Below are 144,179 nucleotides of genomic sequence, written 5' to 3' on the forward strand. Positions count from 1 at the left end.
GAGAAGGATGGAGGAGCAGAGCTTGTTGCCTTGGATCTGGAAGACAGTGGGTGAGAGGAGAAGAAAGAGAGAGAGAGAGAGAGTAGAGTAGAGACAAAGAGTCAAATTTCTCTGATATATGTTTGGGGACCTTAGACATCAAAAAATAATTTTGTGGATCTCTTCCATTACGAAAAGTGGGAGAGGGACCCTAGACCAATTTTCCCTAGGATTTATATGTTGTGCTACAAACACAAAATGATTTCACATAATTGTTTCATAGATCAGATACAAAGGGTACGACCCATATATGTAGATCCCATACAAGTAGGCTCCACCCATTGTGTCTTATTTGTGAATAAGAATTCTGTTTTTTTAGGGGTTTTTTTTTCGTAAGGATTTATAGAGACAGAATCAGTGAACGTTCAAAGTGAATTTTACAAGACTCACAATTTTAAAGATGAAAGCAATAATAGTTGAATAATACTATATACTCAAAAAAATATATATTTTTGAAATTATTTAGAAAAATATATCTACAGACCACAATTTTTTATTTTGGCTCACATTCCACTAATTTTAAATCCAAACCATCAAACTCATTTTCGGAATAAAATTTGATATAACATTTTTTATAATCATTTGATTTGGATAAAAAAATCGAGTATTTTCACAATTTTTTTTGGGAAAGGGTGGATTAATACGAGTTCAAATCCTCTGCGGTGTTTTCCTACTGTGGATCCTGTAATGCTAATTAAACCAAGTAGTTTTGCCTTTTTTCTTCTTTTTTTTTGTTTTTTTTTTTTTTTTTTGTTTTGAGTGTTTTTGAACTGAGCCCCAAAACTAGAAACGAAAAGGAGAAGACAAGGAACGAACGGAGGACCCAAAACGACGAGAAGACAGACGAATCTGTAGGCTCAACGAACGGAGGACCGGCGACTGGAAAAGCGACTGTTAAAGCTTAAAACTGTTAAGAAACAACTTTTATTTCTATTTCTGCATAATTAGATTTATCAAGCATTTTGTTCAATAAACCTCAAAACATTCTACACATTAAGAGCACAATCAATGTTCATCAGATGCAGAATTAAGTGGCCTTCAATAGTCCTGATCTGTCTGAATAAAACCCACTTGATAATTTCAAATTCGCCTCTAAATTGTCAATGAAATGACAAAAAAGGAAAAAAGAAAAACCCTTGTGCTTGTACCCTGGGTCCCAAAACCATAAACTTCTATCTATGGTTGCCTCAAAATGGGAAATGGCCGAGAAGCCATTACCCAGGTAATTGACTCTCTCTCTCTCTCTCTCTCTCTCTCTCTCTCTCTCTCTCTCTCTCTCTCTCTCTCGTTCTCTCGTGGTGGAGTCTCTTTGCTTGCGGCTAGGATAATGGTTAAAAGTTAATTTTGCATCTGATGAACATTTTGGGTCTCTCTCGCCGGTCATTTTCCCAATTACCGATCGTCAGTCCTCCATTCGTCGAGCTTACAGATTTGTCCGTCTTCCGTCATTTTGAGTCCTCCGTTCCTCCTCCTCTCCTTTTCGTTTTTGGTTTTGGGGCTCAATTCAAAACGCAGGAAGAGAAAACATAGGATGGAAAAAAGGCAAAAAAGTGGACAAAACGACGTAGTTTAATCCACTGTGGGAAAACACTGTGGAGGATCCGGACTCGGGTTGATACTACGATTTCTCATTTGTAATTATACACTTATTTTTCTTATCTTATTAAGACTAAAAGGACAATAATATCATTTTGTTGGTCACCATAAAATATTATTATCATTATTCTTTACAACAAATTATGATTTTAGAGATAAAAAATTAGGAACCAAATATTTTAGTTATCAAAAATATTATTGTTATATTTTTAGCGATGAAATTGTATATTTAGTGATGAATTATTATCATTTTAAGACTAAATTTGTGTAAAAAATAAATTCTTCATTTTAAAACAAAACACGGTACGGAAATGCCTTGATATTACCATCTTATTTTTGTGTTGTTTTTTATATAAAAAATATAATTTCCTCTTTTAAAACAAAAACAAAAAATACAGTCACATATTTCACACACACGCGAGTGCACACACACAAAGAATAAAATAAAATTGTGACCTATTGATTTTGATGTATTTTTCTTAGCCTTTTTCATCTGATTGTACTCTTTCAATTTCCGTTAATGAATTATTTTTTTGCGCTTAAAAAAAGAAAAAAGAAAAAAGATGGAGAATAGTAAACATTAATTGATGCTCCATAAATGGTGAAGTCGTTGAGAGTGGAATTAAAAAGGACCGAACTGTCTCCAGTCTAGGTTTGAAATCGTCCGGTCTAGTTTGGCCTATTTGGTTTACTGTTGAGTTCTTTTTTATAATTAGAATCGTTTATATTTTAAGATTTGTTGAGTATATTATTTTTGTAAAAAATCACATTGATTGAATAACGGATACTATGTATTCGAATCATTTTTATGTAAAATAAAAAATTGACGGTTAGAAAAATAATGGTTCATAAAAAAGTGATCTGAATACACAATATTCATTATCCGATCGACGTAATTTTTTATAAAAATAAAATATTTAACAAATCTTAAAATATAAACGATTCAAATTATTAAAAAATAATTTAACAATAAGGCTAATAAGCCGGACTGGACCCTCCAGTCAGACTAGAGGCAAGCCCCAACCAATTAAAAATGTCAGTACAAAAGGGGGTTGTGAGGTAGACCCTCCCTAATTACTGCTGAACTGCGTGCATTTGCCAATCTTAATTTCCAAAAATATCAAAATGAAAGCGAATTCAATTTGATCGACAGATACTGCCATAGCAATTACAAATGTTTTCATCGATGACTTCAAATTATAACTTCAATCTATTTCTGACTAATAAATGGCTGTACTAGCGAGGGGTACGTGCATTACCCATTTTCTACTCATAATTTCATGGGTAACCGATGGTGACTACGGCTTATTTTGAAAAAAAGGTAAAAAGTAATTTTTTGACTTTTAACTAAGTTTTTGATTTTTTTAGACAAATAATTTAGAAAGTTGGTAAAAAATGACTTTTGACTTTTTTGATTAATGTTTGTTTATGATGTCAAATCATAATAAAATGACCAAATTATCCCTATTTATTTAAAATATTTACAACTTCACCTATATAACACATTTTGACCCATGAGGGTAAAATTATAATTTCACCATTGGCTAAAAACCAACTTCCCAAATGAAAAAAAAGACAAAAAAGCCAACTTTTGACTTTTGCTATAAACCAAAAAAAGTGGCTAAAAGCCAACTTCCCAAAATAGCCCTACATAAATTTTTATAACTTTCGTTGGCGGAGTGGATTGATTTTTTAATTTTTTGATCTTTTTAACTTTTTTGATTATTTTAGTTTGGGCTAAAAAATCTAATTTGAAAAGATTTTTTGACTTTTTTATTTTTTTATGAAAAAAAAATAATAATTATTGATTAAATGTGATATTTTATCTTATTAGATTAAAAAAATCTATTTTGAATTTTGTAACTATTTTAGCCAAAAAAATCTTCAAACCTAACTTCCCAAACATAGGCATAGTTGGGCCACTCTGTAAGTTTAAGTTCCACAAATTTTATAAGAATTTTTTTGTTTTTCATGTTTTGTTTTCTTTAGAAAAAAAAAATTCATATTTTGATCAATTTTTATTTATTATTATTTTTTAAGATACACATCTAAATGTATTTAGAAAGTAATATATTTGTGAAAAGATGTAAAATAAAAAATTCAATAAACACAATATATATACTGAATTTTTATATTTTTTAAAATATTTTTCACAAATATCTTACTTTTGAAATGTATCTACATTTAGTATTTAACTTAAGCGATTCTAAAAAGTTTTAAAAAAAAAATGCTTAAAATATTAAAAAGTTTACTAATAAAAATATAAAAAATAAAAACTCAATAACCACATTTAAAATTAGAGTAAATTAGTGATAAATTTAATCTAAGGAGGTTATAAGGCATTAACTCTAGTGGATCTTTTTTTGTTGATAAGAGATATGTCATTTATGAAATAGTTTTGTGAGAAGTCCTTTATTTATTTTGAAAGACATTTTATTTCTTATTTTATCCGTTAATTTATTTTTTATATGTTTACTTTCATTGGCTATCTATTCAAAATGTTTTCCTATTTGTTCAAAATTTTACTTATCTGTTCAAATTTTTGCCTATCTGCTCAAAATTTTCAATTTTTTTCCTATTTGTTGATTTTTTTAATCTTTCCAATTCAAATTTTTCTTATTTGTTTAAATATTCTGACCAAATAAAATTCTATTTGTTCCTGTGCTTTGAAGATTTCACCATATATATTCTCAATTCTTTGAAGATTTCACACATTTTTTCTTCTATATGTTGAAATTATCCACAAAAATTTCACAAACTTGTTTTCTATCTATTGAAAGTATCTGTTCAAAAAAATTATCTATTCAAGAAACTTATGTATTCAATTTTTTTCTTTGTTCAAAAAATTTATCTGTTCAATTTGTTTTTATCTTTATCTATTCAAATTCTCCAACATAGACAAAGAGAGAGATAGAGATAGAGGTCCTATAATTTTATTTGTTCAAAATACTGCGGTAGCGTTTGGTAATGCTTATGTTTTTGGTTTATGTTTACAAAAATTTTATAAATTGATTTTTGTTTATTTTTAGAAAAACATAAATTACAAACGCGTTTGGTTTGAACAAAATATTTAAAAAAATTTAAAAACATAAACTAAAAAACGTCTGTTCAGGCCTAAAATATTTATATTTATTATTATTATTTATGGAAATGGGACACACATTATAATTGAAAAAAAAATTGAAAAAAAAATTGAAAAAAAATTATTTGAAAAAAAATAATTGAAAAAAATTGCTATTTGAAAAAAAAATTAATTGAAAAAAAATAATTGAAAAAAAAATTATTAAAAATAAATTATTTAAAAAAATAATTAAAAAAATTAATTGAAAAAAATAATTATTTTAAAAAAATTAATTGAAAAAAAATTTATTTGAAAATAAAAATAATTGAAAAAAAATTAATTAAAAAAAAACTGAAATCGTAAACTCATTTTTTGAGTTTACGTTTTTTTTTCAAATTTCTAAACTGAAACAACCGTTTATAAATCAAAAAAATTATCAAACAAATTTTATTGACAATTTTTAAAATTTTTATAAATATAAACTAAAAACTAAAAACGGAATGATTACCAATCAGACCCTACCTGTCTGTAAAAAGCTCTCGTATACCCACACTCACAGATATACAAACATGTTATTCAACAAAAAAAAATAAATAAATATTATCTGTTAACAACAACAACAAAGAATCTGCTTAGTTACCAAGAAAACATCTGTTCAATTTTTCCACAGATCGATCTACTTAGTTACCGAGAAAATTTGTAAGCAAACATATCCCTTCTTTATCATTATGCCCTCACATTCGTAGATCCACACACACACACACACACAGAGCTTCGTTGTAAAGTAATTATTTTAATAGGCTATTTTAATTTTTGACTATATTAATAGGCTAAAATTTTTATATTTAGAAAGATAATTGAATTTTTTTTATAGTTGAATGTGATGTTTGTTAGAAAAAAAATGAAATGATTATGAATTTAATGTGATATTTTATCTTATTAACTATTTTAACCTATTTTATCTTTTTGTAAATTTTAACCTAAAGTAAGCTATTTTTTTTCTTGCCAAACACTCCCTATAATATTAAATTTACTAGTTAGATTTAAAAACAAAAGTAATAGTTCCATCATTATCTACAAAACAAAGTTTGGAAAAACACACACACAAAAAAAAAAAAAAAACAACAACAAAAAACAACAAAAAAAAACAACAAGAAGAAGAAGTAGAATAACGTTTCTCTCAAACAAATGCCTAGATTTGTCATCACTGGTGAAAAAAACGAATGAATTTGTTTATCACTTAGAAACATTTGCATATCTATTCTATTACTAAAAGTCAACACCAATTTTGGTGTCATGAAACCCAACTTTTGTCTCCAAAGCTTTTGCCACCTGTAATTAGATAATAAAAATAAATAAATACATAAATACATCCACATCCACCCCACCCCACCCCACCCCACCCCACCCACGTTCCCTCACATATCTCAACCAAACCAATTCTGAACTTCCACAAACACTTTTTTTTTTTGTTACACGATCCACAAACACCTTTTCAAGCGCATATTCATCTCTAGCATATTTAAGACTATTGTTTTTCACAAATAAAAAAAAAAAAAAGACAGGGCAAGACTATTGTTTCTCTTTGATGGTAAGTAATTTAAGAATCATTAATTTTTATATTTTCATTGATTGAAATTTTTGTTTTTTTGTTTTCCATATATGTTTTGTTTATATATTCTGTAAATTGTTTAAGAATTTTAAATTTTTTATTTTCCAAATCAAATCAAAATCAATTCGATAGTTCGAATGGTTTCGGGTGTTGCGTGGTGGCGTGTGTGAGAGAGAGAGAGAGAGAGAGAGAGAGCGGGCGGGGAGGTTGCTATACAACGAAGAATGATTGTTGGATTGTTGTGTGTGCCGGTTTGATTTTCTAACAATATTTTTAGAATTTATTTTTTAAAAACTAATATAAAAAGACTATTTTAAAACTATTTTTGTTCTCTCAAGAATGATGGCAGAGAAAGTGTAAACAAGACTATTGTTTCTCTTTGATGGTAAATGATTTAAATATTTTCAATTTTAATATTTTTATTGATTTTATTTATTTATTTTCATATATATTTTTTAAATTGTTTAAGAGTCTTGAATTTTTTATATTCTCAGTCATAGAAGTTTTTGTTGTATTTTGTTGATCATGTTGACTGAAAAATAACAAATAAAACAAAATTAAAAAAAAAATGTAGACGTTATAATTTGAATTTTAAACTTATATTTTTATGAATTTTGTTTCATAGAAACCGCCATATAAAAATCTACATGTTTATAATGTGATTTTTTTTTTTTGGGAAAATTGGCCTAAGGTCCCTCCTCTACTTTTGATATGAGGAGAGGTCCTTTATAATATGTTTTGATGGCTAAGGTCCCTCAAATTTATTTTAGGTTATAAAGTACCTAAATTACCCTTCCTTTATAACATAAATTTGTTTGAATATTATATTGTTGACTTAACTGATAGATTTTGGAAACCGAATTTGAAGTGGAGATTTTGTCGGAGTTTTCGTCGGAGATTTCAGTGGAGATTTTATGGTGGAGATTTCGTCGGAGATTTCAGTGGAGTTGACGAGAAAGATTGCTATGATCGTGTAGATTTCGTTGGAGATTTCGTCGGAGATTTCAGTGGTGTGATAGTGTGTTGATCGCGTAGATTTTCAGTGGAGTTGAATCAGGTTTGTTTTCGATGGAGATAGCACATGCATTTTGATTTTGGTTTTGAATTTTTGTGCAGAGAGAGGCCAACTTGATAGAGTTGATTTTTATTTTTGGAATTAATTGTTTATTATTTGTTTTTTAATCAATTTGAAAGAGTGTTGACAGTGTGTTGATCGCGTAGGTTTTTGAGTTGAGTTGAATTAGGTTTGTTTTCGATTTAGATTCCAAATGGATTTTGATTTTTGTTTAGAGAGAGGCCAGCTTGATAGAGTTGATTTTTATTTTTGGAATTAATTTTTCATTCTTTGTTTTTTGATCAATTTCAGATAGTGTTGACAGTGTAGGTGATTTTGATGTTTAGAGTTCATTTTTGGTGCTCTGTTTTTTATCAACATGCTGATGAATGATAAGTTGTGTTCTATGTTTTTTCAAACCAGAGAAATTTCATTTTCTGCACTATTGTTTGTGTAGTCCAGAGGAAATTATAAGTGCATATGGACATATTATTAGAAGTTTGTAATGGAGATAGAATATGAGAAAGTGAATGTAAGTTCATAAATTTCTCTATACTTGTATTTGTAGTTCAGAGAAAATTGTAAGTTTGTTACTCACTTTCAGTTTGTAGTTCAGAGAAAAGTATTTCTCTGGACTTGTATTCTATGTGATTTTTTTTCTATAATTGTGTTTAATTGTTAACAGTAAATTTCTCTGTGATTCATTAAGTTTCTGTGATTTTGTTTTTTATCATCTTGAAGGTGAATATCAGTTTGTAGATGTCTTTGGAGTTTTATTTTAAGTTCAGAGAAAATTATAATTTTTAGAAATTTCTCTGGACATTTATGTTGTTCTTGTGAAGTGTTTCTGTGATTTTTTTTGTTGTTTTTTGTTTCAGTTTCAATGGACAGTGCAGTGTTGTTGCTGTGCAAATATGGGAATGATACTATTGTCATTAATGTTTCATGCGAATTGAATTTTGAGGAATTGGTTGGCATTTTGTGTAAAACATGGGAGAATTTGAAACCTGAGACTATGTGTATTTCATATTCTATTTTGGGCCATCCGAATTGTATGGTTCGAAATAATATTGATTTTCTGAATATGTTGAGGGTTGTTTGTGCACGCGGTGTTGATATAGTTGATGTCTCAGTTAGTAGATGTAGTACTTCTGATGAAGAGGATGAAGTGGGGTCTAATTGGGTAGATGTTGTGGATGGTGAGTGTGATAGGCTGGTGGATGTTGAAAGGAATTCACTCTCTAAGTTTTGTTCTCACCAAGAAAAGGTGTTATTGTCGGCTAGTTGGCGGAATAATATTACGAGTGTTGGACAAAAGTTTGAGGGTGGTGTGGTTGAGTTCCGTACTTTTTTATGCAAGTATGCTATTGAGGTTGGTTTTCAGTTTACGTATGTTAAAAATGACAAGCTGAGGGTTACGGCAGAATGTGCATATAAGGAATCAAGGGGATGTATGTGGCGTGTACATGCTTTTGTTGAAAAAACAAATAGGTTCTTCTACATAAGGACTTTGAACAATGAACATACGTGTGGTGTGGCGGTTCGTACGAGTAAACATTCGAGGATGACTTCCAGCTTGGTTTCTGGGCTGATACTTGAAGAGGTAAGTGCAAAACCTTTAACTCGTCCAGTGGATGTTGTGAAAGAAATGAAAGACAAGTATGGGGTCTCAATTAGTTATAACTGTGGTTGGTTGAGTGTTGAAAAGGCAAAATGTAGTACATATGGGGATTCTTGTTTGTCATTTGATCAATTACGGTGGTATTTTGATAAGGCATTGAAGAACAATCCAGGGAGTCGTTTTGAGTTAGATTTTGAAGATAACAAGCGTTTCAAAAGAGTGTTTGTGGCTTTTCATGCATGCATTGCTGGTTTCAAATATTGTCGATCATTGCTTTTTCTTGATGGAACATTTTTGAAAACACGATACAAAGGAGTTATGCTTGCTGCAACGGGGAAAGATGGGAATGAAGGTAATTGTAAATATATCTATTTTTATCTAAGTATGTGAATTTTCTATACATGTAGGAATTGAGTGAATGTGAATTTTCTCTGGTTTTGGCCACTGTGTGGATTTTCTATTGTTGTGGCCACTGTGAGAATTTTCAATGGATTTTTGTCAGTGTATGAATTTTCTCTGGATGTTGTCATTGTGTGAATTGTATCTGTAGGTGGTCACTAAGTGAATTTTCTCTGTATATTATGATTGTGTGAATTTTCTCTGTAGCTGGTCACTAAGTCAATTTTCTCTGGATATTGCCAATGTGTGAATTTTCTCTGGATGTTGGCAGTGTCAAACTTCTCTGGTTGTTTATTGTTCTATTTTTCTCTGTTGTTTTGTAGGTGGTCACTAAGTGAATTTTCTCTGTATATTATGATTGTGTGAATTTTCTCTGTAGCTGGTCACTTATTCAATTTTCTCTGGATGTTGCCAATGTGTGAATTTTCTCTAGATGTTGGCAGTGTCAAACTTCTCTGGTTGTTTATTGTTCTATTTTTCTCTGCATGTGTGTATCTAATATGCTTGTTCCTATTTGTTTTGTAGGTTTTTTTCCTGTAGCTTTTGCTGTTGTTGATGCTGAGAATAAAGACAATTGGTGTTGGTTTCTTGAACATTTATATGGAGTATTAGGATCAGAAAGGGTGATAAGTTTCATATCAGATCGACATTGTGAAATTGTGGAGGGAATTGCTAGGTTTTTCCCTAACTGCTTTCATGGATTTTGTCTGGAACATCTAAAGAGAAATTTGAGGGATAAGTTGTCATGTGGAAACACAAATTTGGTTAGGGAGACGATTGTGTCCAAGTTTTCAGAATGTGCATATGCTCCAACAAAGGCATCATTTCATTTCAAGTTAAATGAGTTAAAAAGTGAGGGAGGAGACATTGTGAGTGTTTTCTTGAGAAGTTTACCATATGAAAATTGGAGTGATGCATATTTTGCAGGGAAACGTTATGGTGAGATGTATTCAAATGTTGCTGAGTCATTCAATTCATGGATACGAGGAGCTCGGCACTTGCCAATAACAAATTTGGTGGACATGATACGGTTGCAAATCATGAATATGAGATCTGATAGGAGGCTGCTCTCTAGTAAATGGAATAAAATTTTGTGTCCTCGTATGGATAATGTGTTGGAGAAGTCTTTTTTGGACGGGAGGACATGGAATGTGAGTTTATCATCTGATAATGTCTTTGAAGTGCATTGTTTTCCTTCGGTTATGGTTGATCTTGGGTTGAGAACTTGTTCATGTAAAAAATGGGAAATAAATGGGTATCCATGTCAACATGCTGTTGCTGCAATTTTTAGGAGTGGAAAGAATTTGAATTCATTTGTTGAACCATTTTTTCATGCTGATATGTATCGTCAAGCATACTCCTTTTCGATTAGCCCAGTTCCAACTGTTGAAAAACCTGTGTGTAGCATTGAAGATGCTATGATTTTACCTCCATTGAGCAAGAGACCTGCTGGGAGGCCGAAGAAGAACAGAATTGCTTCTACTGGAGAGTTTAAAAGGGTGATTAAGTGTAGTCGTTGTGAGAGTATTGGTCACCATAATAAGAGGACATGCAAGGAACCTTTGTTAAATAGTTGAGGATTATACATTTTATTGATGGAATAATACATTTGATGATTACTTTGTGTATTTTGTTTTGTGAAATGTATTTTTTGGACAGTGTATATAATAATATCAATCAAATTCATCCAGAGAAATTTTTCAATATCAGTTAAAGTGTGTTTGTTGATATATACTATAGGCAGTGGGTTTGTAGTACCTGTCAAATTCATCCAGAGAAATTTTCCTATGGCAGAGAAAATTCTGTGTGTTGTGTTTTGAAGCTTTATATTCATCCACATAAATTTGACAATGGCAGACTAAAGTACTGTGTGGATTGTGTTTTTTAAATTTGATAATTATTTTGTACTAACACAGTGCATTAGAGATTGAATGATCATATAGGAACCTTCTTTGGTGAGATATGAGTTAAATTTATCTGTAAATTTCTGGTAGCTTCATATCAGTCATTTCAAGAAATATGCACAGCAGACAGAGCATTCAAAAAATTATTGTACAACCAAGAAACAAAATCAAGCTCTTTTGGAATTTCTCTGAGTTGAGAATTTCTCTGGACCAGGGAAGAATTTCTCTGGACTCACTTCAACTCAGAAATGTGTCAAACCCAGAGAAATTTTCATCCAGAGAAATTTTTCACCATCAGAGAAAACTATATGGGCATTGTGTTCTGAAATTTGAAATTCATGCAATGAAATTTTCCAGTGGCAGATAAATTACTGTGTGCTTTGTGTTTTGTTGAGTTTGATGATTGTTTTGTACCAACACAAAGTTTTACAGATTACATGATCATATAGGTATCCCCTTGGGACGATACAAGTTAAATTTCTCTGTGAATTTCTGGTAGTTTATACTAGAGAAATTTCTGCAGACAATTTTCTCTGGCAGACAATTTTCTCTGTGAATAACAATAAAAAAAAATATATATATATATTTAACCATCGATAGGTATGAAATTTACATTAGTCGAAATAAAAAAAAAATGAAATTTAGATTAGTCAAGAAAGGATATATACATATATGTCAAGGATCATCATTCCTTCAATGTATCAACAAGAAAGGATATATACATATATGTGAGACAATTTTCTCTGTGTGGATATGTACATTGTCTTCCTTTCACTAGTTTCACTATTACATTTGTGGTTCTTCTGGGGGTATTTCAATTGGTTCAGTCCATGACCAGCCAACTTCGGTCACAAATCTCTCTATGAGTTCTGCCCTCATCAACCTTATCTCTTGTGTGGACAATTTGGAGCTGATAGGTTCATGCTTGCTATATTGTTTCATTATATAGCAGACAAAGAGGCCACAATCCAGACTGCATACAAATTATAGGTATGGTTAGTTTTAAGAAACATGCAATTCAAATTATCTTATTTATAGATGTATGAAACTTACGAATCGCTTTCTTGTTGTGGAGCATTGTTGACATACTCAAAGTCATAACTTGTGTTTTGTGAGTTTATTAATTTGAAAGAGGGTTGTGATTGAGCATCTCTTTCAAGACAAGCTTGCAAAAAATTCTCCACGTAATCTTGCTGCAAAAAAATAATTTTTATATAACAGAGAAATTTACGGACAAGTCAATGGGATTCTATGAAAATTATCATCACATAAAGATGATGATGGATCAGAGAAATTTGCACTCGTTACCAATTGTTTTGCATCTTTGACATATTTGTCTTCTGCATCATCCCTCCTTGGCCTCAGTGAGTTGTAGAACCTCCATAAATTGTCTTGTTTGTCCAGGACAAGCAAGGTCCAGTGATTTCCATGTGTGGACTTCTCATTACCTCCAGTATTTATTGGGAAATGGAGGAACCTATAGTTCCTCCATGCTGTTTCAATATGCTTGTCAAATAAGGACACTCGAAAACTTTGATTTTCTGTCATGTTGATGAAATTCTGTGCTCAGAGAAAATCAAAAAATGGTTTTGTTAGTGACACAACTGACTTCAAGAAGTATATTAAGAAGAGAAAGTAGAAAGTAAATTCCAGAGAAAATCAAATAAAATAGTAGTAACATACTAAGCACATGGATGTGAAAAAAAATGAGGTTGGTTGTTGTTTCTCTCTCATTTGGTTAGCCAAAAGGATCTCTCCATAGCCATCAATGACCTGAAAAATATGATTTATAATTGTAATATTGTTTTATAAAGGCTGATGGAACATTGCAGAGAAATGTTGATGAAAGGGAAAGACTTACATTGTTGGCAATTTCTTTTTGCTTTATGAGGTTTCCAATGTCTTCAAAGGTAATGATATTCAACTCACTTGTCCAAATTAAAGCTCTACAAGATGACAAAGAAGGGATTGAATTGTTGTTAATGCAACATAAGTTTGTAATTTGTTGTTTGTTATGTTCTATTTTGTTTGTTGTACTTACTCAAGCCCAGACACATTTGATATGTGCTGCAAGATGTCTTTTATATGATCTTTTATCAATCTTGAAATGGGAAGAGTTTGTGGAAAGACCCAAGATTTTTTGATATTTATAGGTTGAGGCAAGACGTATGCATCAGCATCAAGCACTTCTTTGTCCTTCGTGCTTTGCTCAACTTGTTTTGCAGCTTGTTTTGAAGCTCTAGTCACTTTCGCAACTTTCGGATATTGGAATTCTGGATCATGCTGCTTTTCCTTCCTTTCTTTTGTCTTTAAATTTTTTATCATTGAGGTCGGATCTTTTTTGACTGTAGGCAGTGAAAATATTAGGAAAAGTGAAATTTCTCTGAAGCAACAGATGATATTTCAATATGTAAATTTATTTAATTCAATATTTTGCAGTTACCATAGAGTTTCTTCTTTTGTTTCGGTTGTTGTTTGTGTGGCATTTGCTCTTGTTGGGTTGTTGGTTGTTGTTCCACTTGCATTCCAACTATACACAGTGAAAATCAAACAAGCCCCAAAAATGGAATAAGAAAATATACAGAGAAATGAAATGAGCAATAGAAATATAACTAATGTGTTGAGAGAGATATAACTTCCAGGGAAAATTACCAATGACAGAGAAAATTATAATAAATAGAAATTTCTCTGAGTTATGATGGCACAAGGACATAACTTTTTGTGGCTCAAGATTTTCACTGACCTTGTGGTTGAAGTTGTGTTGGTGTTCGGTATGGTTGTGTTGCTAGTTGGACGGATAGTTCTTGAACTTGTTCATGCAATTTGGCATTTTCAGTTTCAAGCTCCGAATTTGAACACCTCAACTGTTGAATTGTTTTTGCATCGTCTGCTTGTTCAACCTCCAACATCCTTAGTTTCATTCGGATTGTGCTTTCTTTTTCTTGAAGTTCTGAGTTATGTGATGTCAGGATTCTTATTGAAATATCCTTTTCAGCAAGTAATTCCATCCAATTTCTGTCTTCTTCTTTTTTAGATTGAGACAGTGCCATCAGTCTTTGACGTAGATCAGCAATTTGGGCATCCTTTGATTCCTCAAATTCTTCAGGCTGATGCATTGTTGAGCCACAAATGCCATCATGTTGTTGGTCCATCGGCTCATTATTTTCTTCTTCATCACTTTCATCCTTGTTCTCTTCTTCTTGTTCATTTTCATCTTCATCTTCTTATTCACTGTCTTCTTCTTTCTGTTCATTTTGTTCTTTGTCTTCTGGTTATATTTCTTCAGTATCTTTGCTGGTTTCTTCTTCTGTGCTGCTTGCTTGATGTTCTTGTCCATTGCTAGCTTCGTATTCTTCTGTGTTGCCTTCTTTTTGTTCATTCCCTCCATCTTTAGATGGATCTTGTAATGTCTCCTTGAATATGACAATTGCCTTTTTTAATTCTTTCTTCGTCTTTTTGCTAAGACAGAACTCCTCAGATGGGTTTTTGACTAGCTGCTTGTTATCAATCTGTAATAGGAGACTCTTTCATTAGAGAAATGTTACAAAATTCACTGAGAGAAAAAATTCAAATAAAGAAAATAAAATTCATCTAAATGATACTAATTGGAAACAAACTTCAGAGAAAATTGTATTGGGCCAGAGAAAATTAGAGACATGGAGTTAATTTTATGGGGCAGAGAAAATTATGAAACAGTGAAATAAACAGTGTTTATAAGTTAATGTTTTACTATATTTGTGTCAGAGAAATTTGAATTCCAGTGAAAATTCATTAGAAGGGTAGAAATAAACAGTGTTTATCAAAGATGCAAAGCACACAAGTTATGGGCAGAGAAAATTACACACAAGGAGATAAAATTTGATGGGCCAGAGAAAATTATGTAACAAAGAACATAATTAAGATATTAGAGAAAATCAATCAGGGCATATAAGTTAATGTGTTACAATTGTGGTCAGAGAAATTTGGATGGCAGAGAAAATTGATTACAATGACAGAAATAGACCAGTGGTAAGCAAAGAAGAAAACATAAATTGATATTTCAGAGAAAATTAATCTTAATCAATCAATGCACAAGGAGGGAAACAAAGCAGTGGTCAGAGAAATTTTGAAATTTCACTGAGATTTCAGTAGCAATAGGAATCTAACCTGTCGAGGTGCAAGAGAGTGGACTGGTGTCTTCTGCAGCTGTTTCGTCAAGGTTTGAAGGTTCCACTTGGCACATCTTGGGAAGTCTGTTGTGTTACTGTCTTCCGAGTCAATGATAGTTGCATGTTCACATAGCCAATACTGTGATGAAAATGAAAGTAAATAAAATTTTGTAAACGCACAAATTTGTAAGTATGATAACTGCAAATTTGAATGGATATTATACTTACCAACAATGCAATGACACACCCCGTAACTTTTTCTGGAGTTCTGTGCAATGCCATGATAGAATCAATCAATGTTGATGTGATTGCTTCAGGCCAATCATACTGTTTCATTGATTCAAGAAGTTCCACATACTTTATAAAAACCCAACCTATTGAATTCCCACTTGTTGCAAAAAATAGGGTGAGACACAAGTACAATGTAACAATGATTGCTACATCTTTGAAGTCAGTTGGTTGCTTGCCTTTCATTGCTTTGACCAAGGCATTTTTAAGAACAGGACCAGTGAGCCTTGTGTCCTTTTGGAATCTTCTCCTGAGGAATGCAGATTTTGGCTTTTTAGAGTATCTTAATGACATGGCTCCTTTACCTCCTTCCAAACCAAAAATCAAGGTCATGTCATTTGTTGTAAAGGTCAGGTTCTTCTTCCCAACTGTGAATGCTTTTGTTTTTTCATTGTAACATTGGATTATGGCAACTACATCATCATCGGATTTCCTAGATTTCTTTAGATCCATCCTTCCAGTGGTTAGAGCTTGGATCAAATACCAGAATGGGGTCTTTTGAAGCTCTAGAAGATGTTTTGAACTGAATTTAAGTGTTTGAAAGAAGGAGACGACAGATGAGAGGTTGGATCGGAATTGAATGCTGTAGTGAGCTCTCTTTCTGTGGAGTTTAACAGGTTTTTTCCCCCTTGAGCTTGAGTCTTTTGAAGTTGGGGTACTCATCTGGATGCTAGTTGCTTCATCAGCTTGGACTTGTGTGTTTTTGGAAGGAGTTTGTGGTGTTTTAGTGCTGGTTTTTGATCTTAGATGATAAGAGGACTGAGAGAGTTGTTCTTTCTTGCTTGGTGTTTCTAGTGTTTTGCTGCTGGTTTTTGATCCTAGTCCATAAGAAGACTGAGAGAGTTTCTGTTTTTTGCTTGGTGTTTCCGGTGTTTCGCTGCCTTTACGTTTTGCCATTTCTAGACAATGATTAAAGCATAGAGATGTCAACATTAAATCCCAGAGAAAAATGGACATGTCAGAGAAAATTACAGATAAGGGAGAAAATTGGAGATGCCAGAGAAAATTACAGATAAGGGAAAATTACAGAAAATTTGACATGTCAGAGAAAATCAACACAACATCATAAACATGGGAGAGAAATTTTCAATAATTGTTTAAATTACAGATAGAAGTAAACATACCAGAGAAAATGAATGATAGAAAAAAGTAAACATGGCAAGTGAAAGAAAATTTCCATTCCACAATTAGCAAAGATAAAATAAACAAAGTAATGTAAACATGGCACTGAGAAGTACACCATATTGAAATCAAGAATTGAACAAAATAAACATACCAGAGAAAAATGCACATTCTGGAGAAAATTACACATTCTTGAGGAAATTTCCATTCCAGAGAAAATTTCAATTCATAATATTAAAATGCAAGAAAAATTTACATACACAACCAGAGAAAATTAACCATGATAGAGACACTCAAGGGAGGAAAGTGGTGCGATGTGGTCAGAGAAAATTATAAATACCAGAGAAACTTAGACAGGGGCAAGAGTGTAATTGACATTGCAGAGAAGGATACATATTCCAGAGAAATTTAGAAAGCAGAGAAATTCAGAGACAAAATGACAGAAACATGTTCAAGAATAAGATCAAAATTCAGAGAAATAACTTTTTCTCAAAGTACATGTGGCAGAGAAAATTCAAAGAAGAAACATTCATTCCAGTCCACAATATTAAAATTCCAGAGAAAATTTAAAATGACAGACACAAGGGAGGAAAGTGATGTGATGTGGTCAGAGAAAATTTTAAATACCAGAGAAACTTAAGACAGAGGCAAGAAAGCAATAGACATTCTAGATTAAGATAGACATTGCCATTAAAAATACATATTACAGAGAAATTTACGGAGCAGGAAAATTTATAGACAAAATTACAGAAACATGTTCAAGAATAAGATAAAAACACAAAAAATTGTTGTGAAAATAAACATGCCAGAGAAAATTGAAAGAAGAAAATTACATTAATAAAAAATCAGAGAAATTCAGATGCCAGAGAAATTTACAGATAAAATCACACAAACATGTTGAAGAATAAGTTCAAAATACACAGAAATAAATTTTTTCAAATTTAGGTAGCTTTTTATTACGAAATTGAAACCCTAATTTATGAAAGGTTATTATAAAATGCTATTAACTGTGTTTCCAGAGAAATCTAGTTGTATTGTAGAAAAACTGACCAGAGTTAGGATGAAACTTGAATGATGAGCTGATATGGCCCGCGATGAAGATGCGACGTGACGAAGATGGACTGTGATGATGATGAGCAGTGAAAACGAAGCTTTAAGGTCAGAGAAATTTGTGAGGAAGGAATGGGAATGATTTTTGGAGAAGATAACGAAGCTGTAATGTCGATGGTGCAGATGATGTTGAAACCCTAATTCTGCTGTTCTCCTGTTCGTGAAGATGTTGGATGTTTGGAATGTAACTGAGACGTCGGAATGAGTTTGTTTCTGTGTTGATTTTGGCGAGGGTATTTTGGTCCACAAAATAATTAAAAACGCGCGCCAAGTTGTTTCAGGGACGTGAGGCATCACTATCTTTTTGTGTGTCCTTTATCCTCTAAATTGTTATTATTAGGGACCTTAAAAAAAATCCCCCTTTTTTTTTTTGAAAGTTTTATTGATGGAAACATGTAGACATTATGATGTGAAATTTTTCAATTTTTCTTTTTATTTTTTTTTTGATGGATGAACCAATTCTCTCTCTTAAAGTCTTTATTTGTTATTTGGGTTCTAGAGTTGTGTTTATATATCAATTGTGATGAATTAATTCTTGACTTTTTTTTTCAGTTCTTTCTCTCAATTTTTTGGACTGAAACTTTTTCTTTCTCAATTTCTTTTTATTTTATTTATTGTATTTTTTATTATAAAATATCAATTGTGATGAATCAATTCTCCACTATTTTTTCCATTTCTTTCTCTCAATTTTTTTTGACTGAATTTTTTTTTTCTCTTTCTCAATTTCTTTTTAATTTATTATATTTTTTTATTATGATATATCAATTTTGATTGACTAATTCTCCTTCTCTCAAACTCTTATTTGTGTTTGATATGTATTACTAGCTAAAACTTTTTCTCCAATTTTCTCTCAATAAGAAGTTATATTATAAGATAAGGAAATTTTAAAATATTTTAAAATTAACAACAGAAAACATATAGGATAGCTATAAGATTATGCAAGAGTAACAAATAATTTTCAATTTATTTGTTATATCAGATAAGGTTCAATTTATTTGTTTATTTTTTATACTTATTGATTAACAAATTATTTGTAGATAATAAGAAGGTTTCAACAAATATTAAAATTGAAAAAATAATAATTTAAGATACCTTGAAAAATTATGTATGAGTATAGTTTTAAATTTGATTCAGCAAATAAAAATAAATTTATAGATAACAAGGAGGACACCAAAAGTTATTAAAATTAAAATTTCAATTTATTTGTTATATCAGATAAGGTTCAATTTATTTGTTTATTTTTTATACTTATTGATTAACAAATTATTTGTAGATAATAAGAAGGTTTCAACAAATATTAAAATTGAAAAAATAATAATTTAAGATACCTTGAAAAATTATGTATGAGTATAGTTTTAAATTTGATTCAGCAAATAAAAAATAAATTTATAGATAACAAGGAGGACACCAAAAGTTATTAAAATTAAAAATAGATATTTAATTTTTTATTTTTTTTTGTGATCTTTCTTTCCAGTTCTCTCTCAATTTCTTTTTAGGGGGATTTTTTTTAAGGTCCCTAATAATAACAATTTAGAGGATAAAGGACACACAAAATGATAGTGATGCCTCACGTCCCTGAAACAACTTGGCGCGCGTTTTTAATTATTTTGTGGACCAAAATACCCTCGCCAAAATCAACACAGAAACAAACTCATTCCGACGTCTCAGTTACATTCCAAACATCCAGCATCTTCACGAACAGGAGAACAGCAGAATTAGGGTTTCAACATCATCTGCACCATCGACATTACAGCTTCGTTATCTTCTCCAAAAATCATTCTCATTCCTTCCTCACAAATTTCTCTGACCTAGGTTAAAGCTTCGTTTTCACTGCTCATCATCATCACAGTCCATCTTCGTCACGTCGCATCTTCATCGCGGGCCATATCAGCTCATCATTCAAGTTTCATCCTAACTCTGGTCAGTTTTTCTACAATACAACTAGATTTCTCTGGAAACACAGTTAATAGCATTTTATAATAACCTTTCATAAATTAGGGTTTCAATTTCGTAATAAAAAGCTACCTAAATTTGAAAAAATTTATTTCTGTGTATTTTGAACTTATTCTTCAACATGTTTGTGTTATTTTATCTGTAAATTTCTCTGGCATCTGAATTTCTCTGATTTTTTATTAATGTAATTTTCTTCTTTCAATTTTCTCTGGCATGTTTATTTTCACAACAATTTTTTGTGTTTTTATCTTATTCTTGAACATGTTTCTGTAATTTTGTCTATAAATTTTCCTGCTCCGTAAATTTCTCTGTAATATGTATTTTTAATGGCAATGTCTATCTTAATCTAGAATGTCTATTGCTTTCTTGCCTCTGTATTAAGTTTCTCTGGTATTTATAATTTTCTCTGACCACATCACATCACTTTCCTCCCTTGTGTCTGTCATTTTAAATTTTCTCTGGAATTTTAATATTGTGGACTGGAATGAATGTTTCTTCTTTGAATTTTCTCTGCCACATGTACTTTGAGAAAAAGTTATTTCTCTGAATTTTGATCTTATTCTTGAACATGTTTCTGTCATTTTGTCTCTGAATTTCTCTGCTTTCTAAATTTCTCTGGAATATGTATCCTTCTCTGCAATGTCAATTACACTCTTGCCCCTGTCTAAGTTTCTCTGGTATTTATAATTTTCTCTGACCACATCGCACCACTTTCCTCCCTTGAGTGTCTCTATCATGGTTAATTTTCTCTGGTTGTGTATGTAAATTTTTCTTGCATTTTAATATTATGAATTGAAATTTTCTCTGGAATGGAAATTTCCTCAAGAATGTGTAATTTTCTCCAGAATGTGCATTTTTCTCTGGTATGTTTATTTTGTTCAATTCTTGATTTCAATATGGTGTACTTCTCAGTGCCATGTTTACATTACTTTGTTTATTTTATCTTTGCTAATTGTGGAATGGAAATTTTCTTTCACTTGCCATGTTTACTTTTTTCTATCATTCATTTTCTCTAGTATGTTTACTTCTATCTGTAATTTAAACAATTATTGAAAATTTCTCTCCCATGTTTATGATGCTGTGTTGATTTTCTCTGACATGTCAAATTTTCTGTAATTTTCCCTTATCTGTAATTTTCTCTGGCATCTCCAATTTTCTCCCTTATCTGTAATTTTCTCTGACATGTCCATTTTTCTCTGGGATTTAATGTTGACATCTCTATGCTTTAATCATTGTCTAGAAATGGCAAAACGTAAAGGCAGCGAAACACCAGAAACACCAAGCAAAAAACAGAAACTCTCTCAGTCTTCTTATGGACTAGGATCAAAAACCAGCAGCAAAACACTAGAAACACCAAGCAAGAAAGAACAACTCTCTCAGTCCTCTTATCATCTAAGATAAAAAACCAGCACTAAAACACCACAAACTCCTTCCAAAAACACACAAGTCCAAGCTGATGAAGCAACTAGCATCCAGATGAGTACCTCAACTTCAAAAGACTCAAGCTCAAGGGGGAAAAAACCTGTTAAACTCCACAAAAAGAGAGCTCACTACAGCATTCAATTCCGATCCAACCTCTCATCTGTCGTCTCCTTCTTTCAAACACTTAAATTCAGTTCAAAACATCTTCTAGAGCTTCAAAAGACCCCATTCTGGTATTTGATCCAAGCTCTAACCACTGGAAGGATGGATCCAAAGAAATCTAGGAAATCCGATGATGATGTAGTTGCCATAATCCAATGTTACAATGAAAAAACAAAAGCATTCACAGTTGGGAAGAAGAACCTGACCTTTACAACAAATGACATGACCTTGATTTTTGGTTTGGAAGGAGGTAAAGGAGCCATGTCATTAAGATACTCTAAAAAGCCAAAATCTGCATTCCTCAGGAGAAGATTCCAAAAGGACACAAGGCTCACTGGTCCTGTTCTTAAAAATGCCTTGGTCAAAGCAATGAAAGGCAAGCAACCAACTGACTTCAAAGATGTAGCAATCATTGTTACATTGTACTTGTGTCTCACCCTATTTTTTGCAACAAGTGGGAATTCAATAGGTTGGGTTTTTATAAAGTATGTGGAACCTCTTGAATCAATGAAACAGTATGATTGGCCTGAAGCAATCACATCAACATTGATTGATTCTATCATGGCATTGCACAGAACTCCAGAAAAAGTTACGGGGTGTGTCATTGCATTGCTGGTAAGTATAATATCCATTCAAATTTGCAGTTATCATACTTACAAATTTGTGCGTTTACAAAATTTTATTTACTTTCATTTTCATCACAGTATTGGCTATGTGAACATGCAACTATCATTGACTCGGAAGACAGTAACACAACAGACTTCCCAAGATGTGCCAAGTGGATCCTTCAAACCTTAACGAAACAGCTGCAGAAGACACCAGTCCACTCTCTTGCACCTCGACAGGTTAGATTCCTATTGCTACTGAAATCTCAGTGAAATTTCAAAATTTCTCTGACCACTGCTTTGTTTCCCTCCTTGTGCATTGATTGATTAAGATTAATTTTCTCTGAAATATCAATTTATGTTTTCTTCTTTGCTTACCACTGGTCTATTTCTGCCATTGTAATCAATTTTCTCTGCCATCCAAATTTCTCTGACCACAATTGTAACACATTAACTTATATGCCCTGATTGATTTTCTCTAATATCTGAATTATGTTCTTTGTTACATAATTTTCTCTGGCCCATCAAATTTTATCTCCTTGTGTGTAATTTTCTCTGCCCATAACTTGTGTGCCTTGCATCTTTGATAAACACTGTTTATTTCTACCATTCTAATGAATTTTCACTGGAATTCAAATTTCTCTGACACAAATATAGTAAAACATTAACTTATAAACACTGTTTATTTCACTGTTTCATAATTTTCTCTGCCCCATAAAATTAACTCCATGTCTCTAATTTTCTCTGGCCCAATACAATTTTCTCTGAAGTTTGTTTCCAATTAGTATCATTTAGATGAATTTTATTTTCCTTATTTGAATTTTTTCTCTCAGTGAATTTTGTAACATTTCTCTAATGAAAGAGTCTCCTGTTACAGATTGATAACAAGCAGCTAGTCAAAAACCCATTTGAGGAGTTCTGTCTTGGCAAAAAGACGAAGAAAGAATTAAAAAAGGCAATTGTCATATTCAAGGAGACATTACAAGATCCATCTGAAGATGGAGGGAATGAACAAAAAGAAGGCAACACAGAAGAATACGAAGCCAGCAATGGACAAGAACATCAAGCAAGCAGCACAGAAGAAGAAACCAGCAAAGATAGTGAAGAAATAGAACCAGAAGACAAAGAACAAAATGAACAGAAAGAAGAAGACAGTGAACAAGAAGATGAAGATGAAGATGAACAAGAAGAAGAGAACAGGGATGAAAGTGATGAAGAAGAAAATAATGAGCCGATGGACCAACAACATGATGGCATTTGTGGCTCAACAATGCATCAGCCTGAAGAATTTGAGGAATCAAAGGATGCCCAAATTGCTGATCTACGTCAAAGACTGAAGGCACTGTCTCAATCTAAAAAAGAAGAAGACAGAAATTGGATGGAATTACTTGCTGAAAAGGATATTTCAATAAGAATCCTGACATCACATAACTTAGAACTTAAAGAAAAAGAAAGCACAATCCGAATGAAACTAAGGATGTTGGAGGTTGAAAAAGCAGACGATGCAAAAACAATTCAACAGTTGAGGTGTTCAAATTCGGAGCTTGAAACTGAAAATGCCAAATTGCATGAACAAGTTCAAGAACTATCCGTCCAACTAGCAACACAACCATACCGAACACCAACACAACTTCAACCACAAGGTCAGTGAAAATCTTGAGCCACAAAAAGTTATGTCCTTGTGCCATCATAACTCAGAGAAATTTCTATTTATTATAATTTTCTCTGTCATTGGTAATTTTCTCTAGAAGTTATATCTCTCTCAACACATTAGTTATATTTCTACTGCTCATTTTCATTTCTCTGTATATTTTCTTATTCCATTTTTGGGGCTTGTTTGATTTTCACTGTGTATAGTTGGAATGCAAGTGGAACAACAACCAACAACCCAACAAGAGCAAATGCCACACAAACAACAACCGAAACAAAAGAAGAAACTCTATGGTAACTGCAAAATATTGAATTAAATAAATTTACATATTGAAATATCATTTGTTGCTTCAGAGAAATTTCACTTTTCCTAATATTTTCACTGCCTACAGTCAAAAAAGATCCGACCTCAATGATAAAAAATTTAAAGGCAAAAGAAAGGAAGGAAAAGCAGCATGATCCAGAATTCCAATATCCGAAAGTTGCGAAAGTGACTAGAGCTTCAAAACAAGCTGCAAAACAAGTTGAGCAAAGCACGAAAGACAAAGAAGTGCTTGATGCTGATGCATACGTCTTGCCTCAACCTATAAACATCAAAAAATCTTGGGTCTTTCCACAAACTCTTCCCATTTCAAGATTGATAAAAGATCATATAAAAGACATCTTGCAGCACATATCAAATGTGTCTGGGCTTGAGTAAGTACAACAAACAAAATAGAACATAACAAACAACAAATTACAAACTTATGTTGCATTAACAACAATTCAATCCCTTCTTTGTCATCTTGTAGAGCTTTAATTTGGACAAGTGAGTTGAATATCATTACCTTTGAAGACATTGGAAACCTCATAAAGCAAAAAGAAATTGCCAACAATGTAAGTCTTTCCCTTTCATCAACATTTCTCTGCAATGTTCCATCAGCCTTTATAAAACACTATTACAATTATAAATCATATTTTTCAGGTCATTGATGGCTATGGAGAGATCCTTTTGGCTGACCAAATGAGAGAGAAACAACAACCAACCTCATTTTTTTTCACATCCATGTGCTTAGTATGTTACTACTATTTTATTTGATTTTCTCTGGAATTTACTTTCTACTTTCTCTTCTTAATATACTTCTTGAAGTCAGTTGTGTCACTAACAAAACCATTTTTTGATTTTCTCTGAGCACAGAATTTCATCAACATGACAGAAAATCAAAGTTTTCGAGTGTCCTTATTTGACAAGCATATTGAAACAGCATGGAAGAACTATAGGTTCCTCTATTTCCCAATAAATACTGGAGGTAATGAGAAGTCCACACATGGAAATCACTGGACCTTGCTTGTCCTGGACAAACAAGACAATTTATGGAGGTTCTACAACTCACTGAGGCCAAGGAGAGATGATGCAGAAGACAAATATGTCAAAGATGCAAAACAATTGGTAACGAGTGCAAATTTCTCTGATCCATCATCATCTTTATGTGATGATAATTTTCATAGAATCCCATTGACTTGTCCGTAAATTTCTCTGTTATATAAAAATTATTTTTTTGCAGCAAGATTACGTGGAGAATTTTTTGCAAGCTTATCTTGAAAGAGACGCTCAATCACAACCCTCTTTCAAATTAATAAACTCACAAAACACAAGTTATGACTTTGAGTATGTCAACAATGCTCCACAATAAGAAAAGCGATTCGTAAGTTTCATACATCTATAAATAAGATAATTTGAATTGCATGTTTCTTAAAACTAACCATACCTATAATTTGTATGCAGTCTGGATTGTGGCCTCTTTGTCTGCTATATAATGAAACAATATAGCAAGCATGAACCTATCAGCTCCAAATTGTCCACACAAGAGATAAGGTTGATGAGGGCAGAACTCATAGAGAGATTTGTGACCGAAGTTGGCCGGTCATGGACTGAACCAATTGAAATACCCCAGAAGAACCACAAATGTAATAGTGAAACTAGTGAAAGGAAGACAATGTACATATCCACACAGAGAAAATTGTCTCACATATATGTATATATCCTTTCTTGTTGATACATTGAAGGAATGATGATCCTTGACATATATGTATATATCCTTTCTTGACTAATCTAAATTTCATTTTTTTTTATTTCGACTAATGTAAATTTCATACCTATCGATGGTTAAATATATATATATATATATATATATTTTTTTTTATTGTTATTCACAGAGAAAATTGTCTGCCAGAGAAAATTGTCTGCAGAAATTTCTCTAGTATAAACTACCAGAAATTCACAGAGAAATTTAACTTGTATCGTCCCAAGGGGATACCTATATGATCATGTAATCTGTAAAACTTTGTGTTGGTACAAAACAATCATCAAACTCAACAAAACACAAAGCACACAGTAATTTTATCTGCCACTGGAAAATTTCATTGCATGAATTTCAAATTTCAGAACACAATGCCCATATAGTTTTCTCTGATGGTGAAAAATTTCTCTGGATGAAAATTTCTCTGGCTTTGACACATTTCTGAGTTGAAGTGAGTCCAGAGAAATTCTCAACTCAGAGAAATTCCAAAGAGCTTGATTTTGTTTCTTGGTTGTACAATAATTTTTTGAACGCTCTGTCTGCTGTGCACATTTCTTGAAATGACTGATATGAAGCTACCAGAAATTTACAGATAAATTTAACTCATATCTCACCAAAGAAGGTGCCTATATGATCATTCAATCTCTAATGCACTGTGTTAGTACAAAACAATTATCAAATTCAAAAAACACAATCCACACAGTACTTTAGTCTGCCATTGTCAAATTTATGTGGATGAATATGAAGCTTCAAAACACAACAAAGAGAATTTTTTTTGCCATAGGAAAATTTCTCTGGATGAATTTGACAGGTACTACAAACCCACTGCCTATAGTATATATCAACAAACACACTTTAACTGATATTGAAAAATTTTTCTGGATGAATTTGATTGATATTATTATATACACTGTCCAAAAAATACATTTCACAAAACAAAATACACAAAGTAATCATCAAATGTATTATTCCATCAACAAAATGTATAATCCTCAACTATTTAACAAAGGTTCCTTGCATGTCCTCTTATTATGGTGACCAATACTCTTACAACGACTACACTTAATCACCCTTTTAAACTCTACAGTAGAAGCAATTCTGTTCTTCTTCGGCCTCCCAGCAGGTCTCTTGCTCAATGGAGGTAAAATCATAGCATCTTCAATGCTACACACAGGTTTTTCAACAGTTGGAACTGGGCCAATCGAAAAGGAGTATGCTTGACGATACATATCAGCATGAAAAAATGGTTCAACAAATGAATTCAAATTCTTTCCACTCCTAAAAATTACAGCAACAGCATGTTGACATGGATACCCATTTATTTCCCATTTTTGACATGAACAAGTTCTCAACCCAAGATCAACCATAACCGAAGGAAAACAATGCACTTCAAAGACATTATCAGATGATAAACTCACATTCCATGTCCTCCCGTCCAAAAAAGACTTCTCCAACACACTATCCATACGAGGACACAAAATTTTATTCCATTTACTAGAGAGCAGCCTCCTATCAGACCTCATATTCATGATTTGCAACCGTATCATGTCCACCAAATTTGTTATTGGCAAGTGCCGAGCTTCTCGTATCCATGAATTGAATGACTCAGCAACATTTGAATACATCTCACCATAACGTTTCCCTGCAAAATATGCATCACTCTAATTTTCATATGGTAAACTTCTCAAGAAAACACTCACAATGTCTCCTCCCTCACTTTTTAACTCATTTAACTTGAAATGAAATGATGCCTTTGTTGGAGCATATGCACATTCTGAAAACTTGGACACAATCGTCTCCCTAACCAAATTTGTGTTTCCACATGACAACTTATCCCTCAAATTTCTCTTTAGATGTTCCAGACAAAATCCATGAAAGCAGTTAGGGAAAAACCTAGCAATTCCCTCCACAATTTCACAATGTCGATCTGATATGAAACTTATCACCCTTTCTGATCCTAATACTCCATATAAATGTTCAAGAAACCAACACCAATTGTCTTTATTTTCAGCATCAACAACAGCAAAAGCTACAGGAAAAAAACCTACAAAACAAATAGGAACAAGCATATTAGATACACACATGCAGAGAAAAATAGAACAATAAACAACTAGAGAAGTTTGACACTGCCAACATCTAGAGAAAATTCACACATTGGCAACATCCAGAGAAAATTGAATAAGTGACCAGCTACAGAGAAAATTCACACAATCATAATATACAGAGAAAATTCACTTAGTGACCACCTACAAAACAACAGAGAAAAATAGAACAATAAACAACCAGAGAAGTTTGACACTGCCAACATCCAGAGAAAATTCACACATTGGCAACATCCAGAGAAAATTGACTTAGTGACCAGCTACAGAGAAAATTCACACAATCATAATATACAGAGAAAATTCACTTAGTGACCACCTACAGATACAATTCACACAATGACAACATCCAGAGAAAATTCATACACTGACAAAAATCCATTGAAAATTCTCACAGTGGCCACAACAATAGAAAATCCACACAGTGGCCAAAACCAGAGAAAATTCACATTCACTCAATTCCTACATGTATAGAAAATTCACATACTTAGATAAAAATAGATATATTTACAATTACCTTCATTCCCATCTTTCCCCGTTGCAGCAAGCATAACTCCTTTGTATCGTCTTTTCAAAAATGTTCCATCAAGAAAAAGCAATGATCGACAATATTTGAAACCAGCAATGCATGCATGAAAAGCCACAAACACTCTTTTGAAACGCTTGTTATCTTCAAAATCTAACTCAAAACGACTCCCTGGATTGTTCTTCAATGCCTTATCAAAATACCACCGTAATTGATCAAATGACAAACAAGAATCCCCATATGTACTACATTTTGCCTTTTCAACACTCAACCAACCACAGTTATAACTAATTGAGACCCCATACTTGTCTTTCATTTCTTTCACAACATCCACTGGACGAGTTAAAGGTTTTGCACTTACCTCTTCAAGTATCAGCCCAGAAACCAAGCTGGAAGTCATCCTCGAATGTTTACTCGTACGAACCGCCACACCACACGTATGTTCATTGTTCAAAGTCCTTATGTAGAAGAACCCATTTGTTTTTTCAACAGAAGCATGTACACGCCACATACATCCCGTTGATTCCTTATATGCACATTCTGCCGTAACCCTCAGCTTGTCATTTTTAACATACGTAAACTGAAAACCAACCTCAATAGCACACTTGCATAAAAAAGTACGAAACTCAACCACACCACCCTCAAACTTTTGTCTAACACTCGTAATATTATTCCGCCAACTAGCCGACAATAACACCTTTTCTTGGTGAGAACAAAACTTAGAGAGTGAATTCCTTTCAACATCCACCAGCCTATCACACTCACCATCCACAACATCTACCCAATTAGACCCCAATTCATCCTCTTCATCAGAAGTACTACATCTACTAACTGAAACATCAACTATATCAACACCGCGTGCACAAACAACCCTCAACATATTCAGAAAATCAATATTATTTCGAACCATACAATTCGGATGGCCCAAAATAGAATATGAAATACACATAGTCTCAGGTTTCAAATTCTCCCATGTTTTACACAAAATGCCAACCAATTCCTCAAAATTCAATTCGCATGAAACATTAATGACAATAGTATCATTCCCATATTTGCACAACAACAACACTGCACTATCCATTGAAACTGAAACAAAAAACAACAAAAAAAATCACAGAAACACTTCACAAGAACAACATAAATGTCTAGAGAAATTTTTAAAAATTATAATTTTCTCTGAACTTAAAATAAAACTCCAAAGACATCTACAAATTGATATTCACCTTCAAGATGATAAAAAACAAAATCACAGAAACTTAATGAATCACAGAGAAATTTACTGCTAACAATTAAACACAATTATAGAAAAAAAATCACATAGAATACAAGTCCAGAGAAATACTTTTCTCTGAACTACAAACTGAAAGTGAGTAACAAACTTACAATTTTCTCTGAACTACAAATACAAGTATAGAGAAATTTATGAACTTACATTCACTTTCTCATATTCTATCTCCATTACAAACTTCTAATAATATGTCCATATGCACTTATAATTTCCTCTGGACTACACAAACAATAGTGCAGAAAATGAAATTTCTCTGGTTTGAAAAAACATAGAACACAACTTATCATTCATCAGCATGTTGATAAAAAACAGAGCACCAAAAATGAACTCTAAACATCAAAATCACCTACACTGTCAACACTATCTGAAATTGATCAAAAAACAAAGAATGAAAAATTAATTCCAAAAATAAAAATCAACTCTATCAAGCTGGCCTCTCTCTAAACAAAAATCAAAATCCATTTGGAATCTAAATCGAAAACAAACCTAATTCAACTCAACTCAAAAACCTACGCGATCAACACACTGTCAACACTCTTTCAAATTGATTAAAAAACAAATAATAAACAATTAATTCCAAAAATAAAAATCAACTCTATCAAGCTGGCCTCTCTCTACACAAAAATTCAAAACCAAAATCAAAATGCATGTGCTATCTCCATCGAAAACAAACCTGATTCAACTCCACTGAAAATCTACGCGATCAACAAACTATCACACCACTGAAATCTCCGACGAAATCTCCAACGAATTCTACACGATCGTAGCAATCTTTCTCGTCAACTCCACTGAAATCTCCGACGAAATCTCCACCATAAAATCTCCACTGAAATCTCCGATGAAAACTCCGACAAAATCTCCACTTCAAATTCGGTTTCCAAAATCTATCAGTTAAGTCAACAATATAATATTCAAACAAATTTATGTTATAAAGGAAGGGTAATTTAGGTACTTTATAACCTAAAATAAATTTGAGGGACCTTAGCCATCAAAACATATTATAAAGGACCTCTCCTCATATCAAAAGTAGAGGAGGGACCTTAGGCCAATTTTCCCTTCTTTTTATTTCTTTCATTTTTCTTTTTTCATGATATATAATAAAGTTATTAAAATTAAAAATAGATATTTAATTTTTTTTCATGATGTTTCTCATAATTTTATGAATTCATAATGTATGTATATATATATATATTTGGTGATGAAAATTAGGAAATGTTGTATATTTTTAAAAGATTTGTATATATTATATTGTTCATATTTTTGTTTAAAATATATACCAAGTAAATGTTATATTACACATAGTTAGAAATATTTAACTTGCATTACATTACACTTATAATTTATATGTATATTATTATTAAAAAATATAATAAAAAAATAATATAACTTTTTGCTGAATTTGCACATGCATGGCGTGTGCCTCAGCCGCTAATCTTCTATACTATTATAAAGTGAACAGGAACTTTGGTGTCCTGAAGCTTTACTCTCCTCATGCCATGTGGCAGTATTTTTTATCTTTAAAAAAAAAAAAAAGTTAAACAAAGAGATGGGCAAGGCTTGAACCCATGACCATGGGTTAAAGTACGAGAACTCATATCACTTAAACTAAGTATACATTATAATATTAATTTCATTATTATTTTTTTTATTCCTACTTATTTAAATTGCACACACATCGTGTGTGCCACCCACTAGTATACATATATGTGCATAATCAAAAAATGAAATACTAGAAAAGAGGAAACGAGAACATTCAAAATCTTGATTACTCTAATAATTGAAGAGAAAAATAAATTAAAATGCAAAAGCTAAGATGAATGGAGGTAGGTACTACAGATTCAGATTTCAAATCCAGATCTACCACATCTCAGATCCAGATCCAGATCTACCACAGATCTCTGTCTTTCTCTCAGATCTAGATCCGGATCAAGTTTAAGATGGTTCGCCTTTGTCTTATGCAACCAGAGAGATTGTCGGGGCGGCAAAGCTCTGAAAAAAGATGACCTTTGGATATGGAAAATAAAAATGTGGCTTAGGTGGACTTGGGATCAGATCTGGGGTTTCTAGAAAAGAAGAGGAGTTGTAGTGCGGTGAGACTTCATCGACGGATGTGGTAGTGTCGGTAGTCAACAGTGAGGGAATGGTGTCGGCGGCGAACCTTGATGGAGTGGTGTTGGCAGCGAACAGTGAGGGAGTGAGAGAGAGTGAGTAGAGGGAAAAAAAAGAGCGATCGGAGAGAGAGAGAGAGAGAGGACTCGTGACCGTCGTCGAACGTTGGTTCACCGCCATCTATCATTGCCATCTCCAATCGAAAGAAAGAGAGAGATGAGCATTTGGTTTGGTTTCTTTAGGGTTTTGGAAACAATATATATGCCTAGCTAGTTTGGTCATTTGCAAGAGTTTGCCTTTATAGACAAAGAAAAGTAACGCCCAGATCTTTGGAAAAAAAAAATCCAATTTTGAACTTTTGGCATTATCAACCAAACATAATAATTTAAACTCCTCAATCATTAGGTCTCTAATAGGTGGATCCCTATTTAATGGGGTCTCTTACTTTTTTAATGTAATAAAACTATATGAAATAAAATATTCACAATACTAATATTAAAAAAAAAGAGTAAAGATATTTTAAAATTTGATGGGGGTGCTAGGAATCCCTGTGAGTAATAATATATAAATAGAAAACTTAAACATGAATAGGCTTTTTTTTTTTATCAGTAAAAAAGAGTATTTTATTGTTGATAATCAATGGCAATACAAATGACATCAATCAATAAAGGAAAATCAAAAGGGAGAGGGGGAAAGCAAAGAGCATCGCAACTATTTCATCAATCATAACTGGGTTAATACTAACGAGCAAGCATAATCATTTGCTAGCTCCACGTGAGGTTGGAGAGTGACCAACCAGACAAAACAAGAGTTAGAAATCAACACCCAAAACATAAGAAACAACAAAGCAACAACCTACTTGTACTACCAACACCCATGCTACCAATATCAGCTGCAACATCGGATATGCTTCAAAAACCTCCCAAACATGTCTTGACTTGCTTCAAATTAAGTGAAAAGTCATGAACATAAAATGATACTCCTTGAAGCATGCTTTCATCCACAATGCAATTCTTATTTTAATCAAATCACACAACTCAATCAAATTTGGATTAGATGCCTTAAATAAACATTCTTTCCTGTGCTTCCACACTGACCATAGTACAACTAGAGGAATAACAAGTATAGGCTTTGATGTTTACCTTATTTTAAAGTTACGACTACATTCTCTTTCTTAGGGGAGTACCTTCTCTACCTCTGACCAAGCATAAAAGTGGCTACTAACCATGTAAAACATCTTAGCAAGGGTAGAATTAGAAATTTTGTTCCAGAAAGGCTAACATATATGCATCAAAAAAACATTGAATTAGTTTCAGTGCATTACTAATTGAACATAATTTCTTACATAAGTATTGCAAAATAATTATTTCACGAGAAAATTAAATAAATATAACAATTTTTTTTTTTTTTTTTTTTTTTTAAGTTTAAAAGTTATTGGAGCGTTCTAGGAGTGAGTATTGGAGAGACAATCGGTCAGAACATTATCGTGAAATACACCATAAGGATTTGAAAGAGAGTACTTGAAACCACTCCTCCACACCATATTGAGTTGTAATAGCGTCAACCAAAATACCAGATATTTATCATGAAAGGGTCTTTTTTTAGTCATATATAATGATTATGTTAAAATTGTAGGATTATTTATAATTTGTCTATACTCCATGGAGGACAATGTACCTGTTTGGCACAGCTTATTTTCAATTTTTAGGCCTCGTTTGGGAACTCTCCATTTTAGCCAAAAAGTCAAAAAGTTACTAAATTAGCCAAAAAGTCAACAACTCATACCAAAAAGTCAAAGATTCTCTTTTCTCTCTACTTTTTGCACATCTTTTCGTAAAAAGTCATCCCAAACATACTAGCTTTTTTTAGCTCATATTTTAGCCAAATAGCCAAAAAGTTACTAAATTAGCCTGTTTCCAAACGAGGCTAGTCAACTTATAACTTAAAATAAATTATTTTTGTGTGTTTGGTGTAGCTTAATAGCGTAAATTATAGCTTTTCATAAACTGATTTTCAGCTTTTTCTTTGAATGGAAGAAGAGCTGCTTTTCTATTTCAGCTTAAACGGAAAGCTGAAAATTGATGGGCAAAATTACTTAAATGCCCCTCATCAATTTTAACTATTACCAAAAACCCAAGTATATAAACTAATTTTCTCAAAACACTTTTCATTTGCTCACTGGAGAGAGAGAGAGAGAGAGAGAGAAAAGATTTCAAGTAGGTGATTTTTCGGCTAACAAACCAGAGCTCTCTCTCACGAACCGTTGTCTCCTCTCTCTCTCTCTCTCTCGTTTGCTCGCTCTCTCACGATCTGCTTCGTTGTCACCTCCCGTCACTACCGCCATCGCTTTTGCGATTTGAAACCTAACCACTGCCATCTCTCTCTCTCTCTCTCTCTCTGGCTGCGTTGTTCTCTGGCATTATTTGCCACCGTCAGGATCGACCCGTGCTCTCTCTCTCTCTCTCTCTCTCTATATATATCTCTCTCTTTCCTTGCGATCTGAAACCCTAACCACCGTTGTCTCTCTCTCTATTTCTTTCTTGATCTGCGTTGTTTGTCGCCATCACAATCGCGATCTGCGTTGTTCCTGGAAACCCTAGCCATCGACAGCGGTTAATAAATTAATAAAATAATATGTAATGAATTAATAAATTAAACAAAATTAACAAAAAGGAAGAAGAGAACAGAAAAGTGATGAAAAAGAAAAAAATCAACAATTTTTATATTGGTATCAATATTAATTGGTATTAATTATTAATAAATTAATATTGTATATTTTTGTAATGAATTAATTATTAATTGATACTAATTAATAATAATTGTTGATTATTAATATTAATTGATACTAATTAAGCAATTAATTGATAATAATTAATTTATAATGGAAACAAATTGTGACAATAATACTTCTATTACATTTTTATCAAATGTATCAATTTTTATATTAATTGATACTAATTAATACTAATTATATTAACTTTTATTAATGAAATATTTTTTTTTAATTAAAATTGAAAAAAATGACAAAATTATCATTTTTATATCATATAAGGGCAAAAAAGACAATTTACAGAAAAATTATTTTACAATTTATCAACTAAATACTACTTTACTACTTAAATTTATAATTTCATAATTACATCAAACAAATTAATAATTATAAATTATAATCTATTAAGATATAAGGTATAATTAATTCTCACACTTCTTTCAAATGGGGCAACGCAATTTATCGTAACAGCAATGCTAGGTATCATGAAAATTTTGTCATGAAAATAATCATGAAAGCTTTGTGATCCTTGGATTACACTTAGAATAAAGCACCACACACTAATCAAGGTAATCAAAGGATCATAAATTTTTCATGATCATTTTCATGACAAAATTTTCATGATCCCTAACTTTTCCCTTTATCGTAATTGCGGGAAGTGTTGCGGGAGGACTTGCTGAAATGGGCTTTTGACACGTGGATATCAACAAACTTGGTTAATATTCTCTCGTAGTCTCACACGCACATCGTTCCTTTTAATGAAACACAAAAAAGAAAGAGTGGGCATGGAAAAAGGGGACCATTTGATTTTTATGCAATTATATATTTATTTTTGTGTGTGTAATTGAAAGGGTTCGTTCTATAATTAGAATACAATTTTCAATTTTCATGATTCAGTTCCGATTCGTAGCTTGAAAGTCATCGTTTTGGTGTTTTTTTTTTTTTTTGAACTGAAGAAGAAGAAGAAAGAGCTGAGCTTCGGCATCAAAAAATGTCAATCGAGCCAGATCATTCTGATTTCTGCAAAATGTCAATCTCTCTCTCTCTCAATTTTTTTTTTCAAATCAGATCATTCTCTTCCCAAAAAATAATTTTCCGGAGAATGAAAATTATGGGCAGTTCATCATCATCATCACCAATTTTTTTTACATCATCATCACCATCACCAATTTTTTGGGCATCACCATCACCATCATCACCAATTCTGAATGTAAAAAAAATTACATCAGAATGAAATTTTTTGGGCAGTTCATTCAAATCAGAATCAGATCATTCTGATTTCTGCATCAAAAAAAAAAAAAAAATTTGGTGATGATGTTGAAGAAAACTGAAATTAAAGATCCAGAACAACTAAAATTGGTGATGGCGATGATGATGTAAAAAAAATTTCTACAGACGATGAAGAAGATGATGTAAAAAAAAATTTTGAATTTTTTTTTTTTTTGATCTTTACATCATCATTACCTCTCTTTGTGTTTATCAAAATTTCTACAGCAGGAGATGATGTAAAAAATTTTAAAGATCCAGAACAACTAAAAAATTTTCGGCATCAACAGAGTTCATCTTCTTCATCAACACCGAGATCCTCTTCAATATCAACCGATCTCCATCTTCATCATTTTTTTTTCGTTGTTCTTCTGCAGATCTTGTTCATCATCTTCATCAACATCAACCTCAACATCAACAAATTGCAACAACATCATCATCATCTTCAACATCATCATCATCTTCATCAACAAAAAAAAAAAAAAAAAATTCCTTTGGTCTGCAGATCCGGATCAGCATTATCATTATCAATAATTTTTTTTTTCAGATCCAGATCTACTTAGAAAAAAATAAATAAATAAAATTTGAAAGAGGAGATCGGGCCGTCGATCGCCGCCACCATCACCGACCATCACCGTCGATCGCCTCTTCGGTTCTCTCCTCTCTTTTCTCTCTCTCTCTCTCTCTCCCTCCTCTTCTCTTCCCTCTCTGTCTCTGTGTTCGAAAAGAATGAAGAGGAAAGAAAAAAGAAAAAAAAAATATCAAAGCCCAAAACGACGGCGTTTTGGGCTTCGAGCCAAATTCGGGCCACCAAATTTTGAGCTACGGATCATTTTTCTTCATGATTTTAATATTTGGAATGAGTTGAAATAGAAGAGTGGTTCATAATTATTAATTTTAATATGAATTATATTATCAAATTAAGTAAAATTTTGATTTTTTTTTTTTAAATTTTCTTATGAAAATCTCACATTACTAGAGGAATGTCAATCATTGAAGAGTAAAAAAATAATATGGCAAATGGTTAATTACACTTCTAACTTTTGTATTTTGATTCAAATCTCACTTTGTTCCATATAGTTTTATATTGAATAATTTAATTCATGCAATTTAAATCCAATTTCAATTTAGTCTTTCAATCTGTTGGCTAAAATGTTGGCTTATTTTTCCTACGAAGGAAAATATCATAAATGCGAGCGTGCCAGCAAGGATTGAAAAATCCTTACAGATTAAATTCAAGCCAATTATCAAGCGATTGTGTTGACGGTTCTTTTGCCTCAACGAAGAGGACTTCAAGATTTCCAAGTGTAAAGAAAAGAAAAATTAAAAGAAGAATGGGGAACGGAGAAAGATGATTGAGTGAACAATCAAAGTAATAATTACTTACCTCTACTCCTATGCTTCGAAAAGAAAGTGCATAAAATGCTTCGAAATGGAAATGCTGAAAATAAATGCTTCGAAATATAAATCTATGTTAAACTACTCCTAAGATAAGGAAAATAACAAGAAATATTGAAATCAAGTGTCTTTGATTATGAATTCTGGATCCTTTACAATGTAGCCATTAATGGCTATTTATAGAAGAAAAAATACAGCAATAACTACTTAGTAACTACCCATTTCTTCCATCTTCATTCTTGTCTTGCCATGTGTCCTTCCACTCATCCACTTTGTCTTCCCACTCATCCACTTTGTCCTTCATATTCTCCATTATCTCTATAACTTCTTTTAACTTCCAAATGAATAAGAGGATGCCACGTGTCCTGCAATTATATAAATAAATAATAATAAAAATTGCAGATTTATGGTGTTAACATTACCCCCCGCGGCCCTTAAAAATGATGTTTATTTGAATTTTTGAAGGGCCGAATCAAGCACATGACTAACCTAAGCAGCAAAGTGCTTCGAATGATGTAACAACACCAATAAAGTGCTTCGAATGAGTATGAAATTATGACAAGATGACTCGAATTATTACTAGTAACAAGCTTCGAAAGTGATATAAAGGACCAAAATCATTCTTCGAAGGTCGATGGAACCGACCAAAGACGAATTACATCCTCAAAAATACTCGACAAAGCTTCGAAGGTTCATAACCTCCATTATTATTTCTTCGAAGCTGTTGTTGATACAAGATAGAGTGCTTCGAAGCTTACAAAATTATGGCAAAACGGCTTTCGAAGCAACTTATGGCAAAACGGCTTTCGAAACTGTTTTTGGCCAACATTGTGGTTATTCAAAACTTATATGTTCTGGTTCACACAGAATTAATGAAAATATTAATTTTGTGCTTCGAACCAATTTATTAATTCTTCGAAGACACCAAAACTGTTGTTCTTCGAGCCAACTTATGATGCCAAAAACAGGCATTATTCGACAACTAATTAATTGTCATTTTACATATATTTGAAGAGATGTACACATTTCGAAAGTTTTCAAAGTTTTATACAGTTTCGAAGGTGAAGTAATCAACCTTCGAAACAACTCTTGATGTTTCGAATGTATCTTCAAAGCTTTATACAGCTTCGAATGTGAAGTAATCAACCTTCGAAACAACTCTTGATGCTTCGAATGTATCTTCGATGCTTTGATTGTGTACATACAAACAACTGGCCATCAATTTGAAAAGATAAGCCATTCTCAACCATTTATTTAAATGCAAAGGCTTTTTCTAGCCAAGTTCATGCATTTTAAATGGTCATCCCTTGTTCTTAGTGCTTCGAACTCATAAGAACAATTTGTTAATTTTATTAACCACATCATCATAATTATATTTTGATGTGAACCACAAATCCAAAAAGGATTTTGAACACCAAAAGTCATGGTATAGTGTGACCATGAAAATTTATACTTTTTGACATTTTGAAAAATGTCAAAAATTTTGAATTCATGAACAGTGGCTTGTTCATTGTTCTTGACCATGTTTGTTTTAAAAACATGACTTTTGCTGAATAGGTTTTCATAATTATTTGGCAAAATGGGTTGTTTTTCCATGTTAGCCATTAATGGCTTATGAAAATCACCCATAGATATATTATTTTCATGACTTGACTCTCTAAAATTTGGTTTTTGGACCCCCCGAGTCATACATGGAACATCATTCTTAGCCAAATTTGGTTCAAGAACATGCTCTTTCGTTGTGTTAATTTCATAATTTGGCTCTTTAAAAACGGATTCTTGAACCCCCCGAGCCATTGATGAAATCAACTCTTTGCTTTTGCTATTTTTAACCATGGAAAAATTCTGAAAAAATTCACCAATTCCGGCCATTAAGGCCTCAGTTAAAGACTTGGTAGTGAGAGTTGATAACTCATCATTCCATTGGCGAATTTCCATATCAAGTTGATGAATTTCTCCAATTAAATGGTGTCTTTGTTCTTCCACCAAATAATATTGTAAGGGACGAAAATTTATTTCATCAAGAAAATGAATCTCTTCTTGAAGATCCAAAATTTCTTGTTTACGCCAATAAATTTCATCTAGACTATTTGAAATGGACAAATCCAATTCATTTTCCATTTATTACACTTGACGTCCCACCGGGCGTGCCAAAAAATGTTGGCTAAAATGTTGGTTTATTTTTCCTACGAAGGAAAATATCATAAATGCGAGCGTGCCAGCAAGGATTGAAAAATCCTTACAGATTAAATTCAAGCCAATTATCAAGCGATTGTGTTGACGGTTCTTTTGCCTCAACGAAGAGGACTTCAAGATTGCCAAGTGTAAAGAAAAGAAAAATTAAAAGAAGAATGGGGAACGGAGAAAGATGATTGAGTGAACAATCAAAGTAATAATTACTTACCTCTACTCCTATGCTTCGAAAAGAAAGTGCATAAAATGCTTCGAAATGGAAATGCTGAAAATAAATGCTTCGAAATATAAATCTATGTTAAACTACTCCTAAGATAAGGAAAATAACAAGAAATATTGAAATCAAGTGTCTTTGATTATGAATTCTGGATCCTTTACAATGTAGCCATTAATGGCTATTTATAGAAGAAAAAATACAGCAATAACTACTTAGTAACTACCCATTTCTTCCATCTTCATTCTTGTCTTGCCATGTGTCCTTCCACTCATCCACTTTGTCTTCCCACTCATCCACTTTGTCCTTCATATTCTCCATTATCTCTATAACTTCTTTTAACTTCCAAATGAATAAGAGGATGCCACGTGTCCTGCAATTATATAAATAAATAATAATAAAAATTGCAGATTTATGGTGTTAACACAATCTAAATTTTCATTAATATTTATTGTATGTACACTTTAGGAGACTGATAAGTGTCCCAAAATCATTAACATTAACTTTCAACTTGAACAGAAGGATCAAACTAAATATAAATGTAAAATGTAAAGACCAAATAGTTCAATTAAAAATTATAGAGACTATAATAATATATATATATATATATATTAGATTGGACCACAATAAAATTTGAATTAAACTATAATGGTAAAAAGTGTCATTAACTCTGGCAAATTATACTCATATATATGTGAGAAATATGTATATATTCTTTCCTTTCCAATGAAGAAATATGTGAAGGAGAAAATACATGCAAATGCTATGAACAACTCACATGTTTAGACTGAGAAGAATACAAAATTAAGGTAGAATTTTCCAAAATAATAATTAAAGATTCCTAACGAAACAAATGCCTTAATAACATTCATCCACGAATTTTATTACTATTAATCTCATTACAAATAATGATGTTACCCAAAAGACAATCTAAAATGGAAGTAAATTAGGTTTTTATAATTAAAATTAATAATACCCTAATAAAAATTATAACTAGCACAATAGATAAATATAATTAATGAAATAAAAATAGTTAAAACAAGTGTCTTAACAACAATGTCAGTTAATGATTTTAGCACAGTAAAAATGTGAAATATAGCTATGGCAATTTAAAATAAAATAAAGAGATAAGGGAGAAAGAAACAAACAAATTTGTAGTGGTTCGGCTTCAACTCAGCCTACGTCCACTCCTCAAGCTTCACTTGAGATTTTTCACTATCTTCTAGCTTCAGAGGGGTCTAGCAACCTCTTTACAAATGGAGCAATCTTTCATAGATTTTACACAGACTTCACAAGCTCAAACCCTTACAAATCTTAAGTGATTCACAATCACTCTCATGATTTTACGAATACAGGTCTTGTTTGGTTTGTTTTTCAGAAAAATTTTGGATAAAAATTCTCTACAGACAAATTTTCAAGAGTAATCAAACCAAACAATTTTTTTTTAAAAAAAATCTTAAAATTTTGTTTGATTACCTACTTTCCAAAATCACTCTCTCTCATACACATCAAATCAATCACTTTTTTTTTAAAACTCTCTCTCCAAAACAATTTTCCAAAACCATTTTTGAAAAAAGGCAAACCAAACAAGTTTTCGTACTTTTTATCTCAAAAACTACTCTACAAACACAAACCAAGTGTTTGCAACACTTTTTCAAGATGAAATGAAAAAATGCTTTCAAAGAAAGCTTACAATAAATATCTCTCAAAGATAGATATATAAAATGAACCTTTGATTTTTCTGAAAATCTCACACAGGAAAGATGGCCTTAAAGCTATAAGGCTCAGTGTATAATTTCTGAGAATAGATGTGAGTGATTATAGATTAAAGAATATTTTCAGGTTTTTTGTAACTTGTTTACATTAGAGGATTTGGTATATATAATGAAAATTATAGCTGTTTATAGCCGTTGTACTTCCATTATTACTAATTTGAATATCTTCCACTCCATCATTACAAATTTGAATATATTCCACTTGAACCTCTTGAACCTTTTGGCCTGCTATTGTGCTAGGCTATTTGAACCTTTGTTTTGGGCTGTTTGAACTCCTGATTTAATCAAATATTAAATACATTCTAACAACATTTAGGATAAAGGTTTATGTGAGAAATAATGGGACAAAATAAATTTTGATTCTATTTTTCTCTTTCAAATAAATCATCAAAATAAATTTTTATTATAATATAATTAAATAAATCATCAAAATAAATTTTGGATTCTATTTTTCTCTTTCAAATAAATTAAAACATAATTAAATAAATCATCAAAATAAATAAGTCTAACAATCTCTCCTTTTTTGATGATGGCACACGGTGATGTTTTGATTTGATTTGGAAGTAAGAAAGGCTCCTCCTCAAGTCATGCTCCATAAATTCATTTCTAAATACATAGGTTAGCACATGTGTAATGAATAAGCTTTAATTGGAGACCTGATATGAGACCATGATATCAAATTATAAATACATAATCATCAGATTAGTTTTCAAATAGTACCATAATTTGAAAATAATACCATAATACATAATATCATATAATTTCTCCCATGTGACATTATCAAAAGCAAATCATGGGTCAGAATCTGGAGGAAGAGGAGGAAAATGATATTGATAAATGGCATCAAAAAATAGATAATCAAAACATAGATATACATATATACATACACATACAACTCTTACGCGTCTCTCTCGTTTTTCACAAAATGCGGTTGCCACGCGGCCTGGCTTTTGCTTCATTGGCCGAGAAAAGCAGCTCTGCTCGATTGCCGCTTACCTCAACTATCTCTCGCTCCTTGTCTTCTTCTCTTCAACCTCTTCTCTTCAACCTTCTTCTTAATCACACTCGTCTGCTTCTTTTTCTTCACCTCACTCTCTTCTATCTCTTCTTCATCACTCTCTTCAATCTTCATCTTCCTCGAGAGACAGAATAGAGAGACTGAGGAGAGCAGAAAGGCTGCCAAAAAATGACCCTCCTTTCGATTACATCTCTCTCTCCTACTACATGGCTTCGTCCCATCCCCTTACTCTCTTTCCGGACCAGAATGATCCGGTAAGCGCTGCTGGGCTGAGTGCCCATACTCCTACTCTTCCTATCATTCCTCTTCCTAACCTTCCTATGATGTCGATTGACCAAATCATGGCAGCTCAATCTGACATAAAAGCCAATCATTTCACACTGACGTCCTGTATGGAGACGGTGGCTGCAGTCACAAAATTGGCTCACCAATTGTAGAACAGGACGAGTGAGCTTCATCAGGTCAACGCCTAACTCACTTTGCTCCAGCGCATGTACAAGGATGCGCGAGCAGAGATAGGCGCACGGAAGGCCGAAAATAAAGAGCTTAAACGGAAAATCACCTCCATGGCCCGATTTGGAACAACGTCGTTCTTAGTTTTTGATAGTCGGCGGGGAGAGCTCGTTCTCGACGAAAGCACGGGGGCAGGGAAGTCAAGCGTCGCCTAAGGTGATAAAAAAAAGAAAAGAGCGGTGGAAGAGGCGAGGAAGTAAGATCGGCGTAGGGCCCAAAAAAAAAATGAAGGGTTAGTTTTTTTTTATGCTTATTTTGATCGGCGTCTGGCCGAAAAAAAATGAAGGGTGTTTTTTTTTTTTGTAAATATTTGTAATTTGATTTGTTTTTGTTTTTATGTTTAAGTACGAAAAAATGAAATTAAAAAGCAAAAAAAAAATAAAAATAAAAGTTAAGCCTAATGGCAAAAAAAAAAAAAAATGGAAAGGAAAAAATAATAATGGGAAGAAAAGAAAAAATAAAATAAATAAATAAATAAAGAAAATGAAGCTTGTTAGTGAAATGAAAAAAAATAATAATAAAAAAAAATAAACGAAATTAAGCCTAATAGCAAAAATAAAAAAAAATCAATGTATGCAAAATTAAATTAAGCTCAAGATGCAGAACAAAAATACATAGTTATGAATAACAAACTGTTAAGGATAATAAATGTATGAAGAACTTGATAACATTCAACTGATAAAATGTTTCCATATCAATGTAGCAATACATATATATCATTTTAACAAAAATTCAAGTTTCACATCCACAACAAAACTTTTTAAGTAGAAATCGACATTCCAAGCTCGCCACGAATAAAATTAAAGCGATCCTCGCTTAGGGGTTTTGTGAAAATATCCGGCAATTGCTTGTCGGTGTTTACAAATTCAAGTACAATATCTCCTTTTTGAACATGATCTCTTAAAAAATATGTCGAATTTCAATATGTTTTGTTCGTGAGTGTTGAACCGGATTTTTTCTTAAATTGATGGCACTAGTATTATTACATTTAATAGAGATATGATCATAATGCAAATCAAAGTCCTTCAATTGTTGTTTCATCCAAAGTATTTGGGCATAACAACTTTCGGAAGCTATATATTCAGCTTCGGCCGTTGATAAAGCAACAAAATTTTACTTTTTGCTAAACCAATACTAATGAGTTATCAAGAAAGTGACAAGTGCCACTGGTACTTTTTCTATCAAGTTTGCATCCGGCAAAGTTGGCATCCAAGTAGCTAATTAAATCAAATGCAACACCTCTAGGATAAAACAGTCCCAAATTTTGAGTGCCAACAAGATATCTAAAAATTCTTTTAACAGCACTGAGATGTGATTCCTTAGGATTTGATTGATATCTAGCACACATACAAACACTAAACATAATATCGGGTTTACTTGCTGTTAAATAAAGAAGTGAGCCGATCATACCTCGATATTTTGTTTGATCAATGGACTTACCTTTTTCATCCTTATCTAGCTTAATGGATATGCGGTGTTCCAGCTATTTTTGAGTCATACATACCAAAATTTTTGAGTAGTTCTTTTGTATACTTAGCTTGGTTGATAAAAATTCATTCCTTACATTGTTTGATTTGAAGTCCAAGGAAATAATTTAGCTCCCCCATCCTGCCCATCTCAAACTCACCTTGCATACACTTAGCAAATTCTTTACACAAGGTTTCATTAGTAGCACCAAATATAATGTCATCCACATATATTTGCACAATAAGTAAATCATTATTTTTAGTTTTAACAAAAAGTGTTGTATCAATCGTTCCTCTAGAAAAATTATTTTCAATCAAAAATTTACTTAATTGTTCATACCATGCACAAGGTGCTTGTTTCAAACCATATAAAGCTTTTGATAGTTTAAAAACATGATTTGGAAAAGCATGATCTTCAAAACCTAGGGGTTGTTTAACATAAACTTCCTCATTTGCAAAACCATTAAGAAAGACACTTTTTACATCCATTTGATAAAGTTTGAAATCTTTAAAACATGCAAATGCAAGTAACATGTGAATGGCTTCTAATCTAGCAACAAGAACAAAGGTTTCATTGAAATCAATACCTTCTCTTGATTGTATCCTTGTGCAACAAGTCTAGCCTTGTTTCTTATAATTGTGCCGGATTCATCAAGCTTGTTTCGAAAGATCCATTTGGTACCAATAATGGTATGATCTTTAGGTTTTGGCACAAGTTCTCACACTTTGTTTCTCTCAAATTGGTTAAGCTCTTCATGCATAGCTATCATCCAATGTTTATCGAATTCGGCTTCTTGAAAGTTTTTAGGCTCAATCTGTTAGAGAAAAACCAAGTTACTACAAATGTTTCTAAGTGAAGAGCGAGTTTCAATACCTTTTGTAGGGTCACCTAGGATTAAATCCTTAGGGTGATTATGAACAAACTTCCATTCTCTTGGAAAATCATCATTGTTTCCTCCTTCTTCTTGAAGTAGGAGAATAGGTTGTTCAATCTCTTTGTTCAACTTACATGGTTGGTTCTCTTCTTTGTAAATACTTGAATCTTCCACATTTGGTTCCAAATCTATATTATCACTAACAATTTTCTTTTGAGCAGAGATGTTAGTTTCATCAAATGCCACATGTATAGATTCTTTCACAACAAGAGTTTTTTTTATTAAAAACACGACAAACTTTGCTAGTTAAGGAATAGCCAAGAAAAATTGCTTCATCAGATTTTGAATCAAATTTACCTAAGTTATCCTTACCATTATTATACACAAAACATTTATAACAAAAAACATGCAAGTGACTAATGTTGAGCTTTCTATCATGCCAAAGTTCATAAGGAGTCTTTTTGAGAATAGGTCTAATTAATGCACGATTTAAAATATAGCATGTGGTGTGAACGGCTTCGGCCAAAAAATATTTATGAAGATTATTTTCGTAAAGCATTGATCGACTCATCTCTTCTAAAGTTTTATTCTTCCTTTTTACTACACCATTTTGTTGAGGGGTTCTAGGTGCTGAAAAATTATGTCCAATACCATGCTCATCACAAAACAATTCAAATTTCTTATTTTCAAGTTCTCTACCATGGTCGGTTCGAATATTAGTAATAAGAAAGTCTTTTTCATTTTGAATTCTACGATAGAGTTTTGTGAAAGAAGAAAAAGTTTCATCTTTGTGTGCTAAAAACATAATCCATGTAAATCTTAAATAATCATCAATAATAGCAAGACAATAATGTTTACCACCTAGACTAGTTGTCCTTGAGGGACCAAATAAATCCATATGCAATAGTTGTAAAGGTCTAGTTGTGGAAATATGAGATTTTGATTTAAATGATGTTTTAGTTTGTTTTCCTTGTTGGCAAGCACTACAAAGATGATCTTTTTCAAATTTAAATTTTGGAAGTCCAATGACCAAATCCTTTATCAAAAGTTTAGCAATTAAATCTATATGAGCATGACCAAGTCTTCTATGCCATAACCAACTATTTTCATTATTAACATATAAACATTTAACATCACTAGCATAGAGATCATTAAGATGAAAAACATAAACATTATCATAGCGATTACCAACAAATAAAGCTTTATGATCATTTGTGCTTTCAATTGTGCAATGTGATTTATCAAAAATAACTCGATTACCTTTATCACATAATTGACTAATACTAAGTAGGTTATGCTTAAGTCCATCAATAAGTATAACATTTTCAATAGAAAGGTTAGGAGAAATACCGATGCTACCAATACCGATGATTTTTCCTTTCTTGTTGTCTCCAAAAGTAACAAATCATCCATCTTTCAATGATAGTTTAGTAAAGAATGATTTATCTTCGGTCATGTGTCTGGAACATCCACTATCAAGGTATCGCTTCCCTTCTTTAGCTTTGGACTTAAACCAAACCTACAAGATGACAATCAAGTGTTGGTTTTTGGTACCCATAGTTCCTTGGGTCCTTCTTTGTTAGTTTTGTTAGGTCCCTTAATAATCCAAATCTTTTTAATTCCCATGTTCATATTCTTTTTGAATGGAAAATACGATATATAATGGCCTTTCTTTCTACAATAATGACAAGTGATATGAGGGTCTGTCATGAGAGGTGCATTTTCAAAAATTGTATTGAGATTGTTTTATTTCTTAACAGAGTCATATCCAATACCCGCTTTATCAAAAACACATCTTTGATTTCCAAGAAGCATGTTAAGATTATCTCTACCTTTTACAAAATTTTCAAGCGTTTGTGTTAAATCATCAACATTGTTTTTTAAAGTAGTTTTCCCATTAGAGATAGTATCAAAATCATTTTTCAAAATAGTTTTTTTTTTCTTTAATTCTTCTACATTAATAGATAAAGATGCAACAGATTTCTTCAACACATTATTTTTGGCATAAACTTTTCTAAATTCACTTGATAGTTCATGGAATGAACTTTCAAGCTCTTCATAAAGAGTAATTACCTCATCTTGAGTAGAGTTTTCATCTTCTAGAGCCATGAGACATAAATTGGTTACTTCATTTTTAATTTCATCACTTGAGCTTTCATCTTCACTTTCTTCCCAAGTTGCTACCATGGCCTTTTTGTTTCTTTTGTAGTCTTTTCCATGATTCTTCAATTTTGGACAATCCATTTCCACATGTCCAGGATTTTTGCACTCACAGCAAATAATAGGCTCTTGCTTGTTATCTTTGTTATACTCTTTCTTGAAAGGTCTTCTTCCTCTATAATTGTTTTTCTTGAAGTGCTTTTTGAGATTTCTACTAAACATGGCATAACTTTCATCCTCACTGGAGTTTTCATGTTCTTCTTCATTTGATGAGGCTTTGAATGCAATTCCACTTTTCTTTTTGTTTTCAACATTCTCATGTCCTTTCATGGTGATCTCATGAGTCATAAGGAAACCCATAAGCTCATCCAATCCAAGTGTGGAGAGATCTTTGGCTTTTATAATGGCGGTGACCTTTGCTTCCTAATTCTTTGGTAAACACCTAAGAATTTTTCTTACCAACTCACTGTTAGTATAAGTTTTGCCAAGAGATTTCAAAGAGTTTATAATTTCAGTAAATCTAGTAAACATACTTGAAATAGATTCATCATAGTTCATTTTAAACAATTTATAACTATGAACAAGCATATCAATACGAGATTCTTTTACTTGGTTTGTACATTCATAAGTTATTTCAAGTTTGTCCCAAATTTCTTTTGCCGAATCACAACTTGAAATTCTATTATACTCCTTAGAGTCTAATCCATAAACAAGGGTGAGTTTGGTTTTAGCATTGGCTTGCAATAATTTGTGACCCCTCTTATCACATTCATCTTCAGTTTTAGGTACACTAATATTGTCTATTAATTTGGTAGAAAATTTTGAACCTTTGGTGATAATAATCCACATGGCATAATCAGTGGCTTGTAGGTATAAGGTCATCTTATCCTTCCAATGACTATAGTTGTTTCCGTCAAACAATGGTGGACTATTTGTGGCTTGTCCTTCAGCTAAGGTTGCCATGGATCGAAACTCCTAGATGGTTAAATCTAAAACAAGAGTCTAAGCTCTGATACTAATTGTTACCCAAAAGACAACCTAAGAGGGGGAGGGTGAATTAGGTTTTTACAATTAAAATTAATAATACCTAATAAAAATTATGACTAGCACAATAGATAAATGTAATTAATGAAATAAAAATAATTAAAACAAGTGTCTTAACAACTATGTCAGTCAATGATTTTAGCACAGTAAAAATGTGAAATATAGCTATGGCAATTTAAAATAAAATAAAGAGATAAGGGAGAGAGAGACAAACAAATTTATAGTGGTTCGGCTTCAACTCGGCCTACGTCCACTCTTCAAGCTTCACTTGAGATTTTTCACTATCTTCTAGCTTCACAAGGGTGTTAGGAACCTCTTTACAAATGGAGCAATCTTCCACGGATTTTACACAGACTTCACAAGCCCAAACCCTTGCAAATCTTAGGTGATTCACAATCACTCTCAATATTTCAAGAACACAGCGTTTTCAACACTTTTACAAGATGAAATGAAAAAATGCTTTCAAAGAAAGCTTACAATAAATATCTCTCAAAGATAGATATATAAAATGAAGTTTTGATTTTTCTGTAAATCTCACACAAGAAAGATGGGTTTAAAGTTATAAGGCTCAGTGTATAATTTTTGAGAATAGATGTGAGTGATTATAGATCAAAGAATATTTTCAGGTTTTTTGTAACTTGTTTACATAAGGATTTGGTATATATAATAAAAATTATAGCCGTTTATAGCCGTTGTATTCATTTGAATTTATAGCCGTTTATAGCCATTGTAGTCATTTGAATTTATAGTCGTTTATAGCCGTTGTACTTCCATCATTACTAATTTGAATATCTTCCACTCCATCGTTACAAATTTGAATATCTTCCACTTGAACCTCTTGAACCTTTTGGCCTGCTGCTGTGCTAGGTTATTTGAACCTTTGTTTTGGGCTTTTGAACTCCTGATTTAATCAAATATTAAATACATTCTAACAACACTTAGGATAAAGGTTTATGTGAGAAATAATGGGACAAAATAAATTTTGATTCTATTTTTCTCTTTCAAATAAATCATCAAAATAAATTTTTATTATAATATAATTAAATAAATCATCAAAATAAATTTTGGATTCTATTTTTCTCTTTCAAGTAAATTAAAACATAATTAAATAAATCATCAAAATAAATAAGTCTAATAAATGAGATTCTCATTAACCTCAAAATTTCTATAATCCAAACAGAGTTAGAAGCTAAAGAAAATCAAGTGAAATAATTTATACATCCCACCAAAGTATTTTCTTGTTAAAGCTCATGAACTTTTTGAATTGGCATGATAAGATTGTATGCATTGCAAAGTCTTAACAGTTGTGTTTGGCTTCACTAAAATACATTTGAGATTAGCTCAAAAGTTGAACAAGCTGATGATGCTCTATGCTTGGAGGATGGATGGGCCAGATTAATCCACACTTTCGATAGGTTTGCTGGGCTTGTGGTTCGCGGAATACACCTGCAAAAAAGGGTCCAAAGGGAGCAATCCCTCGGCGGACACTTCGAAGGTCAAGTTAGTTCAAGGCAAGGAGGTTTTTCTAGAGAGAGAGAGAGTGTTCGATAGAGATTGAAGAACTTAACCTGTGTCGTTCTTTTTAAGCTTTTTATCTCTTTCATTCATCATTTCCTTGTCCCTTCTCAACTGTCCTGTCGGCCGAAAGTCTAAGGTTTAGCCGACCTTGTTCACGGTGAGCCCATTTTTTCCAGTGTGAAGAGGTTGCCGCATTTAATGCCACAAGGGTCTTATTAATGGCTGATGTATGGGTGTAATAACTTTGTAGATCTTTGTCTGCTTACGTGGCTGGTTCCTTGATTGACAAGTGTTTAGATGTTATTGGTCTTGGATCAACATTGGGTTCTCAAGGGTGCTGGGCTTTAGTACCTGGATCGTGAATTGGGCCCTAAGTCATAGGCTAAACTTTTTTGTGGGCTCACCAATGTCAGTAGTCCCCTATTTCCCGAGTACAGCTTTAGACCAACGAAGAGAATAAGAAGGAACCGGGAAGGATTCGCCCAAGCTAAGTGGGATGATTGATCGTAGAGAGGGTCGACTGTGAAGGTGGCCGAGCTGGAGGACTGACAGGGAGGAGGACCAACTGTAAAGGTGGCCGAGCTAGAGGACTGCCCAGGAGGAGGACCGACCGTAAAGGTGGCCGAGCTGGAGGACCGACTGAGAGGAGGACCGATCATAAAGGTGGCCAAGCTAGAGGACTGACCATAATGGTGGCCGAGCTGGAGGACCGACCGGGAGGAGGGCCGACCGTGAAGGTAGCCGAAGAGGTAGTGACGGCGAGCGGGGCTCAAGGAGCAACGAGGCACATGATGATATAAAGTGAAAAAGATAGGGGAGGGGAAAGGGGTGCTGAATCGTGAGTGTACACGTGGGGTGATCTAGGCCAGTGGTGAGGGAGGTGATGAGTTAGTAGGAAGCGAAAGGTTAGGGTTAGGATAGGATTTGAAGTGGAAAAAGGCGGGGGTTGTAATTTGGTGAAATTTGTAAACTGGCGAATTTGAATCTCGATCCTTCGAAAATAGGCAAATTGTGGGCATTTGGAATTATCCGGTTTACATATCTCATTGTGAGAAACCAACACATCCCAGACCTTACCGCATTCGTCTCATGTGATGCTCCCCTCCAACAGTTTGTGAACTTCCTCGCGTCTGCGGCCGAAGCAATATACAGAAACGTAAGAGAGATGGCTCGAGAGGAAACACTGGCCATAGGGTTAGAAGCGCTAGGTGAGGATGATGTGGTGGAGTTGGCGGAGCAGGCGGAGCAGTATAGGACGGAGAGCCAGGAGGAAAGAGGGGCGGAGCAATCGGCGTAACCCCGTCCAACCACAATGATTGTGGCGGCGAAGCCGATTAGACAAGTGGGGTCGGACCATTGGCACACCAAGGCTGAAAAATCTACGTTTACAGTAGAGGAGTTGAAGGAGGTACGTAAGAAATACCAGATTCCAGCAGAGGTAGAGTTGAGGCTACTGACGTTGAAGTAGAGGGCGTCAGATGTACACCCGATGGAGTTTACACTATATGAGGAGGCGCTGCGTGGGGGGGGGGGGGTCTGAGGTTGCCAGTCCCATAAATACTGGTAGACATGTTGAACCGGTTGGAGGTGGCGCTAGGTCAACTTATGTCCAATGAGTGGAAAATATTATTGGTCTGCGCAATTGTATGGCCACGGGCGACCGAAGGAGTGGCGATGACAGTTGATGAGTTTTTTTCCTGTTATAAAGCCTTAGGGCAACAAGAAACATGGGTGACCCTGCAGACGGTGGCAGGGAGAGGATTAGTGGTGGGGTTGCCGTCGTCGGTGAAGGGGTGGAGACCAAGGTGGTTTTATGTGTCGGTGAACGTGGAAAATTCCCATCAAGTCAGTGGAGCCAAGGCTGGAGGCGGAGACGGAAATGAGGGTTAAACGAGTGATGGAGGGGAAGGAGAAGGAGGGCTTAAAGTGGGATGACCTTGTCCAGTCCTCAGCCTTGTTTGCCTTGAATCTGGGGCCATAGCTGACGGAGGAGGACCCTGCACTAGAGGAGTTAGAGGCGAGGAGGAAAATGCAGGAGGCGGAGGACAAAAAGACGTTTGCCAAGGCAGATAAGTATAAAAAATCAAAGTTAGGTCGTACACCAAAGCTGGTCATGAAACAGCCAGTCCAACCACGTCCCAAGACTTTAGGAGACAAGGACTTGACCGATTTTACACCACTGCCACTGCCAGTGGATCCGTTGAGGGAGAGAAGTACGAAGAAGGTGGAGGCGGTGTTGAAGAAAAAGAAGAAAAATGGGGTGGCTGTGGAGGGGAGTGAGGGAGAACCAACATTGAAGAATGCGAATGAGGGGATTGTGGAGAAACCCCCAGAAGGAAAGGTAGGGGAGACCAGGATTAGGGTAGGAGAGGCCAAGCACCTAAACGGCCAAGTAGGGAGTGAAACAGGCGAGCAAGAACAGTTGGTAGGAGCCGACCGGTTGGAAGATCAATCGTCCAAGAATGTACCTGTACAAGAAGTGTCCCCAAGTCTGGGGGAAGAGAGAGGGCGGGTAAGCAGAACGGAGATGAGCGCCGTGTTGAGGACCGCCACGTACCATGTTCGTGTAGTGGCCGGTTGTTCAGCGAGAGAGGGGGGTGAAGCCAGGGTCGCCGGAAACCATCTCTTTGGGGTGGTGGAGGATGCGGCCGTGCGAAGGATGACACAATTTACAAAGGCCGACCTGTTGAGAGGGTTCTATTCAGCGTAGATGGAAACCGCGACCTTGGCGACGACTTTGCTGGGTAAGGCGGCGGGGGCAAAGGTGGAGGCAGAGCCATTGAAGGCCCAACTGGAGGGGGTGAAGGCGCAATTGCAAAGCTTAAGGGTGGAGACGGAGGGATGGAGAAAAGTAGCGCGGAGTGCCTGTGCAAAGGGCTTGGACTATGCGCAGAGGATGAAAAAGATGGAAGTGTTGGCGGTTGTGGAGAATTACATGGAAGAACGTGCCAGAGTAGGTCAGGCTGAGGCTATCGTCGAGCTGTCAGTCGCCAAGTTAGAACTCGAGGTGGTGCACCATAAGGTGGTATCATTGGAGTTTGAGTTGGCGAGCGAACAGAAGAAGATGGGGGAGGTCCAAGAAGCTTGCAATACTGCCAATGAAAGATTAGAAAAGGCCCTGGAAAACAATGAAGATCTGCAGGATTAGGCCTTGAAAGACAAAGAAGAGGCAGATGTGCGTGTGGCTGAGTTGGAAAGGGCCCTAGCAGAAGAGAGGGTCAGGACGGAAGAGTTAACCAGGAAGATGGCGTTTGAGAAGGCAGCCTATCTAGACTTGTATATGGCAGCGGTGGAGCAGTTTAAGGCGTCTCCTGAGTTTCAAATGGCCATTGATGCAGCGGTGGCGAGAGGCTTGGCCAGAGAGGGAGAAGGTGGTGTTGGCCTGTCAGGAGTGGCTGCTGTTGGGTGAATCGAAGAAGAAGTGATCTAGAGTTTTCAACAGTCAGACTACTACAAACACGAGATGAGTCAGTATTGGGACAGCGGTTGGATGAGCTTTAAATATAAGGTGGAGGTGCTCTTTCCTCATATTGATTTTAACGTTGTGAGGCTAGGGGAGGGAGACATAGCCCAAATGCCACTTGACGAGGGGGTTGAGGAGGAGGAGTTAGAGTCCACTGAGGAAGGGAGAGTGGGAAGGTGAAGACCCTCCTTTGTCTATCAGTGTTGTTGTTGTTGTTGTTGTTGTTTTTTTTTTTTTTTTTTTTTTTTTTTTTTTTATATATATATATATGAGGGTGTATAGTTGGGCAAGGTGTTAATGAAATAAAAATTGGGTTATTTCTGTTATGTTTGTATTGTGTGAAGATGACTAACACATTGAACCATTGGAAATGAAGTAAATTGAAATTGCCTTGGGCAAAAATGGGCTGAAATTTAACTTAAGTAAAAATGACCTAAGGAGAAAGCTTAACGCAGTCAAATGGGCTTGGAGGGCACAGTCTGGTTGGGACTAGGCTTAAATTAGTCTGGCTGAGCTCGTCATGCTTAGTCTGATTGAGGCTTGGAGGGCTCAGTCTGGTTGAGACTAGGCTTAACTTAGTCTGGCTGAGCTCTTCACACTCAGTTTGGCTGAGGCTTAGACGGCTCAGTCTGGCTGAGACTAGGTTTAACTCAGTTTGGTTGTGCTTTTCATACTCAGTCTGGCTGAGACTAGGTTTAACTCGGTTTGACAGAGCTCTTCATGCTCAGTCTGGCTGAGGCTTGGAGGGCTCAGTCTGGCTGAGACTAAATTTAACTCGGTTTGGCAAAACTCTTCATGCTCGGTCTAGCTGAGGCTTGGCTTAGCTCAGTCTGGCTGAGCTCTTCATGCTCAATCTGGCTGAGGCTTGGCTTACCTCAGTTTGGCTGAGTTCTTCATGCTCAGTCTAGCTGAGGCTTGGCTTAACTCAGTCTGGCTGAGCTCTTCATGCTCAGTCTGGCCGAGACTTGGAGGGCTCAGTCTGGCTGAGGCTTGGCTTAACTCAATTTGGCTGAGCTCTTCATGCTTAGTCTGGCTGAGGCTTGAAGGGCTTAGTCTAGCTGAGACTACGTTTAACTCAGTCTGGCTGAGCTCTTCATGTTCAGTCTAGCTGAGGCTTGGAGGGCTCAGTCTAGCTGGTACTAGGTTTAACACAGTCCGACTGAGCTCTTCGTGGTCAATCTGGCCGAGGCTTGGAGGGCTCATTCTGGTTGAGACTAGGTTTAACTTAGTCTGGTTGAGCTCTTCATGCTCAGTCTGGCTGAGAGTCGTCAAAAACTTGACATTGAGGCACAACATTAAGAATAGGAATGTTAAATTGTTGTCATTAAGGCACGGGCAGAAACAAACAAGTGTTTCGATAGGCAAAATGAAACATACAACAATTGAAAGATACAAAAATAGAAGATGTCGTTTTACTGGAAATAACATTTCAAGTGCTTGGCATTCCATGGATGGGGGAGGTCTCTGCCCTCCATGTCTTGGAGACGGCAAGTACCAGGGCGGGGTCTGGCTTTGACAATGTAATGTCCTTCCCATTTGACTGCTAGCTTGCCCTCCGTTGGATATTTAGTGGCAAGGGTTGCTTTGCACAAGACTAGGTCTCCTGCTATGAACTCCCGAGGTCAGACTCTACGGTTATAATGTTTTCTCATTCTCTGTTGATATGATGCTCGCCTGATAGCAGCTGACTCTTGGAGCTCTTCAACTAGATCTAGATCAGCTTGACGCAACTCCTCGTTTAGTTCAGGATTCGAATGTAGCACCCGGGGGGTCAGCAGGCCGACCTCCATTGGGATTACCACCTCGGCGTTATATGTTAGGCGAAAAGGGGCCTCCCCACTGGGGGTTCGAGCTGTCATCCGATAAGCCTAGAGTACGTTTGGTAATTCTTCAGCCCAGAGTCCTTTGCCGGCTTCCAACTTGGTCTTGATGATCTTCAGAAGGAAGTGATTGGTGACTTCGACTTGCCCATTAGCTTGGGGATGGACTGAGGAAGAGAAACATGGTCTGATATTGAGCTCTTCACAGAATTTCCTGAACTTGGAATTGTCGAATTGTTTTCCGTTGTCAGAGACAATGGCCTGGGGAATTCCAAATCGGTACACGATTGACTGCTAGATGAACCTGGTGGTGTTTCGTTCAATGATTGTAGTAAGGGGTTCTGCTTCCACCCATTTGGTGAAGTAGTCAATGGCAACCATAGCGAACTTGGTTTGGCCCCTGCCAGTGGGTAAAGGACCGACTAAGTTGATGGCCCACTTAGCGAATGGGTAGGGACTGTTGAGTGTAACCAGTTCTGTTGGCGGGGCGTTGGGAATATTAGCAAAGCGCTTGCATTTATCACACTTAAGCATAAATTCGTTGGCATCTTAATTGAGCGTGGGCCAGAAGTAACCTGTACGGAGAATTTTATGGGCCAGGGATCTTCCCCCTGAATGGTTACCACAAATGCCCTTGTGTACTTCTCTTATCGCATAGGTCGCTTGAGCAGGATTGAGACACCTGAGGTATGGGCGTGAGAATCCCCGTTTGTACAATAGACCACCGATAATGACATAATTAGACGACCGGGCTCTGACTTTAGTGGCTTGCTGCTTATCATCTGATAACTCCCCTCGCTCCAAAAATGGAATGATGTCTTGGGCCCATGGGATAGGCTCGTTCTGGAAGAAGTGGATCTCTTGTGGGTTTGGTGAAGTCGTTGGATGGGTCAGGTATTCAATGTGGATACCGTGATTGAAGTCTGACCAGTTGGCCGAGGCTAATTGAGCCATTTCGTCTGCCTAAGAGTTTTCTGACCTAAGGATGTGCCTGATCTAGAAAGTACTGAAAAGGCGGACGAGGGGAAGGGCGATGTACCTGTATGTTCGCATTGTCTCCTTCTTTGCGTCGAACTCCCCAGTAATCTGCTCGACAACCAATTGGGAATCATTGAACACTTGGATATGGTCTATACCAATGTCTCTGGCCAATCGAAGACCTACTATTAAGGCCTCATATTCGGCTTCGTTATTGCTTGTGTCGAACAGAAAACGGAGGGCACACTTGAAGTACTCACCTTCTGGGGTGGTAAGGATTGGGCTGGCTCCACTACCCTCTTTGCGGAATGAACCATCGACACTGAAGGTCCAGGAGTAGGGGTCTTCTGTATCAATGGTGATGTGTGCTGGTGGAGGAGGTACGTTCGGAGTGAGATTGGTGAACTCCAAGATAAAATCGGCGACAGTCTGGCCTTTGATCGCTGTTCGGGGTCGGTAAGAGATTTCAAATTGACTTAGCTCAACGGACCATTGCATAAGTCTTCATGACAATTCTGATTATTGCATGACCTTTTTCAGAGGCTCGTCAGTGAGAACCACAATGGAGTGAGCTTGGAAATAGGGTCAGAGGCATTTGGAGGCTATAACTAAGGCGAGGACCATTTTTTCTAACAGAAGGTAGTTTTGTTCGGCCCCCGTGAGGGCGCGGCTAATGTAGTAGACTGGACGTTGTACTGTGCCATTTTTCCTGATAAGGGCATCACTGACCACAGTGTTTGATACAGGCAAGTAGAGGAAGAGGGTTTCGCCTGGTAGTGCTTGAGAGAGGATGGGAGGGTTGGCCATACATTGCTTCAGTTGTTGGAAGGCCTTCTCAGACTCGGTGTTCTATTCAAACACTTTCCAGAGGACTTTAAAGAATGGAATGCACTTGTCGGTTGCTTGGGAAATAAAGCGGTTGAGGGCAGCAACTCTACCTGTGAGCCGTTGAACCTCCTTGACAGTTCTAGGAGACCGCATTTCTATCAGGGCATTGATCTTTTCAAGGTTAGCCTCAATGCCCCGTTGGCCAACCATGAATCCTAAGAATTTCCCGAACCTCATACCAAAGGCGCATTTCTCCGGGTTGAGCTTCATTTGATATTTGTGTAAGGTTTGGAAGGTCTATCGTAGGTGTGCCAAGTGATCGGAGGAGAGTGTGCTCTTGACTAGCATGTCATCGACGTAGACTTCCATGTTCTGACCTATCTAGTGTTGGAAGACAGCATGGCATTCTTCATGCCGAATGGCATAACACAATAGTGATAAGTCCCTCTGTCGGTGATGAAGGAGGTGTGCTCCTGGTCGGCTGGGTGCATCAGGATTTGATTATAGCTGGAGAAGACATCCATGAAGCTAAGCATCTGATGTCCTGCAGTTGCGTTGACCAACAGATTTATCCGGGGAAGGGGGTAGCTATCTTTGGGGCAAGCCCAATTGAGGTGGGAATAGTCGATGTAGAGTCGCCATTTGCGATTATTTTTGTGGACCAAGACCATATTGGATAGCCACCAGGGATAGTCTACGTTTTTGATCAACTGTGCCTTCAATAGTTTGTCTACCTCGACGGCGATAAAGGTATTGTGTTCTGGATGAAAAATACGCTGCCTCTGGCGGAAAGGTCGGAAGTAGGGCTCAATACTGAGACGATGAGTAATGAAAGAGGGATCGATACCTGGTATGTCTGAATGGGTCCAAGCGAAGACGTCGTTGTAGCTTGACCACTCCATTTTGACCGCTCTTAAGGCTTGGGAGCCTCACTTTGAAAACTCTATGATGAATTGTTACGCTGTACAAATTGTTCAATTTCTTCAGCAAAAGATTTTGGTTTTTGAGTTTCAGAGCCTAAACCTTGCAACCCCTTTAAACCAAAACCTAATTTTTTCTAGCTTGACCACTTAGAGACCTGCTGGCCAACAAGTGACCGGCATGTCATTTTTGGTTGGCCGGTCGTCTCCCTCTATGGCCGGCCGACCATGTTAAGCGACAGCAAATATTTTGGGACAACCAGTTGTCCCCATGTGCATGCCTTGCATCAGTTGGCTTATTACAGATATTTCCGACGTGAGAAGGCCTTTTTTTTATAAATACAAGCCCCCCCTTTATGGTTTGGGGTTAGAAAAAATTGCCAAGTGCCTATAGCTTGCTCAACACGCTACCTCTCTCTCTTGCAATATACATACACTATCCATACACTTCTTAAGCCAAAACTTGAGGCTTCTTGCTAAGATTCTTGAACATAAATTTCGGCTCTTAAGAGTGTTCAACTTGTGGTTTGTGAACTAAAGAACATCATCTCTTTGAAAGAGGTATACTTTGAGCTTTTATACCATCTTTTCTATCTCTTTTCTTGGCTTTTTCTTACTATTTTTTAGAGTGTTTTTAAGCTTAAAAATGTAATTTTAAGTCACAAAAAAGAGGAGGGATTAGCCACCCTTCCTTAGGTTTGTTGATGGTTTGAAACCCCTTGGCTTTAGTCTATTTTTCCTTACTTTTTTCACCTTAAAAACCTAATTTCCAGCACTGTCTTAGTGCTATTTCATTGCTGTTTTGTGTGTTTAATTATGCTTTAAATATCGTAGATGTGTTGTTGTAAGTCCTCTTGGATGTAGCTTTCAATCCATTTGAGTTGATAGTCTTTCTTTGCACTTTTTTATAGCTTTGATCCATGTTCATACTATTGCAATCACCTTTGGATATTCATCTCTGCAACCTTCATCCATTCTTTGTTTAATTTAATTAAAGAATTGTCTTTAACAAAAGGTTGTTGCTTAAGCATAAGAAAGAGTCATTCCATGCTTAATGGTTTAATCTCTTATGACTCATGATTTGGAGATTGCTAAAGTAGTATTTGCATTGAAGATTTGGCTCCACTACTTGTATGGGGCAACATGTGAGGTTTATACAGACCACAAGAGCTTAAAATATTTCTTGACCCAGAAAGAGTTGAACATGAGACATCGGAGATAGTTGGACTTAATAAAAGATTATGACTTACAAATCTTGTAACATCCGGGAAAAGATAACACTGTTGTTGACGCACTAAGTCGGAAATCAATTGGGAATTTGGCTTGTTTACTTACTAGGCAAAGAGAATTGCTACTTGACCTTGAGAAATTTGAAGTTGAAATTGTTTTGCGAGAGCAAGGTGGGACATTGGCTGCTATTTCTGCTCAATCGGAGATTCTTGAAGAAATTAAAGAAAAACAGCAACAAGATGAATTTTTGAAGAAGATTATTGATGAACGGGACTCCAAGCCGAGGCCGAATTTTCTTTTTGACAATGGTGTGTTGAAATTTCAAGGCCGATTATGTGTATCGAATGATGTTGAGTTAAAGAAGCGAGTTTTGCACGAAGCCCACAATTCAAAACTTTCTATCCATCCAGAGAATACAAAAATGTACCAAGATTTGAAACTCAATTTCTGGTGGCCAGGAATGAAAAAAGAAATTGTAGAATTTGTGTCTAAGCGTTTACATTGCCAACAAGTCAAAACTGAGCATCAACAACCCGCCGGACTGCTCCAACCACTGCCAATACCGGAGTGAAAATGATAGCACATCACTATGGATTTCATTGTTGGACTACTTCGCTCCAATAGAGGTATGGATTCGATTTGGGTTATTGTTGACTGTTTGACTAAATCTGCACACTTTTTACCTGTCAAAACAATTTATAGTGCGGATAAGTCGGCTACAATTTACATTAACGAGATTGTTAGATTGCATGGAGTGCCTGCGTCAATTGTTTCTGATAGGGACTCGAAGTTCTCGTTAAGATTTTGGCAAAGTTTGCAAAATGCTTTGGGTACTGAATTGAGATTAAGCAGTGCATATCATCCATAGACCGATGGCCAGTCAGAAAGAACAATCCAAACTCTGGAGGACATGTTGTGTATGTGTGCACTTGATTTTCAAGGAAAATGAGAAACTCATTTGCCTTTAGCTGAATTCGCCTACAACAACAGTTTCCATTCAAGCATTGGTATGGCGCCTTTCGAGGCTTTATATGGAAGAAAATGTCAGTCTCTTAATTGTTGGGCAAAAGTTGGAGATGGGCTTTTACTTGGGCCAGAGATTGTGCATAAAACAATAGAAGATGTGAAATTAATTCAACAAAGATTGAAAACTGCGTAAAGTCGACAGAAAAAGTTACGTGGATGTCCGAAGGCGTGATAGGGAATATGAAGTGGGTGATCATGTTTTTATTAAGGTGATAGCAATGAAAGGGCAGACTCATTTTGGAACCAAGGGCGAGTTAGCACCGAAGTATGTTGGGTCGTATCAAATCATTGAAAAGATTAATCTAGTGGCATATCAGGTAGCACTTCCTCCCAAAATGGAGCATACGCATAATTGCGGGAGTATCTCCGGGATCCTTTTCATGTTATTGAGCCTACCCATGTGCTTTTGAGTGATGATTACACTTATGAGGAAAGACCCATTCAGATTGTTAACCACCAGATTAAAAAGTTAAGGAACAAAGAAATTCCATTGGTGAAGGTGGATTGGCAAAATCATGGTGGTATCTATGCGACTTGGGAAAGAGAAGATGATATGAAGAAAAGATATCCAGACCTCTTCCCACTTGCTCCTATGTTCTATCCGGAGGAAGGTAATTGAGTTTGGAGGACCAAACGTCCAAACAGGGAGAGAATGTGACAACCGCCTTCTTAATTAAGTAAATTAATTAAGTTAATTATGTGCTTAATATTGATCATGAGATTATGTGTTAATTGTAACTTATGCGCCATGTGTTATATGTAATGTATTGATTTGTATTGTCTTGTGATTGTGACATTGTGGAGAGAAAGGTTAGAGTGAAAAATAAGCCTGTCTGATTCACTAATTTGAGCAAGGTAGAATTAATTATTGAGATATGCAATTAGAGCCTAATTCACATTAGTCATTTTAATTTAGTTTAATTGAGGTCATAATAGGGTGAGAATTAATTTAATGTGAGGGAATTTGGTATTTTATTTAATTTACCACTTAAGTGTAAGTCTTGAATAATTAGAAGCTCATTACATATCCTTGAGCCTATTTTATATTCAACAAAGAAAGAGAGTGGGTGCTTAGTGTTGAGCTAGAAACAGCACACGTAGAGAGAGAGAGAGAGAGAGAGAGAGAGAGAGAGAGAGAGAGAGAGAGAGAGTGCTAGAGTGGAATTCATCAAGAAGAGGAAGAAAGGAAGAACTTGGTGCAAGATAGAAACTAGCTTGAATTCTCTTAAATTATCAACACAAGGCAAACCTTTCTTTCCAATTTCTTCAACTTCAAGCTCTTCTACTCATCATCTTCCAAGATACAAGTTTAATTGAGAATGAATTTACAAGTAATTAGAGGTCTTGTTCATGAAATGAAAGCTTAGGACATGCATCACTTGATAATGGAAGTATTGACTAATTTAGCCCCTAATTTCACCATGCATGGCATATTTTTTAGCGAACTCATGATCATTTAATTGTTTCCTTGCATCTTGTTTGAGCTTCAACATTTGGGAGGAAAACTCCATCCATTTTAAAGAACTGGAGCTAGCTTTGTATTAGTTATGAACTTGTGTTTCCACTTCAAGAATTTAAACTCCTTGCATGGTTTTGAAGCTTCAATTGAAGTTATGAATTTTGTTCCAAGCTAAATATGTTTAATTCATAGTGTTCTGTCAAGTTTTTGGAAGTGAAATTCATGAAAATGGGGTTGATTTTGCAAAGGAAGGCATTGCCAAAGAGAAGAGCATTTTTAGACTATTTTTGTAGCAGTGCCGCACGCGCGGCTTGGGCCCCGGCACGTGCGGAAAACATGACAGACTTTGGGTACATACTGAAATAAAAGCAAGCGCGGGAGGCACGTACGGCAAAAACCCCCGCATGTGCGGCCCCTTTGGGCAGCTCCGATTTTGTTTTCGCTCCACTTTTCCACCTTTCGGGCCTTCATTTGCATAGTTTTAAAGTGTTCTCATGTGCATTTACATCTCATTAGTGCATTAGAAGGAATGAATGGAAAATAGAACCGAACGAGTAAAGACGAGGGGTAATTGAATGAGTAATAACTGAATCAAATAGAGTTGGCTAGCATTATGAATATAATTGAGTTGTTGTGCTTGAATTTGTTTGTTTAGGTCGGATGCCGCATCCTTTGTACATTTTAGCACATGTTTCAAGGAGCCCACTGTGAGTAACAATGTTGCAAAGCTATGTTCAAATGTACTTATTTTCTAAATGATTAACCGTACTGCTTTCTGAAATGGTATTGTTTACTGAATGAATGTTTGTCCTATTTAAAGATTTGTACTCGTGGCATCCATAGCAACTGACTGTTACTACTACTGTTACTGTTACTATTACTGTTAGAGATATCTCTATCAATTCCAAGTTTTGGAACTACTATTTAATGTTTGATGGCCATCAACTGGCTATTCAGTCTTTTAAGACCTACTGTACTATTATGCTAATGGATGTACCAAGTATGACTGCTATGATTTCAAAATGACTGATATGACATGAAAAATGAGACATTGATTGAATAAATGATCTATGGATGCAATTGACTGTTTTAATTACTGAAAGGACTTTCATTCTTAACCCCTTTACACATTTGTTATTCATTGAGCTTTAGCTCACAATTTATTATATATGTAGGTGGTCAGGCACCAAAGCAAAGTTAGTGGCGCTAACCTGGACTCGTTTTGTCAAGCCAACCTATTGTGCCTCATCGCGAGGTTCTGAACTCTCAATGTCAAGGCTTTTTTTTTTGGTGTTTCCAATCCACCCTTTTTGAATGTTAACTAAACTCAAGTGAATGTTTATGATTTGTTTTGGCTTTGGGATTTAATTCCCTAACATGTCTTTATTTTGTACTTAGATGTGTTTGGACTTAAGTTTTGTACATATGTCTAGTCTGGACTTGGACTTATGTGTGTATCGGTAAATATATATATATATAGAAGTTGTTTGTTCATTCAGGTCCTCACAGCTCATTGGACGTCATATAATTATTGTTTGGCTTTCGCCAGCCCCTGTATGTTGTATTATTGTTGATCAGGCCTGTGGTAATCACAGATTACTGGTCGGTTACGACACTAAACCTATAGGGGCAAGTTTGGGTTGTGATAGGATTAGAAAAAGGACGTTTATACCGAAACCGGCAAAATTTACCTTTTCCGTGCAGACTAAAGTGGTCATTCAATCCTTGAACCTCTCAACAAGAAAAATCTCAATTTTTTAGAAAAAACTGCAGAAAAGATGATATTCTGTTGAAGAAGGAGCAAGAGAAGACCTTTATAGAGGATAAGGTTATGTGAGTGACTGATAGTTGTTGCCAGTTGTCCAGCCGCATGCCTTGGTCGGCAGGCCATCTTTACCAGCCGGCAGTCCATTCTAGCGGCCGGCCGATCGACCAAGTGTGCTGGCTAGGTAGTTGGGCAGCAGTGTTATGTTGCCCCTCTTTACTTTTAAGTCTTGTTTAAGTCTTTTGTTTTTATTAAGTGTAAATAGTTATGTTTAGGTTGTTTTAGGTTTGTTTTCCCTTTATTGAGTTATATTTTGTATTTTAGTCAATTGAAGGCTCAATATCTGATTACGAACATCATTCAAAATACACACATTTTCAGTTCTGAATTTAGTTCCGATTTTATGCAAGTGTGGTGCTATTCTCGAGATATTGTGCAAAGTAAAACTCCTTCTTTATAAAACTGCAGGGTTTGACCCCGATCATAGTTTTTACAAAAGAGAGAATACAAGTTTTCAAAACAAAAAGTAAGTCCTATATGAAGCTATACAATGTTTTAAACTACTATGGGGGCTGAATAATCATATATTGAGGAAGGCGAAGATATTTGAAGACATCTGGCTGAAGTCAATTCGGCTATAATCTAAGGGCTCTTGAGGCCGAATATATAGTCGGTCATATGAAGAGCCGAATGGGAACCAGCATGCAATCGGAAGCTGGAGTAAGCAATCAAGTGCGAGATTAAGAGTGGGCTCGACCCTTGGGCCCAAAGGGTAATATAAAAAGAGGAACGTCAACCAAAGAGAGGTATGTGAGAATAGATAAAATAACTTGAGATAGAAGTAAACTTGAGAGCATACTAACTTGTCCATCGGAGTGCTAATTCCGGCACCCCCGACCAGAGTGTTCATCTATTTTTCAGGTAGCAATCAGAGGATCATGGACATCTTACTGGATCCTGGAGTATTTTCAAACCACTTCTCCGCAATTAGCGTCGTCTGTGAGAATACTCAAGCACATCCATGGCAGGCGTCACAAATGATCCTCCGATAGTCGCTGACGACATTACGCCAAGAGATGACATCACTCCAAGAAACATGCTTGGACCGGAGAATATCACTGCACAACGGGCCTTGAACTTCGACTCAATAACCCAGACCTCATCCTCAACTTCAGTGCAAGAGATAATGCAAAAAATCATGGATCAAGCAAAGCAAAATGAACAACATCTGGAAAACATGATGGCTAAGAACGAGCGCATGCGCCAGGAATTGGCCCTGGAGCTAGCCAAATCCCAACAAATCGCATGCCATGACCGGGGTCGACCCCCAAGAAAGAAGGATGATCGACTACGTCGACTTCAGAAACACGATAATGACAGTGATTCTGACTCACCATCCCAGGAACCTAGAAAGAAGGGATGAGTCGATGTATCCAGCTCATCTGAAGGAAGTCTGTATATACGGCACAAGCGAGGGAAAATAAGTGATGATTCGGATGAAGAAGACAAGCATGACCCTTTTGTGCGACGAATCTCAAGGGTCGTGCTACCCAAGAAGTTTAAAGCACTATCGTTCACCCTGTATGACGGAAAATCATACCTCACTAACCATATTCGTCATTATAAACAAGCGATGACACTGCATGCTGACGATGAAGCCCTCAAGTGTCGAATGTTTCCAAGCAGTTTGGGAGCATTGGCTGTTAGATGGTACTATAAACTGGAGTTGGCATCGATAAAAAGCTTCCATCAACTCCAAAAATCCTTCAGGGCAAGATTCATCACTAATGAAATCCAGCCAAAGCAAGCCGATTCTCTCTTGGCAATGCAAATTAAACCAAAAGAAGCCCTTCGTGAATATTTGGCATGCTATTGGGAATGTTTTAACTTGGTAGATAATGCCTGAAATGACTCCATGGCCATCACCGCCTTTAAAATGGGATTACATCCTGATAGTCCCCTCCGCAGTTCGTTGACCAGACGACCCCCCAAAATAGTTTGGGCGTTAATGAAGAAAGTTGAAGAATATTGTAAGGTGGAAGACAATACCTTGCGAGTCAAAGTTGAACAGAAAGCCATTAAGACGGCTCCGTCTGGAATCGTTCAGCCGATAAGTGTTGTTCCGTCAAGGAGTCCCGAATCGCGAAATCGGGCTAAATGAGACAAAAGGCGTGACTCGCGCCGATCAAGTGATCAGTGTTCACACCGATCAAATGAACAATATCAAGTGGATAGCAGGCGTACAAGACGCTTAGACAAGAAGTACACGAAGTTAGCAGAGCTAATCAGCAAGATTCTATCGAAAGTTCAACACCTTCCGTTCTTTAAATGGCCGCCCAAAATGATGGGACCTCCCTATTCAAGGAGAAGGGACAAGCGGTGTAAGTACCACAAGGCCCATGGTCATGACACCGACAGTTGTTATGCACTGAAGGACCACCTGGAGGAGCTGGTACAAGACAGCCGGTTGGTACAACATGTCCGAAAGAATAATCCATCGAACACAGTAGCCCTACGGCCGAATTCACCTCTACATGGTGTAATTCACATAATATACAGCCTGCCGATGTCAACCGAGGTACATACAATTCAGTTGCAACCTAGCCTGCATAGGCCGATCACACCAGCAAAACGGCCCCATGAAACTGGGAGGATTAGTTTCGACGACACTGACTTAGTTGGAGTAACTCTCTCTCACACCGATCCCCTCGTCATTGAGCTACGCGTGAACAGATTCACCATTAAATGTGTTCTCATTGATCAGGGAAGCTGTAGATGCACCCTTGGGCTCCATGCTACAGTTCGGACTCAAATGTCACGGTTCTTAATCTGATCTTGCAAAGTGCAGTGCAAGACTGATAAATCACCAAAGAGTCCAAATTCGGCAAATCGTTTTGGAAAACTGATTTTTAAGAAAGAAGTGCCAAACATGGACTGCTTTGCCATATACAAAGTCGCCACCTAAATATCTTATTTTTTGGGAAATTTAGGAACCCTAGCTCGTGCCTAAGGTCACGTGTCCGTTATCACCAAAGTTGCCTTGGCTCGGGAACTTCGGTACGATTGGGGAAGGTCATCTATGAGCACCCCCGCTCGCCTGATCAAAAATCGGCCTGTACTAAGCATGATATCTTGTTTTTGAAAACACATGCGTTCTTATTCCGGTTAATTAGCTAGAATTACTATGTGATGCGCACAACACACAAGTATAGACTAGATCGCCTAATTTGGAACAAAACATCGCATATCCGTTTATTTGGAAATGGTTTGAAATTTGCTACTCGCAAGTAGGCTAAAACACGGATTTCAATGAATTATTCCAATTCAAGTAATCCAACCTTCACCCACAAGTATTCAGGCAGTTATATCACATAAGCAATTAGCCTCATGGCAAGCATGCTTTCATGTTAACACTCACACACATGCAAGATGCTAAAGCATAAACACTTACAGTGTACTCCGAGCAAAAATAAGAAACTAGTCAAAAATCATGCATGATCCTAGTTCATGTTAAAATGGCTAATGCATCGCATACAAAGTGCAACTAGAATAGGCTCGGCTAATCTAAAATGGCATATGAGATGCAATACTTGATACATGTATTCAACTTGGAATTGAAATACAATGCAGTTAGTATGATGCGCTGAGCCCAGTGCATGCAATACAAATGGATGGATGCAAACATGCAAGCATAAGGATGCTAAATGAAACGTGCCCTAGAACTAACCATCGTAAACGGTTAAGTAAAAGGGAGAAAGAAATGGGGGTTAGAAGACATGCATCACACACATGCACGTTTATTACAACAATTGGCCCTCTCGACGGAGGAACCGAAAGAATAATACAAATCAATTAATTAACTAACTAACAAGCTAATTAATTAATTACACAACCAAATCGAAATAAATAACTATTCTAAGTTATTAAAACATTGAAATGGCCTCGAGACGAGGGATAAATGCATGCTTGGACGGCTTCGCTCGGAAATCCATCGCCATGCTTCATGTTGCCTCTGTTTGTACTGCTCTGTACCTCTGAAAATTGTGCCAACTTCTGTGATACTTTTGAACCATCTTGTGTACACTGCAGGAGGTCATCGACCAAAAGATGAGGCCATCGGCCAAAGTAAACTGGTCATCGACCAAAAATAGGGCTCTCGGCCAAATATTTGTTGCCGATCGGCACTAAACATGGTCGATCGACCATCTATTCCTGCAGAATGCTATGTTGCTACAGCAGAGAACAAACAGAGCATGGTAATACATTTGCAAGACAATGTTTGCACGACTACCCTCCCTATCATGTCATGAACTCAAGGGGGTATAGCTCTCGACCCTCGGACCACCAATCACGCATTTCAATGCATGATGGCCAAAGGAGCCAAGTGTGCAATTCAATATCAAATGAAATGCACAAAAACACATAAGGGGCCCCAACCTCTATCATGCTTGATCAAGAGGCAAGGGATGCACATACAATGTTATGCAACCTAAGCATGCAAGCAAGCACGCAAGCAACTCAAGCATGATGCAAATTCGATGCAACATAAGCATGTTAATGACAATGCCATACAAGGCTAATGGAGACAATCATGCCAAATACAATGTAACCTAAACAAGTATGCAAGATGCAACAAAAACATTCAAGCATGCAAGGCATGCAAAGGTGGACGAGTATGCAACAACATACAAAATGAGACAAGCATGTGACAACATGACAAAAGGGTAAGCATGCAACAAGCATGCAACAACATGCAAGGTACTAAATATGCAACAAGTATGCGACAACATGCAAGGTACTAAATATGCAAGGCAAGCATGCGACAACATGCAAGGCAAGCATGCAACAACATGCAAAGGATGGACTTAAACCAAAATAGACAGCTCTCAAATAGGCCCAAATCAGTGGCCAAAGTGATGCAACAAAGGCATGAAATACACATACAAACATGCATGCTAATTAGCCTAAAGACTAAGGCATAAAATGGCAACTCTTAAGCACACTTAAAAGAGACAAAGCATGCAAGTATGACAATACTACAAACTCTGAAATGATGCTAGGAATGATGCCAAATCACACAAAGTACACAAGCAAAGCATGCAAGAAAGCGTAAAGCTTGAAGTTAGCCAAAGGGTTCAAACCATGGCTATATGAAATATGAAGCAAATGGCCAAAGTGAACCAAAACAGTCCTAAAGAATGCCAAAGTAAGCCTAAAACATGCAAGGAATCAGGCCAAAACATGCTAGAACAAAGGGCCAAAAGCATGAAGCGTGCAAGGCTACAAAAGAGGTGTTACACTACACCTACCAAAACCAAACATGGCATGATTTAAGCAACCAAAATCAGAGTTATGGCATGTTCTAACAAGACAAAAAACACATTGAAATGTCATCCTAGAAGCCTAAACATGGAGGCATACACAATGGTCCATTCAAGAGGCATAAAACATCAACTCTTTAAGACATTAAAGGAGTGATAAGTGCAAGTGTACAAGCATACTATGTGAACTGAAATAACATAACAAGTGATGCCAAATCACTGAAATGACCCAAGTAAAGCATGCTAGTGACTTGGACACTCAAAGCTAACAAGCTAGATTATATGGTGGCTATACAAAACAATGCAAGCATGACCAAGACAAGGAAAAACAGAGCTCTAGCATGATAAAACAAGGCTAAAAGCTTCATGGAGTTGAGCCAAAATCATGCTAAAATGACATGTTACAACATGATGCATGTTAAGGCAAACAAGAGGATTGCAAGACAAGTATATGAAGCATATAAAAGGCCTTCAAACCAACTTGAAACAGAGGTATATTATGGCAAAACAAAGCCTAATACACACTGAAATAAAGCTAAAACAAGCTAAGCATACAAGCCACCAACATAAGCCATTTATGCAAGCATTCAAGACAACAAGGAGAGGGGATGACCCTCTCTTATTTGAGACCTCAAAACCACTTTTCCGCCACTAAAAATCCTCTAGATTTCAGTGGTAGAAAGGCTATGCAAAGCTAAGAACAAAGGCCAAAAAGGATGGCCTAAAACAAGACCTAACAAGGCCTTGGAGGGGGTAAACAACCCCAAACCAAGAAGAGACCTTAAACAAAGGTCTAAAGCAAGTAAAAACAGAACTTTTATCAGTTAATAGCTAAGCTTAAAACAATAAGCAAGAAGGGCTAAAAGCTTAAGCAAGAATGGGGTATTAAAAGCAAGAATGCTCACCCTTGAAGAACACTTTCAAGAACAAGGCTCCAACAACTTTTTCAAGCCTAAACCACCCCAAAAACTCTGAAATCAACTCCCTAGTGCCTCAGCAACAAGAGGATGCTGTTCTAGTGTGTGTTTGTGTACAATAGTAAGACAATACTACACTTTAGAGCACAAATACACACACAGATGTAAAGAGAGGGAGATATAGAGATAGATACAACTCTTCTAACCCTAATTTTCAGAATCTCTGAGAAGGGAGGAGGAGCTCCCTTCTTATAGAATTCCACATTCTAAGCTTCCTAAGCAAGCTAAGGCAAGGGACAAATCCCTCCATACACGTGTATGGAGGGGGTGAATTGTGGATGCCAGCTGTGCCAGCTGGCACAAAATATCTACATAAAGCAGATGAACAGGGTTCGACCACCAAAAATGGCCGATCGACCAACATAAGTGCTGATCGACTAAAAAGAGTGCCGATCGCCCAACGCTTTTGGCCGATGGCAAGAACACAGAGCCGATGGCTTCAAGCCTTGGCTGATGGGTTGAGGGGATAACAAACAAGCCACCCTCTTCCCTCAAAAGCAAAACACAAGTGCTTGGTCCACAACCAAGTACAAAATAGACAAGTTGAGAGATCTTTAGGCAAGGAGCGTAGCCGAGACCTCTGAGAACTCAAAACGAACACGAACATGGATGATCATTGAGTGTTCAAATGATGACGTCCAAGTCTTGAGGACGGTCAAAATGGGGTGTCTACAGTTGCCCCTCTTTGACAGAACTTGAAAGTCATAAAAACGACGGGAGTGAATGTCAAAGCCCAGAGACGACCCATTTTTGACGAGGCCGAAGACTTAGACAAGCATGCAAGATAGCAAGATATGTGCCCGAAGGCAGGGGCAAAATGCAAAGAACATGCACGATGCTGAACATAACTTATGATCATGCAAAGAAAGCTGTAACAAAGCAAAACATGCAACAGTTTTAAGCAGGAAAACACAAATCTAACTACATTACATGCAGAAAGGATGTAAGAGAATTATACAATTCTCGCTACATCTCACGCGGAGAATACAATACCTGTCCGGTTCGTTTGGTCGCGCCAGCTTCAAATGAACTGTACATACAATGTCGTGCCTATAAAAGAAAGAAACTTAACAGGTACAATATCGTTAGAAACATGCATAACAACGCAAGTGAAAAGTGCGCGACAAAGCAAGTGAAGTGTGCAGTGCATGACAATGCAGATAGAACGTGTGAAACAACGCAAGTTAGGGAGGGTGCGAAACAACGCAAGTAGAACGTGCGAAACAACACAAGTTAGAGAAGTTGTAAGACAATGCAAGTTAGATGGGTTTGCAAAACAATGCAAGTTAGAAAAGTTTGCGAAACAATGCAAGTTAGAGGGGGGGTGCAAGACAATGTACAAGTTAGTAGGGGGTGCAAACCAACACAAATAACGAGCAAGACAATGCCGGTTATAGGGAAAATGCAAGACTACGCAAATAACGAGCAAGACAATGCCGGTTATAGGGAAAATGAAACGCAAATAACGAGCAAGACAATGCCAGTTATAGGGAAAATGCAAGACTATGCAAATAACAAGCAAGACAATGCCGGTTATAGGGAAAATGCAAGACTGCGCAAATAACGAGCAAGACAATGCCGGTTATAGGGAAAATGCAATGCAAATAATGAGCAAGACAATGCTAGTTATAGGGAAAATACAACCCAAATAACGAGCAAGACAATGCCAGTTATAGGAAAAATGCAAGACTACGCAAATAACGAGCAAGACAATGCCGGTTATAGGAAAAATGCAAGACTATGCAAATAACGAGCAAGACAATGCCGGTTACAGGGAAAATGCAAGACTACAGAAATAACAAGCAAGATAATGTCGGTTATAGGGAAAATACAACGCAAATAATGAGCAAGACAATGCCGGTTATAGGGAAAATGCAAGCAAATAACGAGCAAGACAATGCCAGTTATAGGGAAAATGCAAGACTATGCAAATAACGAGCAAAACAATGCCAGTTATAGGGAAGATGCAAGACTACGCAAATAACGAGCAAGACAATGCCGGTTATAGGGAAAATGCAAGACTACGCAAATAACGAGCAAGACAATGCCGATTATAGGAAAAATGCAAGACAATGCAAATGAAATATGCATGACAATGTGAATTATTGAAATGCATGACAATGCAAATGAAAGATGCATGACAATGCATTTATTGAAATGCATGACAATGCGAATTATTGAAATGCATGACAATGCAAATGAAAGATGCATGACAATGCGAAAGATGTGCATGACAATGCATGTAATGGAGTGCATGACAATGCATGTACTGAAATGCATGACAATGCGAGAGATGAGCATGACAATGCATGTAATGGAATGCATGACAATGCATGTACTGAAACGCATGACAATGCGTGAGATGTGCATGACAATGCATGTAATGGAATGCATGACAATGCATGTATTGGAGTGCATGACAATGCATGTACTGAAATGCATGACAATGCGAGAGATGTGCATGACAATGCATGTAATGGAATGCATGACAATGCATGTACTGAAATGCATGACAATGCCTGAGATGTACATGACAATGCATGTAATGGAATGCATGACAATGCATGTACTGAAACGCATGACAATGCGTGAGATGTACATGACAATGCATGTACTGAAACGCATGAAAATGCATGAAATAAAATGCATGACAATGCACATAATATGATGAGGTGTATGATGATGCGAATGAAACATGTGAAACAACGTGGATGGAGGGGGTGCAAGACAATACGACCTAAGGGATGTGCATGACGATGCAGGCATGGTGTGCGTGACAACGTATATAGACGTGCATAACAATGCAAGAGATGGTGTGCGCTACAACGCATATAGACGTGCATAGCAATGCAGAGAGATGGTGCGCGCTACAACGCATATAGACAAAGTATTGTAATGCAAGAGATGGTGTGAGCTACAATGCATATAGACAAAGTATTGCAATGCAACGTGTTTAAAGCAATTTTTGAATCTCGCAAGATATAAAAGGATATGAAAAAGGATACACCTTGCGCGTACCGAACATCGCATACAGAAGACACGATTCGAGGTCAACACGGAGGCCGGTTAAGCTTCAAAAGTCTACTTCCTTGCACGGTCTTGAGGAATGAAGGTCCCAAACAACACAACTGACCCAACCAAGGGTGTGGGAGGTTCATCGACCACAAGGGGAGTCCATCGGCCACCCATCGGCCACAAAATAAGCTCATCGGCCAAATATTTAGCCGATCGGCTAACAATTTTGGCTAATCGGCCAAAAATGGCAGTTTTGGGGCAGTTTTGTCTTTTGGCCACGGGTCTTTAAATATGGGGTTCCAAACCTGATATCCTCACTTCTCCAAGCTTGAAAAACATTTCCCTTTCTCTCTAGGTGATATCCCGACCTCTGATTCGTGATTTTCTCTTGTTTTCAACCCTTTTCCATCGTTCGATTCGCGAAACCCTTCCCGTTTCGCACACTTTGAACCGAACAAAACTCGATTTCGATGCCCTTTTCTTGGTTTCCACCATTTGGGGTTTGTTTCCCCCGAGTCATACCTTGATTTCGTGCCTTTCCCACACTCCGACCTTTTCTCCCATTTTTCACCCTCTCGGGGTTGACTTTTGAGTTGACTTTTTGCATTCTCACCTATTTTTTACACTTTCGGCCATTTTCGCACTCTTTTTGAGATGGCAGATGACATTCCACGGGGTGGGGCTTCCTCGGAGCTGGACATGGACCCTGAGGTCGAGCTCCTATCCGACCATTCGACCTGGCGACCTACAAGCCGGCGATACATGTATTGCCTCCCGATAGCATCCGCCACTTTAGGAGCTATGCGCGAGACGCGCCACTGGAGCTTTTATTGCGCGAGCCGGAGTCATATCTGTCCTACGGCGCTTCTGAGGTACACTCTTCCCCTCTGTTTCATTTTCTGCAATGTAGAACATATAACTGCGATAGTCGATACTGTTCTTTAACTGTTCTTTAACTGCTTAATCCAGATACACTGATATGTCATATGTGTAGTTCACCGTGAGCACACCCACACCCAATATCTATGTAAACTTGAACACATGCACACACACTGCATTTTCAACTGAATAACCCAAACACACTGATATATCATATGCTTAGTTCGCCGTGAGCACACCCACACCCGATATCTGTGTAGACTTGAACACATGCACACACACTGCATTTTCAACTGAATAACCCAAACACATTGATATATCATATGCTTAGTTCGTCGTGAGCACACCCACACCCACACCCAATATCTGCGTAGACTTGAACACATGCACATATATTGCATTCTCAACTGAATAACCCAAACACACTGATACATCATATGCTTAGTCCGCTGTGAGCACACCCACACCCGATATCTATGTAAACTTGAACACATGCACACGCACTGCATTCTCAACTAAATAACCCAAACACACTGATACATCATATGCTTAGTTCGCCGTGAGCACACCCACACCCGGTATCTATGTAAACTTGAACACATGCACACACACTGCATTTTATCAATTCTGAACGCATCCAAACACTGTATTTCTAACATTGCTTCGCAACTGTTTGTCTTTGAACACAGGGAGATTCCCATGCCTTCCGGGGGTATGGGAACACCGTCGCCCGAGAATGGTACATGGAGTTGCCGGACGCAGTTTGTCACATTGTCGATCGGGCCGGCTTCGGCGTTTTCTGCAGGGGACTCTCGCGCCTCACTGCGAGCAGGCCTCTTTTGGGTGCACTAGTGGAGAGATGGTGGGACACCACCGACTCCTTCCACCTGTCTACTATCGGGGAGATGACGATGACTCCCTTTGACTTCTCCATGCTCACAGGCATCAGAGTAGGGGGTGATCCGATCCCCTTTGATACTGATATGGACGAGTGGGACGCCGCACAGATTTACTTACTTGGCACTCAGTCTCCCCTCTCCCGTCCAGGATTTGTGAGGTACTCCTGGTTTGAGGACCATTTCCGGATTCAGGAGCCCACGACTCACGAGGAGGAGGAGCAGTACGCCTACGACTTTATCATGTTCTTGTTGGGGACCACACTCTTCGTCGACCGGGTGTAACAAGCCCGCGGGGGGACCTCGCTACTGCTCGGACTCGACTTTTCGTAGTCACGGTTCTAAGTCTGAACCAAAGAGTCCAAATCCGGCAAATCGTTTTGAAAAAACAGATTTTTGAAATAGTAGTGCCAAACATGGACTGCTTTGCCAGATACAGAGTCGCCACCTAAATATTTTATTTTGGGAAATTTAGGAAACCCTGACTCGGTGCCAAAAGGCCACGTGTCCGTCATCACCAAAGTTGCCTCGGCTCGGGAACTTGGGTACGATTGGGGAAGGTCACTTCGTGAGCACCCCCGTTCGCCCGGTCATAGACCGGCCTCTACTAACCATGATATCAATTTTTGAAAACTTTGTGTGTCCTTATTCCGGTTATTAGCCTAGGTTACTATGTTATGCTCACAGCATATAAGTATAGACCGGGTCACCTGAATTGGAACAAAACATTTCATGTTCGCCTTTTTGAAAATGGTTTGCTACCCGCAGGTAGGCTTAAAATGCAGATTTTGCCACCCGCAAGTGGGCTTAGAAAGATGGTTTTGCCACTATCTAGTGGGCTTAAAACTCACATTTGATGATTTATTCCAATCCAAATAACCCAACCTTCACCCACAGGCATTCAGACAGTTATATCACATAAGCAATTAGCCTCATGGTAAGCATGCTATCATGGCAGTCACTCACACGCATGCAAGGATGCTAAAGCATAGAACTTACCGAGTACTCCAAGCCAAAACAAAAACTACATTAGAAATCATGCATGATCCTAAGTATACAGAAATGCCTAATGACACACATGCAAAATGCAACTATAGCAGGCTCGGCTATTCTAAGATGGTATATGAAATGCTACAACTATCAGGTATTCAGTTTGGAATTGAAATTACAATGCAATTAGTATGATGCGCCGAGCCCGGTGCATGCAATACAGATGAATGATGCAAACATGCTGTCATACTGTATGCTAATTTAAATATGCCCTAATCTAACCATCATAAGCAGATAAATAAAAGGGAGAAAGACGTGGGGTTGGAAGACATACAACACACTCACGCACACTTATTACAGTTGTGGCCCTCGCGCAGATGGTCCGAATAAATATACAGTCCAAATATTACAGTCCCGAATAAAAGAATATTACAGTCTGAAATATTACAAAATCCTAATTAATTAAAGAATTAACTAAGAAAGCAAATAAAAATGGCGTGCAAGCCAGGGACTGCCTTGCTTCTGATGGATGATGTATGTCCGGATTGTCTTGCGCGGAAATCCACCGGAATGCCCCAATTAGCCTCTGTTTACACCTGTTCTTGAAATGCGTGCCAAGCCCCAAAAGGTTGTTGATTCCTGGTTTTGCTGCAACAGAGAGCAGGAAAGGGGCATAGCAATGTCTTTGCACAAATATATGCATGTCTCGATCCTCGTGCCACCAATCACGCATACCGAGGCATGATGGTCGAGGAGTCGAAATGCACAACTCAATATAGGATGAATGCACATGAAACTACAGCTAAAACCTAACTCCATCATGGATAATCCGGAGTGTCGGTGACTGGGGAATTGAGACACGTTCCGTCACTCGGAGTACGAAATGTACCTCGTTTCCCGTGCCCGGGCTAACTCCTATTCCGGACATGATGCAATATGCATGACATGCATGAAATGCAACTAAGATACAATCCTAACATACTCAATGCTATGAAAATGAGATGCCTCGAAATGCGTGCACATGGGCACGCAAACCGAGGCGATGATATGTGTCTCAAAATGCGTGCACGCAGACACGCAAACCGAGGCGATGATATGTGTCTCGAAATGCGTGCACGCGGGCACGCAAACCGAGGCGATGGCGGAATGCAAGGTAATGATATGGAAATGACAAGTGGGCTTATACCAACATGGGTGAGCCTCAGCCACGCTCACATAGGATGCCGGTAACAGAAAATGAGGTGCCTCGAAATGCGTGCACACGGGCACGCAAATCGAGGCGATGATAGAATGATATGAAAATGACATGGAAATGACAAATGGGCTTATACCAACATGAGAGAGCCTCAGCCACACTCACATCGGATGCTGATGGCAGAAAATGAAGTGCCTCGAAATGCGTGCACACGGGCACGCAAACCGAGGCGATGATAGAATGATATGAAAATGACATGGAAATGACAAATGGGCTTATACCAACATGAGAGAGCCTCAGCCACACTCACATCGGATGCCGATGGCAGAAAATGAAGTGCCTCGAAATGCGTGCACACGGGCACGCAAACCGAGGCAATGCATACGCAATGCAAATGACATGGAAAATGACAAATGGGCTTATACCAACACGAGTGAACCTCAGCCACACTCACATCGGATACCGACGGATAAAAATGAGGTGCCTCGAAATGCGTGCACACGGGCACGCAAACCGAGGCGATGACAGAATGCGATGTAATGACATGAAATGGATGGCAATCATTCTAACAGAATTTCAGCAACAAAATATGGGGGAAAACAGTCCCGAAATGAAGCGAAATGACACCAAATGCATGAAATTGTCCCGAAATATGAATTTAGGCACCCGAAATGGCCTATAGCTAGGCCAAACATGCACAATATGGACATGCAATGCAAAGACAGAAGCTAGAAAGTCCCAAAATAAACACTTTTCCAGTTTATAGCATGGCCAAACAGTAAGTATAGATATGGCAAAAATGGCATGCAAGAATACGGTATTTTCAAGGGGTAATGAAGCAAGTGATATAAAAAAAACCCAAACTGAAAAATTTCCTTCTACAACACTGAAGATGGACCAAAAATATGAACATTTACAGTATATGGCAGCCTCAAAATCAGTATACAAATATGCTAAAAATGTGATGCAAAACAAAGCTCAAAAGGTGCTATAACATGAAGTATACAAAATAATCACCAAACAGAAAAAAAGTGTTAATGAAACATGAAGTATAGATCAAAATAAGACTATCTCTAGGCATGTAAAATGGCCGAAAACAAAAGCATGGTAGGCTAACTAAACATGCAAGAAAACGAACCAAAAGGTAGCCAAAGAGGCAAGTGGTATATGCAATGCTCAAAATGAAAAATTCCCTTCTACAACATTGAAGAGGGACCAAATATAAGCATATTTCCAGAACTGTAAAACAGCCAAAACAGAATACAAACATGCTAGAAATGCAATGCAAAATTAGGCTCAAAAGTGGCTATAACATGAGGTATGCAAAATAATCACCAAATAGCCAAAGACCCTTAATAAAACATGAATTATAGGTCAAAATAAGACTATCTCTAGGCCTGTAAAATGGCCGAAAACAAAAGCATGGTAGGCTAACTAAACATGCAAGAAAACGGTATTTACAAAGGGTATTGAAGCAAGTAGCATATGGAGGGCTCAAACAGGGTTGAGCCCTTCATGAAAAGTGAATATGAGCTCAAAATATGGCCCTTTTCAGTTAGGGCCGGAGCTTGAAACCAAAAAGAAATGGGGCTTAGAAATGGATCAAGAAAAAGGGTCAAAAGGGTAAAAGTGTAACTTACCCTTGAAGATGCAAGCTTTTGTTGCTTCTTGGATGGATTTGCAGCTTCTTTAGCCTTCAAGAATCCCTCCTTGCTGCTGGAAATGAGATGGTGGTGGTAGAGCTTGGTGGTGTAGAAGGAATGATGGTTAGAGAGTTAGGGTTTTTTGAAGAATTGAGAAGGAAGAAGATGGAGTTGGCTATGGAGCTTTGAAGAGTAAATTTTCTAACCCTTAGAAGTGAGGCCACCAGCTGGTTATATGGACAAAAAGAGGGTGTAAAGGTGGGGCAAAAAGGAGGGTAAAACTCCCCCACAAAATATCCCCCGGACACAGAAAATATCTGGGGGATATTGCCCCACAGCTGTAAAGTGCACAGTGCAAGGAACACGGTCGGCCTATCACTTTTTCTGCAGGTGGCCGGCCAGCCACACCCCCTAGCCGGCCAGCCACCTCCCCTAGCCGACCAGCTAGGGGTCAAAAGGGTCAAGTTGAATTAATGGCCGGCCACCACTTTTTAGTGGCCTCCCATGTGTGTACATCACAAATATGTGGTTTGGGTTTGAAGAAAATGGCTCCAAGGTGTTCAACATTAGCCCGGAAGGAGGGGTTCAAAAGGGTCAAATTGAATTAATGGCCGGCCACCACTTTTTAGTGGCCTCCCATGTGTGTACATCACAAATATGTGGTTGAAAGTTGGCAACACTAACCCCAGGGTGTTCAACATTGGCCCGGAAGTCAGAAAAACGGGCGCCGGGAGGCTCCGGAGGAGAGATAACTGGTTGCTGCAACAATTACTAGCCTCCCACCCTTCAGTTACCTTCCTGGTGATAAAACAGAGGTACCTGCCAAAAATGAACGAAAACCGATGCAAAACGAATGTTCGGGGGCCAAAACACGCAGTTCGGGGCCCCGGAAACTGCCCGTTAAACACCGAAAGTGGCGTTCGGCCACGAAGTGGGTTTCTCAGACCCCAGTGTCCCTCAAAAGGGAGAAAATAAGATGTATGCCAAAAATCAGAGCAAACGGAGATGGTTAGGCGGTCCCGAACTGAGGCACACGGCCTGACGGTCCCGGAAAACCGGAAACCGGGCTCCGAAAAGGGCAAAATGGCCTACGGCCACCAAATGTAGCCTACGGACATTGAGAGATGGTCTACTAGACCTCTCCCTCCCCTCAGGAAAAGAAACCGAGAAAACCGAGTCTGGTTCGCAAACCGAGACAAGGCACAGAAGAGGGTTCGGAAGTCCGGAGGCAGGGCTCACGGCCGCAACTCTGAAGCTTCTGAACAAGCACATTATGTAACATCACCAAGTGCTCAATCGGTGACGTCTGAGTCTTAAGGTCGGTCAAAAATGGGGTGTCTACACCGGGCGAACACCGTCGCCTTTTACCTGCTGAGCGCACTCGTGGATGTGACGCGGATCCAGCGGTATGACTGGGGTGGCGCAGGCTTGGCCATTCTCTATGGATATATGAGCTCATCTTCTCACCGCAGCGGGCAGTTGCTTGGAGGCTACTGGCGAGCCTGGGAGGTACACCTTCCCTTTCTATCTTTTCAATTCTGCTTTACATTATCTGTACACTACACATACTGCACACACGCAATGTGCTCTACACTAGCTGTATACTGCACACGCTGCACAATACACTGCAGACATTCTCTTATTTCTGCTCTATCTGTATTCTACTTTATCTGATAAGCATACTCATATCTGCCTTGTTACACAATACAGTTATGGGTGTATGCCTACTTTCCGAGGCTTGCCCCAGTGCCAAACGTGGAGACACTCCCCATGGTTCCATTTTCCCACCGCTTCGATGTGAGATGCGAGTGGAGGCCATGGGAGTCCTTCATGTCCTTTCGCTGATACTTCGACACCATCACCACCGCAGAGGTATTTCAAACTTTACAGTCCATTTAAGCTTCGCTTTACGTTATACTTTCAATAGCAGATAACAAACTGTATATCACTTGCAGATCACCTGGCAGCCCTGGGCGGTGTTGCCAGAGACAGTCCGAGATGGATACATTGGTGCCTGGGAGATTGCCCGGTTCAGGATTCTGGTGGAGGGCCCAGCCTGTCGGGCATGGTATTTCGGGGAACGCTTCTTACGGCAGACCTTGGGCTTGCCAGAGCAGCCAGTTCCAGCACCTCCTCCTATCCACACGAGGCACACCGAGAGATACACCCCAGAGGAGATGATAGATTTCACTATCGGGTGGGACTCTGAGCCCTTTAGAGACGAGGGTGACTACGCCGAGTTCATCCAGGCTTATCTCATGTGGCCTTTGACCGGTGCTCGCCGAGCCGAGAGAGAGAGGCATGTCGCGCCAGCTGCAAGAGCAAGAGCAGGAGCATTGAGGGCGACTCAGGCCCGTAGGAGGAGTGGGTCTCGGAGAGGACAGGGAGCTGGATGGCCAGAGATGCCCACGACGATGACATGCCGAGAACAGGGTGGAGAGACGTTCCAGATACCCATCGCTCCTCCTCCGGCTGATCATGAGCTTACCGGAGTCTACGGCTTGACCCCGGTATGTACTACCATACTTTGCATTCTGTACAGTTGTTTCATTTCATTTGATATTCTGCAGAATACTAACGACTTCAACACTTTTGCAGGCTTCCATCGAGTACACTCGCCACTCTCTGGAGCTGACTGCCTCCGTGATGGGGATGCTTCAGCAGAGCATAGACCTGCTTACCATCTACAGGATCCCGGTAAGTTCCTTCAGCCTGAGTCCTAAAACTTTGCATAATCCATTCCATACTGGTCTGATGCATCGCATTATCAATATAGCACTTGATACACTGCACCCACATACCATTCACGGCATCAATACACTGTAACTCACACACTGCTCACAGCATTGCCCATGGCATTCAGAAATTGTACACATACACTGCATTCGGTATTCATACTCTGCTTTGCGTAGCATAACTGATGCACTTGCCATTTGTTCCTTTCAGGCCCCATTCCAGATTCCGGCCGCAGGAGGTGCTCCAGCTAGACCATCCGTACCTGCCCGAGGAGGAAGGGGAGTTAGGCGGAGGATTACTATCCACAGCCGAGGCAGACACAGGCGCACCCGTGCTGAGAGTAGTTCACGAGAGCCCTCTCCCAATGATTCTGATGAGGAGGCGGCGTCATCCCAGGGTGAGGCTGGAGATAGCTTAGATTCAGAGTACGGAGTTGGCGGTGGTGATTCTGGACCCTCATCCAAGAAGAGGAGCAGGACCGACTCCTGCACCTGAGACCATTGATGCTGGCCCAGACATTTGCTACTTTTTTTCTTTTTGCTTTGTTCAAACATTTTGTTTCTTTTCTTTTCCTTTTTGCTTTATTTTCCTTTTTACTAGTAGTTTAAAGCACATTGTACTGCCTCAGGCAGGTTTTACTTTCTCAAAACTATGTACCTTTGCAAAAGACATATGATGAAATGAAACAACTATTTTACTCAAAAAGTGTTACATTTGTACATTTTATGCATCACATCGCATTACATAACAATGTAAATGAGATTGAATTTTGTTTTGAAAACCAAACACTCGAATTGCAATTAATCAGGTAGTGAACCAACTAACGACAAAATAACTCGATAAACAAAACAAAGACCTCAACAAACCAACCAAGTGTAAATACAACTCGATAAACAAAACAAAGACTTAAAGAATACGAAATACAACTCGATAAGCAAATGTATAACAACTCGATAAGCAAATAGGCGTGACATCGCAAAATCAACACCGGAAGGCATTGGAAGTGGTACCAACCACAAATTCTCAGCATGTTCAACACATAGACTGCTCATAGAACAAGGGAAAAGGCCATCGGCCAACATTTTTAGCCGATCGGCCAAAAGGGATGGTCGGTCGGCACTATGTTTGGCCGATCAGCCAAAAATGGCAAGAACCTCCAGAATGTTGACACCTGTCTTCCACTCAACACCTTATCCTCTAGAAAAGTCTCAGCTTCGTAGTTTTCCTCATTTCAACATTGATTTGCATCAAATAGAAGAGTTTCTTGTCGAAAATCTCACAAATTGGATTACCAACTTGGATGGCTCGGAAAAACTGAATTTCCAGGGCTTCGGCATAAATGCACTATTCACTTTGGGTCGCACCCCGCTGCATTTTACATTCCTCTATGCCACGGCAAGGTTTTGGAATCCGGTAACACACGTCTTTAGCTTTAGCGGACAAGAGATGTGTCCTACTTTCGAGGATTTCCAAGCTTTAATGGAATCCGAGCGCGATGTAGAAATCTTGCTTCAACTCTGGTTCGGCCACGTCCAAGCCTTAAGAAGGATGTGCGGCCTTACTTTGCACGATGCTCGGTCATTGATTCACGACGGAGAGCTGGACATTCCGAGCTTGGTTTGTCAGTTTTCTGATACTGGTGACCGCAACGACCATCATTGGTAGGCTACCGGCGACACGCGCTTTGCTTATGCATGCTATCTCACTTCTTACTTGCCCCAGGCTCCGATGGGTTTAGCACTTGTTTGATTGAGGTCGCTGAGGGCTTGAAAGAGGGCAAAAACTGCATTGCCATGATGCTAGCCGAAACATTGATGGGTTTGGATGCTTTTCATCGTCGGGAGACGACTAGGTTTGAGGGGAGTCCACTACTATTGCAGGTAATGTTTCTCACCCCATCTCACGTATGTATTGCTCACATCACTCGGCTCTCAGGCTCGGTTTTTCTCTCAAAACCCTTTGCTCACTTTTTCTCTCAACATACACCTCTCTATTCTTTAATCTCTCATTTTTCAACCCTCCCCAGGTATGGTTAATGGACAAATTGAGAGTGGTGGACTCATGCCCGGCATATTCAGCTCGCAGCTATTCCTTCCGGCGATGTCTAGTCGATGCTCCGGATGAAGAATGGTGGTATGACTGGTTGTGCAGTTTGTCTGCAGACCGCATTGCTTGGCACTGCCCTTGGCTTAACTTGCCGGCAATGAGCTACAGCATGACTCGCCAGCCCGGGATCCAATTGATTGGCTTGACACACTGTGTCTTCTATTTTCGTTCCGGTTCGGGCGCCAGTTTAGACATGATCAGACTTGCCCAGAAGAGGGGATTGAGTACCCTGCTATATTTCTGGTCCGAGGTGCGTAGCTAGCTCAGTATGCCACAGCCTGGAGGACGAGAGAGCTTCTAGCCCCTGCTCTTACTTTCAGCTGCAACCTCTCTGATGAGTGCGTAGATTGGCCCAATGAAGAGGCGCAGGTAGGGCCTAGCTTGGCATCAGAGGCTTCGACCAGCTCTGGGAGGGGACGCAGGAACACTTGACTATGCCCTGGATTTATTTGCTTTAATCAGAACTTTCAAGTTTTCTTTATGAATGTAATGAAAAGCAACTTCAATTTTGTATTCAAGAGCAAGAAAACTCTGTATTGAAATCAATGAAATTGAAGGTTATGGGTACTAAAAATTTCCTGTTTTGTTCAAAAATGGTCTAAGTTGTAAAAAGATTAATTTGAACAAAATCAACTCTTATTAAAAAAATTCAAAACCATTTTCGGTATGGATTAGAACTGGGCACGCCTGAGATTTGTCACTGAGACGTACAACTCCGGATTCCAGCAACTGGAAAGTTGCCCCTAGTCTGAGTAGCACTGCACCGGAGATCATAACCGAGCTCTTGAATGCTGAATAGACAAAGATGACCAAGGCGATCACACGGACAAAGTTGATTGGAGAAGTGTTTATGGCTGGACTTCAGGATGAAGTTGCCTACATATCCCAAAGATGGGAATCAAGCCTTACGTAGTTCGGGTCAGGTTCACTCGTGTATTAACCCTCACATTTTACGCTCTAACTTTTGCCAAGGCCGCCCTTTACGGGTTTTCAACCTTGCGAGCTCAGTTTTTATAATTTCAAATTTTCTATGCTCTAACTTTTGCCTAGGTCGCCCTTTCGGGTTTTCGGCCTAGCGAGCCACACAGGAAAAATATTTCTTTAACTTGTCCATGTTGATCGGTTGGGAGAACTCTAGGCCATCTAGGTCCATCAGAACAACAGCTCCACCCGACCAGATAGACCTGATGATGTAAGGACCAGTCCAATTGGGTCTGAACTTGCCCCTAGGGTCGTGGATGGGAGCTCTGTTGTCTTTGAGCACCAAATCTCCTTCTTTCAAATTCCTAGACTTAACTTTCTTGTTGAAAGCCCTGACAATTCGTCGTTGATAACCCTGAACATGGTACAGTGCTTTCATCCTTCGCTCATTAAACAGCATGAGTTCTTTGAACCCGCTCTGCTGCCAATCTGCCTCAGCTATCTGACACTCAACTAGTACTCGCAAAGACGAAACTTCAACTTTGATGGGTAGAACGACCTCCATCCCATAAACCAATGAATACGGAGTCGCCCTAGTAGAAGTCCTAATCGACGTCCGGTAGCCCCACAGAGAAAACGGCAACTTATTTAGCCAGTCCCGGTAGGTTTTCACCATTTTCTACAAAATGTGTTTGATGTTCTTGTTGGCAGCCTCAACTGCTTCATTGGTCTGCGACCGATATGTGGATGACTTATGAAAAGCCACGTTGTATTTGTCCAACAAGTCGATTACTTCTTTCTTGAAGTGGGAACCATTATCTGAAATGATCTCGTTCGGGACCCCGTAGTGACAGATGATGTTGTTCCTGATGAACTTTACAACATGTGAAGCCTTCAACACCACATAAGACTGCGCCTCAACCCACTTTGTGAAGTAGTCTATCACGACCAGAATAAACTCATGCCCATTGGATCCCTTCGGAGTGACAGCTTCAATCACATCAATCCCCCAGACTGAGAATGGCCATGGCAAAGTCATGTTGTATAGGTTCGACGGTGGAATATTCATGCGGTTTGCATGGATTTGGCATTTATGGCATCGCCGGACAAAACCAATATAATCCTCCTCCATGGTAAACCAGTAGTAACACTGTCTAAGGATTTTTTGGGCTAGCATTACCCCGTTCATGTGTGCTCTGCACTCTCCTCCATGGATGGCCTCTTTCAAGCGCTTCGATTCTTCAGCATCAACACACAACTTGTGCATCCCAAGATGACCTTTCTTGTACAGTTTACCCCCGCAGATGATGAACTGAGTAGCCATTCTTCGAATTGCCCTCTTATCTTTGGCATTTGCCCCTGGTGGATATGCCTCTTTTTCTAAGAAGTTCCAGACGTCTTAATACCAAGAATTCTCATCTTGTACCTCTTCTATGGCAGCAAGCAGCTTGTAGGCCGATGCAAACTTCTGGTCAATGATGATCAGATGCATCCGGACTCCGAAAGCGATGTCTATCATAGAGGATAGAGTTGCTAGTGAATCTGCGAAGCTATTGTTCTCTCTTAACAGATGAGTGATGTTCAGCTTCTCGAACTGAGGAATTAGCAAGTCCAAGGTCTGGTGGTAGATTCTCATCTTTTCTTCTTTGACTTTTCAATCTCCTTTAGCTTGAGATACAACAAGGTTCGAGTCCCTAATGACGTCCAACCGTTTTGCCCCTAGTTCTAAGGCGGCTTCTAAACCAGCAATACATGCCTCATATTCTGCTTCATTGTTCAAGACTTTGAACCGGAGTTTGAATGCTAGAGGGATACGGGAATTGTCGGGTGCTATCAGTAACACCCCTATCCTATACCTGTATTGGTTTGACGCTCTGTCAAAGTACATCGTCCAAGTTTCGTCTTCGACATGCAAAATGGCCTCGTCTGGGAATAGGTACTCAACTGCTTCATCCCCTTCCATAGGGTGATCGGCTAGGAATTCTACGGCCGCTCTTCCCTTCATTGACTTGCGCGTCACATACTTTAGATCAAATTCGGAAAGCAAAAGCAACCAACGGGCTAGCCTACCCGTAAGTGTCGGTTTCTCGAAGAGATATTTGATGGGATCTAATCTCGAAACCAACATTACAGAGTGAGCTAACAGGTAGTGTCACAGCTTCCTGGTAGCCCATACCAAGGCCAAAAAAGCCTTCTTCGACAGAGTGTAACGGGTCTCATAACCCAGCATCTTCTTGCTCAGGTAGTAGATAGCCCTCTCCACTTTGTTCTCAGACTCTTGTGCAAGCATGCAGCCCATTGTAGTTTCAGTCACTGAAAGATACAAAATCAACGATTTCCCCGGCTCAGGCGGTGACAACACGGGTGGGTTCTGTAAGTATTGCTTGATCTGTTCAAAAATAGCTTGGCATCGGCCGTCCCATTGGAATTTCTTTCCTTTCTTTAGGAGACCAAAGAGTGGTTCACAAGTCAAGGTTAATTTTGAAATAAACCGTCTTATGAGTTGCATTTTACCCAGAAAGCCTCGCATCTCCTTTTCAGTCCTTAGTGGTGGCATTTCTAAGATGGCCTTGATTTTGGAAGGGTCGACTTCGATACCTCTCTGTGTAATCAAGAACCCCAGCATTTTCCCTGCTGTAACACCAAACGTACACTTCTAAGGATTCAGCCGCAACTGAAATTCCGTGATCCGTTGAAAGAACTTTTCCAAGGCAGTGTAGTGGCCCTCTCTTTCCTTGGACTTGACAATCATGTCGTCCACGTACACATCAACCTCTTTGCGGATCATGTCGTGCAATATTGTGGTCGCAGCCCGTTGATATGTAGCTCCAGTATTCTTCAGCCCAAATGGCATCACCCTATAACAATAGGTCCCCCACGGGGTGGTAAAAGCGGTCTTCTCCCAGTCTTCGGGTGCCATTACAATCTGGTTGTAGCTTGCATAGCCATCCATAAATGAGAGCAATGCATGCCCCGCTGTGAAGTCCACTAACTCATCGATATGCGGCAGAGGAAAGTCGTCATTCAGACTGGCTTTGTTCAAATCTCTGAAATCCACACATACCCGGATTCCGCCATCCTTCTTCGGCACTGGAGCGATGTTGGCCAACCAAGTTAGATATTCAAATACCAGCAAGAACCCTACGTCAATTTGCTTGGTGACCTCTTCTTTGATCTTGATAGCCCAGTCTGGGCAGATCCTTCTGAGTTTCTGCTTAACAGGTCGGGCCTCTGGGTCAAGAGGGATTCGGTGCTGTACAATCTTAGGATCGATTCTAGGCATGTCTTCGTAGGACCACGCGAAAACATCTTTGAAATCTTTTAATAAAGCGACTAAGCGCTTGCGCTCCTCCGAAGACAACGTGGACCCAATCTGGACCAACTGCGGGTCCTTCTTAGTACCAACATTAATTTGGGTGATTTCGTCAACCAGCAGTTTTACAAACCTCTCCTGCTCTTGCTCTAGCAAATATTTCAAAACCGGAGGAATTTCTTCCTCGTCGTTTTCATCAAAGTTTTGAAAGTCTGAATTAATGCAATAAATCAAGGGTACAGAAAAGTAATCGAAGGCCACAGCCGCATCATTCTCATTAAGTACTTCATCCAGTCCATTCGATTCTTCTGTTACAACAGACTCAAAAGAGAAAGAAAAAGACGACCTAGATAGGACTGTGGCATCCGGGTTATCATTTCCAAGAATACCGGACTCAGACTCAGACGAGCTGGAACCTGATTCCGACTTTACAGACTGGGTGGAATTAGATTTCGCCTCACTACCTGACCCGATGCTGCTTGATAAGAATCCCTCCTCGTGTTGCCAGATGAGGGAGGGTGTAATGGATGCATCCAAAATACTTGAAGATAAGCCCGCATCCGTTTCATTTCCAATCACAGACATTGAGAGATTATCCCCTAAGCACTCATGTACGATCGGAGGATCTGATAGTAGACAAGCCAGTGCTGCCCCCATTTCAATCTCGGTGCTCTTGGAATCCATTTCCTTACACTGCTCAACCTCAGCTGATGGGTCTGTCTGCTCCTTAGCAACATCATCCCCGAATAACTGCAAGTCGAAGAAGATCTCAAATCTCGGTAGACGTCTTTTCTCTGTGTTGAACCATGGCTCTGGGAAGCTGCAGAATGGAAAGTCTTTCCCCTCTAGGACGAAGTGTCCGTTCAGGGTGCCCTGAATAGGCCGATGCATCAAATCGAAATGCCTTCCGATCTGCTTGGCTCTGGCTCTTCTGGCCATCTCCTTACCTTTTCTCATCCAGTCCTCTTTGGTGGGCAGATAACCCAGGCCAAAGGTATGCGGGTTGTGCGGCACTTCGGCCGATACTGCAATGCCTTTTCGGCCACTTTTTCCTAGTCCCATCCCAGGGATGTGCTGAAGCTTGTTCATGAGGTACACTGATTGTGCGCTGACATACATCCCTTCATCAACAGACAAAATGTTCTGCACGATCCGGGCCTCGGCTAGGGTAAATCCTGACAGAAAAACATCCTCCGTGCCATGCTCGATTTCCAGAACCGATGTAGACACTTCTGGTGGCGGATGAATTGAAGAATTTCCAAAAACTATAGCCACCCCCTTCCCGTGGGGGTATTTCAACATCTGATGCAGGGTGGAAGAGACTGCCTTTACCTGGTGCAACCACGGCCGCCCTAGGAGTAGATTAAAGGTTGCGGGAACGTCCAAAACATGAAAGTCAATCTCGTGTTATCCTGGACCAACCTTAGTCTGAATTTGCACAGTCCCCATCACTTCTCTGCTAGTATTGTCATAGGCCCTTATCACCTGGGCAGTTGGCTCAAAGTCCACGGGCTTTAACCCGATTGTATATGCTGTCCTTGATGGGCATACGTTAATAGCGGATCCTGTATCGACAAGAACCACCGGTACCCACTTGTCTCTTCATTCCACCGAGATGTAGAGAGGTTTGTTGTGATTTGCGCCCTCAGGCGGCAGTTCCTTGTCAAAAAATGTCAACGTCGGGGAAGCTCCTCTCGAAAAAACCAATCCTGCCAGCTGCTCAGGCGTGGTGTCTATTGAAAGTTTGGCCTTGTCCATTGCAGAAAGAACAGCTTGTCTATGTACTCTTAAAGCCCTAAGCAGTCCTTTATGGAGATGTCTGCTTGTATCTTCTTCAGCTGTTTCAGCACAGCCTCCTCTTCGAGCAACTTTTCTTTCTGCTTGTCTGCCTCTCTGTCTTTTCCGGATGCCTCTGGTTGATCTAAGTACGGGGGCTTGAAATAATGCCTGCTCCTAGTCATGTGGTCAACTTCGCCAATATACCAGGTATCATCTGGCTGGTTATTCCCCCAGTCCTCATCTGTGTGAGCAAGACATAGATCATCATCTTCCCACCACATGCCATCGGCAGCCGACAGACACCGGTCCGGCTCTGTTACAACTATTCATGTGCCCACGACACCTTCTGTTTCTGTGCTCGCAGCACATTCTGTCCCCACAGGGGCTTTGGCTTTTCTGGCTCTCTCAGAATCTTCGATCCTTTCCCGCTCAAACTGCTTCAGTACAGCCTGCTATTCAGCTTCTTCTGTTTCCGAACTGCCCATACTCTGAGCAAAATTCTTAACACCGGTGCTCTCTGGCGATGTATTCTGATCTTCGGCCCTTTCGGCCACAGTTGATGTCCCGTCCCTAATGGATCCAGTTGTAGCTGAGGTTGTTCAACAATATCTAGCTGGTCGTCAAGCCACCCAGTAGACTTCGCTGACTCATCAAACCAATTGACTGTCACATTCCCTGAGTCCTGTTCGCTGAAGAATTGAAGGTTCGCAATGTCCTCTTCCAGTTCTGCCAAGTCATCCAGCCCCTGATTAAGTCCATCCTCTCATACTACACAAATCTCTACTCCTACTGGCAATTCCACTCTCGGCCTAGCCTGGCCTGGCCTGCTGATATAATGTAACTGCTCGGGTCGTACATGAGACTCTCAGACCCCTCAGGCTCTGTATAATCATCCTGATCTACACCCGCAGTTGACCCACTTCTATCTTCAATAGCCACCACCATCGTCTCAGGCTGGGTTTGGGATATGTCCAACATGCACAACTCAGTGCTGTCAGGAATGAACACCTTCGGCTTGGGTAGGTGAGAAGAGGTGATATATATGCTAGGATTGTATGACACAACCCCAGTTTGGATAAGATTGATGCGTTTGGGAGGTGGAGCTTGGTTATGTGGTGGGAGAGGGTTGGTTGTGACATTCAGTTTCTCCGGAGGCACGATCATCCTGTTGTCAATGGGATCCTAAATCTCATGATGCAATCGAAAGCACTGGTCGGTGTCATGACCATGCTGTTGGTGAAAGGCGCAGTACCTGGCCGGGTTATGGGAAGCACGGAGTTTATCTGGTAACGACCACGGCTCCAGGGGCTTCAAGTGCCCTTTCCTGATTAAAACCCCCAGAGCTTTGGACGGGGGCATGTATAGTGGAGTGAAGGTTCTTTGGCCTCGGGGAGAATACTTGGTTGTCTGTGAGCTACTTTCGGATGCGCCGGTGAACAGTGTAGCTGCAAGGGTTCTCAAGGTGGTGGTGGTGACCATTCCCACATCCAAAGATCTAGTAGCTGTAATACTACTTATGCCTGCATTTGTACTACGGTTGAATGCCCTCTTAGGCTGCTCTCTATCTTGGTCAATCAGACCTTGTTTCATTGCATCCTCAATTTGCACCCCAATCTCATGAAGATCCGCAAAGGTGGGGAGGGGGAGGACGATCATCTTTTGCATAAGCTTGGGCTGGAGGTTGCGCACAACCATCCAAATCTGATCTTTGTCAACAGGCCTGATGGTCATCATCGAGGCCTTGGCCCTCCACCGGGTCACGAAATCGGAGAAACTCTCCTTAGGCTCCTGTCTAGTTGTCTCAAGATCACGGGTTGTGACCTCGATCTGTGTGTTGTAGGAGTATTGAGCTATGAAGGCCTCGACCATCTCCTCCCAGTTCCTCTTGACGGAATCCTCTAGTTTTGCATACCAAATGGCCGTTACACCCGATAGGGTCCGGCCAAACAAAGAAAGCTTCTGCAATCTAGAAAGGCCCATTGGCCTCAGTATATCCAAAAATAGCTGCAAATGCACCATAGGATCTCCAGACCTGTTGAAACGGTCTATGTGCGACATCTTAAATCGGTCCGGCAGCGTAACGGCCGAGCCGGTATACCCATCCTCTATATCCGAGATGGACTTCACGCCCTGGGACTTTTTGAACAGCTTTTCAAGCTTGCTCACCTTTAACGCTGTGGGGTCCACCTCGAACTCAAAGGGAGAATCCGGTAGGTTGATAGGTGTGGGTGCCTTGGACAGTTGGGGTAGCATTGGGGGCGGGGCCGGCCCTGTTGGAATGTCTGTATCTTCCTGGACATTTGTTGTCTCCTCGAGTATCGGAATTCTTGGTGGGGGAGGAGCTTGGTGTGAAGCAGATGCTCCAATTTGCTGCTGTAGCCTGGCAATTAACTCTGCCTGTTGGGCCATGACTTCGGCCTATTGCTTGGCAAATTCTGCTTGACGGGTAGCGTCCTACTGCATGGTTCTCATGCTTTCCTGGAGCTGACGCATCATCACCTCCATTCCTGCCATATTGTACTGATCTATCTAAACAACTGGTATATCTGTCCCTACAGTAGAAACTAAGACCTCAGCCTGACTGTTTACTGATGGGGTAAACCACTGATCTGGCAGCCGCTGTACCGATACACTGCGTCCTCTTGACCTCCGTCTGGTAACCGGGGGTAAAGAAAAGAACACTGCTTGTCCGTCTATCAGATCCCTAGATCAATTAAGTCTACGACCTCTGACCCAGAGTTCTTGGGGGATATCTAACTGGTCGGATGCAATGGCGCTAAACTACCTTGCAAAAAGATAAATAAAGCATAATAAGGAAATAATGAACAGAAAAACGGACAGCATAACAGCTTAAATAAAGACAACACACAGTTGGCAAACACACGCTGAATGAACTGTTCTCAACCACTGATCACTGTTTCCCAAATTACTGCCCCGAATCTGAATCTGATACCCGCAGATATAACTGATTCTCAAGATACTGATGCCCGCAGGCCTGATACTCAGACTTGCAAACTGACACACACAACCCTGTAGAGACACACTTTGACAGCAAATATCATGCAAGTAAGAGCCAAAACACCCCTATGTCGGGATAGGGTTTCCCTGTCCTATTTTGTCAGGAGCTAGGGTTTCGCTACGCACACAGCGGTTTCAAACAACCTATAATCGGGTAGCAACCAGTCCTAGTTTGGAATAGTCACTATGGATTCCAAATATGCACTAAGTCGAATGGTCAGAATAAAGGTGCCACTGCAAAATCGGGATTTGTGTTCCCGTCGTGGCAGAGCCCGCAACCGATCAGCCTTATGGCACGCTTCTCAAAGCAAGCCTTCGGTAAACCGTTCAAGAATAGCATACAGCAAACACGGTGTCCTAGGTGCACTAATGTACATGCAATGCAAAGAAACACATAAGTGAAATCAAAACAAGATATCATGAGTTCGAGTCAAATTCTCTAACTCCCCAGCAGAGTCGCCAGAAACTGTAGACGCGCCCTTGGGCTTGATGCTACAGTTCGGACTCAAATGTCACGGTTCTTAATTTGATCTTGCAAAGTGCATTGCAAGACTGATAAATCACCAAAGAGTCCAAATCCGGCAAATCGTTTTGGAAAACTGATTTTTAAGAAAGAAGTGCCAAACATGGACTGCTTTGCCAGATACAGAGTCGCCACCTAAATGTTTTATTTTTGGGGGAATTTAGGAAATCCTGGCTCGTGCCTAAGGCCATGTGTCCGTCATCACCAAAGTTGCCTCGGCTCGGGAACTTGGGTACGATTGGGGAAGGTCATCTATGAGCACCCCCGCTCGCCCGATCAAAGATCGGCCTGTACTAAGCATGATATCTTGTTTTTGAAAACACATGCGTTCTTATTCCGGTTAATTAGCTAGAATTACTATGTGATGCGCACAACACACAAGTATAGACTAGATCGCTTAATTTGGAACAAAGCATCGCATATCCGTTTATTTGGAAATGGTTTGAAATTTGCTACTCGCAAGTAGGCTAAAACACGTATTTCAATGAATTATTCCAATTCAAGTAACCCAACCTTCACCCACAGGCATTCAGGCAGTTATATTACATAAGCAATTAGCCTCTTGACAAGCATGCTTTCATGTTAACACTCACACACATGCAAGATGCTAAAGCATAAACACTTACAGTGTACTCCGAGCCAAAACAAGAAACTAGTCAGAAATCATGCATGATCCTAGTTCATGTTAAAATGGCTAATGCATCGCATACAAAGTGCAACTAGAATAGGCTCGGCTAATCTAAAATGGCATATGAGATGCAATACTTGATACATGTATTCAACTTGGACTTGAAATACAATGCAGTTAGTATGATGCGCCAAGCACAGTGCATGCAATACAAATGGATGGATGCAAACATGCAAGCATAAGGATGATAAATGAAACGTGCCCTAGAACTAACCATCGTAAGCGATTAAGTAAAAGGGAGAAAGAAATGGGGGTTGGAAGACATACATCACACACACGCACGCTTATTACAACAATTGGCCCTTTCGACGGAGGAATCGAAAGAATAATACAAATCAACTAATTAATTGACTAACAAGCTAATTAATTAATTACACAACCAAATCAAAATAAATAACTATTCTAAGTTATTAAAACACTGAAATGGCCTCAAGACGAGCGATGAAAGCATGCTCGGACAGCTTCACTCGGAAATCCATCGCCATGCTTCATGTTGCCTCTGTTTGTACTGCTCTGTACCTCTGAAAATTGTGCCAACTTCTATGACACTTCTGAACCATCTTGTGTACACTGTAGGAGGTCATCAACCAAAAGATGGGGCCATCGGCCAAAGTAAACTGGTCATCGACCAAAAATAGGGCTCTCGGCCAAATATTTGTTGCCGATCGGCACTAAACATGGTCGATCGACCATCTATTCCCGCAGAATGCTGTGTTGCTGCAGTAGAGGACAAATAGAGCATGGCAATACATTTGCAAGACAATGTTTGCACGACTACCCTCCCTATCATGTCATGAACTCAAACACTACAACAAAAGTAACCTATGATGACGAAAAGTAGTGAAGAAAATAAATTTCGTCACTAAATAAGAATAATCCGTGACGAATTAAAAAATTTTGTCACATATAAGAAAAAAATAAAAATAATAGGTGACGAAATTTATTTTCGTCAACAAATACTTCTTTTTAGGTGAGGAAAAATTAAGTTTCGTCATCGAAGGTTTTCCCGCTAATTTTTTTTTTTGTGGCACCAAAATTTTAAGACTTTTGGTGAGAAAAAAATTTGTCACCAATTCTAAAATTATTAGTGAGGAATATGTTTTCGTCACCAATAATTTTATATATATATATTTTTTGAGAACCCTGATTTTAAATATTTTAAGACCATTTGGTGAGAAATATATTTTTGTCATTAATAATTTTTAATATTTTGAGACTTTTTAGTGAGGAAATTATTTTGTCACTAATTTTAGAGGGAAAATTTTGACATATTGGGCAGTAATGAAAAAAAATATACTACTAACTCCTTCCCCCCTTTTTGTTTATCAATTTTCCTCTCCCTCTGTGTCTCTCTCTCTCTCTCTCTCAAAATAAAACACAAGTTAATTAGTTTTCTAAGTAACCTATAGTGACAAAAAGTAGTGAAGAAAATAAATTTCGTCACTAAATAAAAATAATCTATGACGAATTATAAAATTTTGTCACATAATAAAAAAGTAAAAATAATAAGTGACGAAATTTATTTTCGTCAATAAATACTTCATTTTAGGTGAGGAAAAACTAAATTTCGTCACCAAAGGTTTTCTCTTTAATTTTTTTGGATGGGGCCAAAATTTTGAGACTTTTAGTGAGAAAAAAATTTGTCACAAATTATAAAATTATTAGTAAGGAATATATTTTCATCACTAATAATTTTAAATATTTTTTTTTGAAAAATTTGATTTTAAATATTTTGAAACTATTTGATGAAAAATATACACTACAACAAAAACACACTTTAGTGGCACTGCACTAGTGACATGCTTTTAAAAAATGTCACAAAAATAATATTTTGTGACATATTTTAGCAAAATGCTACAGAATTGTAAACATATAAGGCTCTAGTGGCATTTCAATAAAAAATGTCACATCAATTTTATGTGACACAAGAAATTGTTTTAGTGACATTTATCAACAGATGTCATTAAACTAGGTGGGTGCAAGTTACTTTTTATGGCATTAGGTGAAAAGTGTCATAAAAAAATATTTTATAACATTTTGAGAAATGTCACTAAGCCAAAAAATTTCCAAGCTATCTAATAACATTTTTTGAAAAAACAAAACTGCAAATATATTTTCAAAATTTTTAAAATGCACAAAACAATAAAAACAAATAAATTAAACTGCATATAACATGTTTTTTAACTATGCTTGTCACATGTATAAAATTGATCAACGACTTTATATGACTTAAAACAAAAAATAAAATTTCAAATTATTCTCCTATGCAATAATAATTTTTTTTTGAATTTTAATCTCTATAATTTCAATTAACTCGATTTTCACTCTGAATATTGCCGCCCAATTTGAGTGTAGTTTAATTTCAGTATTATTATTTTTTAATTTATGTGATATCCCAATTTGAGTTTAGTTTAATTTCAGTATTATTATTTTTTAATTTATCTGTATACACAGGTACATACACCAAACAGAGTGACCAAACACCAGTCTTGCTCCCCCCCCCTCTCTCTCATAGTCGCTCATCGGCGGTCAATCAGCATTGCTCGCCGTCGGTCACTCATCGTAGCTCACCCTCTCCTCGGCTCCCATCGACGTTCAGGTCTCTCTCTCTCTCTCTCTCTCTCTCTCTCTCTCTCTCTTCCTTTATTTTCCTATTTCACTCTAGAGCTACGGTTTTTTTTTTTTTGGTTGTTGTTGATGTTGTAGGATTTTTATTTTTGTGAAATGAGTACATTAGTTTTGATTTTTGTTCTAGATTTAGGGTTTTTTGAACTAGTTATTGGTGTGATGGATGAGATGATTTATTCTATGAAATGATTTAGGGTTTTTGAATTTCAAGTTGAAGATATATTGAACAAATGAAATGGATTGTAGTTTTAATTATACAAAATTTTCTTTCGATTCTTAATATTAACTCCAATACTAATTTAACAATGATTTTTTCTCATTACTAAAATTGTAGTTCTATTTAACTGCTCCTAATGTTTGTCTATTTCATTTTCACTTCATGTACTTCAGAGGATGAAACCAAATCAATTAATTCCATAGGTGATTAATGCATATATGCATTTAAGCAGAATTTAGGGGATAGTAGGATGTTTGATAGATTCATAAATGGAGTATACACCGAGTTTTCGATTGGTTTGTTAAACATGCAGATTGGCCATCTCATTTGCAGGCAAGAACACCCAATGCCTGTGATTTTTATCTCATACATACAAGCCTTCAAAGGTCATTTATCTCATCGAATCTCTTCTTGATTACAGGTCAGTGGATCCTGCATGATCAAAGTTTTCTTTATAAAATTTCTCTAGTTTGTCTTGTGCCCGTGAAATCATGTTCATGATCTGAATAAGATCTAAAAAGGATTTTCAACTATGATAAAATGTTACAAAATTGTTCTTAAATTCTTGAACTTATTAGAAAAAATTTCAGATGTTTGGAAAATCTTGATTTCTCTAACATAATGGAAATGCATCCCTGTTTCCTGTTATATGCATACACATTTGAAGTACTAACTGTTTACCATGAAGGAAAATGCAACAAAATTAGCTGCTGATAGCTTCCAACAGTATATAGAAATGGTAAACTAGTGTAGTGGGTTGTCTTAACTTGGTACTAGTGCTCAGGGTATACTGTCCAAGTGGAAACCAAATTGACAAGGGATAAGATTGATTTGGTATTTTAAGAGTCTAGACCATGGACACCAAACAGAGCTCTTGTTTAGTTTATTAGTGAGTGGGGAGATATGTTGTTGATGGTCTTTTGTTTCACTATGTCACTTGCTGAATTCTTCAACAGTCACTGTCCACAGTTATCATAGCAGTACTGTTTATGAGAAATCGGTCACTGTTCTTTGCATCAATGTTGTCAATAATTGTTTAGCTTAACCGTTATTAAATGAGATGGTAGGGATTCCTTGAGAAAGGTGGTTTTTTTTTTTTTTTTTCTCCAGGTAATTGTGTTTGAGTCCGCTTTTGGGCTACTGTGTGATAAATTTCTCTCTCTACTTGTTTTATTTGAATCAGTCCCTCTTCCCTCTTTCTGGTTTCAAACTCATGGACCTTCCACAAATCTTGAATGAAAATTTTCTTTTGTTGGGTTTAACTTTGAAAAAAAAAAATTTGGAAGAATGCATGCATTTCATAGATGTTAGGTGGCCATCCCTGTGACAAGAATTAGTATAAAATATTACTAGTTTTACATCCTCAATATTAATGATAAATTATGTACATGATTGGATGGCATTCAACAACTAGAAGTTTTTAGAAATGTTATACTATACTTTAGGCCAACGATACCATGAATCATTGGTTTAGAATTTATTTCCAGAATATTTCTAATGCGTTATTCCATGCAGGGATTTGAACAATTTGAGATGGTATAATTTTTGTGGAGAGGGTTATCTCATCGTTCTTAAAAAATTATTCAGTGAATTGCTTCCGAAACTGGGTGGCTGGAAGACAAAATATACTACAGGAAGAGCATTTGTTATGTGTATGGAAGATATTTGTTTTTGTGTAATCCTCAAAATTATTCTCCGAGATAGCTTGATGAAGTCAATGATATCAAAATTTAGTTATAGTTTTTTCAGCTTTTACTTTTTATCAGTGTCTTTTTTACTCTTTCAGGATGGTTTATAATTTCTGACTTCAAATTTGGCTCGTAGGCAATTCAAGACTCGAGAACATAAGATACAGATAATAAGGCTTCAGAATATGAATTGATATACTCAATTTGCTTGGAGCAAGTTAACTAGGAGACCTTGTTTGAAGCTTGCTATGTTTGCATCAGGTCTCTCTTCTAGCTTTCATACCAATTATTTAACAATTTCTCATCAATGCATGTCACATGATGATTCTAATCTTTTGATCTTCATATACAATGAACATATGCTCAGTTCAATCAATATTTAAGTACTTTGGTGAATTTCCAAATTATTAATGTTGATTTTATTTATTAAGTACTTTGGTTCTACGTGTTGCATAATCCCATCTGGGCAGACCACAGTCCACTGTGTTCTAACTTGCATGAGTACAAGAAGCAGAGAAAATGCAGCAAACCTTTGTACCCATTCGAACATTTCTGGAGTTTTTGTGACTTAAAAGCTTTCGAACTTTTTTATTTTTTGGTAATTGTAAATTTCCATGTTGTTCTGCATGCTAATGCAGATCCCATCTGTGTAGATTTCAATATACTCTATGCTTTGTTGCATCCTAACTTGCATCAATGCAGAAAAAAGAAATACAGAAAAATCTATTCAAATCAGAGCTTTGCTTCCCAAAATTTCAAAAATGTTAGTCTCATCATAGTAAATTGAACTTGTTAAATAATTGGTTAGAATCTAGATATGCTTGTCTTTGATTACTCAGCTGCTGCTGTCTTTTGCAGTTCCAAGCTAACCTCATGGATCCATCGCCATGCATGATGCAGTGTGATGGATTAGCGTGAAAGACTTAGTAATTCTATGTTTGTCATGCTGTAGAAAATTGAAGATCATGATTCAAACTTAGTCTTAGGAAATTAAGCTTTTAAGTATGTCAATTTAGTTACGAACTTGAATGGATTTGAGCCAGGAAATGAGATCAGTCCCATAAAATCGTGCCATTTGTTTGAAAGTCTGAATGAGACCACGCTTTCTTTTTTCCTTTTTGGGTGTTGCTGCATTTCTTTCTTCATATCAGACTTTTCAACATGGGACATTTGCATATTTGGATGTTTCATGGAAATGAAATTATTTTGTGGATACATAATTCTGGCGTTTCATGATATGTTAATTGATAAGACACGATCCATCTTGATTGTATCTCTGTTAATCATCAATGCCCATTAAATGATCACTGTATGCTTGTGACCAAATAGTTGTTCAGTTCCAAATGTGCCCTCGGGTATTTAGCTTCTTCGAATTAGTGTATGCACTATCATCCAGACGAGGGTTTTTTGTTATCTTGGTTTTACGACATTGATGCTTTTTATGCCTAATCTAAATGTACTCTGATTCTTCTCATTTTAAAAAAAAAATGTGCACCTACCCATGGCAATTGCTGCCATTTCGTTTCGTTGGCAGTGATTGAATCTTTCATAGCTTTCAAGGCTTTTGTTATTTCTTAGTTACAGAGTTATCAAATCGATAATTACAATGACCCATTTATGTCACCGACAGGAAGTGGATTCAGAGGATGGGTTCCTCTGCTTATGGGACTGATCTCATTTCCTGGCTATGGATTGATAAAGTGCTATATTGTATGTTTGATCTTTGAGAGCATCTCCTCCATAAATTTAAAGGTTATCTAATGGGTGTTATTTTTCGTTCTAGTTTTCAGGGGCACAAGGAATGGATCGATGAAATGAACTTGTTGCATGTAGTCAAGCACCAAAATCTTGTCAAGTTAGTGGGATACTGTGCAGAAGATGATGAAAGAGGGATTCAGCGGCTTTTGGTGTATGAGCTCATGCATAACAAAAGCTTAGAGGACCATCTGTTGGCTCAGGTAGCGTCTCCTCTGCCATGGATGGCAAGATTAAAAATTGCTCAAGATGCAGCTCGTGGTTTAACTTATCTGCATGGAGAAATGGACTTTGGAGACTAAAAATTTGTATGATGAATTATTATTAAATTTGTATGATGGATTTATTTTGATTTATAATATAAATTGGTTACTGAATTGTTTTGTAGAGTGATGTATAATAGCTAGTGGATTTGTTAGTATATTTGAAGGCTATTGAGATATGAGCAGGATATTTGTGAAATAATAATTTAAATTGAATTATAAAATATGGAACAATAAGTTTTGTGACGAAATTTATCGCAGCTATATATGTAAAGTTTTGTTGATTTTGTTGTTTGGTGACCAAAAATTTTGTCATGTATACATCTTTTTGTCACGAAATATATTTCGTCACCCATGTATGACTTTTGGAGACGAAAAATTTCATCACCTTTACATCTTACTGTGACGAAATTATTTCCTCATCAATGATCAATATTTGTGACAAATTTATTCGTCAACTAAAATTATAAATATGGTACTGAATAATTATTTGGTGACGAAAATAAGAATTTTTGGCGACAAAATCTTGTTTTATTGGTGACAAAAAATTTCGTCACTTAACTAATTTCATTGGTGACGAAATTATTTTTCGTCACGGTGGTTTTTAGTGACAAACGTTCAATGACGAAACTGGTGACGAAAATATTTCCTCACAAATATCTATAGTGACAAAATTAGCTTTTTCGAGACAAAAAAATTTCGTCACTCAAGACCCAACTTGTTGTAGTGAAAGGAGTATAGCTCTCGACCCTCGGACCACCAATCACGTATTTCAATGCATGATGGCCAAAGGAGCCAAGTGTGTAATTCAATATCAAATGAAATGCACAAAACTGCATAAGGGGCCCCAACCTCTATCATGCTTGATCAAAAGGCAAGGGATGCACATACAATGTTATGCAACCTAAGCATGCAAGCAAGCATGCAAGCAACTTAAGCATGATGCAAATTCGATGCGACATAAGCATGTTAATGACAATGCCATACAAGGCTAATGGAGACAATCATGCCAAATGCAATGTAACCTAAACAAGTATGCAAGATGCAACATGAACATTCAAGCATGCAAGGCATGCAAAGGTGGATGAGTATACAACAACATACAAAATGAGACAAGCATGTGACAACATGACAAAAGGATAAGCATGCAACAAGCATGCAACGTGTTAGCATGCAACAACATGCAAGGTACTAAATATGCAACAAGCATGCGACAACATGCAGGGCAAGCATGCGACAACATGCAAAGGATGGACTTAAACCAAAATGGGCAGCTCTCAAATAAGCCCAAATCAGTGGCCAAAGTGATGCAACAAAGGCATGAAACACACATATAAACATGCATGCTAATTAGCCTAAAGACTAAGGCATAAAATGGCAACTCTTAAGCACACTTAAAAGAGACAAAGCATGCAAGTATGACAATACTACAAACTCTGAAATGATGCTAGGAATGATGCCAAATCACACAAAGTACACAAGCAAAGCATGCAAGAAAGCGTAAAGCTTGAAGTTAGCCAAAGGGTTCAAACCATGGCTATATGAAATATGAAGCAAATGACCAAAGTGAACCAAAATAGTCCTAAAGAATGCCAAAGTAAGCCTAAAACATGCAAGGAATCAGGCCAAAACATGCTAGAACAAAGGGCCAAAAGCATGAAGCGTGCAAGGCTACAAAAGAGGTGTTACACTACACCTACCAAAACCAAACATGGCATGATTTAAGCAACCAAAATCAGAGTTATGGCATGTTATAACAAGACAAAAAACACATTGAAATGTCATCCTAGAAGCCTAAACATGGAGGCATACACAATGGTCCATTCAAGAGGCATAAAACATCAACTCTTTAAGACATTAAAGGAGTGATAAGTGCAAGTGTACAAGCATACTATGTGAACTGAAATAACATAACAAGTGATACCAAATCACTGAAATGACCCAAGTAAAGCATGCTAGTGACTTGGACACTCAAAGCTAACAAGCTAGATTATATGGTGGCTATACAAAACAATGCAAGCATGACCAAGACAAGGCAAAACAGAGCTCTAGCATGATAAAACAAGGCTAAAAGCTTCATGGAGTTGAGCCAAAATCATGCTAAAATGACATGTTACAACATGATGCATGTTAAGGCAAACAAGAGGATTGCAAGACAAGTATATGAAGCATATAAAATGCCTTCAAACCAACTTGAAACAGAGGTATATTATGGCAAAACAAAGCCTAATACATACTGAAATAAAGCTAAAACAAGCTAAGCATACAAGCCACCAACATAAGCCATTTATGCATGCATTCAAGACAACAAGGAGAGGGGATGACCCTCTCCTATTTGAGACCTCAAAACCACTTTTCCGCCACTAAAAATCCTCTAGATTTCAGTGGTAGAAAGGCTATGCAAAGCTAAGAACAAAGGCCAAAAAGGATGGCCTAAAACAAGGCCTAACAAGGCCTTGGAGGGGGTAAACAACCCCAAACCAAGAAGTGACCTTAAACAAAGGTCTAAAGCAAGTAAAAACATAACTTTTATCAATTAATAGCTAAGCTTAAAACAATAAGCAAGAAGGGCTAAAAGCTTAAGCAAGAATGGGGTATTAAAAGCAAGAATGCTCACCCTTGAAGAACACTTTCAAGAACAAGGCTCCAAGAACTTTTTCAAGCCTAAACCACCCCAAAAACTCTGAAATCAACTCCCTAGTGCCTCAGCAACAAGAGGATGCTGTTCTAGTGTGTGTTTGTGTACAATAGTAAGACAATACTACACTTTAGAGCACAAATACACACACAGATGTAAAGAGAGGGAGATATAGAGATAGATACAACTCTTCTAACCCTAATTTTCAGAATCTCTGAGAAGGGAGGAGGAGCTCCCTTCTTATAGAATTCCACATTCTAAGCTTCCTAAGCAAGCTAAGGCAAGGGACAAATCCCTCCATACACATGTATGGAGGGGGTGAATTGTGGATGCCAGCTGTGCCAGCTGGCACAAAATATCTGCATAAAGCAGATGAACAGGGTTCGACCACAAAAAATGGCCGATCGACCAACATGAGTGCCGATCGACTAAAAAGAGTGCCTATCGGCCAACGCTTTTGGCCGATGGCAAGAACACAGAGCCGATGGCTTCAAGCCTTGGCTGATGGGTTGAGGGGATGGCAAACAAGCCACCCTCTTCCCTCAAAAGCAAAACACAAGTGCTTGATCCACAACCAAGTACAAAACAGACAAGTTGAGAGATCTTTAGGCAAGGCGCGTAGCTGAGACCTCCGAGAACTCAAAACGAACACGAACATGGATGATCATCAAGTGTTCAAATGATGACGTCCAAGTCTTGAGGACGGTCAAAAATGGGGTGTCTACTGAAGCACTTCGGAAGTAATGTATTACAAAATGTTTGTTAAACTCGGCTTCACTGACTCGGATTTGTCGTGAGCCGATTACCCATTATTTGGCTTCAACGCTAACCCTAAGTATCCTTTGGGCAAAATCACACTACCAGTTCAAGTGGGTACAAGATCAGTAGATGTAAAATTTCTAGTTGTCAAACTTCCTTCACCATAAAATCTTATCATGGGAAGAACTTGGTTGCATACCATGCAAGCTGTGCCAAGCACCTACCATCAATTACTTCGTTTTTCAACTAAGTATGGCATTGAACAAATTTGGGGTTCTCAGAAATCGGCACATGCATGCTACCTTGTTGCTGCTGCAAAGAGACTAAAAGAACTAGAAGTGAATTTGATTGAAGTACCGGATCAGGAGAGCCTCGAGGACATTGGGAAGCTCCCCAGTGAAAAGGCAACTAAAGACCTGGGTCAGGTCAAAATTAATGGGAGTCCTGACAAGTTCTTCATGATCAGCACTTCCTTGAACAAAGTTGACAAGCACGAGCTTATATCCTTCTTACTCGGCAACCTCGACGTGTTTGCATGGACACCATAGGAGATGCCAGGGGTGGATCCATCTATGGCCTAGCATCGCTTAAACATTGATCCAAAATGTAAGCCAATCATTCAGAAAAGACGGCGGTTAGCCGCGGAGCATGCTTCGACCGTTGTTGAAAAAGTTGACCGATTGGTTGATGCTGGGGCAATTCGCGAAGTAACTTATGCTACATGGTTGTCCAATACCGTTGTTGTAAAGAAAAAGAATGGATCTTGGCATGTTTGTATGGATTTCATGGATTTAAACAAAGCTTGTCCCAATGATTGTTTTTCCCTCTCTAGAATATACCAACTCGTAGATGCAACGACACATCATCAACGCATGAGCTTCTTAGATGCCTACAGAGACTATCATCAAATTGCCATGCATTCGGAGGATCAAGAAAAGACCGCATCCCTAGCCCCAAGAGGAACCTATTGCTATAAGGTCATGCCTTTTAGGCTGAAGAATGCGGGGGCAACTTACCAGAGACTTGTTACTGCCATGTTCAAGGAATAGCTCGGCCGTACAATGGAAGTATACATCAACGACATGGTGGTCAAATCCAAGGAAAAGCACGCCCATTTAGCCGATTTGGCAGATACATTCGGCATTCTTTGAAAGTACAAAATGAAATTGAACGCCTCAAAGTGTACATTCGGCATCGGATTCGGGAAATTCCTTATCTACATTGTTAACCACCACGGAATAGAGGCCAACCCGAGGCAGATCACAGCAATTCTAGAACTTGGTTCTCCTCGGTCAATTAAAGAGGTTCAGAAGCTGATAGGAATGGCCGTCGCGCTCAACAGGTTTATCAACTGTTTCACAGATCGCTGCAGATAATTTTTTCACACACTTCGGCAAGGCAAAGCTTTCGAATGGACCCCCGAGTGCCAGGCTGCTTTGGACAACTTAAAAACTTATCTCCAATTAGTATCACTCTTGGCAACCCCCTCGACAGGCAACCCACTAATTTTGTACCTGGCGGTATCTGACTGGGCGGTCAGCGCCATACTTTTCAGGGAGGAACTCGGGGAGCAGCGACCAATTTACTATGTAAGCAAAGCAATGGCTGACGTCGAAACACGTTATCTACCACTAGAAAAGCTCATCCTTGCTTTCGTTATGGCTGCAAGAAAACTAATGCATTACTTTCGGGGGCACATCATAGGTGTACTAACGGACTATCCCCTCTGGTTAGCACTCCATAGCACGGATGCATCAGGGAGCATTTCAAAATGGGCATTGGAACTCGGCTAGTATAATATCCATTTTTTACCTAGAACTGCCATCAAGGGAAAAGTGCTCACCGACTTTGTAGCCGAATTCACGGGAAGCCTTGCCGACTTGAAGTCCGAGAAAGTGCAACCTAAACCCAACTGGAGAATATATGTTGGAGACATTTGGCAGTTGTACTGTGATGGGTCATCCAACCAACGTGGTAGTGGGGCAGGCGTAGTAATCATGACCCCCAAAGGCGCAATAATCAAGCAAGTGGTTAAACTGGGCTTTGATGCATCAAATAATGAGGCCGAATACGAAGCATTGTTAACCGGCCTTCGGAACGCACTACACCTCAGTGCGCGACAGTTGCTTGTTTTCTATGACTCGAAACTAGTCATCAACCAGTTAAAACGAGAGTATGCAGCTAAAAATGACCACATGGCAGCCTACATGACAACGACGAATTCCTTGCTCGCGAAATTCGATCACCATGAATTGAATCAAATAACCCGAGGTCAGAACATACATGCGGATGATCTTGCTTGCCTAGCCTCTACCATCAATTCAGAAATCAAACAGACAATCAAAGAAGGATTCATCCTTGAGTCGAGCATTACCTCTTCTGAACCAATTCAGATTAACATCATTGAACCAGGACCAAGTTGGATGGACCCTATCGTCACATTCCTTTCCTCAGAACAACTCCCAATGGACAAGAAAGAAGCCCACAAACTGCGAAATAAAGCCCTACGATACTACTTGGATCCACGTGGAAAGCTCTACATCGATGACATAGTGGTCAAATCCAAGGAAAAGCATGCCCATTTAGTCGATTTTGTCGAAAGTACAAAATGAAATTGAATGCCTCAAAGTGTGCATTCAGTATCGGATCCGGTAAATTCCTCAGCTACATTGTTAACCACCACGGAATAGAGGCCAACCCGAGGCAAATCACAGCAATTCTAGAACTTGGTTCTCCTCGGTCGGTTAAAGAGGTTTAGAAGCTGATAGGATAGTTGTTGCGCTCAACAGGTTTATCAGTCGTTCTATAGATCGCTGCCAACAATTTTTTCACACACTTCGGCAAGGCAAAGCTTTCAAATGGACCCTCGAGTGCCAAGCCACTTTGGACGGCTTGAAAACTTATCTCTGATCAGTATCACTCTTGGAAACCCCCTCGGCAGGCGACCCGCTCATTTTGTACATGGCGGTATCTGACCGGGCGGTTAGCGCCATACTTTTAAGGGAGGAACTCGGGGAGAAGCAACCAGTTTACTATGTAAGCAAAGCAATGGCTGACGCCGAAACACGTTATCTAATAGGAGAAAAGCTCATCGTTGCTCTCGTTATGGCTGTAAGAAAACTGATACATCACTTTCAGGGGCACACCATAGGTGTACTTATGGACTATCCCCTTCCGGTCAGCGCTCCGTAGCGCGGAAGCATCAAGGCGCGTGAACTCGGCCAGTATGATATCCAGTTTTTGCCTAGAACTACCAGCAAAGGGCAAGTGCTCGCCGACTTTGTAGCCGAATTCATAGGATGCCTTGCCGACTTGAAGTCTGAGCAAGTGCAACCTAAACCCAACTAGAGAATATATGTTGGAGACATTTGCCAGCTGTACTGTGACAGGTCATCCAACCAACGTGGCAGTGGGGCAGGCGTAGTAATCATGACCCCCAAAGGGGCAATAATTAAGCAGGAAGTTAAACTAGGTTTTGATGCATCAAATAATGAGGCCGAATACGAAGCATTGCTAACCGGCCTTCAGAACACACTTCACCTTGGTGCGTGGCGGTTGCTTGTTTTCTGTGACTCGAAACTAGTCATCAACTAGTTGAAAAGGGAGTATGCAGCTAAAAATGACTACATGACAGCCTACATGGCAACGACGAATTCCTTGCTCACGAAATTCGACCACCACGAATTGAATCAAATAACCCGGGATCAGAACATGCATGCGGATGCCCTTGTTTGCCTAGCCTCTACTATCAATTCAGAAATCAAATGGACAATCAAAGTAGGATTCATCCATGAGTCGAGCATGACCTCTTTTGAACCTGCTTAGGTTAACATCATTGAACTAGGACTAAGTTGGATAGACCCTATCGTCGCATTCCTTTCCTCAGAATAACTCCCAATAGATAAGAAAGAAGCCCACAAACTACGAAATAAAGCCCTGCGATACTACTTGGATTCACATGGAAAGCTCTACAAAAAATCCCTTTTTTGGCCGTACTTAGAATGTGTTCACCCAGATAGAGTTGAGGAACTCTTAACTGAAATACACTAAGGTAACTGTGGGGCCCATTCTGGAGGACGCTCATTGGCCCATTGAGCCGTAACATAGGGGTATTATTGGCCGACCATGTGAACAGATGCGAATAATTATGTCAAGAAATGCGAACAATGCCAGAAGTTTTCCCCTTTAACTCATCTACCTGTCGAGGAATTAAACTCTATCACTAGTCCTTGGCCATTTGCTCAATGGTGACTTGATATCGTCGGACCACTACCACGAGCTCCAAGGAACAAGTGATTCCTGGTTGTCGCAATAGATTATTTTACAAAATGGGTTGAAGCAGAGGCCTTAACACATATTCGAGATGTCGATGTTAAGCCTTTTGTATGGAAAAACATCATAACACGATTCGGCATACCAAGAGCATTCGTCTCAAACAACGACACCCAATTTGATTGTGGCGTCTACCGAGAATTATGCAACGCGTATGGTATCCGACCTTACTTTTCCTCGCTGGCATATTCGCAAACCAATGGTCAGGCAGAGGCCTCTAATAAAGTCATCCTAAACGGCATCAAGAAAATGTTGGAAAAAGCTAAAGGTAGATGGGCTGAAGAGTTACCCAGTGTGTTGTGAGCTCATTGCACTACTTCAAGACGATCCGATGGGGAAACGCCGTTCGCTTTGTGCTTTGGAACCCAGGCAATTATCCCCCTGGAGATCGGGCTACCCAAGCTGAAATCCAAGGTTTTTGACATGGGCCATAATGACATGATGTTGGCCTTGGACTTGACTCTGATTGAAAACTGCCGAGATCGTGCCCTTGCTTGTATGGCATAGTATCAACAACAGCTCGCTAAATCATATAATCAGCGATTGCAATTGCGTTGATATATACCTAGAGAATTGGTCCTCAAGAAAGTGTTTACTGCTACTATGAATTCGGCAGATGAAAAATTAGGCCCCAACTAGGACGGCCCTTATCAAGTTGATTCAATTACCGGAACTGGGGCATATCAGCTCAAAGACATGGCTGGGAGAAGTTTGCCACGCCCCTGGAATTCCACACATTTGTGAAAATTTTATCACTAAGACAACTTGTACGGCGTGCTAGTTTGTTTCAAATTTTTGCTGATATGCTATGCATACATCTTTCAATTTCCTAGTGCAATGCCCTTTCTTATCGCAATCTTGTTAATAATGGTTTAATAACGAATATAAGACTTCGAATTCAGAGCGCCCTGTATGGACGTCACGTTTGGCCTGAATAAGCAGTCGAATTCGGAGCGCTCTTTGTGGATATCACGATTGGCCAACACAATAAGACTCCGAATTCGGAGTGCCCTCTGTGGATGTCATGTTTGAGTTGAATAAGCCTCCGAATTTGGAGCGCCCTTCATGGATATCATGATTGGCAAAAATAATCAGTGTGTTTGGTTTGAGTTTTTTGGATTAAGTTTTTTGAAAACTGAGTTTTTTGGTTTTCGTGCTTTTTTTGTTTTAGTGAATATTTTCTAAATTTTAGATGCACGTTATTTAGACGTATTTAAAAAGTAAAAAAATTGTGAAAAAATATTTTAAAAAATTAATAAATACATAAAAATACAAAAAATGTACTGAATTCTCGTAGTTTTTTTGCATTTTTGGTATTTAGTGAATTTTTAAAAGGTTTCTTTCACAAATTTTTTATTTTTTAGGTATATTTATGTTAGGTATGTCTAAAAAGTAAAAAAAAATTGCTTAAAATATTATAAAAATTCAGTAAAAACAAAAAAATACAGAAAATAAGAAAGTAAAATTTTTTGAAAAGAGCATGCAATAAGACTCCGAATTCGGAGCGCCCTGCGTGGATGTCACGTTGGGGCCGAATAAGCCTCTGAATTTGGAGTGCCCTTCGTGGATATCACGTTTGGCCAATACAATAAAACTCCGAATTCAGAATTCCCTCCATAAATGTCATGTTTGGGCCAAATAAGCCTCCAAATTTGGAGCGCCCTTCGTGGATATCACGATTGGCTAACACAATAAGACTCCAAATTCGGAGCGCCCTGCGTGAATGTCACGTTTGGGCCGAATAAGCCTCCGAATTCGGAGTGCCTTCGTGGATATCACGATTGGCCAACACAATAAGACTCCGAATTTGGAGCGCCCTCCATGGATGTCACGTTTAGGCCGAATAAGCCTCCGAATTCGGAGCACCCTTTGTGGATATGATTGGCCAACACAATAAGACTCTGAATTTGGAGCGCCCTTCGTGGATGTTACTTTTGGGCCAAATAAGTCTCCTAATTCGGAGTGCCCATTGTTCGTGAGCACGAACAGCCGAGTAATCCTTCGAATTCAGAAGGACCAAATTTGGCAATAGAATGGCATGGATCAATATACCATTGTCACAAGTAGATACAAACATTAATCAAAACAATACAACAAATATTTATTTCATTAAATAAGCACAAATACATGGCTTTTGACGAATTCAAAAGTACAATAATTTGTATTGATATCTAAATCTATTTGGCACCCTCTTCATCATCAGATTTCTCAGCGTCGTAAGCTTCGAAAGGAAATTTGTAATTCTGATACAGAGGTGACGCCGAATCGAAACCCATGGCCGGCAGAGCCTTAATCCATCCATGCTTAAATCCACGATTTTCGCACCGACAGACATCCTCAGCTAATTTTTCGGCCGTCATAAAAACCTTATTCGTAGGCCTTTGTTCTTATTGCTTCTCTTGCGAACATGCTCACCGTATCTTGCTCGGCAATCGCATGATCCAGCAGATGCTACTTTACTCTTTCTGCAACAATCGGGTTCATTTGACTCGCCGACTGCGTTTCGGAAGCCTTAGCTTTTTTCAGCTCATTCTCGACTTTCTCTGCGCGAGCTCCCAAGCTTCTAATGCGACTGTCTTTCTACTCTATCTCTCTTTGCGTGGCACGAAGATGCATGTCGATTTCATAGGAGGTGTATAGTCCCTTTACCGCTCCATGGACGCTCTCCCTAAAAACTTTGTAATCAGGCCGACCGACCATTTATTGCTGGACTTTGGGCGAAAAAATCTATCGAGCAAACTTGACTGCAACATTTGGATTGCAGATAATCGAATCAACTTCAGTCATCGGTTTATTCTCAATGAAGATCGAAAAATTCAGCAGGCATGGTGGCTTGCTTGTTTGGTTTCACGAATGGGGGAAGCTCCCTCGCTGCTGCCTTTCCTTCCTGGGTGACTTCTCTACCCCACCCCCTCTTGGAGACCTACTTCGACGATGGGAGGAGCGACGCCTTTCACGCTCCTCCGATGTCCTGTTTCCCGTTCGCATAGGTTCACCACCTCGATTCATCTCTAAGTCCAGTTCAGCTAGTGTCCTACCCTCCCCTTTGCTGTTGAAGAATATTCTTCTTGACATCCAAATTTCCTCAGTTTGACACAATGCTCCTTTCCCTCTCGCAATCTATTGAATTTGAACACAACACAAAACCCACGTGCACCTAGCCCCCACCCTGCTTATTAATTACGGGTGCAGCGTTCCCAAAGCGATCACTTCAATGAATTGCACCGACAAGTTACTATGCCCCACCCAATCCATGCACTACAAATATTTGACGGTTCTGTTCATTAATTAGCTGGGACAAGGGCAGATTCATTAATCTATTTGGCCCAATTGCAATGCATTGCGCCGATAAGTTACGGTGCCCCACCCAATCCATGAACTACAAATATTCGGCGGTTATGTTCATTAATTAGCTGGGACAAGGGTAGATTCATTAATCTATTTGGCCCAATTGCAATGCATTGCGCCGAAAAGTTACTACGCCCCAGCGAATCCATGAACTACAAATATTCGGTGGTTCTGTTCATTAATCAGCGGGGGCAAGGACAGATTCAGTAATCTATTCGGCCTCTATTGATAAATATATTAACAATGCCCCATCTGATCGGCAGATTTTATTCAATATGACGTTTCAAAATGTATGTTTTATTCGGCTTTTCAATGTTCAAATTGACACAAGACATGATTATGCGGCTTTGGAACGACTTGTCCATATGATTACATCACCCCACTTGGCCAGTCGAGTTTGGCATTGAGCTGTATATTTAATTTGGCAGATTATAGTACAGCCGATTGTTTTATCGTTGAATTAAGTTATATCACTCTACTTGGCTATTAATTAGCACATGTAGAAAGATTATGTTATAGCCGATTATGTTATCGCCGAATTAAGTTACTTCACCCTACTTGGCTATTAATTAGCACATGCAGAATGATTATGTTATAGCCAATTATGTTATCGCCGAATTAAGTTATATCACCCTACTTAGCTATTAATTAGCACATGCAGAAGATAGACAAAAATGCAATTTTCATTAATAAATTAAGTACAAGCAGTCGTCATTTTACACATCAAAATTGCCCTATATTTAACTTCTAAACAAAATAAATAAGCAAAAATCTACAAAAACTACGTACGGAAAACACCAAAGAAAAAGCAAAATTACATTGACACTACTCATTCTTCAGGGTCAGACTCCAGTGGCTCAACCTCTAGCTGCTCGTATGGAATTGGCTGCTTCAATGTCACATTAGCGGCAGCTAGGGCTTTGAGCCAGCCATGTTTGAAGCCCCGATTTTTTAACTTGGGTGCTTCCTCCACGTATTCTTCTAAGGCGGCGTTTTCTCTGGCTTAGAACGCCTTGGAGATCTCAGAGTCGACGATTTCTTTTGCCTTCTTCGATTCTTCCAAATCGGCCTCCAGTTTGGCAATCACCTCCTTGGCCAACTTGAGCACATCATCACTCACGTTTGCCCTTTCTTCGGCGGCCAACCTGAGTTGATCGGAGCATTTGGTCTTCTCTTCCTCGGCATTGGCCCTCGTTAGCTCTTTCGCCGAATTACCCGCCTCGAATTTGGCTCTAAAAGAGGCCTCTTCAGCCTTGCCTTTTTCAGTTTCGAGTTCGGCTTTGAGAAAGCCAATTTGCTCGATAACTTCATAATGACGGTGGCCGATTTTTGCGATCATGCCCGCCGCCTGTAAACAAAAGATTAATAAGATAGCTGGCATAAAAAGGAACGAAATATTTTTTCAAAGTTACGTACCAATATCGCCTATCGACACCACATCCGGCTCTGCATGAAATGCTGCTTTGTCAATCGGCAGAGAAATCGACAAGGCCACGCTTAAGGCCACGACGGCATCCTTCAAAGCTGAAGCATTAAAAGCAACCGACGCGTTCTTTATTTTAGGTTGTATGATAAACGGCGCAGCCAAGTCTTGCGACTCTTCTATGTGTAGCCATTTATCAGTTTGGTTTTCAGAAGAGTCGACTTCTTGCTCGACAAGATGTTTCTCTCCCCTCTGTTCAGCCACCGGATTGTCCAATTGATCAATGACAATTTGCTCCGTTTCGGCCATAACAATCTACTCCGTTTCCCCAACAAGAGCAGGCGGAGAAGACTCAGCCCCAACAGGAGCAGGTGGTGGGGGTTCAGACCTGGCAGCTTCGGCCCTCCTTCGGGCTACCATCTTCTCGGCATTTTTTCTTCTGGCCATCTGCACGATCAACTCCCCAGCCATTTTCTCAGGATCTGTGCCGGGAAGGTCTCCTAAGTCGGTGAAAATATTGTCTTCTAATGATACGTCGACTCGGCCTAAAGTGGACGGAAAGTTGAAGCCAACTTCCTCAAAGGCCAAATTAAGAGCCACATCAACCTCCTCCCCTAGACTATCAGATCTGTCCAAGTTGGACTAATTCGACTATTCAACTACTGCGACCTGCTCGGCGACTTGCTCTGAATCCGAAACTTCAAGACCAATCTCCCTAGGGTTCTTGGAATTTGGGAAAATGAGTGTCGTGAGCTCCTGTTCGCCTTTTTGGAATCAGAATGTGATCTGCGGCCGAAAAAGTACCGTACGTTGGCTCATACCGCAATAAGGCGCGGGCAGCCCTCCCTTGCTTTTGGACGTTTGGACGGCCGAAGAATTGGAGCGCAGTTTTGATCTGCTCAAGCACAGCGTCGTCGGCCGAGATAAGTACTTTTTTCAAATCGTTACTTGCACAAATAAAACGGTAAGTGCATGCAATCTAAGCCGAATAAACGTATAACAAATGAGCATAGAAATGGGACTATACGGCCACTTGGTTTGCCTTTTTGTCTAGGCACAAGATCTAGGCAATCTTCGCCTTCACCGACTTCCCAGTTGCCTCAGACAATAACCATGACGTTGCCAACACGCTTACCAGAGCTGGCAAGCATAGTTACCAGATGGTGATCAGTGTCCTTGGCCCTGAGAAAGTAGCGTCCCTGCCGACCAGATGATTTTGCCAAGGCATAACAATGCCAAATAGCAAGGATTCCTAGATTAATCCTAAGTCGGCGGTTTAATTCTACTATTCCCATTATGATTCGGTAAAAGTTTACGTTAGGTTGTGAAGGGAGTAGACTCCAGTAACAAAGGACGACCCTCAAAAATGGATGAAGGGGGAAACAGACTCCACCCTTAGCGAATGACATGAGAGGATAGATGATCGTACTCTCATTCGTCCTCTCCATGTCGAGTACGCTATCTGCCACAAGTGACAAATGGACGTCATCTGGAATGGAAAAGTGGCGTTGAAAAGCAGAAACACAGTCCGCGAAAAGAAGAGCTTTCAAATGTTTTGCCATCCGAATCAGAATGGAAAATACACTAAACTAAAAACAAACAAGAAAATGGAAATTGGTATGAGGAAGAAATGCAAGGAAGAGAAGAACTTACAGGGTAGAGAGAAAAGGACAATGGGAAGCAGATAGAAGTTACAGAGGTTGTGAATTCAAAAGAGCTTTGCAAATTCAAAAAATATTCGAAGGGACAATGCGACTTCATATCGTATTAAATGAACAACGCATATGAAGGGGCCGAAAATTGTAATGATTTCTAAACTATGGTTGTTCTGACGCTTCGGTATTAGAAGGAGTGCAAGCGCCGTATTTTTGACTTTCCATATATTAAAACCAAACATGCCGATTAATTGGCGTTAGTCGAATGTTTGGGGGGCAATTATGGGGGCCAAATAATCATATATTGAGGAGGGCCAAGATATTTGAAGACATTTGGCCAAAGTCAATTCGGCTATAATCTAAAGGCTCTTGAAGCTGAATATACAGTCGGCCATATGAAGAGCCGAATGGGAACCAACATGCAATCGGAAGGCTGAGTAAGCAATCAAGTGCGAGATTAAGAGTGGGCCTGACCCTTGGGCCCAAAGGGTAATATAAAAAGAGGAACGTCAACCAAAGAGAGGTATGTGAGAATTGATAAAATAACTTGAGATAGAAGTAAACTTGAGAGCATACTAACTTGTCCGTCGGAGTGCTAATTTCGGCACCCCCGACCGGAGTGTTCATCCCTTTTTCAGGTAGCAATCAGAGGATCAAGGACGTCTTACTAGATCTTGGAGTATTTCCAAACCACTTCTCCACAACTACCAAAACAAAAGGAAAGAGCAAAAAGAGTGCAAAAATCGGTATCCGTCGCATTAGGTGCGTCGAGAGGTCCTCTTCATCCTCTTCTGAGGACAGGACTCAGGAGCACTGTCACCATCAGCATCTGTCACGACCCAAACCCACCCCTATAGGTTTAGTATCGTAACTAGCCAATAATCTTGGGATTACAGAAGGCCTCTGAGACAGATTAACATAATATTAGGGGCTAGCGGAAGCAAATAACAAATATACAACGTCCATTGAGCTGTGCAGACTTATATGAGACCAAAAATTTTAAACTTTATTTCCATACATTTACACATCATCATATATATAGGCTAGACAAAAGGGGACTTAGCGTTAAATACAGAATAAACAAAAACACTTGTTAACCCAAAACAAGAAAACAAAACTTTAACTTTATGCACATAGCCATAACCACTTGACATATCCAGAACCTCCATGGGAGGCACATAGAATGGCTGACAAAACAGAGTCCAGACAGAAGCTCTAGGCCTTGTCACGCGCCTGATCACCTACATACATAAATAATACAATGAACTAGAGCCTAGTGAATAATAACAAAGTAAAGGATTTTAATGAATGATGTCCATCACAGAGTTAAAAATTAGAGTTTATATCAAAAACCAATTTTTATCAGAAACAGAGTCTTATGCATATTCAAATTTCAAATCAAAAACAAATTCATATCCATGTTCGTATTCGGAAATCAGAGTTCACAAATAATCATACATGGTACATCCATTAGCGCTAGTAATTCCAATGACCCATAATTAAGACAACCAAAAAGGCATTCCGATGGCTCATAAAGGGACGGCCATAAAGGCATTCCGATGACTCATGCGCACAGAGACATTTCCGATGACCCATAAAGGGACAGTCATAAAGGTATTCTGATGACCCATAAAGGGACGCATATCATATGATGCTAAGGATACCATGAATACATTTCAAAAACTTGGACAGTCATTTATTCATACAAAACATAGCGTTTCAAAAAACTGATCATTCATATAGCATTTTAGAAAACTGATCACTTCATATTATCAAAAAATAATTAATGTTAAACATAACTTTATAGAGTTATTACTCACAGATAGCTTCAGAAGCAAAACAAACGGATCAGATAGAAAATAGCAACCTACACAAACACATAACATATACACATTGAAACATAACATCACTACCTTGATCAAACTTAACTTAACTTTTCTTGTCTTTTTCTATTTAAGTAATCCGAAGTTTTACTACGCTTAATCTTTCCTATTCAAATGAACCGAGTTCTCATTTCACATATTCTTTCATTACTAAGTCATTTTCCAAATAGACCGATTTCTTACTTAGCTTCTTACTCAATTATTATTAAATCAATGACTTATTCTTTAACCAACGAATTTGCATTGATTGTTAGCTTATTAATCTTTATTGAGTTAGAAATCATGTCTAGAATGCTTGGGAAGAGATGAGAATAAAAATATGAACTAAATGCAATTTTCCAAAATATGCTGAAAAAGAGTTGTTCGCTCGATCGAACCTTTAGTAGCTCGAGCGGTCTATAAAAGATTGCAAAAATATAGGAAGCCTTCAATGTGCGCTCGAACGGTAATTAGTCTGCTCGAGCGGTCTGTAAAATTCGTGAATTCTGAATTTCTCAACAATGGTTTCCAAATGCATTTTTCAATCTTTAAACCCATATATCTTGATCAAAACCTTGAAAACACTTTACAAAACATAAACACTTATTCATTTATAAATCATTTGCTCAAAATCTCATCAAGTTGTCAAGACTTAAATCAAACTCCATGCATTCAAATATTTTCAAACTTCTTTTCCTTTTGAAGAATAATCAGAAATTAAACACGAGACTCATGAATTTTTGAAATAAAATTCAATACAAAAAGCTTCATATAACAAATCTTTAAAATCCAAACTCAACATCATGAAACATAAATATTAATTAATTTATTTAAATCAAAATTTTAATTAATTTCAAAATCAAAACCCATGAACTCATGGTTTCTAAAACTGTTTTTCAAAATCAAATGTACAATAAAATTGCATGTAATTTATGAAGCTTAATTTAACTGTGACTTTCAAAATCAAACTCAAAATAATTAATTTCTAAATTAACTTTCATAAACTTGAACTTAGCTCTACTTCTTCATTTTCTTGCCAATTTCTTTTTGTTTACATAAAATTGACTTCAAACTCTTTTCTATCTTCCTTCAATACATGAAATGAAAATTATAACAAACATAATTTAAACTCATTTACATGTATGAAATTAAGATCAAAACTAACTAATTTTATATTTTCAAATCATAATTTACTTCTTGAATTTCTCTAATTTAGATTTTTATTAATTTTCTTCATATCAAACATAATTTAAACTCATAAACCTTTAAAACATGAATTAAAGTCTTAAAATCTTGAAAATTCACAATGCATGTAACGTTAGACTTCAAATTATGAAGGATGAAAAGAAAATCTAACCCAATAACAAATTACATTACCAATTTCATAATTATCAATCTTAACCCAAATTTCCTTCATTACATTACCAATTTTCCTTCATTACTTCCTTAATATCTTTCTAATCTCATGAAATTAAACCTAATTAGTACTTGATTTTAGTTGCTAGATGCTTAATCTACAAGAATTTAAGTTTAAACTTTCTTACCAAAAGTCTTCAACTTGTTGAGTCTCTTAACAAAGCTTGAGATTCTTCCTTTTGTCTTCAATTTTTTATCTCCCTTTTCTAGAGTTAAGCTTCCAACACAACTTTCTCCCTTTTCTCTCTCTTTCTTTCTCTCTCTCTCTCTCTCTCTCTCTCTCTCTCTCTCTCTCTCTCTCTCTCGGTTTACTCCAGCCGAATGAGGCAATGAATGGGCTCCAAGATGTTAATACATATCATATTCCTTTATTGACTTGGAAAGTCTATCCCCAAATGATACACACTCTGATCTGCACAATGCACAAATATACACACACACACACAGAGGATTGCTCAATACACCCACACCCATATACACTCTCAATTTTAGATTCTTCCATAATTCAATTTATGGTCTTAATAAATCTTAATTAGCACATAATTAAATTAGTCATAGCTAATCATGAATCCCACATAATTTAATTTATCTAATTCGATTTTCATTAGAACCTAATCAATTATATTTAATTTTTCTCAATCTGAATAAGACTTTAATCAAACTCCCAAAAGGCTCCAAATATCAAATTAAACTTATTACCTTCATCAATTTTGGTTTCTCACATCATTAAGGTCTTCAATTTCGGATCAAACTCAAAATCTCCACTAATAAATTACATATTCAATTGAACACCTCACAAATAAATTTAATTCATAATAATCTTCATTCCTAATTCTCATAACTTAATCAACTGCAATTCAGACCCAATTAATCAAATCTTAATTTTAAAAATCTAAATCGAATATTTAATTAAACTCCCATATAGTCCGATACTCGAAATTAAAATAGTTCAATTCACCAATTATACTCTCTTGAGCCATTTAGGCTTTCAATTTCTAATTCCAAAATAAATCCTTAATAGAATTATATACGAATCAACCTCCACAATTTTCATAAATCCCAAATTAAATCAAAATAATGGGTAATTAAAATTCAAATCTCCTTAATTAGTTAGATGCTAATTAGTATACGTGGCAGGGTCGTCACAGCATTACTATCATTAGAGAAGTGGGACTTAGAGCCGATATCCTCCTCTCTGTTCCCTAACCTAGAGCCAGTCTCATCCTCCTCGCTCCCAGACTCGAAGTGCCTGCTCACCGACTCCTCAGTACCACTAGTCTCGATATCATCTTCGCTCAAAATTGGCTCCGAGGATGAGGAAGTCTCCCGCGCTTAGGACTCTCAGCTCTGACTCTAGCTACCGCTACCTCTATCTCGACCTCTACCTTCGCCCCTACCATATACAGGAACCTGTCTACCTCTCCTCCCGTAGCCAGAGAAGGTGTCGCTGGTACCGTAGGTGCAGGTGGAGGCTAAAAGCAAGAAATAGAGTATTAGAACAGTATCAATGCAGGATCAATATGAGTATGGAAAATTAGTACAGTGTGGTGCAGAACAGTATGAGTATGGGAAAAAGAGAATCAGTGTATCTCAGATAAGAAAAGTAGAATACTTGATAACCATGGAAGGTAAGTAATGCCTCCCTCTTCCACACCATGTGGATCAAAGAGCCAACCTATTGAAGGAGGCCGTCTACGTAACCTACTGGCACCTGCAAATGAGTTTGAACATTAGTATATAGAAATAGGAATATGAAATGCAAACTGTGAGACAAAGTGCATACCTGTTGCACGTCAGGGCCCCTAACGTACTCATGCTTCTCCTTCGGGTGCTCAATCGGGATTTGGTAGGTAGTTCCACTCCGCCGCCAATGTGTGATCGCAGTTGAGATCACCGGTATACCCGCTACATGGACAGCAGGGGTAGCCTCTCTAACATCAGGCTCGACTGCGTGAGCAGCTCTTCTAGCAGCACCTCCCGCATGAACTCTGGTCAAAGGCGGCATAAGATAGGTCTTAATGAACTTAGCATAGTCCCCAATCCCTCAGAATATGTTGGCATCCTGCCCCAGCATAAACTGCACGATGGCCTCGACTGGTAGACCATCGACTGTTCTCATCAATGCAGGAGAATGAGTAAGAACAATAGGGGTAGGTGAACCCAGAGTTTGGCGCACAAACCTCTCCCTTAGATACCAGGTCCTATAGAAAGAACCCTCCAGCAAGATTCATATTCGGGAGGTGTCCCAAGACCTAGCATGATCATCCATCGTCCTCGCTGGCATCATCACCTATGACTGCTAGGTCACCTGCGAACAAAGAATTCACAATTGTTAGTTGTTTCAATTGTTAGAGTATGGGCCGAAGAAATAGAATTGAAAATGGAAATGAATTAAAAGTGAGTATGAGTTTTAGACTACTTCTCGCGCTGTCACCATATCAAAGAAACGACGGTAATGAGCGAAGACAGTAACACCACGGTACCAAAGGTGGCACCTGCCTTCTTACTGCCTGGAGTAGGGCACAACAGCCTCTTCCTCGTCTCTCAACACAGGGGCAAGAGTGGGGAAATATGCATAGACCCAGAGTTGCAAGAAAATATCAGTTTGTGAGTCAACAAGAAGAAATAGAAATAAAGACAGAAAGTGCAAAGCAGAAAGCATTACAAACAACAAAAATGAGCTGAAAGTGCAGTAAGTACCTCCCACGCTCTCTAGTAGCCTCCGACCTTGTTCCCCTTCTTGCGGGAACCGGAGCTCATGTAGCCATATAGGGTGGCGAGGCCAACACCACCCCAATTATAGAACTGTACCCGCAACAGGACCACCAAGGCACTCAGTAGATACAGACCCATAATATTCTACCTATTCACGAATAAGCTGGTACCGAGGAGGTAGATTAGAAATTCGCGAGTGTACTACTCGATCTTCTCCTAAGTCTCCAGTTGGCTCCTGTAGAAACGATCGTAGAACCAGCTGTAACGCACCATGGCTAACCTATTCAGGGGAGGTCATGCTCTTAGTAGATGTATCCAGACTTTCTCCTACTAGCCCAAATTGATGTCGAAGGAGATTGGATCACCCTCTACTCTCACACCATGATCATAGAGAAGTCATACGGGGTCATCGTCATCTCCTCAGTAGAGGAGAAGTGGAAGGAGTTGGTGGGGCCCTACCATGTCTCCACTAAGGCACCAAGTAAGGCTCGGCTTGCCTGTAGTCGCGCGAGCCCTGATTAGACTATGCCGAAGCCTACCTCATTCACTAGCTCTTTGACTCAAGCAGAAAGCTCCTGGTACCAATCCCTCACCATCACTACTCCATAGCCTCTTCAAGCGAGAGCATCACCCTGTGTTGAAAAAGGAATTTGTTAAGTACATGGCAGAATGAAAGACTGTAATGAAATACCAAAGCAAGCAAAGTGCATAAAAAGAGTAAAGGTTCTTACCTCAATGGCATCGTAGGAGAGATGAAAAGCACGCTCCCTGAAAAGAAAGTCCTCAGGCGTGTCCCTTGCAAAGTTCTCAAAATGCAATCGCATGCGTGCATGGATGGTAGGTGGTAGGGTCGAATGGCCTCACCCTCAACAGTGGCAACTTGGCCTCTGGCCCTGGAGGGCATATCTCCTCTGCAGCAATATCGACAGCAATGTCCTTCACCGCTCTATCAGCCTCGTCAATCATCGGCTCCTCAACCTCTGCAGTAGGTGGAAACACGGGTACCTCAGAAGGGGCACCATCATGTGGAATATCATCCGCCATGGAGAAAATAGTTGGCGGTGAGGGAAAATGAGTGAAAATTAGAGAAAATGAGGGAAATAGGTGAAAAATCCCAAACTTAAAACCTTAGGAGAAAGAAAAAGAGAAGAAAAAGTCAAAACTCGAGAGAAAGTACCAAAGGCCAAGAAAAACCTGTGAGAATGAGCCCAAAACAATGAAAAACCCAAAAAATCAACCAAAACAAAATCCAATCGGTTCAAAGTGTAGAGGGCCAAGAGGGTTTTACGAAAAAAAAGTCGTGTGGTTTGTTAGGTAATACGTGTAGGGTGAAAATCTAGAGAGAGAAAGCACCTAGAGAAAGGGAGAGAGTGTTTTCGGTGGGTGTATATGTGTTAGAATGAACCAAAAGTGTGTTTTAAATAAGCTATGGGCTGAAAAACCAAAATTACCCCCGTAATCGGGTTGGGTGGCTGGTCGTCCCCCTTTTGGCCGACCGTCTCTTTGTTGTCGCCGGCCGACTCCTCAGTGGTCCAGAGTTGATTTTTGCTAAGATCCTGTATATTCTGTGCATGGAGGGCCTTATGTTTATCCTAAATTGGAAATTTAAAGAATTTGGGTTTGTTTTGGCTTCAGAAAATTTCAAAATTGCATTCTAGAGACACCGTTCTGAAGTCTAATCATTTCTCTGAAGTGGGAAAATGCCCCGTTCTCAAGTTTGAGAAAGTTGTATCCTTTTTGAGCATTTGTGGACCTCCGAACTATAAGTCGGAGATTTTTATGAGGTGTTTTCAAAATACCGCTTTCTGTTTATCTTTTCAATTCTGTTATATATTATGTTGCATGGAACATGCATCGCATCATATTTCGCATCAACTACAACAATTATATTGCAATTATTTTGCATCAATGTACATTGTGTTTTTCGTTGTATCCACCTTTTTCACACGAGTGTGACTTGGCTTTTATTCTTTACCCTTTCTGCGCAAAGCATAGTTTGGCTTGTCCTTTTTGTCTCACCTCCTCTCTGCGTGAAGCATAGTTTGGCTTTCACCACCCTTACGTCCTTTCGTGTGAAACGCGTTAGGTCGTTGTTTTTCCTGGTTAAAACCTTTCCTCTCTTTGTATGAAATACGATGAGATATGCATGTTGGTTACATCACCCTTCCATTTTTTCGCGTGAAACACGTTAGGTCGTTGTTTTCCTTGGTTAAAACCTTCCATCTCTTTGTATGAAATACGATGAGATGTGTCTGTTGGTTACACCACCCTCTCGTTCTTTCGTGTAAACGCATTAGGATGTTGCTTCCTCTCGATTAAAACCTTCCGTCTCTTTGTATGAAATACAGTGAGATACGCCTGATGGTTACACCACTTTTCTTTCATCCCAGTTAAAAACTTCCCTCTCTCCATATGAAATATGATGAGATACATCTGTTGGTTACACCACCCTTCCGGCCTTTCGCATGAAACGCGTTAGGACGTTGTTTTACCTAGTTACGACATTCCCTCTCACTATATGAAATACGGTGAGATACGCCTATTGGTTGCACTATCTTTCCTCATTTCATGTGAAACGTGATTGGAATTACTGTTTGCTTACTACTTTTCGTGTGAAACGCAGTAAGATTTGTTTTGATTTAAAGCTGAGGCTTCTTTCATTCATATGTTGTCATCTATTTATTGCTCATTGCATTGTCTTGCATGATCATGGATTTTCAAAATAACCGGCTTCGCGAAGCGTGTAAGTCCAATTTCCAAAAATGTATTATTGTGCATATCATTTGCATCTTGCCCTTGAACTACAATGATTTAATTCCTTGCAAAGGGATATGTAGGAAACTTTTAGGTTCAACCAATTGCCTTTACATTTTGATTGATTGCCCAAGTCTTACGACATTATCGAATGAGTCATCTTCGGATTTTGACATTCACTCACGTCATTTCATAACTCCGAGTTCTGTCAAAGAGGGGTAACTATAGACATCCCATTTTGACCGCCCTTAAGACTTGGGCGCCTCACTTTGAACACTCGATAATGAATTGTTATGCTGCACAAATCGTTTAATTTTTTCAGCAAAAGGCTTCAGTTTTTGAGTTTCAAAGCCTAAACCTTGCACCCCCTTTGAGCCAAAACCTAATTTTTTTATAGCCTGACCACTCGGAGATCTGCTGGCTAATAAGTGGCCAACGGGCCATTTTTGGTTGGCCGGTCATCTCTCTCCATGGCCAACTGACCATGTTCAGCGATAACAAATATTTTGGGACAGCCAACTGTCCCCATGTGCATGCCTTGCACTAGCTGGCTTATTACAAATATTTCCGATGTGAGAAGGTTTTTTCTATAAATACAAGCCCTCTCCTCATGGTTTGGGGTTAGAAAAAATTGCCAAGTGCCTATGGCTTGCTCAACATACTACCTCTTTCTCTTGCAATATACATACACTATCCATACACTTCGTAAGCCAAAACTTGAGGCTTCTTTCTAAGATTCTTGGATATATATTTTTGGTCTTGAGAGTGTTCAACTTGTGGTTTGTGAACTAAAGAGCATCCTTTTTTTGAAAGAGGTAAACTTTGAGCTTTCATACCATCTTTTCTATCTCTTTTCTTGGCTTTTTCTTATTGTTTTTCAGACTGTTTTTATGCTTAAAAATGTGATTTGAAGTCACAAAAAAGAGGAGGGGTTAGTCACCCTTCCTTAGGCTTGTGGATGGTTTGAAACCCCTTGGCTTTAGCCTATTTGTCCTCATTTTTCCCACCTCAAAAACTTGATTTTTAGCATTGTTTTAATGTTGTTTCAATACTGTTTTGTGTGTTTAATTATGCTTTAAATGTCGTAGATATGTCGTTGTAAGTCCTCATGGATGTAGCTTTCAATCCATTTGAGTTGATAGTCTTTCTTTGCACTTTCTTATAGCTTTCATACATATTCATAATATTGTAATCACCTTTGCATAATCATCTCTGCAACCTCCCTCCATTCTTTGTTTATTTTGATTAAATAGTCGTGTTTAACAAAAGGTTGTTGTTTAAGCATAAGAAAGAGACATTCCATGCTTAAAGGTTTAATCTCTTCGGAGGTTCATTACCAAGGCATTACATCTCTCTTATGCTAAGCACAACCTCTTGTTTGATATTTCTCTTTGTCACCGGTGCTTTAACTTCTAAGGGACTAACTTGCTAGTTTAGACCCTTGGAAATCATAAAGAAAGGTTTCATTATAACTTGTTATCGAGTTTGGATTTAGGGTCATTGTCGCCCCTTTCGGGTTTGACTCTGAATCCATTATCGCTCGTAAATGAGTTTGATTCCTTATTTATAATTTTCCCCATAGAAAAGGGCTTGAAAAGCTCATTTCTTGAGTTAAGTCAATGCTTGATACTCTTTATTGCTTTTTGGACTTAGTGGACGTAATTATCACTTTTGGACAAAAATGAATAAAAGATAAGAGTTGGAAAGGTAATGTAAAAGAGGCTAATAAAATTGGAGTAAAAAGAGGTAAAAAAAAAGGTAATAAAATTGGGTTGGGTTCAATCGAACGTTATATTGAACCCATTGCATCGTGGATCATTGCATACTTTTAGTGATGTTCAATGATTCATGAGGCAATGTCCACCCCTTTCCTTAAGGTAACTCCATGATAGGGAGGAGGTGTTGTTGGTCTTTCATTTCATTTTATTGAGCTTTTGTCCTATTGGTTCACAGATCATCACGCAACAAATTTTCTATAATTGATAATTTGTGAATCGAATCTACTCTTCCCTTGATCATCTTCATGATAGGGAAAGGCAGAGAGGATAAACATCTCCTGGAAACACTTTGTTTTTACTCTGTTTCAGTTCTGTGACAGCAGGGTATCCCTCAAAAGTAGTAGCCAGCTGGCCACAACTCTGTCTGGCCGACCACTTTTTAAGGCCAGCCGGCCACCATTTTATACAAGCAGTGGCATTTTTGTGGCAGAACAGAGCAGAACCTGAAGCCAAAGCAGAATAATTTTTTGACTGCAAACAAAACAGATTCTAGTGACAAACAGAGAAGTTTCTGCGATGATGTTCTCAGTTGTGTACGTGCGACTCCTAACTTCTCGTTCAAGTCCTTTAAATTAGTGTTTTTATATTAGCATGTTGTAATTAATTAGTTAGCTTAATTTGACTTTGTAATAGCTAGTTAATTTAGTTTATTCAATAGTGTTGTAATAATTAGTTAAATTAGGACATTTCATTTGGACCCTCTTGTGCGAGGGCAAGTTTGTAATGCTTGTAATATTGTGTATGTCTTCCAACGTCCATTTCTTTCTCCCTTTTATTTACTTGCTTACTATGGTTGCATATAATATCATATTTTTGATTTCATATCATTGCCATGACTTGCATCTATTTTTGCATACATTGGGATTTGGCTCATCACACTTGATAAAGCATCAATTATTTCTTGCTTGAATACATGCGCTACCATATGCCTTGAATTGATCCATATGTCATGTTAAGGAGCTGAATCTGATAGTTGCATTTTGTATGTGTTACATTAATCACTTGCATAGTAGAGCATGTATTTTTCTACTTATTTTCTTCTCTTTTGCTTGCCTCGGTTGAGTACTAGGTGAGCATTTCTTGCTTTAGCATATTGCATGTGTGTTCGTGTTGCCATATCAAGCATAATGCCATGAGGCTAAGTGCTTATTTGATATACCTTTTTGAATGCCAGTGGATGAAGGCTATTTCGCTTAAATTGAGATGATTTGATTAGTGTACATATGAGCTTACTTTTCAAAGTATCACATACCCAAAACTCTTTTCAAACAAACATGAAATCAAAGCATTCCAAAGTTGGTGACTAGTCTATACTTGTGTGCCTCACACAATAATGTTAGCCTAATAATCAGAGCAAGAGCATATACTATACATAAAAATCACATCATGATTAGTAGAGGTCGATCTTTGATCAGGTGAGTGATGTGCTACCTAAGTTCCCGAGTCGAGACACTTTGGTTGTGACAGACAAGTTGCCTTTGGCACGAGTCACGGGTTTCCTAAATTTTTAAAAAATATTTAGGTGGCGAATCTGAAATCTGGCAATGCAGTATATTTTGGCATTTCTGATTGTAAATCAATTTTCTAAAGATTTGCCGGGTTTGGACTCTCATTTGTATTTTTCTGTTTCATATTGCACTTGTGAAACCAGATTCAGAACCATGGGAGTCTAAATTGTACGGCTATCGTATCTGAGGAGACTAAACCCCTCCGAGGAGCACGAAAAGCAAGCTACAACATTATAAATGTTTAATTTTATCAAAATATTCTCTTATAATTATTTTTATCTCTCTCATTTCTCTCTTTTTTTGTCCACGCCTATCTTCTTTTTTTCTTTTTTTTTATGCATGTTATTACATTTTAAATTGCGATTATCATCATGTTTAGTAACTAAAATAGCAAATAAAAATAGCATCGGTTAATTAAAACATATCTAAGGCACAAAATTTTAACATCACGTTAATCTGTAGTCCATCTATCACTAAATGAAAATTGGATTTGGTTAAGTTTTGAAATTGATATCGCTAAGGAGTAATAGTACCCCCATGAATTACAATTTTAACTCCGCCATTGCCACTAGGTTGGCACAAACAGCCTGCCAAATCATCTGGAACACCACTTAGACACAGGTTAAAGAAAACTCAAATGACTTTGATTTATATAGAACTCTTCATTCTATAGTTATTTATATGGTTTAAATAACTTTGATTTTGACTAGGTCTTTTCATGGAATGTTTCTTTAGATTAGAATTGATTAGGGAATTTAAAAATGGATTTGTAATGGAAATTGAAAAATGTGTGTAAAATTAAGTAAAATATAGGTATATTTATTCACATTTCACCTAATTTTTTCCTTTCCCTTTCCCTTTTCCAATTCCTTCCCAAATTTTCCAACCAAACACAGTCTTAGGATTCCACGCCACCCTTTCTTTTGTTTATCCATGATTCTACACTCCGTTTGTTTGTCAAACTAGATTGTATGAAATTATTAGTACAATGAGATTGAGTGAGAGATTATTAATGTAGTGATATTATGTTAGAAATATAAGATAAAAATTATGTTTGTTTGTGTACTAATGTGATGGTATTAATTTATTGAAATTAAATATATAAAATTACGTAAAAAAATTTATTAGATAGAATGTAACTTTGTTTTATTTTGGGTAAATTACACTTTACCCCTTTTATATTTGATCACTTTCTCACTTTGGCCCTTAAAATTTTTTTTTTTCTAATTTACTTCTAAACCTATTTTTTGTTCAAAATTAGACAGAAAATGTCATAATAACTGTCACCTAACATTAAAAATATATTATTATATTAGAGTTTAAGTTTATGTTAGAGATGTAAGTTATATATAATAAAATATTTTTATGTCACATGATAATTAATCTGTCATTTTCTGTCTAATTTTTAAACTAGTTTTAGGAGTAAATTGAAAAAAACTTGAAAAATGAAAGGTTTGAGAAAAAATAAACTTTTAAGGGCCAAAATGAGAAAGTGACCAAATATAAAGGTGGCAAATTGTAATTTACCCTTTTATTTTTATAAAATGAAGTGTCAGTGGCCTTGTTTGGAGACTAAGTATTTTAGAAAAAAAAATCAAAAAGTTACTATAAGTTATCACTTCTCTCTATATTTTTCTGCACATCTTTTTGTAAAAAAATTAAAAAATTACTGAAATAATATGTTTCTAAACGAGGCCATTGTCTTTTTCCTCCAATTCTCCAATACCATGGAATTGGAATTACAATCCCACCTCCCTCGTGTGGGATTGTTAATCCCCTTCTTTGAGGATATCAATAGTCTCAATGAGCTATTTAGTTCCAAGGCTTTTAGTCCAACCAAACACACATTTTGTGAGACTCATAAAATTATTAGTTCAATCTCATAACCCTTGAACTAAAACAAATATGGCCTTAGTATGCAAATTTAAGCTCTTATTTATTTATTTATTTATTATTATTATTATTTCGTGTCCAATTAGGAATACAACTTCTATGTTGTAAATAAATCTACAACCCTTCATTGAAATTCATTCAATGAATAATATTTTGAGAGAGGCGTTATTCTTCTCATAAAGTCTACATTTTCATCTACTAAAAATTATATCGAGTCTTTTTTTCAATTACTTTTGCCTTACAACCATAAATAATACTAGCGTAAATTACATTGACCTCTCTTGAGGTTTACCTTAATTACAGGGACCTCCCCTGAAGCTTCAAAAATAACACTAACATCCCCTACTTTTGAAAATAATATACAGATTCCCCCTTCTGTTACCTATTCGTCCAAAATTCAGTAGATTCTATTGATGTCATCCATAATTATTTTGCAAATTCCAATACTACCCTTTGGCCATTGTAGGGTTTATATTGATCATCAACAGAGAACAAACAGATCAAAAACCAAGATCTCATATAAATACCAAACACAAACACAACAAATATATATATATATAGAGAGAGAGAGAGAGAGAAAGAGGGAGAGAGAGAGAGATTTAGAGAGATATGAAGATTAAGGAGGAGGCAAATTTACAAAATTCTTCATCTAGGTATTATTTATTGTTACATTTAAGTACTTGCCCCCTCTGTTTGCAGACAAAATCCCAATATGGTTTGTTCATTGTAGCATTTTCAAATCAAGCCCTCTCTGTTTTTCTCTCATTTTAGGGTTTTTATAATCTAGGCCACTCTGTTCTTCTAAGTTCTTCATACATCTCCCTTTACATTGTTTCCAACAAAAATTTACAAGATTCTTCATCTGGGTTTTACTTATTGCTACATTTAGGACTTTTCTTTGTTTTCAGAAAAAATCCCAAACGGGGTTTTTCTCATTGCAGCATTTTCAAATCTGGCCCTCTCTGTTTTTTCTCTCATTTTAGGGTTTCTATAATCCCACTCACTCTATTCTTCTAAGTTCTTCACACATCTTCTATTACATTGTTCCCAACAAAAATTTACAAATTTTTTTATCTAGGTTTTGCTTATTATACCATTTTCTAATCTGGGCTCACTCTACATTTTTCTAAACAGGAGACTCAATGTATCAATATCCAGTAGACAAATGCTATCCACCACCACCATCAACACCAACTATGACGGCTCCAAAGCTCTCGTGCCTCACTAGAAACCCAATTACCGATTGTTGGCTGTGCGACCCAAATTGCGCCAACAACCGCCAACAACCGCCAACAACTCACCGATTGCGCCATCGGGTTCGGCCAAGCAGCCCTCGACGGCAAAGGCAGCTAGATCTATGTCGTCACCGAATCCTCTGATCACGACCCTAGAAACCCAACTCCGACTCTCGATGACTACTCTGGTTTGGTTCCTCCGTCGCGCCAGTACCTCAATGATTCAAACCCATATAAGGTTGAAAAGTGCCATCCCGTACCCAACCTTTCCCCTTATGCCTCCTCTTTGCAAAAACAAAAGTCTTCTTTCAGAGGCTTCTTAGGAAGAGAAAACACAAATAGTTAGAGAGAGAAAGAGTGAGTGAGAGAGATAGTGAGAGACAGAGATCGTATTCCTAACTTCCTTCAAGCCCAGCCCCGAAACCCTAGCCGAGATTGAAGCCTTGACTTCCTTCAAGCTCAACGTCTACGACCGTCTTGGCTCCCTCAACGGCTGGGACTCCTCTATGCCCTCAGCTCCCTGCGACTGGTGCGGTATCGCTTGTTACAACAGCCGAGTCAGCAAGCTCCACCTCCCTCGCCTCCGGCTTGTCGGACCACTCTCAACCCAAATCGCTAACCTGCACATGCAGAAAGAGATAGAGAGAGACAAAGAGAGAGAGACAGAGACAGAAAATGAGAGGGAAGAGAGATGGAATGGGTAGAGTGATATATATATATATATATATATATATAAGATATGTATGTGTTTATATATATTCTCTCTATATATAGGAATGAATGAGAGGCGTATTATGGTCAATTTTACTGTCAAATTAACATCGTTAAGGTTGTTTTAACGGAAAGAGGGAATCTGTATGTTATTTTCAAAAGTAGGGGAGGTCAGCGTTATTTTTGAAACTACATGAGAGATCAGTATAATTTACCCCATAATACTAAATATTTAGCCAAACTAAGCCATATGCCATTATCATCGACTATATAAATATTTTTTTTTAACCATTTCATTGTTAAGAGTTATACGCTGAATTAACACTAAATTGCTACCATTCAAAAATGTTATTTTGTGATGCAAGCTACCATTCAAATTTAAATATTAGAACAGGAGAGAGAGAGTTATGAAAAAATCTCATTGCCCTAAACACCCCACTCTCTCCTCGAAAGTTATTATACACATGAGAAAAAAAAAAATTAGAGAATTGTTAAGAAAATAATATTGTTGCAGGAAGATAGGATAAAATTTAAAGTTTTAATTTCAAGTTAACTCAATAAATTACTAAAGAATTGTCTAATTATTAAATTCAAGATCATAGGATTAGTTGAAATGTACACTGACTCGAGCATTGCTTAAATAATTTTAAAAATAAAAAGAATAATCCATCAAAGGCTGAGTCAAGTTGGGCCCCTTTTTTTTTCAGTCTAGGCTCCTCTCTGCCCTCTGAAACCCTTTAAAGGGACCCTACACTCTCCCAACTTGTATCCATGCAAGGTGGTCATGTGAGTAAATGCTCCAATAATTTCACATCATTTTGTTTGAAGAAGCTACCCATATAAATTTCTTAACACTTACCACTAAGGTTTTGAAAAGCAAGTCGTTATAACAGTTGTAATTACAGGGTATAAAGACCCTAGTATAATAGTTATGTTGGTAATTTTTTTTATAATAATACATAAAAAATATATAAAATAAATCAAATAGAATTGACAAAATAATTTTTTATTAAAATGATGAAATACAGAAAAAACGACACAACTAAAAATATAGAAATGAATTAGATTACTTTACTGATAGAACAAATTATTAAAAAATTAAAACTCATCAAATTTAAGAACAAATGATAAGAAAAGAAGCAAATCGAAACCTGCATTAGACAGTTTCCTTAAAACAGATTCACCGCCTTCCGATGGATGCTGGAGGTACGTCAGCGTCTGTCTTCCAAGATACGACGGTCGAAACCAGCTAACACAGAAGCACCTTTTGAATTTATGAATAGTTTTGGCGAACTTGACAATGGATACACTCTCTCTAACAAGAACCAAAGAAGAGGCTAACAAAAGGAGATAGAAAATTTTTTCTTTGGTGTAAAAAACAATCTCTAACTTTTTATCTTAAAATACCATCTCATTTTTCATTACAAAACCTCTTTAAAAACAACCTACTAAGTTAGAGGAGAAAAGCCTCTATTTATACTAGCAGGGGAGAGTCTTAGCCATGAAGGTTAATATCAATGGGGTCATCCAATGTTATCAACTCTAACCATTAGGGCTAGAATTACAAAGTTTCAAAACTCCAAAACCATTATATAAATCATAATGTGTATACAATGTATAGGTTTTGAAAATTAAACTAGATGGGTTGTAAAATGGATACTGGTGTTGGGTCATAACCCGATCCAAACTCAATCTCAAACACATGCACAAACTAAGCCCATCACAACTCAGTCCAAAGCTCAAGACTAGGTCCAAGTCCAAGTCTAAGACCAAATCCAGCACATGCACAAGTACAAGTCTAAACTCAGTCCAAACTAAGGCTAAATCCAAATCTAAACCCAACTTTATTGATACCCACTTTATGAGACAATTCTCATTCACAACTCAATGGTTTCGGCTCATTATTTTTGTATTGCAATCTTCTCACTTAAGATAATACAAAACCACTCAGACCCATCTTAACCGACGGTTGGGTCCTACTTTAATTTTGAAGTTATCGAAAAAACATTATTTTCCAACAAGTTACAGTAATTAGAATCGTGATTTTTGTTTTAGGAAAATTTTAAAAAAAAATTATCGATATGCATATTTTTTTTAGAATCACATTTATTAGGGTTTAAAATAGATTTTGATCAATTTTTATTAATTTTTAAGTATGATCCAATATATTTTATATTTTTAAATCACTATAAAATGATATTTTTACATTTTATTTCAATAGTTAATAAATTTAAGAATAATTGATTTTAAATGTCTACAAATTATTTTTGACCAATACCTGAAATAAATGAATAAAAAATATTCACAATTATTAAATAAAATGATTATAAAAATAAAAATTGTGCTATAAATAAAAATTATTTTTGACGAATTTTTTTAGACAACACTTTACAGCTAACTAAATAAAATTATTTACAATTAAGTATTAAATGAAATTATTATAAAAATAAAAATTATGCCATAAACAAATATTATTTTTGAGTTATTGATTTTATTAATTTTTTTAAGGACATTTTTTAGACAACATATTTTAGTAACAAAATAAAAATATTTATAATTAAATATTAAATAAAATGATTATAAAAATAAATAAAATCACTGTTTATATGTATTTTTATTTTACATGCTAATATAATGAAATAAAAATTATAAATAAATTATAAATAACAAAATCATATAAAATTTTAAAAAAATTAGTCTAAGGTCCCTCTCCCAATTTTAGTAATGGAATACATCCACAATATTATTTTTTGATGTCTAAGGTCCCTTCCATCTATCACAGAGAAATTCAGCCTCCGTTGATTATCTCCCTCTATTCTCTCTCTCTCTTCTTCTCAATTCTCGCAATTACAACCTCTCAATCTCTCTCTGGACCTCAAAACCATTCAAACTCAACTCCAAATTCACAAACTCAATCGACGAAGAAACCATCTCTAATCTCTTCGTCAACAACTCTCTCTCTGCTCCTTTATCCTCTCTCGGTCTTCATCTCCGACGCTACCGAGCCATGGCAACTAGGGTCGCAAGAGTTGCTGACTCAGAATTCTGCTTGCATCCAGTTGGAGACACCCCCACTTCGTGCCGACTTTTCGATGCCATCCAAAGCCTCTATATACCTGTTATTGTCAGCGACAACATCGAGCTCCCATTTGAAGGGATGGTAGATTATTCAGAATTTTCTATTTTCATTGCAGTTAGTGATGCTTTGCAACCAAACTGGCTTGTGCATTATCTAAGAAGCTATTCTAACAAGAAAAAGGATATATTTCACCGAAATATGGCTCGAGTTCAGCCCTTTTTTGAGTTTGATAATGGCCATCCTGGTGGTATTCGACCTATCTCACCTGATGGTGCAATAGAGACAAAGATGAGTTTATGGGGGAATGGGTGTGGGTGACATTTTGTAAGTCGTTAACTTGTTCCACTTGCAACTTGCAAGGTGCCTAAACATCCAAGAATTTTTGTCTCCATTGCAGTTTCTGTTGTTCTGACACCATGGCCCAAGAGGGTACTCCGAAACTCAAAAGTTGCCCAATCCTGCTGCAGTCTGTCCCTCAGTAAGTTCTATCTTTGAAACTGCAGCATTACAATGGGTTTGTGTGACTTGAAATTCCTTCAGTAAGTCAGAGAAATTCTTTGTAATAGAGCTAGAGAAATTTGTGAAGTCAGAGAAATTTCCTAGATCAATGTACAATCACCAAGTTCTGTTCATAAAAATACAACTTTACTGTAAATAGAGAGAATTTCTCTGGTTTCAATACAAAGAATTTCTCTGATTTATCTGGTTTGGAGAAATTTCTCTGGTTTTGGACCAGAGAAATTTGTGGGTTTGTAGGTTTGTTAGACATAGGTTTAATTGTAGTTAATAGAGCCAGAGAAATTTGCGAAGTCAGAGAAATTTCCTGAATAGCCATACAAATTTCCTCTCCACAATTTTCTCTGGATTTCTTTGGTACTTAGAGAAATTTCAATTTTCTCTGGAGAGAAGAGCTGTATACAAGTCAGAACAATGTTCACCAACTTAATTAAAAACCCAATATCTTAGTTAGAAATTAACTACGAGCCTAATTTAATTAATGCAAATTAATCAGGCAAAAAGATGATTTTGCCGGTGAAGTTCCTGTAGCATTTGTGGTTTGGTCAAATGGGTTGGAACTTACAGAAGATACTGTTAAAGAATTCATAGCAAAGCAGGTATATCTATGTTTATGTATCTATTATTGTGAGTGATGAGATTAATGATTCTAAACGTGAAAACCAAACCAATTAATTCACCAAATGGGTTTCTTATTTTCGGCACTGAATTTTACAAACAGGTGGTGTTTTACAAGAAACTGCACAAGGTGTACTTTGTTCATGCCATTCCAAAGTCTCATTCTGGAAAGATATTGAGAAAAGATCTAAGAGCCAAACTAGCCATGTCCGCAGCCTCTCAAATTCCCTAGAAACTATATATATGTATCTGTTTGATTTCCATCTTCGTGTAAGCATTAATTAGAAGCCCTTTCAGTTCAAAAACCAGAGAATTTCTCTAATTTCAACTCAGAGAAAATTCAGTTCAAAATCAGAGAATTTCTTTGGTTTCAACCGCAGAGAAATTTTCTGGATCGAATTTTCTCTAGATTAATGTTGAGGGACCTTAGACATCATGAAAATATTGAGTGTCATTTATACTATAAAATCATAATACTAGGGACCTTAAAAAAAAAATCCCTAAAATTTTTTCTTTAAATTTAAATCACTTGAATATTTATTCTTTTTTATGTAAGTTTTATTATTTTTTATTTTTTAAATGAAACTATTCATAATAATTATGTAATATCGAAACAACTATTTCAGATGTAAATTTTTTTCACACCTTTATAGCAATCATAACAAATAACAATAAATATCACAACTATTACATGACGCTATTAGGTAACGATTGCAGTAACTGTTTAAAACCTTACTTACAACCTTATAGCTCAAGTCATAGTTCTAAATCGCGGTATCGGCTGACGTAACGGTATCGATCGCGGAGTATCGGTATCGGTAGTATCGGCCGGTACGTATCGGGAATCGGGTGTCGCGACCGTGAAATTTTAAAAATCATTAGCAATCCCTCTAAAACTAAATTTTATTCATTTTTTTGACTCTTTTAATTTTAATTTGTTACATTTTAATCAAAATTTCGTTATGTAAGAATATTTTTGACTCATTTTAAACTAAATGATATGTGTTTATTTTTGGCATATGTTAAACTTTTAATAAAAAAATTGATTTGAATATTTTTTTTCTTGTACTGAGAAAAAAATAAATATATATATATATATATATATTAATATAAATAGCGGTATATGTGTACAAACAAATAAAAATAAAATAAAATAAAAAACAAAAAAAAAACCTTAAAACATTTGAATCTATAAATTCACCATAAACCCATGCACCTTGATGTACCCAAGTATCTCTCTCTTCTTACCCATCTACAAATCCACCAAACCCAGGCACCTATTCTGCTTTAGATCGACGGAAAAAAAAAAAGAAAAAGAAATCAGAAACAGAGCACAATAGCCCTTCAACTCCTTCTTCCTTGAGAACACTCAAAACTTCATGTAACTTCAAGTTGTTTTTCAACCCAGCAATCAAATTCACCTCCAAAATAGGATCCATGTCTCGTATCGTCAAAACCGGTAATCTCTCATCTTGAGAACCAACCTTATTATCGCCTTCCAGCTCCACTCAACACATCAAGAAGAAAACAGAGACTCAGAAACAGAGACCGTATCGGACTGTATCGGCCCGTGTCGGCCCATATATCGGATTCACGCCGCTACGTACCGGGACTCGGACGCTACGGCTGTGAATTCCATTCTCACCGGTATACCGGTGAGTATCCGAATCGGAGGTATGGTTTTCCGGTACGAATCGGCCGGTACGTACCGTACCGGCCGATATTTAGAACTATGGCTCAAGTAAAACATAGCCGTGAACATAAAAAGTGATCAGAGATCAGACATGTGACAGAGGTGATGGTAAGACTCATCTTTCCTATATATATATATATATATGTGTGTGTGTGCACTTTATTTTGAATCTTTGGGTCCATTTTTGAGTGGTCTGTCGCTGTCGCCTCTTCCAATGACTAACGAAAGCGTCATTTTATTTGGACTCAAAAAATTATCACAGTAGGTCAAATTTAAACTTTTATTATATTTTAGTATAAATTTATTAATAAGAATCACGCATATTAAACATTAAAATAAATTCTTTTTTTCATAATACATCCTAATTATAATTAGGGTCCAGAAAATTCACAACCAACCACTTCTCGCCAGCCTTCCAAATTTCAGCTAGTTATCAACCAGGAGATAGGTTTATATTAGGAATCAATACAATTGATGGAAAATGGTTTTTGAAAAATCTTATTTTTTTACTACATCTCGACACATTCGTCGAAAACATAATACTGTTAGGCATTTACTCTCACATGGAATAATTTTCATAAAATATATAAAGTCAAAGGAGAATATTGCGTATTCACTGACTAAAGGGCTAGCCAGAGAGCAAGTATACCATTTATTGAGGGAAATGTGATTAAAGCCTATTACTTAAAAGTCGTCATAATAGCAACCCAACCTAATTAACTGGAGATCCTAAGATCTAAGTTTAAAAAGACAACCGAATTATGAACGACTTCACGTATGACTAAGGAGGTTTTCTCCTACCCATTTCTATGATAAGAAGAGTGATACCTGTAGCGTAAGTAGGATAAGCTTTGTTTTGAATGATTCTTATAACTTGGACATCCAAGCGGGGTATGGCAGGATACTCTTAATAAGAAGTCACCTATATGAGTTTGAACTGGGCCAGTTCTATGAGAAATGAAAATGCTAAATTCTCTAGAGCACTCATGAATTACCAGATGTTGTTCAGGGTCAAAATGAATAGAACCGTAAGAACCAAATTGTGTCTATGGATGCACTGCGTGTAGTCTATTATCTTGGCTTACACAAACAGCTGAACAGTTCAAGGCATCGCGTACACTGGTTAGCTAGTAAGTCCGATAGGCTTTCACTAGAGGAGGTTCAAAGCCAAAAGCTACCTATCTTGATGTGGTGTATCTTCTTAATATACTATTTCTTTGTCTGCATCTTGTTACATATCCGTTATCTTGAATTCCATTCACGTGGGGGATTGTTGGAAAATGGCTTTTGAAAAATTTTATTTTTTTACTAACTTTGAGCATTAATTAAGGTGGGACCCAAGTATTATTTTTAACGTTTTTCATTGGGTTCATGTTTAATGCCGCATAGTGAATAAAACCGTATATTTGGTTACTCAAAACCATTTCCAGATGAATGAGAATTCAACACACGTTTTCTGGTTCGTGAAAATGGCTTTAGGTAGATTTTCTACACATTTTTGAATTGTGCTTTTCCCACATTGGAAAGGCTTAAGGTTTTGAATGAATTTATATATACTAGCTTGGGATACTTGGGATAGGCCCCAAAGGTACCCAAGTTTGTGGAAGGATAAGGTTATGGGTAAAGTGAGCTAGACCCATTGGACTTAAAACAAAAACCACACGTGCGCGCCGCCCCACGCCGTCTGTCCGGCTGGGTTTGGGCACAGGTGCGTGGTGTGAGATTAGGTTGGACTTGTCCGGCCCAATACTTATCTTTTTAGACCAAAAATATTTTTTATTTTTTAATTTTGGTTTCAAAATTCAAAAGAAATTGTTCCAGTTTTTTTTCTTTCACTCAAACAGATCCCTACTTGTGAAAGACCATTCGAACAGATTCAAAACAAGTTCATACCTATTGAATTCAAATCTGTATTTATTCAAACAGGTTTGTGCTTGTTCAATCTGTTCAAACTAGTTTTCCACCTGTTCAGAAAAGCCAGCATTGCTCTTATATAAAGTCTGCTACTTCAGCAATTCTTGGAGATTGAAATTTTCCAAAACTCTTTCATTTCTTCTTCTGTTCGTCCTCTTGTTGCTCCTACATCTGTTTACATTTAGTCTCTAGAAAAAGAAAGAGAAAGAGTTACAACATAATTTGGTCCGCAAGGCTTGATTTTGTAGTGTTGAAAATTAAGTAGTAGTTGTTGCATCATTGGAAGTAGATACCGTTAAAACTCGAAGCACCGAAGTGAGAGCAAAATCTACTTTAAGGAGATTGTGTTCAACACTGTGACGCCCCAATTTTTTTTTTGAAGTATCAAGGGAAATTAAATAAACAAAATGACTTAATAAACTAAAAAGTTGACATCTTAACAGGGTAATCCAACTCTCGTACATAACCAAACGTCCAAATAACAATAGATAAAAACTTAAAATTATCCAAATACAACATCAAATGAAATTATAAAGTCCTTAATAGATATTATATAAAATAATATAATTTATTCGGCTTTACTCGGGGTTTCAAGTCAGCCAAGGCTCTACGTTAGCGTCGACTCCATTTCAGCTTCAATTATTTTCTCGCCAAGACCTGACATAAAACGCCAAGGCAACAAAAATATATGCCATGAGTTTTGCAACACAGTAAGAAAACATAACCAACCTACCATTCTTTTTAAGAGAAAAATAATGAGATTATAAACATGAGGTAACAATATAATTGTAAGCATAAATTACCACCATTAAAATAATTTTAATAAATTAGGTGACACTCGAAATCTCACCAAAGAGATTTAACTTACCAACCACTAAGCATGGCAACGGTTAATTTGAAACCCTCCCTTGGTCAAATATTCAAGTGTTACCAACCGTAACTACCAGGGATGCCCACGTCCGGAGTGATATACCCAAGTAGTGGCATCCGTGGTCTGCCCCAAGGAAACGGTCTGCCAGGGGTACGTAACCTCCTTGTGTGCCACCAGCACATCCACCCTTATTCCAAAACCAAATACCGAAAAGGGTTCAAATAAGTCCCGTGCCATCTTAGAGTTTCGCAACACAATTTACATGAGAATTCTCAAAACCAGGGCTCACCCTGAACAACCGGTTTTAACCGTCAATCCCTTGATTTCATACACTCTTTAAAATCAGGACTCACCCTGAACAACCGGTATTAACCGTCAACCCTTAATTTCGTACACTCTTTAAAACCAAGACTCACTCTGAACAACTGGTATTAACCGTCAATTTTTAACTTTGTATATGCCGTTAATCATTTCAGTTAATTTTGATATTACTCACAAATAATTCCAAATTTTAATCACAATTGAGGTTATATGAACTCATTAAAATTCCCAACATAAAATATTACATATGTCACACAATAATAACTAAATGTACAGCATTTAAATAAATAATTTATTTAAACCATGGTATGAAATAATAATTTAGATACAGAGAAAATAAACCAAAGTCACACACGTGCATGGATCTTTAATTTACAAGATTAGACTACCACAATATTAAATAAACCACAATACACCCATACATGGATTACTAATTTACTATATTTGATGAATTGGACCAATACAATAACTGATTTTTATCCAAATAAATAATTGAAGTCATGATCTTAAACTTGTCTAGAAATTTTCAGGTTATACCTTAGGTAATAAAAATTATAAATAAATTATTTATACAGTTCTAAAATTCGTGAAAATGTACAGAATATTCAATAAATATGTTTGGGTCATTTTTCAGAAATAAATTCCCAAAAATAAGTTATAAATAATTCTGTAAAATTCCCAGAAATTTTATGACACAGATTTATCACATTTTCTTAAATTAATTCTATACTTAAATTTATAAATCAGATCCACAATCTAAAATTTTAATATGAAATTAGACTTCTCAAATTTCATATTTTAGTTAGAAATTTCCAGATTTGGCTTAATATAGAATTTTTAATAAGCTTTTAAACATATACTAAAATCTGTCTTACAGTAGCAGATTTAATTATAAATTTGTATAAATTCGTACTAAGCTCAATAATTGTTAAGAAAATTCCTGGATGAACTAGACATCATTCTCAACAACTTTGTAGAAGAAATCATTTCAAAATTTTGAGCATAAAATTGTCTAAAAATTCGTACAAGTTTCTAGCAGATTGAAGAGTTATATAATCAAACCAAATAAAATCTTTAATCATCTCTTTAATGGCACAAATTACACATGCAAGTCTAAATCCAAGATTATATCATGATTTTAAGGTTACTAATAAAGAAATGACCTTCAAATATTTAACATACCAATCACAAATTCATATACAACTATAAACAAAATTTTATCTAAAGTTTTAGCTTTGTTAACATATGAACACAAATCTAACTATTTAACAGTTAAAAAGAATGAGACGGTTATGAGAGTTTTCTTACTATGTTAGGTTGTTAACGATTTATCGTCCGAATTTGATTTATGATTCTGATCGTAAGATGTGATCGTCCTGGCTCCATGATCGTCTTGCTGAAATTTCACATCAATCGGACGCGATCTCACCGTTGATCTGCCATTGCATTCTCTTAGAACTTTTAGCTGTTGATCATCATCTTAGACTCAGAATTTGCAAGATCTAACCCCAAAAATGGATTCTACACGTCGAAAAACCTAAGGGTGGTCATCCCCAAAGTCATAGGACCACTCGATTAACCTAAAGATACTAGCGTGCACCGTAGCAGCATGGGCCGAGAAACACTGGATAAAATTTAAGCTCATCTTCTCCAACAGCCGTAGCATGCACGAACAGAAGAGACCCAGAAATTTTGTTTCAATGTCCCCAGTTCAAATACTTGTATCTTCTTCATTGTAACTCCGTTTTATCTTATTTTTCTGTCATTGGATTCACCTCACGGCCTAGTTTTTGGTTCACTACTCACACGCCTCGTTCCGTCTCGTTTTGCATGCCGTCGGATCTCCAAAATTTGACCAAAAATAAGATTATTTTCCTACCGTCTCGGACATTTTTTTCGAACCATCTTTCGGACCTCATAACTTTCTTAATTCTTAACGGTTTTACTTCATTCTTTCGCCAATCTCTTCAACTTACTTCGAACTTCATCTTACATGGCCTATTTGTCTCACTTCTTCCCAGAATGGATGGTTTTGGCATGCCGAAAGTAAGCCGAAAACCAACTTTTAAACTTCAAAATAAATTTCTCTTACTTTGTTTCTTTCTCCTCCATCTTCTTTCTTCTTCTCTTTCTTCACCTACAACACTTTGTGGATGGTGGTTCTAGATGATAATAGAAATAGGTGATGGTGGTGGTGGCGGTCCGACGGTGCGCCAATGGTGGTGAAGTTCGCGGGTTGGCGATAGTGTGGGTTGAGGCCATGGCTATGGAGGTTGGGAGGAGGAGGAAAAACATAGATAAAGAAGGAGAAAGAGAGTTTTGAGAATGAGAGGTGGAAGGAGAGGGAGAACCGACGGAGAGAGAGAGAAAGATGAAGCTGGAAGTGAAGCAAAAGATGAAATATAAGGAAAAGTTAGGCTCAAATTATGGGAAGAATAAGAAAGAGTAAAAAAAGATAGAAATTAAAAAGAAGAATGCAACACTTGGTGTATATAGCATCTGCATGTCCACCACATTTTCTTTTGATACAGAAGATGGTTGCACGTGGGAGGTAGGCGGTGAGAAAACATGGGAGCAAACCCATGGTTTCTAATTGGATTTTAGTGCAGAAAATATTAGGTTTCAGTGTAATTTGATTACAAAAAAATATAGAGAAAAATATAATAAAAATATCATACGGTTCAGAAATTAATATTGAGTAATAATATAAAGTCAAAAATATTTTATTTTATTTTATTTTGAATAAATTTTCAGTATAAAAATATACAGACTATTAAATTCAAAATATTGTGAATAATTATTTAAGAAAATTAAAATATACATTATTTTTATTATATAAAAATACGGGATTTCACAATCACAAGTCTCGGCTTTAATTTCTGTAAGCATTTAATTTGAAATTTAATTTATATAGTTATTTTTTGAATTATTTTATTTTGTTGTTTATTTTATTTACACATTTAATTTACACACACCTCTGGGAATAACAACAATATCAAAATGAGATACATATATATATATATATACACCCATGAATAATTCCATTCCAATTTATGTGTAACAAACTACAAACATCGTCATATATATGTGTGTGTATATATATAGAGAGAGAGAGATGGGGTTTGAATCATTAAGCATATGAAGAAAGTTTAATGATCAAATCCTTGGGACAGGATCTCTCTCTATAACTTTGAAGTTGGAAACAACATTGTTAATGTACACCTCCTACACCACTAAAACCTACCACTACCACTACACACCTCCACTACTCCTCACCCACTCCACCTACCACCTCCACTTTACCTACTACCACCACCCACTCTACACCTACTACTCCCAAAACCTCTCTATATATAGGACTTGTAATATACAGATAAAAATAACAATATATCAATCTTGTATCATACATACAATCAATCAATAATATACATCAATTTATTTTACATGGTATCAGAGCTAGGTTAAGAACCTAATATTTTCGCTTCACTGGCGGGCGGCAGCCTCGCCTTGGCCGCCCGCCGGACCTCTCATCTTCCAACTATTTCTGCACACCGGATCTCAACCACACAGCACAATCAGAGCTACACACACACACTGCCATCTCATTCTCTCTCTCTCGGCAAACCCACAACACACATGCATTAAGACTCACACAGGACCATACACTCATTCATACACAAGAGACCCAGCTCATTCAACTCGGCTGCTTCATGTTCCTTCCACAGTCTTCTCAGGCCGAACCTTAAACCCATCCAACACACCAAACCGTGGTCTCTCTCTCTAGCTGGCTCAAAACCAACCCATCTCCAGCTCTCTCTCTATCTCGTGCATGAACCCATCTCGTGGTAGTACTCCAGTCCACCACAGTTTTTGTGCAGGAACGGCACGTGCCAATAGAGGTCTCACAGCTCGCAAACGATGTCGTTCCCTCCACAGCGTCTGCATCGCCACCTCCGGCCCCGGCGCCACCCACAAGTCAGCGGCCTCGCCGACGCCTTGCTTAATCCTACACCGGTCCAGTCTCTCCTATCCTACACAGCTCACGTCTCTCCTTTCTGGACCCGTCCACACACCAGTTTCGGTGGCAAGATCAACGACGCCACCATCACCCAGCCACGTGTCTGCTTCATGTGCAGCTTCGGCGGCAAGATCCTCGCCACACCCTCTTCTCCTTCTCTTTCTCATCAAGTGACCGCCAGAAAACAACCCATCAATGGCTCCCGCGGCCGGCACGACAGCTGCGAATTCCAGTGGGGGGAAGCGGTTCAGAACAAAATTCAGGCAGGATCAGAAGGAGAGGATGCACGAATTGGCAGAGAGAGTTGGGTGGAAGATGCAGAAGAGGGACGAAGAGTTGATCAACGAGTTCTGCAGCGACGTTGGGGTCGACAGAGGTGTGTTCAAAGTCTGGATGCACCACAATAAAAACACTTTTGGGCAGCACTAACATATACTAAGACCACTTGCTTGAATGAGTGGAGTTTGTTGAGGTGGACACACAATAAAAACACTTTTATTTATTTTATAATTTTTCACCTTTCAAAGTCTGGATGCACTACAATAAAAACACTTTTGGGCAGCCATATCATCCATTCCCTTTTGCCCACACACCCATCCTCCTTTTTATTTTTTAAACCAATCTTGCACACACACCCATCCTCTTTTTTTATTTTTTAAACCCATCTACCTTTTGCCCACTTTATTTTTTTTTAATCAAACTTTATTTTTTATTCTAAACCTTCATTGATGGTAGACATCATGTTGTTCCCCATTTTTTTTTTTTTATATATATATATATATATATATCTTTTTTTTTATTTAAAAAAAAAAAAAAAAACAAAAAAAACAAAAAAATCAAACAATTTACAAATTTACACAACACCCATATTTTATTCATCTCCAGAATCAACCCCGATCATCATTTTACAAAAAAAAAAAAAAAAAAAAAAAAAAAAAAAAACAACAACAACAGCTTTGTTTTCTTTTCTGCAGCCGGCCACCAACCGACCTCACTTCTTCGCCTATTCCGCCGGTCTCTTCTTTTTGCCCCCGTCCTGAGCGG

At 37.8% G+C, this 144,179-nt stretch overlaps 4 protein-coding genes across 4 annotated transcripts; 1 reads left to right on the forward strand and 3 right to left on the reverse strand.

Annotated features, from left to right (window-relative positions):
* Positions 1-11,910: 11,910 nt before the first annotated feature.
* On the reverse strand, positions 11,911-13,019 carry LOC145790777 (uncharacterized). The gene is made up of 4 exons (XM_082869464.1): positions 12,970-13,019; positions 12,595-12,846; positions 12,340-12,479; positions 11,911-12,259 (listed from the first exon to the last, which is right to left on the reverse strand). Exons 1-4 carry the CDS (start codon positions 12,976-12,978, stop codon positions 12,073-12,075), a joined length of 588 nt encoding a protein of 195 aa, XP_082725590.1. The 5' UTR covers positions 12,979-13,019; the 3' UTR covers positions 11,911-12,072.
* Positions 13,020-13,139: 120 nt separating this feature from the next.
* LOC145790778 (uncharacterized) lies at positions 13,140-16,812 on the reverse strand. The gene is made up of 6 exons (XM_082869465.1): positions 15,663-16,812; positions 15,433-15,573; positions 14,030-14,795; positions 13,730-13,816; positions 13,328-13,631; positions 13,140-13,232 (listed from the first exon to the last, which is right to left on the reverse strand). The coding sequence occupies exons 1-3, from the start codon at positions 16,677-16,679 to the stop codon at positions 14,559-14,561; spliced, it is 1,395 nt and encodes a 464-aa protein (XP_082725591.1). The 5' UTR covers positions 16,680-16,812; the 3' UTR covers positions 13,140-13,232; positions 13,328-13,631; positions 13,730-13,816; positions 14,030-14,558.
* A 4,571-nt stretch (positions 16,813-21,383) lies between these two features.
* On the forward strand, positions 21,384-50,400 carry LOC145791593 (uncharacterized). Its single transcript, XM_082871962.1, has 9 exons — positions 21,384-22,106; positions 22,196-22,336; positions 22,974-23,739; positions 23,954-24,040; positions 24,139-24,442; positions 24,538-24,622; positions 24,711-24,800; positions 24,924-25,006; positions 50,289-50,400. The coding sequence occupies exons 1-9, from the start codon at positions 21,384-21,386 to the stop codon at positions 50,398-50,400; spliced, it is 2,391 nt and encodes a 796-aa protein (XP_082728088.1).
* A 5,917-nt stretch (positions 50,401-56,317) lies between these two features.
* LOC145791594 (uncharacterized) lies at positions 56,318-56,797 on the reverse strand. The gene has a single exon (XM_082871963.1). It carries the CDS (start codon positions 56,795-56,797, stop codon positions 56,318-56,320), a length of 480 nt encoding a protein of 159 aa, XP_082728089.1.
* Positions 56,798-144,179: the final 87,382 nt, after the last annotated feature.

The sequence above is a fragment of the Camellia sinensis genome, chromosome 5 (genome assembly GCF_055761805.1).
Source record: "Camellia sinensis isolate YWXY chromosome 5, ASM5576180v1, whole genome shotgun sequence".
NCBI classification, from domain to species: Eukaryota; Viridiplantae; Streptophyta; class Magnoliopsida; order Ericales; family Theaceae; genus Camellia; species Camellia sinensis.

Coding starts and splice junctions, on each gene's coding strand:
- LOC145790777 (XM_082869464.1), bottom strand. Junction 12,480..12,594: donor TCAAAGATGCAAAACAATTG/GTAACGAGTGCA, acceptor ATTTTTTTGCAG/CAAGATTACGTGGAGAATTT. Junction 12,260..12,339: donor CCACAACAAGAAAGCGATTC/GTAAGTTTCATA, acceptor ATTTGTATGCAG/TCTGGATTGTGGCCTCTTTG.
- LOC145790778 (XM_082869465.1), bottom strand. CDS start 16,679: ATGTCCATTTTTCTCTGGGATTTAATGTTGACATCTCTATGCTTTAAT. Junction 15,574..15,662: donor GGTGTGTCATTGCATTGTTG/GTAAGTATAATA, acceptor TTTTCATCACAG/TATTGGCTATGTGAACATGC. Junction 14,796..15,432: donor ACTCTCTTGCACCTCGACAG/GTTAGATTCCTA, acceptor CTCCTATTACAG/ATTGATAACAAGCAGCTAGT.
- LOC145791593 (XM_082871962.1), top strand. CDS start 21,384: ATGAGTACCTCAACTTCAAAAGACTCAAGCTCAAGGGGGAAAAAACCT. Junction 24,623..24,710: donor AAAAAGAAATTGCCAACAAT/GTAAGTCTTTCC, acceptor CATATTTTTCAG/GTCATTGATGGCTATGGAGA. Junction 24,801..24,923: donor TTTTCACATCCATGTGCTTA/GTATGTTACTAC, acceptor CTCTGAGCACAG/AATTTCATCAACATGACAGA.
- LOC145791594 (XM_082871963.1), bottom strand. CDS start 56,797: ATGCAATGGTCCGTTGAGCTAAGTCAATTTGAAATCTCTTACCGACCC.